Here is a 144,179-nt window from a genome sequence, read left to right on the forward strand (position 1 = left end):
GTGTACAACTTTTCGCTACACAGGATTCAGCAGACTGACTTAGCAATCGTGGTAATTTTGTGAAATTTTGGTAGTCCCAGGGATAGACCATGTTTGTTTGTGTCGTGTTCTGTAGGAGTTTGGATGCAATTTGATGTTGAGCGATGCAGCTTTGCAGTGTCAGTCTCTTGCCGCAGTACTTTGACCTGAAAGTTCATACGGAAGGTTTTTTAATGAAATTTATCGTCCTCGTGTCAGTTTCGTTTTATGCGTAGTGTATTACACAGGATTTTCAACTTTTCATTACAGTAATCATTTTTCTTGTTGAAATTGTCGTCTGTCGGACTGGCTTCTTTTTGTTTGTCATTCTTTTCAGAATAACTGAGAACACGTGATTTCAAGGCGAATGTGCTACTATTATCAACCTACAGACAGACAAGAACACAAAGAATATAACAAATTATTTAATATTACGGCAGTTAAAAAACTACATATTGCATACTATATTAAGTGCGATTATATATGTGCACATGCAATAAGGATACATGCTCTACGCAATACGTTCGAGAGCTGTTTAATAACTTCACATACCAGCAGACATGTTTAGAAGTGTATTCATTGTAGAATAGCAGAACAACAAGTATTTTGAAAGGAACATAATGTAATCGAACAACAGTAAAATTATTGCTTTGAAATTTTTTTCTATTATACCATGGACCAACAAACCATAAAACCTTCCTGGGGGATTTCTCGGTAGTGGGATATGTCGTAATACAACTAATGAGAAAATCGAATAGAATAATTTGTATCACTTGTTTTCTATAGAAAAATAAAACGGAACATTGACACAAATTCATACTCATACCTAAATGGAAAACAAATATTACGAAAATTGTGAAGACTTTAAATTCATATTTCCTCTGCTGCTGTTTGATGAATCAAGACAAAAGTTTCAGTTTCAGTTGAACATAAAATAGAACACATAATTACATTTTATTATTCACGCAGTTTGCAGTGTTGTCACGTAATAACTGTACATTGACAAAAAGTCATACTCATACTTCCATGAAAATCCATTATTATGAACCCTGTGAAGAATATAAAATACATATGTCCTCTGCTGCTATTTGATGGATCAAGACGAAATTTTCAGTTTAAGTTGAACATAAAACAGAATATCTAAATAAATTTTTATTCCCCAATTTGCAATGTTGCCACGTAATAACTAAAAGAATCGCGATAAGGGACTTTTTAAGGGAAATTTGCTTAAATATCCCTCCATTATTTTATCTTTGTAAGCAGAAATGTCTCGTTGGTTACGTACACTGAGAGCCTACACTCTTCGAAATCGGTCGAGGTATAACTTGTTCCAGTGTTGCACCGACGGTCAGAATATTGACACAAAGTAATACTCGTACTTCCATGAATATCTATTGTTATGAACTTTGTGAAAACTATAAAAAGAACAAACTTTCCTCTGCTGCTATTTGTTGGATCAAGATGAAATTTTCAGTGTAAGTTAAGCAAGAAATGCGATCCATAAATGTGTTTCATTGTTCACGTAGTTTGCAGTGTTGCCACGTAGTAACTAAAAGAATGGCAAGAAGGGACGTTTTTAGGGGAAATTTTGTTAAATATCCCTCCATTAGTTTTCCTTTGTACACAGAAATGTCAATTTTATTACGTAAACTGAAAGCCTACAGTCGTATAAATCGATTGAGGTATAACGTATTCCAGTGTTGCCCTAACGGTCTGATCTACGGTTATTTAGAGAGGTCCCATCGATGTCTGTATAGATGCACGGGTGCTAAAGGGTTAAGGGTTCCAGGTGTTACAATTATATGTTGACTAACAACTATTTTTTGATTCTAGGGACACTAAGGAACATTCCTAATATAGTGGCAAAAGTTCCCTAGGGGGGAGAGTTATCACCCCCTTGGCCGTTGGTCTATATGTTTTGAACGCTGAATCGATCCTTGAAAACGGCTTGTCGACAGCTTTTGCCATTTTGCTGTTGACAGACCGACGGACGTACTCCCATGCGAAATAAAAATTGCGCGTATACTGCAACTCACGTTTTTTCGCATATATTCCAGTTTATGGGTAAAATTCACTAATTACTATGTGGAGATAATATAAAGCAATCCATCTAAGGAGATATTTTCAAAAAGTATAATAAAATAATAAAAATATAAGAAAAAAACAAAATTATGCTCGGTTTTGTGTATACTGGCAGCGATGCTTTCTAGGGATTTTTTCAGTAGCAGAGCACATTTGCGGAGAGAATCAGTAGGGGAGTCAAGGAGTTGGATCAAAGAATTGGATAGTGAAGTAAAATGATGCATTTATTGGTTAAAACCTAGTGTGTAGATTGCCTGCCAAATATAAATTAGATTCTGTAACTAAGATGTCGTACGAAAATATAGAATTAAAAAGAAAAACTCTTATCTCAAGGTTCGAAGCGATACGCACCATGGTTATGAAGATTATTTCTTAAGAAAAAAAAAAAAAGCAAACACAGCGTTGCCTCCGTGGTTAGGTGGATAGAGTGGCGAACTCGTAGTTATTTTACCAACGAATCCCATCCTATCCCATTCTTTTTTTTACAAAACATTATAATTTTCATGTTAATAAGAACCGAAGCAATATAATAAGGTCAACTTATTGATATTTTGCTGTAATGACGTATTTATCAAGAATTAGTGTACTATTGGTAATAGCTATTGTTTTCAGTTCATGCTGTTGTATAGCTTCTCTCATCCTGTTTTCTTGGAAAGAGAACAATTTTGTCTCCAACAAAGTGTGAAGGATATATACGGACAGAAGAAGACATCTTAGTACCAAGCCTGATTTTTCGTGATGAAATGGACTAGTTTGCCATTATTAAAAAAAAAAGAAAACTAAATTATTGAAGTTGGCTTCTCTTTAGCTTTTAGGTAAAAAAAAAAAGTCTTTTTTTTCTTTATAAGACTATACTTTATGAGGCAAGGTCTGCGATCGTACCCACAAATTTAGCTAAGGAGTGAAAGATAATTGTTTATACAAACATTTTACAAGTTTAGGTGCGTTAAACACCAATACACCATGGTCTTGCTTATCCGACCATCCTTTGTTCCACATACTGTATGATCCGATATATCATTGCAGATAGCACCAATCGGCAAGAAGAACTGCTAGTTTTGGTCTTAATCTATTTCTCATGCTCTGGAGTCTATCGCCTATCGCGTCTGTCTACACCTTGACTCATACGTCTATCATGCTGTGCAGACACGTATCCAGGTTTTCTATTCGGAGGGGGCCTAACACGAATCCTCGTAAGCACGTAATTCTAATGTTTTAAAAATATCAATAATAATAATAATAATAATAATAATAATAATAATAATAATAATAATAATAATAATAATAATAATAATGCAACAGTTCTGTACTTCTCTTAAAGTTTTTCCTACTTTTCATTTATAAACCGGTTCACTTTGGAAACTGCATTAAGCACAAACAAAATGAAATATATTTTCGAGAGAAATGTAACTAAAGAAAACTGTCTATTACGTATATCACATAACAAAAATAGCAAGAAGACATTGAGTGTATCGTTCTAATACACCAAAGTTAAAAATAGAACGGAAACGAAATGTTAAACCTATTTGAAACTGTTCTTTAACCCTTAAGTACTATTGACGAAAGTAATCACGTAATCTGTCAGACCGCATTGTTTTTTCACATTTTCTGAATAGTAGTTTTATTGCATATTTTCTTATTATGCTATCCTACATATCTTAGTTGCTTATAGAAAAATAAAACATAGTAATTTCACGATGTAGAAAAAGTTTTATATTTTTAAAGCAATGAGAAAAAAGTATGGTTAAAATTTGTAACAATGTTTTCATTGTTATTCTAAAATTGTAATTGTTGAAATATTCAATTTTTTATCCGTTTCTATGTAGTCAAAATAACACTAATTTAAAATACACTCTACTTATAGATGCACTGAGAATAAAAAATACAGTAAAAACGGAGGAAAACATGGAATATTAGCTTTTCAAAACTTACAACAAAGCACTGTTACAGTTGTATTGTTATATTTTTTGTAGTAAAAAGGTTATGAATAAAACTTATTTTTAGTTTTTATATGATCGCGAGAGTAAAGAAAATTCGTTTTGCCGGTAAAGAAAGTACCGCACTAACTGTTCTGATAGCATGCACTTTCTTCAAGTTGGCACTTAGATATTTTTATTCTGCATTGCAAGGAAATCGGTACCCTACACCGCTGACACGAATATCATTGCTTTGCGCTTACAACTTAGTGGAGAGCGGACTATGTTCTCCTCTTCAACTCCTTGTGCGCGATGGTGGGAAACTCACTTTCAAGTTATAGTATGCTCTTGATTAAAAAACTCAGCTCTCATGGTAGATGTCCAATGAACATTCTACGTTCTATGTGAGGCCTAACAAGTCCTTTTGCCAACCTTTTCATGAAATCAAGTCTTGTCATCACTGCGGACTTAGCATAGACTTGACGCAAGGCATACGCATTGACACCACATTCAACATCCACCAGAAAAAAGAAAATTGTCAATGGCTATCGTCTTGTTTGACGATTTGATGTGTAATCTGTACATTTTTTGTCTAGAGTATCCACTCCGCCTTTACTCATGTTATAAAATATGATAATTTCAGGTTTCCTAGTCTCTGGGTCATTATTTGATGTGTGGTGTAAGACGTGCCACACGGTAAGACTCAATACTGATAATAATCAGTAGATAACAAAAGACAACTGAACAGCAAAATACTCACGTAACTACTATAGTACGTCTGTGAGACCGTTCGACCTCTCCAGCGCCGCGCACAGGGGATCAATTATAACACGAACTTCACACTACGTAACCATATGCTAGACAGGAAGGTAGACGAAAAGATCTAGTAGTGAGACTGTAGAAAATATAATGATACGAAAAGCAGCAGCGGTCTGAGAGACGGTCAATAGTACTTACGGGTTAATTCCACCTGGTATAATGGCATTATGGTATCTTCTTAGAATTATAACAAGACAACAGCACATTGCCCAAAGTTTGGACACTGACTACTAGTAAACTGATATAAAAGAACCTCAAAAGGGTAAAAGCAAGTTTATTAACACTAGAACTACCAGGAAAATAATTATACAACAACTACCAAAGGGGTCATTTTGACCCCTTGTGTCTTAGAAGTTTTTAGGTTGAAGTTTAGCGTTCGTTTGGCAACCAAAACTTGATGTGACTTGATATAAAAATTATGTGCGTTAGAATCCACACTAGCTTTAACAAGGTATCAAACCATGGTCCCCTACGCCCAAAATGTTGGGCAATATGTGAATAAATGTATACATGAAATATTTTTAAAGATAAACTCAGGGACATTTCTTATACCAATACGTTACGCATTTATTTACATATATAAGATGTGAGGATATAAACGCGTACAAGTTTCAAGAGTAAATCAAAAGTTTGCTAATACTATCATATTGAAGCATATAGGTATAATTTCAATGCACTGAGTCCGCTACATGTCCCCATTTGGCACTTGTTCCTCTTTCAGGTAGAAGTTGTTGATGCTGCTGGCAAAACTTTCAAAGCACGCTTTTGTCTCATTTTCGCAGAATGCTCCTTTGCCAACTTGAAAAGACAGAACTCCAATTTTTGTCTACTAATATGCCCATTTTGTAATACACTTGTATAAGATATGAGATTTTATGGCGGCTAAACCAAATAGGTTATAGAACAGCTATGCCGACCATTTTCTTCTAACTGCCTTCACAGGATATTTACTATCCATCTGGTCTACAATGTCTACACCAATTTTCTGCTGATTGTAAAACAAAACTTTCAGTTTTCTTATTTTCTTGAGCACTCATTACATTTTTAGTTCTCTTTTGTTTTTTTGCATTGATATGTGGTGAGTGTGATATCGTCAACGGTTTTGAGTAGTCAGTGGTATACAAATTTTTATTATGGAAACAAACGAAAGCTGGAACTTCTCTCCTGTTGCTCCGGATAGTACCAAGCAAATTTATTCCGTTAATTTTTAGTTCCCTTGCAAGACGTAGAGACGTAAAAATGTTGTCTCAAGTTACATGCAATCCCGATTTTCAAAAGATGTAAAACTACATGTTCAACAAGAGAGATATTTGTTGATCTCTTTTCATCTTTTCCTAGATTTGGAAAACTATTTACTATATATTTCTTCTTCACCTCAACAAGCATCCAAAAATTTGTCGAAATATTTATCCGGCTTGCTACCCATGAACTGAACAATGGACCGCGAGATTTCATTGGAAAGAGCCGCTCACCAATAGTGCGATGAGTGTGGGGATTGTAGCACCTTGGGGAATTTTCAATCAACTGATACCAGGTATCAGAAAATAAGCAAAACCTGTTAGTTTTACGTCTTTCGCCCCTCTTAGATTTGAGATAAACCTTATAAATCCTATTATTTCTTCAAACCTGTTTCTGGGCATGACATTCCGAAAGAAGCTGCAGCCCAAGCTTTCAAGACCAGAAACACTTTACACTTTGTCAGAGACAATCAGTCTGAATGCACTTACACAAGCATAATCCATGTTACGAGTAACGAGTGATGTGGGTTCTGATTGGATAGGAACTATATTATGTTTTTGTAATCTTCCGCGTGTCTTGTTGTTTATATCCATTATCGTCCACACAGTCTGATCCGGAGTTTACTAGGCCTACCAGTAATTTCAGTAGAATTCTCTTGCTCAAATTCTTCACTTGAATCATTATTACAAGAATTAGAATCAATATATTTGATTTCTTTATCATAACTACTGGAAAAATCTTATTTTTCAAGGCCTGCAACATCTTCCTTTTCAATCCAGCTGTTACTGTCCTCATCACAAGAAGCACTGTCGTCAATATCCTGTAACTGAGTTAGAAACTCTGCTGCTGCATGTCGTTTACTACCTGAAGACTCCATCATAAAAGAGTGAAACACGTTCTTCAAAACAATCACCACAAATGAATTGTTGTTCACAATTTTTTCGGGGCCTCAACAATAAAAAAGGCATAAAAATAAACAATAATCAAAAAAGGCATTTTTATCCACGGTAAAATAAATAGGAAGTGAACTTTGTGGTGGACAAACACCGTCTGCGCGGGTTTTCTTGTGGTTCACCCGTTTCCTCCCACTTTGTTGTTGGCACCATTCCATTAATTTCTCATCATCACCGTCTCTTTTAGCCTAGCCGGCATAAGCGTGGGACTTAAACCCAAAGATTTCATTTCCATTTTCAGAGGTAATAGGTAGGTGTCAAAATGACCCCGTGGTAGTTCTAGGTAAATCCCCATTTTAAAAGAAAACCAAAAATAATTGAAATATGGTATTTAGGATATAAACATACTGCTTAGACAAAAGAAAAGTGGTGCCATATGTTTTGCATATTTTAATTAATGTTCAATTTATAGGATCGTGAATGACGGTGAGGGGTCAAAATGACCCCTTTGGTAGTTCGTGTGTTAAAAAGTGCTTGAATTTTGGAGGGGACAGCCCTCAGACCCTCACGCTGGATACATCCCTGATTCAGTACACTGCAGTTTTTTGTTATGAAATATTATTATTAGAGGCGTAATATGTAAAATTATATCATAAGTTTTATTTTTAATAGGTCTTTTCTTAACACATCCATATTATCCAGCGTTCTGCCTGCCTGTTTAAGTCGGATAAGCGAAAGCCTACTGTATTTCTAAAGCTAGCATATACATGAAATAGAATTGTATCGTCCTAGAACAGACAATAGTTGGAAATGCTTATATTAAAAGGCTGGAATAAAAAAGCATAAGTACTGCTTTGGTAGCGTGAGAACAAATTCAAAACAATTCAATATATTTCCTAGTATCAGATTATCATCTTATTGTGTCGGTGTGTATTCTTTTTTGAACATAGTTTTAAAAGTCATACCATTCGCAATATTCCTAAGGAAATCGAAAGAAAAACTCCTATGTGCATCTTGTGGCAAAGCGGCATAAGTGCATGGTCCGAAACCAATTCCCACGTTAAGATATAGATAGAGTTCTCGTACTTCAAAAATGCAAATCCGGGACGATACTAAACTACGAGAATCTTTGAAATGCTTAAAATTGAAAGAAGTGTTGAATACTAATTTACTTTCCACCATTAGATAGAGTTGTTCAAGTATTACGTTGTAACATTTTTATTTATTTCACTAGACATTTTTCCAAGGACGCCGATTTCTCTGTAAATTTGGTGGGGGGCATTCAAATGCAGAAGATATATATGAGGCTTTTAAGATAAATTGCACTCAAATTATGCCAAATATTGTATATTCATAAATACAAAGGGGGCCTACATGAGCTTTGGTTGGCCCGGCGCCCAGTATCGGCGCCCTTGCCTTCTTCCTAGTTAAGCAAACGTAAGCAAATGATTTACTCTCTCCCTCTGGTAAGCAAAATTGTTTTTTCCTCAAGATCTATTGTGTTTCGTGAAATAACAGCAGGAATTTCCTGATTACTTAACCATTTAAATGAATGTTTTCACTTAGAGCCATCCCATTGATTCGCGTTGCGTAGGACTAAAATAGATTAAGGGTCAATAATGAAGATGAGACTTCCATATCAAACATGCAGAGATATGTGGATCGGAGACCTTTCTTTCTTCGAACTTTCTTTTTTCAAATCCATGATGGGAAATTATATTATGAGTACAATTTTCGAAATTAATAGTATACAATCGTATACATATCTTACGAAACGATGTTTTATGCAAAAAACTTTGACTAAAAGAATAAATTACAAGTTGTGAACCTCCATGGTTCGTTTCTAATCTTGGGGATGTTTTGAGTGAACACAGAGAAGTTACCTTCCACTCACTATCTGAAATTGAGTGGGAATATGATGTACAACTAAGCGAGAGATAATATTTCGGTTCATGTTATTATGGGGATTTCTGTAATTAAATAACAACTCCAGATTTCGATAATTGAATTACTGTTGTATTTTCATTACTTTGTGTAAGTACGTGTAAGGTGTCGTGTATGAATTCGGGTAATTAGATATTGCCAGTTCTAACACTACATACCAAATATTCAGCCTTCGACTAATGTTTAGAAAGTAGCACATACCTCTTGGAGTTCTGTTCTTATGCTCCTGCAAATGCTGGTCCACCAAAAGCTCCTTCCGATCGTCAAACCACAGGCTGGATGGTATCTCGCTGGCGGCCACTCCAAAGGATGGAACAGAGGTTCGAACTAAGAACGGGCTGCGATATGATTTGATTACGCCAAAGTTTTGCGAACGGTCAGCATAATAATAACTCCTCCGTAACGTATGATAAACTTTCAGAGTTCGTCTTAGCGAAACGTTAACTCGCTTAACTTAAAGAAAGCTGTTTCTAGACATTCTACTAGTTAGAACTTTTAACGTCAATCTCCGACTTGTAGTCGTTGTTTCGTTTCTTCAACTCTCAGTCTTCGACTGATCTCGACTGATCACTCCTGACTGATCTGATCTCGACTGTCCAACTGCTCCAGTGACCTCTGGTCCTCTCGTTTTCGTTGAACTTCCTGTGACCTGGAATCTGTCGCTTCTGTATGACGTCAGAGGCGTGTGCTCTTTCTTGTCTAGGAAACGCAATGGTTTGCTCATTGTGGTCGACGACTGGCAATGCTTGGAATGCTTCGACTCACAATTACTGGCAATTCTAACATACCCGAAAAGAGTGTCTTGTGTTCACAAACATCTTACAAATTTACTTACAACGAATTCTGCCAATTCTTTTCAATCAGACATTAATTGAATTGTGATTTTAATTTCCTGTAATGAAACAATTTGCTAGACAAAGCGTACATCATACCATCGTTGCATAAGTTTTAAAAGCAATGACTACAATGTTTATGTATTTTTTTTCGTGGATTATTATTTCCTGACACTTTGCTGTTTTTATGAATCTAATACTCAAAATCTAAATCTTTATTAAAATATGATTAACTGAAAATAAACATAAAATAAATAAAATATACAGGCTCTGCCACATGCCCCCTGCTGAAACCCTGTTAGCTCCGCTAACAGACTAGATCTCACAGGAGATCGTTTGATTTGAAATTCTCTGTATATAAAAGAATGAAATATATGAAAACTGTACATAAAAATATCGAAAAACATCAAAGATTATACACATATATACTACAATATGAATAAATATCTATTATTCAATCCAACACACCCAAAACCAAATAGATTATTAATATTCTTAATCTTCAATTATTTTATTAATTAAAAACATATTATATGCATTTTAGTCATGAGTCTGTATTCTCACACCATCTAGCGGCTAAACTGAAAATTATCTCAACTGAACGCATTAGCCGTATTTATTGCACATGAAGTTCTTTTTAATGTTTGCAATTAAGATTATTTAGGTTGCCGTTGGTAACAACGTTTGTAATGAAAATTTTCCACTGTCACATATCACCTGATGCTGTTTGCAGTCTTGCCAATTTAAGACAAGTTGTCTGTCTATCTATAATTCATTGCAACATTTATGACAAATTTTCACACACTTTTTACTAAATTTTTATAGGCTTAACACAATTTAAATTATTATTTTTATGTATATTGCACTCATCACTACACTTTAACATCACTAATTTATTTAATATTTAATTTAAAATAAGTTTCACCTGACCCACATATTTATGAATAATGATAATCCACTTTGAGATATTTAGCAACGCTGAACTTGACTTTGAGAAAAGCAAAATGATCACTTTTCTAATCAAGGTTGACTCAAAAAACTTCCACGTCTCTCGTTCATTTGCGCGTCGGTGCCTGGGTAGTTATTAACGGCGTCCTAACACACAAAGATTGTGGTGGATTTTATTAATTTTTAAGCTTAAATTAACACTATATCACAAGGGAAAAGTGTTTCCTTTTCGCCGTCTTTGTGACACCAATTTTACGGTTTATTTCGGTTTTATTCACTAGTTTGTTCGATATCCGTAATTGGAAATCAGTGACGTGTCCTATTTTCATTGCTGGGTCTTTTGGATGCAAATTGTGATTTTGTGTTTATAGAATGTGCTACCTCTTTTCCATGATCAGTGCTAGTGTTTACATATGCATTGGTTGAATCTGGCATTGTTTGAAATGGAGTGTGTTTAATGATTTGTATAATATGTTTGTTAGTGTCGTGTCTATGTGCTTTATTCTTCTCTACTCTCGCATGCAATGGGAATTATGACTCGGTAAGTACATGAACCTATGCTATTTTGTATTTATGACTTAATTAATAATATTATGATTACGCATATATTTACTTACAAAATTGTTTATATCCTTAACCTACCTGAGTATAAATATTGAACATTTATTTACACCTACCTATCCATAACTAAAACCAAAACCCGTTTCGAGATTCAGGGGTTGGTGAAAACGATGGAACTATGCGTTTCCTCAGATTTCGGGTTGAGCATTGGTCGTTCGACGGCTGCTCGACTAGCCGTGCATCTTAAACGTGATTTGTTCCCAGTTATCTTGTTTTCCATCTACCCATTGTATTTATAAACTACTATATATGCAACTAAAATAATATCTCACTTTTATCTCCATTTTTTAAAAACAAAAAGCACTTTTCTTCTCCATACTCGTAAAGAGTATTTTTTCATCTATCATTTTAAATCTATGTCAAGTCAAAATAATTATAGCTTAACTGACTTTTAGCTATTATGTCGTCTATTTAATTATAAACTACAAATTACCTAATGTGTAGATAATTATTATATATTTTTGTCCAACCTGTATATTCACTTGAAAATCTATGTCCAATCCGTATATTCATTATCCTTAATCGGTACAGTAGCTAAGTCTTTTGCGTCGGGGTCCAACCAACAACAAAATAACTTTCCCCTTCGTCTTAATCCTATATTTCTTATCTCATGTCCAAGTAGAGTAAACAAAATATCCTGGGGTAATAATCTTATAATTACTTCTTTAATCTTATATTATGTTATCTTATTGCCAAATGGCCTAGCTTGTGAAACGGTGACTTTTAAATCTGTCACTATGAACTAGATATTCTTTACCGTCTCGAAACATTTCTTACTTGTTTAGGGCTATCTTTAGACTAGTAAAACACTTATGACTTTTTAATTCCCTAAAACTATTTTCTTTCTTTCTTTTTCTACTATTTATAATATCTTATGATCTTCACTATTTATTCTATAGCATGCTAACTTCACTTATTTCTATCTTTATTTATTTCTATTTATTTCTATATATCTCTATTTTTATTCATTTCTACTTTTAACTATATCTCTATTTTCTTTATTCTTCTCTATAACTATATTTATTTTATTTTAGCGATTATACTCTTATCTTATTTGTCTAAATCTGGTTATATAAATGTCAATATCGTATCCATATTCTTGTAGTCAATATTCTGTTAATTTATCTCTATGCTATCTCTACTTATCTACTGCTATTCTCCTTCTTTTCAGTCTCTTTCTAGTCGGATCCACTCTCTATTACATCTCTTCTCTCATTCCATATTCAAATAAATGCAAATGATCAGCTAGACTCTTAACTATATTTTCCTAAACAAGCACTTCACTAGATATAAAATCTATATTCTATAGTGCTATCTTAATCCAAGTTACTATTATCTTAAAAAACACTTATGTTTATATTACCCCTATACTCTAATATGTTAATCACATTAACCTTATTCATTTATTTAATTTAAATTTTACTTTTGTATTCGTCGGGTCTTCTGCTAAATAAGTCGGATTCACCTAAAAAATATTCACTGCTTTCGAGTGATATACGAGGCAACCTCTGTGTCTCTTCATGCTTTATCACTGAAGACTTACGTGACGTAATACATAAAATATTCTCATTGACGTTTTGGATAATCGCCCACTTTGAACTCAACGAGAATGGGACTTCCCTCTTATCTAGTACTCTGACCTGAAAGATTCTCCAAAATTTTATGTTATTTTAACTAATTCTTTTTTTTTAAATTTTCTGCTAGCTAACTCATTAACATTAATTTACATCATTCATTTTAATATTCCGTTCTTTCTTGCCTTTTAATATTTATATTAACCTAGATGTTCCTTCTAGATAGCAATTATTATATATTTTTTTCATTCTTCTTCACAGTCACATTTGTTACTTATCATATACACATAATTACTTTTTAAATTCCCTTTTACTATTCACTCTTAATACAGATGTTAACTAAACATTTCTCTATTTACTACTTTCTATCTCTATATTAGTCATGTATATTTATTTGTCTAGTCTTTACATATGTCCTCGAGACATATTTCCATTTTCTAAATTTTAATCTTCCTATCTTTTCAACGTAATATTTACTAATAATAATAATATATAATCCTAATCACCTACAGCTGTGTTATCTAACTTATAATCCTTAAACCTATACTTCTTACCTAATCTAATAGTCAAATAATAATGATAATAATAATACCACTAACAACAATACTAATCTAATTCAATTCTATTATAATCTTAACTTAAATGCTACGGTATATATATCAATGCGGAATAAAATATAACTAATATCTAAAATCCTTATATTAACAACTATTTACATTTACCACCGTTTCACTTCTCTACCTACAAAACCAAGAATTTCTCTCTCTGAAGAGATTCGCGAATGCTACCAAATCTACCAATAATTTGTCGCTCGCTATAACCAATTTCGCCTCTTTTTCGTATTGTGCGACTGTTGATACAAATTCCGCTATTTGAATCGCTTGAGAGCAATTGCACCTATTTCGGAAGTGATCAAACCACTTATTAACAGTAACCTGGTCTGCTCTCGACTTGAATAAGACATATAATGTGTAATTGTGTTGTTCGGATTTTAATGCGAAGAAAATGGATTCTCGCAAAACAGTATTTGTCTCTGCAATTCCAGTTATAATAGACAAGAAATGCCTCCTGAATCTTAGATCGATAAGGTCTTCTAATTTAAAATTCTTATCGGTGAACTGCACCATGAAATATCTTTTGTACCTTAGACCTAACAAATTATCCCGAATAATTGTTTCATTCTTTTCCCCGTAAGTCGGGCTATGCTCTACGAAATGCTTCAGTACACCCTAGTCTAAATAGTAATACCTGGATTTTGCAAACATTGTGGCCGGCTTGCCACTGCTTTTTATCACAGGATAGTGAATTCGGTGATTATTTTTCAGTGACAGCATTTTGTACAGTATTTATGATAAAATCAAAACAACAGAAAAATGAAGCAAGGGTGGGTGGGTGGGTGAATTTCTTAATTTAGACTAGGCTGGTTAATGTAAACTGAATTGATTATAAGAATAGTATGACAATCTGTACTATAACAATACAAAATTAGCTTCAACGGGGCTTTAACTTAAGTACTCCACCATGACAATACGGTGTAATATAATGTAATATCAAAACAATGATGGTTAATCTAAACTAATATCGATGGACTGGAACTTCTAGCATCTCAACCGTGATAAGTTATGCATTAACCGGGAATCGTACAATAGAACTAATGACAATGGTAATCAGTTTTGACTAGGCTCGAACCCAGAACATTTCCACTATGTGAACCTCCCTGGTTCGTTTCTGATCTTGGGGATGTTTTGAGTGAACGCAGAGAAGTTACCCTCCACTCACTATCTGAAATGATTGGGAATATGATGTACAACTAAGCGAGAGATTATATTTCGAGATTGTTATTATGGGGATTTCTGTAATTAAATAACAACTCCAGATTTCGTTAATTGAATTACTGTTGTATTTTCATTACTTTGTGTAAGTACGTGTAAGGTGTCGTGTATGAATTCGGGTAATTAGCAAATGCCAGTTCTAACACTACATACCAAATATTCAGCCTTCGACTATTGTTTAGAAAGTAGCACATACCTCTTGGTGTTCTGTTCTTATGCTCCTGCAAATGCTGGTCCAAAAAAGCTCCTTCCGATCGTAAAACCACAGGCTGGATGGTATCTCGCTGGCGGTCACTCCAAAGGATGGAACGGAGGTTCGAACTAAGAACGGGCTGCGAATGATTTGGTTACGCCGAAGTTTTGCGAACGGTCAGCATAATTATAACTCCTCCGTAACGTATGATAAACTTTCAGAGTTCGTCTTAGCGAAACGTTAACTCGCTTAACTTAAAGAAAGCTATTTCTAGACATTCTACTAGTTAGAACTTTTAACGTCGATCTCCGACTTGTAGTCGTTGTTTCGTTTCTCCAACTCCCCGTCTCCGACTGATCTCGACTGATCACTCCTGACTGATCTGATCTCGACTGTCCAACTGCTCCAGTGACCTCTCGTTTTTGTTGAACTTCCTGTGACCTGGAATCTGTCGCTTCTGTATGACGTCAGAGGCGTGTGCTCTTTCTTGTTTAGGAAACGCAATGGTTTGCTCATTGTGGTCGACGACTGGCAATGCTTGGAATGCTTCGACTCACAATTACTGGCAATTCTAACATACCCGAAAAGAGTGTCTTGTGTTCACAAACATCTTACAAATTTACTTACAACGAATTCTGCCAATTCTTTTCAATCAGACATTAATTGAATTGTGATTTTAATTTCCTGTAATGAAACAATTTGCTAGACAAAGCGTACATCATACCATCGTTGCATAAGTTTTAAAAGCAATGACTACAATGTTTATGTATTTTTTTTCGTGGATTATTATTTCCTGACACTTTGCTGTTTTTATGAATCTAATACTCAAAATCTAAATCTTTATTAAAATATGATTAACTGAAAATAAACATAAAATAAATAAAATATACAGGCTCTGCCACATGCCCCCTGCTGAAACCCTGTTAGCTCCGCTAACAGACTAGATCTCACAGGAGATCGTTTAATTTGAAATACTCTGTATATAAAATAGTGAAATATATGAAAACTGTACATAAAAATATCGAAAAACATCAAAGATTATACACATATATATTACAATGTGAATAAGTATCTATTATTAAATCCAACACACCCAAAACCAAATAGATTATTAATATTCTTAATTTTCATTCATTTTATTAATGAAAATCGTATTATATGCATTTTAGTCATGAGTCTGTATTCTCACACCATCTAGCGGCTAAACTGAAAATTATCTCAACTGAACGCATTAGCCGTATTAATTGCACATGAAGTTCTTCTTAATGTTTGCAATTAAGATTATTTGTGTAGCCGTTGGTAACAACATTTTTTATGAAAATTTTCCACTGTCACATATCACCTGATGCTGTTTGCAGTCTTGCCAATTTAAGACAAGTTATCTATCCATCTATAATTCATTGCAACATTTATGACAAATTTTCACGCACTTTTTATAATTTTTATAGGCTTAACACAATTTAAATTATTATTTTTATGTATATTGCACTTATCACTACACTTTAACATCACTAATTTATTTAATATTTAATTTAAAATAAGTTTCACCTGACCCCATATTTATGAATCATGATAATCCACTTTGAGATAGTTAGCAACGCTGAACTTGACTTTGAGAAAAGCAAAATGATCACTTTTCTAATCAAGGTTACTCAAAAAACTTCCACGTCTCTCGTTCATTTGCGCGTCGGTGCCTGGGTAGTTATGAACGGCGTCTTAACACAAAAAATTTGTGGTGGATTTTATTAATTTTTAAGATTAATTAACACTATATCACAAGGGAAAATGTTTCCTTTTCGCCGTCTTTTGTGACACCAATTTTACGGTTTATTTCGGTTTTATTCACTAGTTTGTTCGATATCCGTAATTGGAAATCAGTGACGTGTCCTATTTTCATTGCCGAATCTTCTGGATGCAAATTATGATTTTTGTTGTTTATAGAATGTGCTACCTCTTTTCCATGATCAGTGCTAATGTTTAAATATGCATTGCTTGAATCTGGCATTGTTTCAAATGGAGTTTGTTTAATGATTTGTATAATATGTTCGTTAGTGTCGTGTCTATGTGCTTTATTCTTCTCTACTCTCGCATACAATGGGAATTATGACTCGGTAAGTACATGAACCTATGCTATTTTGCATTTATGATTTAATTAATAATATTATGATTTCGCATATATTTATTTACAAAATTGTTTATATCCTTAACCGACCTGAGTATAAATATTGAACATTTATTTACACCTATCTATCGATAACTAAAACCAAAACCCGTTTCGAGATTCAGGGGTTGGTGAAAGCGAGTGAAGTATGCGTTTCCTCAGATTCCGGGTTGAGCATTGGTCGTTCGACAGCTGCTCGACTAGCCGTGCATCTTAAACGTGATTTGATCCCAGTTATCTTGTTTTCTATTTACCCAGTATATTTACCCATAAACTACTATGTAATGCAACTAAAATAATATCTCACTTTTATCTCCATTTAAAAAAACCATTTTTCTTCTCCATACTCGTAAACGGTATTTTTTCATCTAACATTTTAAATCTATGTCAAGTCAAAATAATTATAGCTAAGCAGACTTTTAGCTTTCGTCTATTTAATTATAAACTACAAATTATCTAATGTGTAGATAATTATTATATATTTTTGTCCAATCTGTATATTCATTTGAAAATCTATGTCCAATCCGTATATTCATTATCCTTAATCGGTACAGTAGCTAAGTAGTAGTAATGGCCTGACTTGGCCTAACTTTGGACTTTGACCCCGACATTTGTGACGTCATAGGTCAAAGGTCAATGACCTTGGCAAGGGGTCAATGACCTAGGGGTACATAAGATCACCCCTCTAAATTCTGGCAGGGGTATCATGGCCCACCCCCTAAATTTTGGCAGGGGAACATAGGACCACCCCCCATAAATTTTTGAAATTGCCAAATCTAAAAATTGAGTTTGGTAGCCTAAGACCATAGTATGTACCTCTATCAGTATTGGGTGTCTATGTCGTTTCCTTTCATGGGTAAAAAGTTGCCAAAAATTCAAATTTCGGGGTTTTTGACCTAATTTATCCCCTTTGATGAGGTATTATTACCTCCTATAATTATATGGGTGTATACAGGGGTCCATTACCTTTCATAAGACATGGGTACATTAATGCACCCCTTGAAAAATTTGGGAGGGGTACCTTAGCCTACCCCTTAAATTTTGGAAATTGACCAATTTAAACATTGGGTATTATAGTATAGGACCCTAATATGTATTATGATAAATTTGGGTGGTCCACCTCGTTCCCTTTTAGGGGTACAAAATTGCCAAAAATATAAACGTAAGCAACACGTCATACCACGTGTTTGTTCTTTTGGCCCATTTTATCCCCTTTGATGAGATGTTATTACCCTATAAAGTTATATGGTCATGTATAGGGGTCCATTCAATTTCATAAGATAAGGGTATATTTGTGCACCCCTTTAAAAATTTGGGAGGGGTACATTGGCCCACTTCTTAAATTTTAGAAATTGCCCAATGTAAACATTTGGTATTATAGTACTGGACCCTAACATGTATTATGATAAATTTGGTTGGTCCACCTCATTCCGTTTTAGGGGTACAAAATTGCCAAAATATAAACGTAAGCAATACGTTGTACCACGTGTTTGTTCTTTTGGCCCATTTTATCCCCTTTGATGAGGTCCTATTACCTTATATAGTTATATGGTTATGTATAGGGGTCTATTTCCTATCATAAGACATAGGTACATTTGTGCACCCTTTTAAAAATTTGGGAGGGGTACCTTGGCCCACACCTTCATTTTAGAAATTGCCCATTTTACATATTTGGTATAATAGTATAGGACCCTAATATATACTACTATAAATTTGGGTGTTAAACCTCGTTCCCTTTCATGGGTACGAAATTGCCAAATTTTTAGTACAACCACGTGTTTCGTTTTGACCTAATTTATTCCCTTGGATGATGTCCTATTACCTTATATGGTTGTATGGTTATGTATAGGGGTCCATTACCTATCATAAGACATAGGTACATTTGTGCAGCCATTTAAATTTTTGGGAGGGGTACCTTGGCCCACCCCCTTTAATTTTGGAGACTACTATTTTATATATTTGGTATTATAGTATAGGGCCCTAATAGAGATTACTATAAATTTGGTTGGTTCACCTCGTTCCCTTTCATGGGTACGAAATTGCCAAATTTTAATACATTCACGTGTTTGGTTTTTGGCTCAATTTATCCCCTTGGATGAGGTCCTATTACCTTATATGGTTATACGGTCATGTATATTGGTCCATTTTCCATCATAAGACATAGGTACAATTGTGCACCCCGGGAGGGTTACCTTGGCCCACCCTTTAATTTTTGAAATTGCCCAATTTAAACATTTGGTATAATAGTATAGGACCTAATATATATATATATATATATATATATATATATATATATATATAAATTTGGATGGTCCACCTCGTTCCGTTGTAGGGGTACGAAATTGCCAAATTTTAGTACAACCACGTGTTTCGTTTTGACCTAATTTATTCCCTTGGATGATGTCCTATTACCTTATATGGTTGTATGGTTATGTATAGGGGTCCATTACCTATCATAAGACATAGGTACATTTGTGCAGCCATTTAAATTTTTGGGAGGGGTACCTTGGCCCACCCCCTTTAATTTTGGAGACTACTATTTTATATATTTGGTATTATAGTATAGGGCCCTAATAGAGATTACTATAAATTTGGTTGGTTCACCTCGTTCCCAGGAGGTTTCGTTTTTAACCTAATTTGTTCCCTTGGATGAGATCCTATTACTTTATATGATTATATGGTCATGTATAGAGGTTCATTTCCTATCATAAGACATGGGTACATTGATGCATCCTTTAAAAATTTGGGAGGGGTATCTTGGCTCATCCACTCAGGTTTAGAAATTGTTTAATATAAGCATTTGGTATCTTCGTACAGGTCTTCAATATGTACCACTATAAATTTGGATGGTAAACCTCGTTCCCTTTCAATGGTAAAGAACTACCAAAAATCAAATTTCGGAGGTTTTTGACCCCTGTTTAACACGTTATATGGTTTATTACCTTCATATGTTTATGTTCCCTTTTAAATTTGGGAATTATCAAATAACAAAATTCGGTAAACGTTTTCTAGGACCCATTAGTATTCCTCTTATGGCCAAATATTCAAAATTTAAAGGTTATTGACCGGCTTTATTATTGAATAAGTACAGGATTTATTACTTTTTTCATAAGACACAGGTGTGTTTGTGTACCAATCTTAAATTTTGGGAGGGGTACATTTCTTATTGTCATATCAATAATTGGTAATTGTTCTTAGAATTGGGTGGTATCTCTTTCTTTGGGTAAATCATTGTCAAATATGAGTATGATCACGTGATCAGTTATTGACCTTTGATGGGATTAGGAGTCCAGGACATTGGTACATTTAAACTTTCTAGGATAATTTGAGAATGCGTCATTGGTTTTGATTATTACAGCCAAATATAAACGTAAGCAATACGATGTACCATGTGATTGACCTTGATGAGGTAGTGTACAGGGATACATAGCTAACCTTATTGAATCTTATGACTCATAGTCTTAAGGAAATACATGCTACAACACTGGCAAAGTTATTGTTGATGCAATTTGATTGGTTGATCACTATCTTTCGTGCAATCTGATTGGCTGATCACTATCTTTCGTGCAATCTGATTCGTTGCTGATTTTCAAATCTTTGCTGCATTCAGTTTTAAGTTTTGTTTGACATTTAAAAAAGTTTTTGAAATTTTTGTTTGTTCAAACTTTGGTTTGACATTTTTTTCGTTTGATATTTTTAGTTTGAAAATTTTTGTTTCGAAATTTTTGTTTGAAATTTTTTTTCAAAATTTTTTTGTTTGAAACTTTGGTTTGAATTTTTTTCGTTTGAAATTTTTAGTTTGAAAATTTTGTTTCTAAAGTTTTGTTTAAAAAAATTTTGTTTGAAATTTTTGTTTCAAAATTTTTTGTTTGAAATTTTTTGTTTCGAAATTTTGTTTGAAATTTTTTCGTTTGAAATTTTTATTTTTTTTTCGTTTCAAAACAAATATTTTTTGTTTGAAATTTTAGTTTAAAACTGTTCGAATTTGTTTCTGTTTAAAATTTTTTGTTTGAACATTTTTGTTTCGAAATTTTTGTTTGGAAAATTTTTGTTTCAAATTTTTAAGTTTGTGCACTCATAAGTGAAGAACCGGAACTGCGTAGAAGAAAATTTGGTTTGAAAATTTTTGTTTCGAAAATTTTGTTTGAAATTTTTGTTTCAAAGTTTGGTTTGACATTTTTAAAAGTTTGTGCACTCATTAGTAAAGAACTGGAACTGTTTAGAACTAAAACCTCTGGCAACATTGTGGTGCAATAGTACACTTCAGAACATGGGGTTGTACTTGAAATGAAAAAAAAAACAATTCATTGAAATGTATCAAAAGAACCGTAGTGAAGCTTGAAAATGATAAGAATATAATTTCACCAGCAAGATATTTTCCCATGGAAGCATCAAAACAAGAAGAACTGCTGCGTTTCTTAAATACTTTATCTGTATCTTTATGTTACAAATGATTCTGGCTAGTACACAGCCAGATTCGTCAGCAATTGTGATGAAATCATGAATTCAAACGTCAGCACATTCCTTTGACGTCTGACATAGTTGTATGAATTTGGTTGGTCAGCATGACGTCAGCAACTGTGATGAAACCATGAATTCAAACGTCAGCACATTCCTTTCCAATGACATCAGCCGTAGTTCTATAAATCAACCAATACACTGTCATCCCACGAAATCATTTGAGCAAGTGCTTTTCAGGAGGAAAGATGTGTACTTCTAACGATAAAGAGTTCATCTTCGCAAGCTATTATCCAATAAATATATTTCAAACAAAACATGTGATGATTGGTATCAGTGCTAGAACATTTGAACCAGTGATTCGATTGGGCGAAGCAGAACAATTTGGTGAACAACTGACCTGTGAAGAATGGAAAATATTATGTTCACGAATCGACCAAATGAACGATTATTATCATGATGGGCTAAATGTGACCATAGTCAAATCATTAGGCTCAAATCATGAAGTGGTGCTGCGTACAGTCCTCGAAGAGAAGATGGTGCTGTTACGTAAAAAGAGTACATTCCATGTCCCTCGCAACATGGTGTATCTAACGCAAACGGAATGGAACAAATTCATCAGCGTATTTCAGTGTGTTAAACATGCAGTGGAAGTGTGCAACAAAACAAGTATATTCCTGAAAAAGTACTATTTTGAAAAATGTGTTATGCATATTGTACAACATGTATCTAGATATTGTGATGGTTGTCAACATCGTTCGTGGGTGCATACCTGTATTGATAAACAGTTTATTTGTGATCAAATGGACATTGAGTTTCCACCAATTGATATTGCAATAGACCTTAAAAGACTTCAATTGGAATTAAAATTATATGCTAAAGACAAACTAGTGCAAGAAGTTCAAAATACATTGTATCGACAATATCCAGAACCACTATCTGGTATGGATGTATGTGGAGTGTAATAAAATGATCCATTTCAATGAATTGTTTTTTCATTTCAAGTACAACCCCATGTTCTGAAGTGTACTATTGCACCACAATGTTGCCAGAGGTTTTAGTTCTAAACAGTTCCGGTTCTTTACTAATGAGTGCACAAACTTTAAAAAATGTCAAACCAAACTTTGAAACAAAAATTTCAAACAAAACTTTCGAAACAAAAATTTTCAAACGAAATTTTCTTCTAAGCACTTCCGGTTCTTCACTAAAGAGTGTACAAACTTAAAAATTTGAAAACAAAATTTTCCAAACAAAAATTTCGAAACAAAAATGTTCAAACAAAAAATTTTAAACAAAAAAAATTCGAACAGTTTTTAAACTAAAATTTCAAACAAAACTTTTTTGTTTTGAAACGAAAAAAAATTAAAAATTTCAAACGAAAAAATTTCAAAAATTTTGAAACAAAAATTTCAAAACAAAAAATTTCAAACAAAAAATTTTGAAACATAAGTTTCAAACAAATTTTTTAAACAAAATTTTAGAAACAAAATTTTCAAACTGAAAATATCAAACGAAAAAAAATGTCGTACCAAAGTTTCAAGAAACAAAAATTTCAAAAACTTTTTTAAATGTTAAACAAATCTTAAAACTGAATGCAGCAAAGATTTGAAAATCAGCAACGAATCAGATTGCACGAAATATAGTGATCAGCCAATCAGATTGCACGAAAGATAGTGATCAACCAATCAAATTGCATCAACAATAACTTTGCCAGTGTTGTAGCATGTATTTCCTTAAGACTATGAGTCATAAGATTCAATAACGTTAGCTATGTATCTCTGTACACTACCTCATCAAGGTCAATCACATGGTACATCGTATTGCTTACGTTTATATTTGGCTGTAATAATCAAAACCAATGACGCATTCTCAAATTATCCTAGAAAGTTTAAATGTACCAATGTCCTGGACTCCTAATCCCATCATAGGTCAAAAACTGATCACGTGATCAAACTCATATTTGACAATGATTTACCCAAAGAAAGAGATACCACCCAATTCTAAGAACAATTACCAATTATTGATATGACAATAAGAAATGTACCCCTCCCAAAATTTAAGATTGGTACACAAACACACCTGTGTCTTATGAAAAAAGTAATAAACCCTGTACTTATTCAATAATAAAGCCGGTCAATAACCTTTAAATTTTGAATATTTGGCCATAAGAGGAATACCAATGGGTCCTAGAAAACGTTTACCGAATTTTGTTATTTGATAATTCCCAAATTTAAAAGGGAACACAAACATATGAAGGTAATAAACCATATAACGTTTTAAATAGGGGTCAATAACCTTCGAAATTTGATTTTTGGTAGTTCTTTTCCCATGAAAGGGAACGAGGTTTACCATCCAAATTTATAGTGGTACATATTGAAGACCTGTACGAAGATACCAAATGCTTATATTAAACAATTTCTAAACCTGAGTGGATGAGCCAAGATACCCCTCCCAAATTTTTAAAGGGTGCATCAATGTACCCATGTCTTATGATAGAAAATGAACCTATATACATGACCATATAACCATATAAGGTAATAAAACCTCATCAAAGGGGAGAAATTGGGCCAAAAACCAAACACGTGGTGCAACATATTGCTTATCTTTATATTTTGGCAATTTTTTTACCCATGAAAGGGAATAGGGTGGACCACCCAAACTTATCATGATACATATTAAGGTCATTTACTATATTACCGAATGCTTAAATTGGAAAATTTCCAAAATTTAAGGGATTGGCTATGGTACCCCTCCCGGGGTGCATCAATGTACCTAAGTCTTATGATAGGAAATGGACCCCTATTCATGACCATATAATCATATAAGGTAATAGGACCTCATCCAAGGGAATAAATTAGGTCAAAAACGAAACACGTGGTTGTACTAAAATTTGGCAATTTCGTACCCCTACAACGGAACGAGGAGGACCATCCAAATTTATATATATATATATATATATATATATTAGGTCCTATACTATTATACCAAATGTTTAAATTGGGCAATTTCCAAAATTAAAGAGGTGGGCCAAGGTAATCCTCCCGGGGTGCACAATTGTACCTATGTCTTATGATGGAAAATGGACCAATATACATGACCATATAACCATATAAGGTAATAGGAGCTCATCCAAGGGGATAAATTGAGCCAAAAACCAAACACGTGAATGTATTAAAATTTGGCAATTTCGTACCCATGAAAGGGAACGAGGTGAACCAACCAAATTTATAGTAATCTCTATTAGGGTCCTATACTATAATACCAAATATATAAAATGGGTAATCTCCAAAATTATAGGGGGTGGGCCAAGGTACCCCTCCCAAAAATTTAAATGGCTGCACAAATGTACCTATGTCTTATGATAGGTAATGGACCCCTATACATAACCATACAACCATATAAGGTAATAGGACATCATCCAAGGGAATAAATTAGGTCAAAACGAAACACGTGGTTGTACTAAAAATTTGGCAATTTCGTACCCATGAAAGGGAACGAGGTGGACCACCCAAATTTATAGTAATATATATTAGGGTCCTATACTATTATACCAAATGTGTAAAATGGGCAATTTCTAAAAATGAAGGGGTGGGCCAAGGTACCCCTCCCAAATTTTTAAATGGGTGCACAAATGTACCTATGTCTTATGATAGGAAATAGACCCCTATACATAACCATATAACTATATAAGGTAATAGGACCTCATCAAAGGGGATAAAATGGGCCAAAAGAACAAACACTTGGTACAACGTATTGCTTACGTTTATATTTTGGCAATTTTGTACCCCTAAAACGGAATGAGGTGGACCAACCAAATTTATCATAATACATGTTAGGGTCCAGTACTATAATACCAAATATTTAATTGGGCAATTTCTAAAATTTAAGGAGTGGGCCAAGGTACCCCTCCCAAATTTTTAAAGGGGTGCACAAATATACCCATATCTTATGAAAGGGAATGGACCCCTATACATGACCATATAACTATATATGATAATAACACCTCATCAAAGAGGATAAAATCGACCAAAAACCAAACACGTTTTACAACTAGTGATGGGTAAATTCCCGGGAAGATATTTTTCGGGAATATTCCCTGGGAATATTCTCGGGAAGATTCCCAAAATGGGAATTTATCCGGGAATTTATGTACAATCAGAAAGAAAATTGCGTTCTATTACTATATTATGATTTCAAAGTGGAATTAATTTTTATATCACAGCATATTATTACTGTTGTCTACAGAGGATTCTTTAAAATGTATATTCCGAACGGTACTATGTTACTTTATTAACACTTTATTATAATTAGAGAGTACGCATAAATGTATATTTATTTACAACATGTTCTATCAATTAAATATGTGTGAAAATATATAGTACAATTAAAATTTATATGTAAGTGGATTTGCTCAACTTGACTCTATTACTGATATTATAAACACATTAAATTTATAAATGTTATAAACCAATTAGATTACGTAAATGCTAGAAGATACATGTCTCACCAATTTATCAACATTTGCGAATACATATTAATGTTCACAAAATTTGCAAGATACTTACTTATCTTTATATTTTAGCTCGTAACATTGCCATACAGGGCCTTTCATTCTACCTATTTCTCGAAATTTTATACATTAATTCACATGTAAAAGAAGTCCGAGTACCTCTTCAGAAATTCGAGTCAGAGAGGGTCGACAGACCGACGTCTATTACTAATGGTGGTTCAGGGTTTACTAATAGCACTTCATCTCTATTTCTATATAATTCTACATTACTTTACAAAATGTTTCCTTTTCATCATTTGTAAATTAGTACTTTGCTAATTTTGGCTGTTCTTTAGCATTTGATTCCAGCTTTTGCACCTACTTTTTTGCGATATTCTATTCCGATGTGGTTGTTTTATGGTTTCATACGTTAAATTACGTTACCAACATTAAATTCAGACAGCATTGCAGAGCGAGTGTTAGCGTATGAAGGCCATGGCACGTTCTTTTCTATCTTTGAAACCAACAATTCACTTTATTTTCTTACATAAATAACTTCCACTTACCTTTCCGTTTTGTATAAATCCCCTAGTGCCCTAAAAAATGTGTTCGATACTTTCTTGATTACTTTAACATCACTATCAACTCATTTCTTCCGTAAATCATCCTACTGTTTGCTAGTTTTGCCCCCCTAATACTAAAAAATTGCCTTACTTTTTAGTGCAAATGGAAATGGAACTTTAAAAATCATATTATTAGTAATATAAAGTACAGTCAAATAATTTTAAACTTTTTAACCTCCAAATTCTTTAAAACCTAGAAATAAATCATAACATATTAAAATAAAGTAATTAGTCATATGGTTCTTTTAATTTGGAAGATAAAGTAAAGAAATGAAAATAAATTCCTTCCCGGGAATTTATAGGCCAGGGAAAAAACCCGGGAATATTCCCATTTTTTAAATTCCTTCCCACCGGGAATATTCCCACTGCCCACCACTAGGTACAACGTATTGCTTACGTTTATATTTTTGGCAATTTTGTACCCCTAAAAGGGAACGAGGTGGATCATCCAACTTTATCATAATACATATTAGGGTCCTATGCTATAATACCAAATGTTTAAATTGGTCAATTTCTAAAATTTAAGGGGTAGGCCAAGGTACCCCACCCAAATTTTTCAAGGGGTGCATTAATGTACCCATGTCTTATGAAAGGTAATGGACCCCTGTATACGCCCATATAATTATATAAGGTAATACTACCTCATCAAAGGGGATAAATTAGGTCAAAAACCCCCGTAATTTGAATTTCTGGCAATTTTTTACCCATGAAAGGGAACGACATAGACACCCAATACTGATAGAGGTACATACTATGGTCCTAGGCTACCAAACCCAATTTTTAGATTTGGCAATTTCCAAAATTTAAGGGGGTGGTCCTATGTCCCCTTGCCAAAATTTAGGGGGTGGGCCATGATACCCCTGCCAAAATTTAGAGGGGTAATCTTATGTACCCTAGGTCATTGACCTCGGGCCAAGGTCATTGACCTTTGACCTATGACGTCACAAATGTCGGGGTCAAAGTCCAAAGTTAGGCCATGTCAGGCCATTACTACTTAAGTCTTTTGCGTCGGGGGCCAACCAACAACAAAATAACTTTCGCCTTCGTATTAATCCTATATTTCTTATCTAATGTACAAGTAGAGTAAACAAAATATCCCGGGGTAATAATCTTATAATTACTTCTTTAATCTTATATTATCTTATCTTATTGCCAAATGGCCTAGCTTGTGAAACGGTGACTTTTAAATCTGTCACTATGAACTTGATATTCTTTACCGTCTCGAAACATTTCTTACTTGTTTAGGGCTATCTTTAGACTAGTAAAACACTTATGTCTTTTTAATTCCCTAAAACTATTTTCTTTCTTTCTTTTTGTACTATTTATAATATCTTATGATCTTCACTATTTATTCTATAGCATGCTAACTTCACTTATTTCTATCTTTATTTATTTCTATTTATTTCTATATATCTCTATTTTTATTCATTTCTACTTTTATCTATATCTCTATTTTCTCTATTCTTCTCTATAACTATATTTATTTTATTTTAGCGATTATACTCTTGTCTTATTTGTCTAAATCTGGTTATATAAATGTCAATATCGTATCCATATTCTTGTAGTTAATATTCTCTTAATCTATCTCTATGCTATCTCTATTTATCTACTGCTATTCTCCTTCTTTTCAGTCTCCTTCTATTCGGATCCACTCTCTATTACATCTCTTCTCTCATTCCATATTCAAATAAATGTAAATGATCAGCTAGACTCTTAACTATATTTTCCTAAACAAGCACTCCAGTAGATATAAATCTATATTCTATAGTGCTATCTTAATCCAAGTTACTATTATCTTAAAAAACACTTATGTTTATATTACCCCTATACTCTAATATGTTAATCACATTAACCTTATTCATTTATTTAATTTAAATTTTACTTTTGTATTCGTCGGGTCTTCTGCTAAATAAGTCGGATTCACCTAAAAAAATATTCACTGCTTTCGAGTGATATACGAGGCAACCTCTGTGTCTCTTCATTCTTTATCACTGAAGACTTATGTGACGTAATACATAAAATATTCTCATTGACGTTTTGGATAATCGCCCACTTTGAACTCAACGAGAATGGGACTTCCCTCTTATCTAGTACTCTGACCTTCTGAAAGGTTCTCCAAAATTTTGTTATTTTAAGCAATTCTTTTTTTTTTCAAATTTTCTGCTAGCTAACTCATTAACATTAATTTACATCATTCATTTTAATATTCCGTTCTTTCTTGCCTTTTAATATTTATATTAACCTAGATGTTCCTTCTAGATAGCAATTATTATATATTTTTTCATTCTTCTTCACAGTCGCATTTGTTACTTATCATATACACATAATTACTTTTTAAATTCTCTTTTACTATTCACTCTTCTTAATACAGATGTTAACTAAACATTTCTCTATTTACTACTTTCTATCTTTCTATTAGTCATGTTTATTTATTTGTCCAGTCTTTATATATGTCCTCGAGACATATTGCCATTTTCTAAATTTTAATCTTCTAACTTTTCAACGTAATATTTACTAATAATAATATGTATATATAATCCTATTCACCAAAACAGCTGTGTTATCTAACTTATAATCCTTAAACCTATACTTCTTACCTAATCTAATAGTCAAATAATAATGATAATAATAATACCACTCACAACAATACTAATCTAATTCTATTATAATCTTAACTTAAATGCTACGGTATATATATCAATGCGGAATAAAATATAACTAATATCTAAAATCCTTATATTAACAACTATTTACATTTACCACCGTTTCACTTCTCTACCTACATAACCAAGAATTTCTCTCTCTGAAGAGATTCGCGAATGCTACCAAATCTAGCAATAATTTGTCGCTCGCTATAACCAATTTCGCCTCTTTTTCGTATTGTGCGACTGTTGATACAAATTCCGCTATTTGAATCGCTTGAGAGCAATTGAACCTATTGCGGAAGCGATCAAACCACTTATTAACAGTAACCTGGTCTGCTCTTTACCCTCCTGAGACCCAGCGTTCCCTATAGGGAACATCTATATGTTTGGTGTTTTTCTTTATAGCAGTAATAGGAAGGCGGATATTTTTCTTGAACGTGTACTAGAAGCTGGCAACTATGTGACAGCGTAGCGAATATCGATGTTCGTTTGTTTTCTTAGGACACCGGGCAGTGGAAAGTCAACGAAGATGGCAGAAAACTTCGCGTCTGCATCTCGTAAAGGTAAATATTTGTTTAGAAATATGATTCTTTCATTTTATTTTATTTATTGTTGCTTTATGTACGCATAAGTAGTGTATTGTTGAAGTATCGTAACAGTCATTTCTTACGACGTACACAAATTTCAAAAACGAGTCCTTATTTTCGTTGTTCCGTATAGGGAACATTGGGTCACCAAATTGACGAAAGTACTAATAGATGATAGAGTACATTTTCTGAAAGTAATGTGTATGTCCTTGATAAATATTTAGCCTACCTCTATGCAATACGTTAATTTACGTAAGTAATGGTCTAAATTCATGCAGTGTTGTAAACTTTTTGAAATTTATCTAATTAAAGAACTATTGTAGCCAAAATTCCTTTCTGGTAAGTGGTAAATTTCCACTGTTTTCACATGGTCTAATTCTGTAACCAGAGACGACGATTGCAACCAAGAGAAATGTCCCCCTATCTTGGATAAGCAAGCTTAGTGCATGAAATGATGATAGAATATCGTGTATAAGATTAACCTAAAATTGTGATTTCCACTATTTTTAAAATTTTATTTCAATTTGAAAATCTCTGGAATAAATAAATAAATCGATATTTCTAAGTTCACACAAATAAAAGTGATATATGAATTTGAAAATAACAAGCTAAAAATACTAGAAACGAATCCGCGCCAATTTTGTTCGATTGGCTTCAAAATTTCCTTACTTAGCTTCTGTATATATGCAATAGTTGGATCGGAATTCAACTATTTCATCAACTTTGAAATCTGACTAGAAAATCGTGAATGGATCACTCAATTCTCATACAACTTGCATATAGACAGAAGCTGATCTTGACACCACACCAATCAAATTGGTGAGGGGACGTTTTCAGGGTTTGTTGCATACGTTGTTTCAAAAGTCCAATATCTCACTTATTTCTTCGAATGCGAAATAAATATTTTGTGAGACATTTTTATTATTGTTTTAGGATAATTTTTAAAATTGATTCCAAAATCCATATCTCAGCGGAAATCCCCATTCTAGTCAATTCAGCGTTACTTACTCTGATTAAAATTCGTTTATTTTTCCGTTTTTTGTCTTTACGCAGCTAAGAAAATACACAATGAATTCAAACTAAGATGCATAATATCTTCTGCACCCAATCTAGAGGGAAACTGAGCTCCTAGAGATTTGAATAATTTATTTTGCAAATTAATCTAACGTGTTTCGAGTATATCAGACCTAATATATTGTAATTTATTTTTATTTCGTAGGTCTGACAGACAAAGAAATTCAAGAGGAACTTTTGTTCGATGGAAATGACTCAAATTTGGATCTCTCTGATGAAGATGAAGAGGAGTACTTGGACCTGGTTCCACGGGATTATGTAGAGGACAGCAGTCAATTTGTAAATCAAGATGAATCAGATTTTGAAGAACAAGACTCTCCAGTTCACCTAGAAGGTTTAGGACGTCCTACACGGTGGAAGCATACGGATGTTTTCCAACCTTTGCCCCCTGCTCCTGATTTTCAACCAGACGTCTCCGATGTAAGAAAATGTCGCCCGATCCAACATTTTGAAAAGTACTTTCCTGGTGTTTTTTTACGAAGACGTAAGTAAAGCAACAAACAAAATATATCATGTTAAGACTGGCAAGATCTTAAACGCTACGCCTGACGAGATCAAGAAATTATTTGGAGTTATAGTTATGATGTCGTATTTGAAGTATCCTAGGCTGCGAATGTACTGGGCTAGAGGTACACGGGTTTCAGCAATTGCAGACAGCATGTCACGCAACCGATTCACACTTTTGAGAAATAATTTGAAAGTTGTAGATGATTTAGCTGTTCCGGAAATAGAAAAGGAAAATGACACTTACTGGAAGGTTAGGCCTATGATAAATTTAGTACAAAAAGGGTGTCTGTCAAATGCTAAAACAAAAACAGTTTCAATAGATGAGCAAATAGTTCCATTTTGGGGTCACGTCAAGATGAGTCAGTACATTAGGGGAAAACCAAATCCTCGCGGTTTGAAGGTGTTTGTTGCATGTTCGCCTGATGGACTCCCGTTGGATTTTTTTTTCTATGAAGGCAAAGGGGACACAATTTTAAAATCAGATAATCCTGAAATGAAGAATCTGACCATCGGTGAAAAGGCTGTTATGAAACTAACTTCATCTCTTCCGGAAGGTTGTACAATATATATGGATCGATTTTTTACGTCCATTACACTCCTTGATTTACTTCATTCGGAAGCCAAGATGCAGGGAACTGGTACCATAAGAAAAGGAAATATTCCCCAAGCTGTACGCTTGAAATCTGACAGGGAGTTGCAGTCCCTAGGTAGGGGATCAATTGATCAGGTGGTTAGAAATGATGGACAAGTATGTATAACAAAATGGTTTGATAATAAGCCTGTGCTCTTGGCATCTTCCGTAGATGGTTGCTTACCATTAGATGAGTGTAAGAGATGGTGTAAGAAAGAGAAAAAGTATGTGACTGTCCAGAGGCCAAAAATCGTAAAAAATTACAATTCCGAAATGGGAGGTGTTGATCTTTTAGACAGAGCTATCTCATACTACAGAATTCAAACACGAACGAGGAAATGGACAGTCAGAGTTATTATGCATCTCTATGACTTTGCCATTGCAGCCAGCTGGTTAGAAATGAGGCGAGATGAAATAGTAAGAGGCACACCTAGGAAGAACAGATTCCAGTTTCTTGACTTCAAAATGTCTCTTGCAGAATCCCTTCTCCATGACACAATGAAAATGAATGACAATGGAGAGTCAGAGACAGAGAACGAAACCGATGAAGAAAGTGAAATGACAAGAAATCCACGTAAACGACAAGCAACAAGTCCCCATCCCTCAGCTGAGTTCAGGAAGAAAGGTTCTCTTCATATGCCCGAAATTATGGATAGCGAAGCACATAGATGTCGACTTCCTGGATGAAAGAGCAATAAAGCCAGAGTTCTGTGCAAGGCATGTAACGTTCACTTGTACCTGGTAGCTAATAGGAATTGCTTCAAAGAGTACCACAACACGCTGTAATTATTAAGATAAAGCAGACGAAAAGATCAAATTTCAACGATATCATAAAAAGGTAGTTTATTGTACGTATTTTAAGTGTGTATCTATAACTACGTATGTATGTATAAAATTTACACCCTATTCTTAATCCTTGTAATGATATATTGTACTTATAATTAGCAAAAAAATAATAAAATAGTTGAAATAAACATTGATATTATTCTTTAAAAATACTCTCACAAAACATGAGCTCGAGGCCCAATGTTCCCTATAGGGAACATTCAATTATGACACCATAAAAAATTAGAGTTAATAATTTTTTTCTTGAATTGACTTTTACATGTGATTTTCATCTAAGAAATGCATTTTTGATGACAAAATTCATTTTAGTCTTGTCTTGGGTCTCAGGAGGTTACTTGAATAAGGCACATATTGTGCAATTGTGCTGTTCGGATTTTAATGCGAAGAAAATGGATTCTCGCAAAACACTATTTGTCTCTGCAATTCCAGTTATAATAGACAAGAAATGCCTCCTTAATCTTAGATCGATAAGGTCTTCTAAATTAAAATTCTTATCGGTGAACTGCACCATGAAATATCTTTTGTACCTTAGACCTAACAAATTATCCCGTATAATGGTTTCATTCTTTTCCCCGTAAGTCGGGGTATACTCTACGAAATGCTTCTGTACACCCAAGTCTAAATAGTAATACGTGGATTTTGAGAACATTGTGGCCGGCTTGCCACTGCTTTTTATCACAGGATAGTGAATTCGGTGATTGTTTTTCAGCGACAGCATTTTGTACAGTATTTATGATAAAATCAAAAGAACAGAAAAACGAAGCAAGGATGGGTGGGTGGTTGAATTTCTTAATCTAGACTAGGCTGGTTAATGTAAACTAGAATTGATTATAAGAATAGTATGACAATCTGTACTATAACAATACAAAATTAAACTCAACGGGGCTTAAACTTAAGTACTCCACCATGACAATACGGTGTAATATAATGTAATATCAAAACAATGATGGTTAATCTAAACTAATATCGAAGGACTCGAACTTCTAGCATCTCAGCCGTGATAAAGTATGCATTAACAGGGAATCAAACAATAGAACTAATGACAATGGTGATCAGTTTTGACTAGGCTGGAACCCAGACCATCTCCGCCATGTGAACCTCCCTGGTTCGTTTCTGATCATGGGGATGTTTTGAGTGAACGCAGAGAAGTTACCTTCCACTCACTATCTGAAATGAGTGGGAATATGATGTACAACTAAGCGAGAGATTATATTTCGAGATTGTTATTATGGGGATTTCTGTAATTAAATAACAACTCCAGATTTCGATAATTCAATTACTGTTGTATTTTCATTACTTTTTGTAAGTACGTGTAAGGTGTCGTGTATGAATTCGGGTTAATTAGGAATTGCCAGTTCTAACACTACATACCAAATATTGAGCCTTCGACTAATGTTTAGAAAGTAGCACATACCTCTTGGTGTTCTGTTCCGCTGCTCCTGCAAATGCTGGTCCACCTAAAGCTCCTTCCGATCGTCAAACCACAGGCTGGATGGTATCTCGCTGGCGGCCACTCCAAAGGATGGAACGAAGGTTCGGACTAAGAATGGGCTGCGAATGATTTCATTACGCCGAAGTTTTGCGAACGGTCAGCATAATAATATCTCCTCCGTAACGTATGATAAACTTTCAGAGTTCGTCTTAGCGAAACGTTAACTCGCTTAACTTAAATAAAGCTGTTTCTAGACATTCTACTAGTTAGAACTTTTAACGTCAATCTCCGACTTGTAGTCGTTGTTCCGTTTCTCCAACTCTCCGTCTCCGACTCATCTCGACTGATCACTCCTGACTGATCTGATCTCGACTGTCCAACTGCTCCAGTGACCTCTGGTCCTCTCGTTTTTGTTGAACTTCCTGTGACCTGGAATCTGCCGCTTCTGCATGACGTCAGAGGCGTGTGCTCTTTCTTGTTTAGGAAACGCAATGGTTTCCTCATTGTGGTCGACGACTGGCAATGCTTGGAATGCTTCGACTCCCAATTCCTGGCAATTCTAACATACCCGACAAGAGTGTCTTGTGTTCACAAACATCTTACAAATTTACTTACAATGAATTCTGCCAATTCTTTTCAATCGGACATTAATTGAATTCTGATTTTAATTTCCTGTAATGAAACAATTTGCTAGACAAAGCGTATATCATACCATCGTTGCATTAGTATTTCTACATTAAAAAGCAATGACTACAATGTTTATGTTCTATTTTTCGTGGATTATTATTTCCTAACACTTTGCTGTTTTTATGAATCTAATACTCAAAATCAAAATTTTTAATAAAATATGATTAACTGAAAATAAACCTAAAATAAATAAAATATACGGGCTCTGCCCACAAAGTAATAAACTTGTTACTTTTCCTGAAGAGTCTAAGTCTTCAATGAGACTGAGGCTCTCGAGCGTACTACTTGGAGCGATTGCCTTACTTGTTTTACCTTCCCGTGGCGCAGCCTTGATTCGAGTTAATCCTAAACGAATCATTCGGAAGTCGAAGTCGGAAGATGTTTCCCATTTTTCCAAAACAGTTTTGGTCGATTGCAATCTGTCTCACTTGTGAGGGGACAACCCCATGCCGTAAGCGTGGGTGGACCACCGATAAGCAACTAGCGAGACGTCCGCAAAAATTGGCGGTCCCGTAGCCAAAAATTGGTCCCACTTCCGTTTTGAAAAGTATACCACTACCGGCAGAGAAGCGACGGAACGCCAACGAACCACGAAATTATTCCCCTAAAATATGTTAAATCGCCTATATGCGTAATTTCTTTGCATCAAGGTGAGTCTAGAAACATTTTTAAAAAATTAAAAGATAGTGCCCTGAGCTCGGCATGAAACACAAGCCTTAGTTTTACTAGTTGCGTGTTTTTCCGAATTCGCCACGGAGGCGATTACGAAGACAGCTTGTAAAGTGATAAATCGTTGAAGTCGTTTTAATATTTCTAATCAGAGTGCTTCTTTAACCGTTTGTATTTAACAATAACTGTTTGGAATCTGATGAAAGCACTCGTCATGTAATTTTATAACAAAACGACAAGCGTCTATTTACTTTTTTCATAGTTCTCCCATATTCACTTGCTAGTGATCGGTGACAGTTGCCAACCAAATTCATACAATTATACGCACCCATCTCAAGATTTTTAACTTCATGATGTAAAGGAAGGAGTTACTCTTGACCCCCGGAGCTCAAGTATTGTCCTTATAATAACAATTCGTCAGAGAAAAATAATATATAATAATAACCGCATGCACATGACTGGCGATAGTTCATGTTGGTCCCATTGCGATTCTCCGTGACAAATCAAAGGAGCGCGGATCAAAATGAAGTCCTCGCTGTTACGTGGTGGTAACTTCAATACCCCCGATATTTCCTTCGACTCGACGAATAATTGAAACTAGTGGCACACTAGCGGCAATCCTTCGATGCGTCGCTATATCGACGATCGCCGTTTACCGTCAAGTGAGCCACTAGGTATTGGGGACGTTCACGGCATGGGGAAGCTAATAAACAAACAAACCAATAAACAATATCTAAAGCCTTATAAAAAGTTTTCCCAAAATTTACATCTAGCAAAATCATTTGTTGGTATTCCAAAACTAAATTCACCTTTATTCATAGTTTACTTCTATCGTGCTTTTGATATGAGAATGATATGTCTGAAACTGTAACAAAGGTCATTAAGACTTTTTCTTTGGCTTTAGTCAGATTTAGCAGTTTTACTTAGCAGTCAGTGAATGTGGATCTGTGATTTCAGAGTTTTAGAGATTTCCTTAAATTTTTCATTTCTACAATAGTTTGAAACTAACACCATTAACGTATCTCTTTCGATATTTCCATAAGTAATGGCTTGGTCACTCCCAGTATATGTCAAACAATAAACTACTTACGATGTCTTACTCCATCAATCCGAACTACATTTAATATCGAACAACTCTGTGCATTTTCCGTTAAATCTGCAAACTTTCTACTAGGTTAAAACTGAGTATTTCCTATTTTCATCTTTTCTTGCTAAAACGAAAGTGTTCTTTAGACAACCTGGAATGATTGCTGTATACTACATTATGCTGCATAGGGCATTTTATGTAGCATCTCATTTGACAGTTGGACAATTTCTCGTATATTGAGAGCAACAGTGATCAAGTCCTTGTACACTTACATGAGAAGGAAACAAATTCTTTTTTATTGTTGGAATTGTGCCAATGCACTAGGTCCAGAGAGTTTTCAATTTATTATTATTATTATTATTATTATTATTATTATTATTGACTTAGGTTTTCTTGAATATTAAGCAATATTTCACAAAAAGCTGGTATTTTAAAACAAATGTGTTCGATATCAAGTTTTCATAAAGTAGTCATCTCTCCTATAAATAATTTCAGAGGGGCCGCGGTGGCTCAGTGATAAAGCGTTCATCTTTGGTGCATGGGATCCTTGGTTCGACCCCAGCTCGCACCAAGTGAATTTTGTGGTGGAGAAACACCATGAACAAGGGTTTTCTCGGGGTTCACCCGTTTTCTTTCACTTTCTTCATTCCACCATTTCATTCATTTCTCATCATCACCGTGTCCTTTAGCCTAGCCGGTATAACCGTAGATCGTAAAATTTAAAGATTTGATTTTAAATAATTCCAGCCCAAACAGTTGCAGGAAGTATGTCACTTCGAATAAAACAAACTACTGTATAGAATTCTGAGTATTATTATTTTTATATATACAATTCTAGTGGACCTTACTTTCAAATCGAAGGATAGGAAAACTAAATTCACTCTCTTATTATTATAGATTCATTTCAATTGAAGCAGTTAAAATAGCTGGGAAAAATAGAAAGCCATACCCTATATTCCAGTGTGCCACAACCGGATAACATGGCACACTGGCGTGCCCAGCAAAATTAACAGTGCAACGCAAACTTTTACTTGTTATTTACAAGAATATTTGTCGAGTTTATTTTATTTATTATTATCAACGATTCTTCCACGGATTAGTTATCTGTATACAGTTAAACAAACAAGTATCACATTGAGGGAATGAGTGTAATTATTTACTTTAAAAGTAAAAGAAAGGTATATTTTCTTGTATATTCTACCGTGAATAACTCACCCGGTCCAAAAAATGGGACTAACAACAAGATTAGCCGATGTAACAAACACACACCACCCTATAGTCGTGAGTGCCACAAGTCCTTTCCTACGTCTTGGTACCACAAGTCCTTTCCTACGTCTTCAAAGAGAGAGAGAGAGAGAAAAAACTTAAGTACATTGCACTTACATACTTAAATAAATAAATTATGTAAATAACTGTTTCGTTTTCTGTTTATTATTATTATTATTATTATTATTATTATTATTATTATTATTATTATTATTATTATTATTATTATTATTATTATTATTATAAATTTCTTAGGAAGTCGACTGCCAAAAATATACACACTGCTCTCCCGTGCAGCGCCTCGTGTATGATTTTCTGTACACAAACTATATATTCCAAGTTTATTGTGTTCATTCTATACGTGTGTTTGTAATTAGATGCATATGAAGTAGAAGTCAAAATCTAATGCCCACGCTACGTATAAGCAAAATCATAGACAAAGGAATTTATGAACAAAAACATTTATGGCGCTAAAACAAAGGGCAAAACTGAAGAAGTACTAGCGGATTGTTGTCCGTAGTGCACAGGTGATAACGGTTAACAGTGTTAAATTTAAACAAATAGTTTTTAATTAAGCACGAATTTAACTTATAGTTTAGAGTAGGGAAGGCTCAGGAGTTCGCTAGGATCCTTACAATATCGAACTCCGTGAAATGCACTGCAAACCTGTCCACAAGCCTCCGTTATATTCAACAGATATTGTGTATTAATACTCATTTCAATGCAAACCTATATAGACCTACGCACTTCAATACTCAACGAAGGTACAGACTATTCATGAGTTAAACTCTCTCACCCAATGTATTCTCCTAACATGTCTCCCAGCAATTACATTTTTTGGTATCTCAATCACTTCCTAGTAGGATAGCTTTAACTAGAGACCACTGATTAACCTGATATTCGATGTTTCCCTTCTTACCTTTGGAGTTGACTGTCATCGATTGGACATTTCACACGCAAATATCTAATATTAACAACGTTTCTTCTGTAATTTCGTAATATTGTATTATTTCTTTGTATTATTCATTACCTTGATTAGGCTTGTTTAAACACTTTTCTCTTTGCACCTGTATCTTAACGTTGGATAAAAATACACTAGCTCTCACCGGGAATCAAATCCAGAACCAATGCACTTGAACCATTTGGCCACAACAAAGCACATTTAAAAAGAACCTTCGATTTTGTTACGAAAATTGTGATTAGGTGTAACATTTAAAAATATATTTAAGAATGGGTACGAATGAAACGCACTGAATTTTCTCGCTCAAATTTCTTAAACTGACTCGTGTTAGGCTGCAGCTATTACTGAAACATTTATTTGGGAAATGCGAAAAAAAATAATGTGTCTTGGAAAACTTTGTTGGAAGCAACTTACGTCCAAAATTAAAGTACCGAGTGGTCATATTTCCCTTAGAAATAACTTATGCCATATATTAGAATTCTTAAGGAAATAATTGTATGTGAACTATGAGCAAAAGCGTCTGAGTACTTTCTGAGAAAATCGTCAAAAAAGTCGTCCCCAAGAATAAAATATCCCTTGTGTATCTTTTCTGGACAAACGAGTTGTGTCATATTATTAGGTTATTAATGATACATTTATTTATGAAATGTGATTGAGAAGATTGTTCGAAAAAACGCATCCCATACAGTAAATTAGACCTTACGTATTTTTTCAGAGCAATGATTCCTACTATATTTCTAGAAAATAAGCAAAATCTTTACAGCTGTTTTTGAGACAATTTAAATATTTTAAATTTTCATCCTTCAGTAAACTGCCCTTATTTTTAGGTGTCGGGGGATATAGAATTCGAAACGATAACGTGTTATTGAAAGTTCATGTCTATAACTCGCTCCAGATACGTCGAACAGTATGGCCTCTATTTGAATGCATGTAAAAACGTGACGAACCGACAGACGAACAGATGGACATACATCAAAATCACTTTTTCGATATGTGGGGGCGTGAAACGTGAATTCATTGAAATCTCGAATTCGATTTTTGTCACTATTACTACAATTTCTTTCGTCGCTCGAACGTGAAAACTAATAGGAATACAATGACACGTAAAGTGATAACTTGCATTTCCTAAAATTGAATGAGTTACGTTTAATGTGTTGCCATGCTAGAAAAAAAACTTATGCCTGTTTGTTATTTAATTTTAATATCAGTTTTTCACGCTACTATATAATGTTGAAATATGGTATGATTATCGTTCATTATCATTCTATCTTTTGGAAGTATTCGTGTTCAGCATACATAAATCTTTATAATTTAGTTTCGTTCAACAAAAACATTCCTTACACAGACTTTGATTGCATTTCTTGCACTTTTGGATATTAGAAAGGAAAGATAGAAAGAAAGTCAATACTCTAAAAGAAAAAAAACACAAGCACACACACAAACGATAATTTGACATCAGCTTTTTTCCTTTCAATCTTTTTTTATGACAACAAGCGTCATTCGATATAACGTCATGTCGATATAACAATGGGTAACACTGGAAAGACTGTCAAGGTCGCGTATGCTCTTTTTCCTGTTCCTGACACACAAATCCGAAGTGAGTGTTCTACTGTTTAAGAACGGGTAAAGAAGGTGTAACATACAAGACCATAAACTGAAAACAATAACTGTTTCCAATAGTACACGTATTCTAATACTGATTAAATACGTCGATTAAAGGATATATCAATTATACACTTCCTATAATGTTTTGTAAAAAAATATATGGGATGGGATGGGATTCGTTGTGATGTCAAAGTAATAAAATAACAACGAGTCCGCCACTCTATCCACCTAACCACGGAGGAAACGCTGTGTTTGCTCTTTTTTCTTAAGAAATAATCTTAATAACCATGGTGCGTATCGCTTTGAACCTTAAGATAAGAGTTTTTCTGTTTAACTCTATATTTTCGAACGACATCTTACTTACAGAAGCTAATTTATATTTGGCAGGCAATCTACACACTAGGTTTTAACCAATAAATGCAACATGTTGCTACAGTGTCCAGTTCCTTGATCCAACTCCTTGACAACCCTACTGAATTCTCTCCGCAATCGTGCTCTGCTACTGAAAAATCCATAGAAATCATCGTTGCAAGTAAAGACAGAACCGAGCATAATTTTGCTTTTGCTCATATTTTTATTATTTTATTATATTTTTTTGAAAATATCTCCTTAGATAGATTGCTTTCTATTATTACCACATATTAATAACTAAATATTACCCATAAACGTACGGAAAATGAAATAAACGCGAAAAATCGTGAATGGCAGTATACGCGAAATTTTTTCACATGTAGATACATATCCGTTCTACAAATAAGACTTCAATTTGGCATTCATATAATTTGAAACCAAGCTAAAGCGATCTGCCATACCCTGATATTATAAATTGACAAACAAGTCTTATTTCATTAAAATTATTGGTTTGCAGATTTTTCTTTCTATACCCCCTTCTTTTTACTTCATGAACTAGAGTTGCTGAAGTTGTACTAGAGAAATACATGAGCCGAACTTTTCGCGCCAAGCCCAATCCATCGCTAACGTAGCTAACTCCAGTCCAACACGGACCCGCAAAGATTAGGAGGTTTTTGGCTCGAAACCAACCTGGCCATTAAGTTTTAAAAGGTCTTGGCCCGAGTTTAGTCCTACAGCTAAGGAACACTAACTGTACAAATTGCATTGTTTGCAATGTCTTTCAGTACACGTGCGGCCGTGCAAAAAGACTTCAACGCTTTATTCCAACTATCATTTAATAAGAAACATTATTAAAGAACTGCAATTAATCGTCTCGAGCCCATCGTGCCCTGAAGAGAAAGCAGTATCGAACCCGCCCGAGCAAGACCCGATCCAAAGAGGGAAATGAACTGATCCTCCCAAGTGCGACCTGTAGGCCGAAGCGGATTGCGGGTCTCAGACTGAGCCTGGTCCATGCAGATCACTAAGTGTAAATGACTTTCCTCCAAAGCTAAAGCGATTTCTAACTTGATGGAAATGGCAAATGTACAATATTTGATGAAAGTCTTTCGAATTGGTAGTTCGCATGTACCTATAATTCCCTAATACAATGGGAATGGTTTATTATCATCTCCTTGTGAATGGATTTTCCTACATTGACATCTAGTGGCTGACTCGCTTTGTGACCAGCCACTCAGTAATTAACATCATTCAATTCACAAGAACTGTTTGTTTAAGAGTATAAAATGAAATATGTTTCACTGTTTTCATTATTATGTTATATTGATTGATGGATGGAAATTTAATGTCCCTCTTTAACACCGATCCTATGTGGCACGATATCTACAATTGACTGATTAATTCATTAAGGTTTAATGTGATGTCAGCATCGAAGCTATTCATTCCCGTTACGATAAGGCCAATGCCCAAAACATGCATCTTGTTCAAAGCAAAGACTTCTAGAGAAAATTGATTTTTAGATATAAGCTCGACAAAATAATAGAGTAAAAATAGATATATATAAAGATTAAATTAGAAAATATAAAACGCTTAACAACAAAGTAACTAAAAAATAAACTCCAACGAGGGAACCTATCTAAGTGTATCTCTGACTTCGAGTCGAGACTATGGCCGTTGGATACCTTCTCCCAAAAGAACATAACATGAAAAGGAATACATCCTCTATCGCAACCTTTGTGAAGATATAAGCGTGAAAAGTTAGAAATTGAGCTCCATACTATACCTAACAAAGTCGGATTCCGGGTCAGATTTTTCGGAAACGGTCTGCTAAGGAAACTCAGCGAATACATATCAAATTAGTGTGGGGAGCCTAGCACCTTTTGAATGAAAAATTTGTGTCCCGGTGCCCTTGCAGGGTCCCAGGCGAAGTCCAACTCAAAATTTGGAAATAGATGCTGGGGTCAAGTAGCATACTGTATGAGAGCTAATGTTAAATAAAATAAGATAGAACAAATCTCAACTCTCTAAGATAACCCTGTGCAAACGGGCAAGTGGTCAAAATGACAATACAACCTACATCAGAAAATCTATGGCCAAGCTTCTAAATCCGTTAAGTTGCGACAATAACAAAACAGAAAAACAAGTTTAAAAGTGCAAGGTATTGAAGTAAAGGAAATTTCTGCCGAGTCACTCTCTCAAAAGCATCCTCCGATATATTTTATTTCTGCACCATTATTCCAGTTTTCTCCAACCTTATAATAGAAATTCTACGGTGGAATCTGTGAATTTGGGGTCCCGATGTGCGACGCATATCCCGTTTGCTTTTGACCTTCTCACCCTCCACGACGGTTGCGGTTAACAATGTAACCTTTCTCTTCTAGGACACGAAATCCAATGGCCATGGTCATTCTATTGTCCATTGGTCATTCGAAGTCACACTTATACCTGGATAAGGTCCGTTGTGCAACTCTGTGAGAGACTGCAGCAATTAGTTTGACTTCAATACCTTGCACTTTTAAACGCATTTTTCTGTTTTGTTATAGTCGCAACTTAACGGATTTAGAAGCTTGGCCATAGATTTTTTGATGTAGGTTGTATTGACATTTTGACCACTTGCCCGTTTGCACAGCGTTATCGTAGAGAGTTGAGATTTGTTCTATCTTATTTTATTTAACAATAGCTCTTATACAGTATGCTACTTGACCCCAGGTTCGATTTGCAAATTTTGAGTTGGACTTCGCCTGGGACCCTGCGAGTGCCCCGGGGACACAAATTTTTCATTCAAAAGGTGCTGGGCTCCCCACACTAATTTGATATGTATAGGCTACGTTTCCTTACGGGACCGTTCCCGAAAAATTTGACCCGGAATCCGACTTTGTTATGTATAGTATGGAGCTCAATATCTAACTTTTCACGTTTTATCTCCGCAATGGTTGCGATCGAGGATATTCCTTTTCGTGTTATGTTATTTTGGGACAAGGTATCCAACGGCCATAGTCTCGACTCGAAGTCAGAGTTTCACTTGGATAGGTTCTCTCGCAAGAGGTAACACCGCAAAGAATTTTAACTAGTCTGATCTCGCGAATATAAACGAGAATTCGGACACTAAAGAGCGCGTTATCCCTCACCAGGTAAGATTTTCAGTCACTTCGAAAAGCTAGACGCTAATTATTATGAATCTACCATGGAGCTACGCACTTTAGCCACCTGAAAAGATTAAATTGGAGTTTTTCTATTAATAGAGTGATATTAAATATGGCGATGAATCGCGAAATACAGAGAGTAGATAGTTAACTAAGCGTATCCAATATTGATTGATACTGTTTCTGTATATAACATAATCGAGTCGTTCATATTGAAGTATTATAATTACTAAGGTATGAAACTGAACAAGGACGGAAGTCCAACTATGTATATACAAACATCATGAATATCTAATATTCAGTCACGTGCGCAGGAACTTATTTCAGAAGGAATCCAAAGCTTTTGAGGGTCCAAACTAAACATACGAATAAGTTATTTTAACATTTGTAAAATCTATTCAAAAATTAGACTAAAGGTTAATTAAAACTTGGGATTTATTGAAGGATTAAGGTTCGTGATTTTGATTTTTTGTTACGTCACGCACAATTTTCGTTACAAGATTCGAGACGAGACAGATCTATTTCAATAGAATATACATACGGTTTTCGAGACGAGAGAGAACTTTCGAAAAAAAATTCGAGACGAGACACCCTCAAATCTTGTCTCGTGGGCATCACTAACTATATTTAAGCATTATTATAATATGTGAGTGTCTGAATTTTTGCAGAGTTCTACTTGCGTTTTTCATTAATATTCAACGCAGTAAACATTAACATTGAACATTGTAACATGAATAGATAAACTATCCAAACCTCTTAATCACATTTGCTTCTAGATAGCCCATAGTCATAGTACTTGTTCATATGTTTAGACACCGATACTATAATTGCGAGCCTGTTTTCGTTTCAGATGTTTAGATTGCTTTATATATTTTCTCTCAATGGGGCAGAAACATGGACTTAAGCAAAAGGGACGATAAAAGATTGCAGGCTTTTAAAATGTGGATGTGGAGAAGAATATGGATAATTAGAATGCACATTTGATTTCACATAATATGAAGTATGTGTATTTTCTTTAGGGTTTTTGATAATTCTCTGTGCTTTGGATGCAATTCGGGATAAGATATGGAGTAGAAAGAATTACGTTCATTTCCAACATGAATGTTACCGGTTCTCGAAGTGGCTCAGTAGTAGACCGATCAGTTCTGATATGTAGGATTCCTGTTTTGATCCTAGCTCTCGTTAAGTGGGCATTTAGGTAGATAAACATCCTATCCGCGTTACTTCTCAGGGTTGTCCCGAACCCGATTCATCTCACGTTCTTCAGTCTACTATGTCGTCCATCATCACCATCACCTACTCGCATAAACTCAGAGCAGAATTAGGTACATCGAACTATAATAATAATAATAATCTCTATCAAACTAATAATGCTGTGCAGCGCAGAGTTGAGCTATTTCTTATTTTTTTATTAAATTTACAATTACATCGCCTGACATATTAATAATTTCAACAATATACATAATAACTTCCACTTAATAATTATTTACATTTCAAGAAAACACACTACTCACTTCATGAAAAGAAATTCGGAAGTTACTCTGAAACATATTATTTAATTTGAAAAGAAGAAGTAACCATTACCATTGAGTGATCTCAACCATTAATAATTGGTCTGGAAAACCTGGCAGAAACTGTACGCATTATTGATGTAAAATTTAAGAAGTATAATATTACTGTTTTCAACATTGACATTAGTGTTTTCCCATCCTATTTCGTTCATTGATAAACCTACATCACTAACAGAACTACTAAAGGATATATCAAAACACTGTTCTTCAGAGAAAATACTGTCTTCGGTTGAGGACTCTGAGTTCGTATCAACCTTCCTCTTACTTGTAGTAAATGAACTCTAATACCGACATCTCTTTCGCTTTTGCTGTGCAAAGCCTTCTTCTTTGGTTTCATCTTTCCTGGAGTTGCTGTTAGTATTCTTGTTCGGCCACTCCTCTTTTTCTCACGGTTGGTTTTATTAAGAGGGGTAGGCAGCCTTCGGATAAGGACGGATATTCTGAGTGAATACTAACGCAGTGGAAGATATTGCTGCAAAATATAACATATGTAGTTTCTTGGATAGCTAATATAAGCGAGCTTTGAGGCAGAAGCTCTGATGAACCATGGTCCATACTCTCAAATATGACAGCAGCATTCTGCGTGGTAAGGTTGCCTATAGATTTTGCTGGTGAAACGGTGCGTTTCTGTTCAACGAGGGATTTGGACGGTCATTTACTAAAGATATCAGAAATTAGTCTTCTGTAAAAGAAGCACTGTTGACAGGGTATATTACAGTCTTTTTAAATGGAGATATGATATTCTATTGTGTCATATTGTGGTATACCCGTCCTATATACTCATCAATAGAATGAGGAGAAATAGTTTCTCCTTGGTTATTAATCAGCCAGTCTTTGCACCCACGATTGTAATAGGTCTTCAGAGGTCCATATAGTGAAACATCCACCAGTTGCAGTTTGACTGCAATGCGGGTTAAAATGTTCATAACACTCCATATTGGTAAGCATTCTCTACCACAATGATGTTTACGAGGTTTTCGTGGTGTTCGAGGAGCAATATGATTGGATTTTCTTTCGAATATTTTGAAATTCGGTTAATGTGTTCTAAACGAACACCAAATACCTCAGCAATATTCCATCCAGTGATCCTTGTTAATACCAAGCTATGAGGTGGTATTTTCTTCAGAAAGAAATTCTTGTACCCTACGCTCGAATATAGAAAAACTGGAGGAATGCTATTCCTAACTGCATTGAAGGTATAGGACTGTCACTTGTTCAGCACGTTCCGCTCAAGTTACCTGTCCGAATTGATTCTGTCCTCGTGAAGCTATCACAGGTGGCGTTGTGTGTATGGTACTAAATCCAGTTTGATCACAGTTGAAAGTACCTCAGCAATATTCCATCCAGTGATCCTTTTTAATACCAAGCTATGAGGTGGTATTTTCGTTAGAAAGAAATTCTTGTACCCTACTCTCGAATATAGAAAAACTGGAGGAATGCTATTCCTAACTGCATTGAAGATAGGACTGTCACTTGTTCAGCACGTTCCGCTCAAGTTATTTGTCCGAATTGATTCTGTCCTAGTGAAGCTATCACAGGTGGCGTTGTGCGTATGGTACTAAATCTAGTTTGATCACAGTTGAAAGTACCTCAGCAATATTCCATCCAGTGATCCTTGTTAATACCAAGGTATGAGGTGGTATTTTCGTTAGAAAGAAATTCTTGTACCCTACGCTCGAATATAGAAAAACTGGAGGAATGCTATTCCTAACTGGATTGAAGGTACATAGGACTGTCACTTGTTCAGCACGTTCCGCTCAAGTTACCTGTCCGAATTGATTCTGTCCTCGTGAAGCTATCACAGGTGGCGTTGTGTGTATGGTACTAAATCCAGTTTGATCACAGTTGAAAGTAGACTTCAGAGTGAAGTTTCATTTCTCATATGCTGATTTCAAATTGTTGAAAAAGTCGTCCACGTTCTGCTTATTGAAGCAGGTACTTTTTGATAAACTTTTGATTCCAGGGATCGCAGAGATAACTGAGGGGGATGCTCCATAAAACCATTAAGCCAGCCATATCCCGCACTTTTCTGCACGGTTTAAAATTCTGGCATATTCTTCTTGAAGGCATTTTCATATGCGTAAGTCAAAGTTCGTCCGTGCCTCGTTCTAAACCCATAGTTCGTCTTACTTGCGCTAACGAGAGTTTCTCACAAAGAGATTTCCTTGAAATATTACAGCATCTCCATTTGAGTCTTGCTTGTACTTTTCAATATGTTGTGTTCTCTTGCTACCTCTCAAATACTCTTCTTTTTCTCTACTACTATCTTTACGGCATGCAGAATATCACTGTTTGCTGTTTGTATTTAGTCTATGTTTATCCTCTTCCACTTCCTTGTCATTTTTCTGAAACACTGATGAGAAAAAGTACTAAATAAATATAGCGTTAGCCAAGCGGAAACACAGGAATTATAATAAATGTACCCAACGTTTTCACACTTGTGAGCAGATAGGAGTGGGACAGTGTCCCAATCCTCCTCAACTAATTATGTTATAATCCTCCCTGTATACCCATTTTAACTACTGTCACTATAAAGCTACGCACTCTGGTATTAGAATCATAAAAAAATGTTCTAAATGTAGTTTCAATACCTAACTCTCTACTTTTATATCAAATCCTCTACTACCTCTTCATATTGTGAAATATGTTTATAATATACATCTAATATAATAGTTATCAGCGGTAAAGGAAAATCTGTCTTTGCTTCTAAAGCCTTATGCACTTTCAGAACCTGGTAGCAATGCTCTTTAAACGTAGCCGCCACATCTGCTAGCAACCGCTATGGCTTAACACAAATCACCAGAGAGGTATATCACTGTCCCACATCTCCAACTGTCCTAAACCTCACACTTATTCCCTATATTTGTGTTGACTCCCTGATACGGAATTTAAAAAAAATGCATTATCTGAAAGTGCCAACGGGGTACATATTTGGGCAAAATTTTACTTACGGTCTTACAGCGACTTCAGTCTTGTGATAAAGTTATAAACAAAGAACTTTACTTTGCTTCAAGATATAAATTACCTATAAGACACCCTTTAGAAATAACATAATAATTGAAATTATAATGTAAAGGTATGGCGCACGTTTGTTTTAGATAACCACCCGCTCAAGGGTTATGCCCTCCATGGGGGAAAGAGAAGTGAAGGGTATTTCGAGAAAGGAGTTAAAGATGGTTTAAGGGATTTTCAAAATTTTGTAATTTTATGTCAAACAACGTGAGTAAATAGGACATTACGATCTTTACAATCGTAATTATAATGATGGTGGAGAAAGGAAATTGTACAATGAATTATGGACATCATGATGAAAATATTTGGATTTACATTTTATCATATTACGTTGTTGAGTGAAATCTATGAGACGAGGTGCGTTTGGACGAGAGAAACTATAATATGTTGTAAAATTACGAATATAGGATATTCTTATCCCTCGGGGACTTCTTCAAGCATTATTCAAAGGGATGGGTAGCTCTGTTAGTGACAAAGGAATTATTGTGTAGAATATGATTGTATGATATTATGCGGAGGGTGATAGAGAAGAAACTTTCTGATGAGGGGAAGATCTTGATGATTCGGTGGTAAGGAATAATGATACATTGTAAAGAGGAGGAAGAGGTAGACTGATGCTGTGAACGATATAAAAATAAATATGAGCGTTGATGGAATCAGAGAGGAGTGGACGATGAGGATGGAGCGTTCCGGAAGTATTTGAGGCAAAGCTTTTCTACATGGAACCATATGTATGGAAAAGTCACGCGAGCATAGAGCTCAGGAGATTGATGTGGTATAGAATTATGAGTGTGCGATGTTCGAGAACCTTAAGTTTTTGATAAAAAAAGGGGGTAGCTGCCGAGACCTAACGGTATGGCCGTAACTAATCACAGGTCGAAGGAAGACTACATAAGTGTTTAAGAGTAGGTTTGTAGAACTACTCCAGATTGTGCCAGGAAGTCGTTTTAATAGATTGAGTCAAATGTATGCCTTTCTATTGATGTCCTGGACATAAGTCTTCCATCTGAGGTGTCTATCTATGGTGAGTCTTAAGTATTAACAGTTTTGGAGATTGTAAAACAGTTGTCGTTAACAGTGATGAAAGTGAATTACTGTGAAATCTGGAGCGTTTCTTAGGGGCCACAAATGCTGTAGTTTGGGTTTTAGCAGCATTGGATTTTAGTAGCCATTTATTGCACCACACACCAAACGTCTGTATTATTGGTTGTAAGGCGTTGTTTACTTAGTGTATAATACTGCAAATTGCAAAAAAAGCTGTATCATCAGCGTATGGAAATAACTGAATATTTTGTGGGGAGAGAGGCATGTCAACAACATAAAACAGATATAATAAGGGTGATAGTAAAGAGCCTTAAATACGGCTGAGTGCATAAATATCATTTGATATGACTGTTGATTAAGGTATTCGTAAGTACGGTGGCCAGACAAGAAATTGTAAATAAAACGGATAAATGCGATAAGGCGAAAGTGTAGCAGGTTTGGAGGCAAACCCTAACGCTACACGTCATTAAATGCCTTTTCTAAATTAAAGAGTACCAGGCAGGATGGCTTGGTGGTATTATACTACTTATGGATGCAGCTGAGGAGACGCAGAAGCTGATCGTTGATGGTAATTTGTGGGCGGGAGCCTGCTTGATGGTGTGGTAAACATAGTAATGGGAAACATGAGCATGAAGTCATTTGACGATATTTTTTCCCTAGAATTTTGGTGAAGATACTGTTGAGCTGTATCGGACGGTATTGTTGATTTTAAAAAACAAGAAAAATTTGGATGATTTGTAAGATTTAGCAGTATTCGTGGACATCTTACATGTCGATAGATGTTATTGATTTTCGGGTCATTATAACATTTATGATAGATGAAATTAGTGATTTCAGTGGTAGAAATGAAGGTAGTGAGTGCTTTGTGAGTATATATGTTGGGTTGAAGATGGGTATGTGGTGAATTGAAGTTGAAATGCCTACAGGATGATAATTAGGCCTAAAATGCTAAGTGAATGATAGAAGTGTAAAAATAATATAATATAATTAGGAAGCAAAGGTTTTAGCTTTTCCTTGGTCTCTGTACAATTCCTAATCGTGATGTAAGAGAGGATAACAGGTTTGGGTAAATTTACCAGCTGATGCGTTGAAACGAATCTAATATTGCGAAGGGTGTGATAAGGCAGAAATTGTGTTTCAGGTTTTAATCCACTGTCGTAATTTATACACTGTTCGGTGGAGGGTTCTATGTTGCTGAAGAGCTTCGTGGTTGCCAGTGCAAACATATTCTGTATAGATTTGACGTGAGTGTTTAACTAGACGAAAGTAGCGCGGAGGAATTTTAGGATGATGAGGTGATATATATGCGGTTTGAGGGATGAAAAGCTCAATTGCGAGTTGAATGATTGGTGGTAGAGATTAGAGTGGATTAACCCTTAGAGAACCAAACCTAAAATGTTAGGTAAAGTACTAAGCGTGGGTTATTTTGACCCATTCGTGCTTCTTACACTAAATTTCATACGCTGTATACACTGTCAGTGGCGGCTTTTGATTCTTTCAAACAATACCTGAATTATAGTACTGTAACATTAGAGATTTATACTTAGAAATACGCTTTGTTAGGAATAAATTTTGTCACACATTGTATTTTGATTACACCTGACAGTCTTTACAGAGCGGTTTGCTGGTGCAATGCGCTTTGCAAACAAGCTTGTGACAGATTACATACAAGGGATGGATAAAAACTAATGACACAATTGTTATAATTTACAAATGACTGTAATAGAAGGGAAAATACGTTCTACATTCCTTCAATGTAATCACTCCCATGTCCACAACCTTCTGCCACACGTATGGAAGGCGCCGTACTCCGTCAGCACGTTGTACTCTGGCTATGTCTCGCAGCGACCGCCCTACGGCATTGAGGATGGCTTGTCTGGTGTTGTATCGTTGTCCGCGAAGTGGTTGCTTCATCTTGAAAAACAGGTCATAATCGCACGGACTCATATCCGGCGAATATGGTGGAAGTTCCAGAATCTCCCAGTTCCAGGCACGTAAAAGGTCCGTCACGGCAGTAGCTGTGTGACAGCGTGCATTGTCGTGCAAAATGATTGATGTCCATGCCAAAAGACCAGGTCGCTTTCTCCGAAGTGTGGGACGCAGATGGTGTTGCAAGAACGTACAGTAATATGGCGCATTCACAGTCTGCCCTGCTGGTACAGCATGGTGCAGGATAACCCCTTGGACATCATACGCCACTATCAACATCACCTTCACTACTCCCTGACTAGGGCGCACAGTCTTTGGCCGAGGGGAACCGGAATGTTTCCATTCGTTGGATTGGCGCTTCAAACATGGTTCCTAGGATCGAACCCAGGTTTCATCAATGGTAACGATCCTGCCCAAGCAATTGTCACCCTCCCTCTGGTGGCGGTCGAGCAATTCTTGTGCCAGTGCATATCGGTACCCTTTCTGCACCTCGGTAATGACATGTCGAACCCAATATGCTGCAAATTTGCGAAAACCGAGGATGTCGTTCAAAATGTGAAGCACAGTTTTATGGCACACCCCAACCTCTGCCGATAACTCACGCGCAGTACACCGTCTATCCACGTCCAGCAAGGATGCAAGGAGCTGAATTGTCATGTTGTCCACTGGAGGTCGTCCAAAACATTGTCGGTCTTCCACGTTCTGTCTGCCTTCACGAAACACTTTAACCCATCGAGCCACGGTGAGGTATGTCAACGCTGCATCACCACAGGCTTCCCGCAGTCCCTGAAAACATTCTCGTGCACTACGACCACGTGCCACTTCAATTTTGATCCACAAACGCTGTTCACGTTTAGTGAACATTGTGTTTAGAGCGCTTCCACTCGCGATACCAATTTGACGCCACTGCTCTCGTTGACTGACTGACTCAACAGCGTTCCCACTCACCTAAGTTCCTCAACTGAGATTGTCTTCTCCGGTGCTGCCACCTCGTGGTTCTCCGTCACTAGACTGGCGCGTGCCGGCAGGGTTGCCAGTACTTTTTATCCAACCTATGTACTTTTAAGGGGTAAAGAATCACGTGTCTTGCTAGAAATAAAACCATATATTTTAGGGAACTGAACCAAAATATAACAATTGCTGAGAAGGAAATATGTAGTGACGTGTGGACGTGGGAAAAAGTGGGGAAAAAAGGAGTTTCATAAAATAATATTTACTATTACTCTTACCCGAATCAAAGTACGGTAGAACGGAGAAGTGATTATTCCAGGTTTCATTTCAATTGGCATAATAATAATAATAATAATAATAATAATAATAATAATAATAATAATAATAATAATAAAACGATATTTTTGTGGGCCGTGCCGCGAGGTATCCAAAACTGGGTGAAAATGACCTAGCTACACTTTGTGCCATTTTGGGGGTACTTTTTTATATATGAATTCTACTGAAATGATTTCCAAATGTAAAAATGGTTGCTAATGGAAGAATACCAAAAATATTAGCCCACTATCTCTTTTTGATATTCTTTATAAAAGATCATCTGGGCCAAATTGACCCAGGTTTTGTATTCATAGGGTTGAATTCACTTTAGTAAAAGGAGGATAGGTCGCTGACAGTGTATGAGTTTAGTAAGTTTAGTGGCGAAATATTAGCAGAGGACGTGCTCAGACGGAAGAAGAAGTAGTGGAAACTTTTTGAGTGAGTGTAAGGGGCACATGTTAACTACTCAGAGGATCTAGAATGTAGATGAAAATACTGTGGGCGAGAGACCATGTGATCACTATGTCTGGAGTAGTGTTAGATCAGGAACGGATTGGTTTTGGTAATGGGTGAATGAACCATGTAGTGGAGGCAGGGATAAAATTGTTAAAAGCTGCTTTTTCTCAGTCTGAGCGGCTATGGATGTTAATATTGGAAGAGATCAGGTAATGTCGGAAATTATTTGAAATATATTGGAATGGGAGGGGAATAGGACGACCTGGTCGAACATAGATGACTGTCATTGTGACACATAAAGATCTGTAATAAATAGTTATGATTAGATGTTCTGGAATATTAGATGGAGAGTCAATACTATACCATGTGTAAGGATAAAATACTATTGTCACGGCGCTGGTGGCGCGTCGAGTCGGGAGCTTCTTATCGTGTCGAATGAGTTGATAGCCGGTAAATTTGCAATTAAATTTGGAATTGAGATGCGTTTTACTGATAAGCAATGTGTGAAATTTTTCCTCGTATAATAATTGTTCAAATATGAGTTTATGAAATAAGTAGAAGAGAATGTTAAAAAATAGAAATAAAAGTCATAGTCAAATACCTAGGTATATATGATCACTATGAAGTTAAATATTTGTTTCGAGTGAAGATACATGAAATTGCACGTACGAACCATTGTAAGTGGCATGAAAATCGAAGTGAAGAAGGTTGCGAGCTGCGTGCTGAACGTTTAATATTCATGGTTGTGCAAAAGATGAACGTTTTGAAGAGTGTGGTTGCCAAATGCTAATAGTTTATGAATATAAAGAAATTGATTAGTTTCTTGTGAAGTCTCGCCTTTTCCATATGGAATATAATGAGTTAACAGTGAACATAATGAGTTTACTTATGTGTAAAAACCCCTTACTTACTTCTTTCCCCTTGTTTACTTCTTTCTAGTTAATAAATATTTTATTTTGAGTGCTGGTATTTAAGCAATAAAATAGTCACATAGGTATCGAACTTAATTATAACAAGAAAGATATTGCTTCAATAAAGTGAATGTACAGTTTCGCTTAAAGCGTATCCACTATCTGGTGTTTGTATTTAATATTGTAAATATAATAGAAATTTAAATCCTAGTTCATATCTTATCAAGTAAAAATGGTCCTGGGTCCAGGAAGCAAAGTGTTACCATTCATGAAATTTTCTTTCACGTTACCACTGTAGGGTTAAGAACAATGGATGTTACGAGGGTAAAGTGTACTAACAGGGCGTAAACATTAGGGACAAGGGGTATGCTGATAGCGATTTCGTGTAGGATCTAAAGTGAGGTAATAGATATTGTATGAATAAAGGGTGCTGAGTTTGGAAGCGTTTGCTGATATAGGTGAGATTTAGTTTTTCGATATCGTACTGTAATATGGGGAAAGTTATGCATTGGTATAGCTCCAGAGTAGGACTAGGTAATCGAAAAAGGAAAGCTCTTTGGAAAACTTTTGGTTAGAGGATCAAAAGATTTTGATAAATTATGGATGATGCGGCTATCCGCACCGTAAATCTGTGTATTAAATTTTGCAATACGAAATCTTTGTATGTACTTAGGATAGTCTATGCATAAAGTTAAAAAAAATGGCATCAACTTGTAGAAAAGTTAAAGTTCGTGCTAATGCTTCGGGAAAAATATTTGTGCTATTTCTGTGCTTTTTCATTTCCATTGTGAACCCAGTAGTAAGGTTACGGCTAGTGTCTGCGTTTGACAGTATCTCCAGCTGGAAATGCAGTGATATACCGTTTTCACTTATTGCTACAGAACACTGAAATAATATAATTTACAATGTTCAACCCAGATGGCAAGAAAAGAATGAGAGTGACTAGAACAACGTGATCCCACACTAGAGAAGTGTGCCGTCAGGTGCTCCATATTCTGCGTTTAATGTGGTGATGTACAGAAGAATGTTGATCAAAAGTGCAGTGAACAAAACCACGTTTAAACTATACTATCTAAATGTACAATGCATTATAATCAATTTTACGGACTGTGGTATGAATATTAGTTAGTTGCTGGAATATGGCTGTCTAGTGGTAATTGAAACTTGTCTGAAAGTATTGGTAAGGAACAGTGGAATTCCTTTTCTCAACCAATTCTCTACATAGATAAACGACCGCAAGACCACAGGGGCGGATTGTTTGTAGTATTAAAATAAATAGGGCAGCAGAGCACAGAATGATCTCGTACGTGAGTGTGAAATTATTTGAGCCCAAGTAAGTCTATCCAAAACAAACTTCGTCCGGTGTTTCTGCAGACAATATACGAACAGTCCTCAAGTTTAATTGAAACATGCCACGAATCATTTCCAAATGTTGTCACAAGGTGACAAAATTCTTCATTTTGGTGAATATATCTTGGGCTTACATATGGAACTACAGTAAACATGGGATAACATCACACAAATGACATTCCTTTGTCGAACATTCTACTCAAGCACTCGACTTGGGATTGAACGATTTTCATAACGCGCGTAAAAATAGCAGCTTAAATTATGTCGTGTCTATTTTTCTGATATAATCCGTCATCTCATATAAAGAGTTCCTTCTCCGAGACCGCGAGTTGCCCGTTCCCTATCTTAGCACAATCCCGGAAGCCAGCAATCCAACTCAAAAAGAATGTTTGTACCTGATTGAAGGAAGGCCCCTTTGGGTGAAATTTGCAAAGTGCAACAGGTGATACAGTGGACACTTTTACTAAATTGAACTATAGACGAGGCACTGGATTCTTTCCCTCATGTTTTTAATGCAACAATAAATACTTTCTACTGTTCAAAAAAGTAAAAACAATGAAATTTCCAATGAGGCACGGCGAACAGAGACGCTACACATTACCAAATAAAAAAAAAAAAACTTTGGGAATTGTGGTGTGCATTTCCAGATGAATACATATCTTAAAATAATTTCTGATATACGACTTAATACAAAAAAGCTATTGAGATGCAGCAAACACCTAGATTATATCTTAAAAAAAAAGACACTAGCATCAGCAACACTAAACAACTTTGGTATCTTATCAGACCTAGATCTAAAACTTCTAGCATAAGTCTTTTAAAGTACAATGTTATATCAGGTGCACAAATTGAGGGAAGAACAGAAAATTTTAATAAATTCTCAACTGCATAATCGACGTACCTCCCTCTTCAATCCGTTTACTCGTCCACCTTATCTCATTTATCTATCACTCCCCCAGAGTATGAATTACTCTGATTTTCACTCCGGCCTGAAAGCCTCTGGCCAGGACAATATAAGATGGACCTTTCTGTATTCGAAATCATATATTATTTCTTTTCCACTTTCGCTCATTTTTAATAGATGTTTCAGGGAAACCTGTTTTCCCTGTTCTTGGAAAACAGCCCGATTCTCTTCCATTTGTAAATGTGGATTAGAAAGTAATGTGTAATGCAAAAGCAATATCTCGCTACTCTAAACATATCAATCCTCTGCGAGAAAATTATCAAATGCATTACTTCCCGTTCAGTACAATCCCAAAGTTGGTAGTGGAGGGTGGACGGTCAATCTGCCGTCAGAGGGAGCCAAAACGTGATTTTTTGTTTCGCATTTACATAAAATTGTAAAAAAAAGTTTCATTATTTTTCATCCGCAGTTTCATTTTTAACTGCCCTAACCTAAAAAATATTACAAACCCATATCTATACGTGTTAGCATTATAATTAATAAACGAAAACCTGAAAGCTCATCGTAAAATATCAACTTTGAAAAAAAAAAAATTGGTGGTGTGCTTAGCATAATACAGAAAACTAACTACCGATGATGAAGCAGTGTAACCAATCCGAAGAGATATTTGCTACATCTGCGGGTCAAGGGAAAGCAACAGAACTCGCCTTGAATGTAATGATTGTGGAAAATACATGTTCAGATTGCTGTCAACAATTATCACTACTTGCAATACATGCAAGCAATCTCAGAAAGAGAGCAGTGAAGTGGATGTTCATTAACTTTGAACCCGCCTTGAGTCTACATATTGTGGAAAAACATATGCAAAAAGCATTCAATCATTACTGCTCTCTGCAGTAAATATCAGCATTACAACAACAAGCTCAGTGACATGGATATTGGATAGGTTCGAATCTGTTATTTTGTGTTTTGTACAGTGTTTTCACTCATATTTAACAGTATTATAGTTTAATTAAACTTATACGTTTGGTCAACAATGATTTGTCTTGATTTACTAAACCTAAATGCTCCAAAACATACTTTTTGCATCATGCACAATGCTGGAAAATGTGAATAATCAATCACGGCCAAATTACCGTCGTCGCGAACGGAAACGTGAATTGGCAGTACGTGAGATTGATACGTAATATTGAACGAATTTTATCGCACTTTTGATAACTAAGATGTTTCGCATTTGTATATTTTATCACGTGTGTAAATTGAATATACTTTTTATGTACAAACATGATTTTTTAGTAATTAGTTTCACATATCTTACAATGTTTTTCCACTAACAAAATATGGACTTCATGTAAACGCTTTTCACAATTATGCACAGCCATCTTTTACCTTTATGAGATAGCATGTTTCCTCAAAATTGAACTTTGATTATACCGTTCTTCATAGTCTTGACTGAGCAGTTACTCCCCATCTGTATTAATATATCTGTTGGGAAATAGAAACTTTAATTAAGCCCTTTCTACACACGTAGAACGCTTTAGTTTTTTCCTTAGTATTTAATAGTATTTTTTTCTTTTGTTCATTGTAAAACGTGAGCTCCATATAAATCTTCTTTTCGCCTGTGTGTTGTCATATGTGTGAGAGTTTCATCTGTGTATTAAAATATCCTTCCAGACTTGAGTATAGACTAAGTAGTATTCCAAACTTTTCGTATATGTGAAGTTTTCCACTTGTGTATATTAAAATTTGTCTTGCCAAACTTGAACGCGAACTATATGAAGAACTCAAATCAGAAGTTGCTAACTCATTATTGCTTGATTTTACAGGATCACGTCTTAAAATTTATAGAAATGTGTTGAAATACCGATATATTAATACAGTGGTGTAAAATTATGTATGCTGGTTCGTTTTGACAGGTGTGACGTTGTCTTACAGTACCAGATTTTTATAAGGTAAACAGAACGTTTTTGAATAAAATTTAAAACCTGATTTAACAACTTTTCTTATAAAACGAGTGAAAAGTTGGTAAGTCAGTATACTAAAAAACTTCTAAGTATACAAGAGAATAAGTAAGGAATGCGAAACATAGCTTCGAACTTCATTTTTATGAACCCACATGCACATTCACCTTATATCATCATCCCGCGCTTGAGAAACGACTGTGGACGAAAAAGAGTAGAAGATATTTGCGTCGAAATTTTGGTACAGACGCTCTTTTCGCAAAACACCACGAATTCCGGTAAAGTAATTAACACTTTGGATAAAAATGCTATTAATCTCGCTTTGAAATCAAAGACGACAACTGGAATGCAATCGTTTTCAATATTATTAGTCAGTCATTTTTTGACACATACAACCTTAATACGATTTTAACGTAATGTTTATCTGATCAGTTTAACCCATGTGGAAGGGACGAAGACTTGAGTTTACGATCACTTCTTATCTTCAAACTGCATAAAATTTTCTGCCAAAGAGCATGAAAGAATATCGTAAAAACCGAAAAAATAAATATATGCGGTTAAAATGGAACTGTGCAACCATGTATCGACAGGAAAGATGCAGCTAAAATGCAGATGGTCCAGAAAGTGTTAGTGTTGGAATTGACATGCTTTCCGCTGGATCTACACTTGTAGCTGATGAGGAAGGTGCACCCTCACTATGGATGTCGCTTAAACTTGTTGCCTTTAACTCCCTTACATACAAGAACTCTCATGGACTATATTTGGAATTTTTATCTCTACATAAATGTTCCTTTGCGAAATCGTCATTTGAATCTTCGTCGGCGTCAGCCAACTTTACACTACGCAGCAATCACTGTGGCGGCAAAGCAGAAGAGCTATTCGTGGAGTAAATGCGGAACCAATTTCCTTTAACATCTGCCCCCAAAATACGGACTTAACAATTTGTCCTTCACAACTTACATTCCATTCCAAATAGCAGGTACATTTGAAGGGCTTAATGTGGTCTGATTCCTTTAATATTTAATTCTGTTGTAGTCCTCTTTAGCAGTGTATTTATCGTGCATATAATATTTCTGCCAAAACAACTTGTGAGAGCGGCAAATTCTTTTCTATATGCCATGTCTATTTACAAGTCTTGCCAAAGCTGATTCTAAACTAAATCATATTGAACTTCCTTCCCATATCTGTCGTTATTGAACTATGTGTTTTACTATGCGATTTGCCAAATGAGAACTGCAAGTAAACGTATTTCTACACTCTGCGCATGTGAGACTCTTGTCTTGTGTGGATTAACAATTTCTTGCTCAATGAGAACCTTGAGTAAATAGGAGGCTACGTTCTATCCATCTCTGGTTTGTCACTTGTGTATTGAAATGCCTTGCAAGGATTGAGCGTAGACAAAATCATTTTTAACATTTTCCATGTGTGAGATTTACGTCCTATTTGGCTTAACACGTATGAGCGTTGAATAAATTCCATTCCAAGGTATTGGCACTTGTGAGATTTTGGATCGGGTGTGGATTAACATGCGTGTAGCCAACTCTGAATTTCATTTAAATACTTAACCACACTTTGGCAACTGTGAGCTTTAAATCTTTTGTGAATTATCGTGTGTAACAAAAGTTGCACGATGTTTAAATCCCTCACTACACTCTTGGCACGTGTGATGCTTTACTACTGTGTGAAGCCAAACTGGAACGTCGATTAAATGACTTACCACACTCGTTGCACGTGTAAGGTTTTTCTCCTGTGTGGATTAACATGTGACTAGCCAAATATGAACGTACACAAAACCCCTTACCACACTCTTGGCACGTGTGTGGTCTGTCTGCTGTGTGGATTAATATGTGTGAAGCCAAACTGGAACGTCGATAAAATGATTTACCACACTCGTTGCATGTGTAAGGCTTTTCTCCTGTGTGGATTAACATGTGTCTAGCCAAACGTGAACGTACACTAAATCCCTTACCACACTCTACGCACGTGTGAGGTTTTTCTCCTGTGTGGATTAACATGTGTCTAGCCAAACGTGAACGTACACTAAATCCCTTACCACACTCTTCGCACGTGTGAGGTTTTTCTCCTACGTGTATTAACATGTGTGTATCCAAATAAGAACGTACACTAAATCCCTTACCACACTCCCTGCACGTGTGTGGTCTTTCTCCTGTGTGGATTAATATGTGTGAAGCCAAATTGGAACGTCGATTAAATGACCTACCACACTCGTTGCATGTGTAAGGTTTTTCTCCTGCGTGTATTAACATATGTGTAGCCATATATGAGCGTACCCTAAACGCCTTACCAACTCTCTGCACCTGTGAGGTCTTTCTCCTGTGTGGATTGACAGGTGTGAAGACAAATCGGAACGTCGATTAAATCCCTTACCACACTCTTGGCACGTGTGAGGTCTTTCTCCTGTGTGGATTGACAGGTGTGAAGACAAACTGGAACGTTGATTAAATGCGTTACCACACTCTTCGCAAGTGTAAGGTTTTTCTCTTGCGTGTATTAAGATGTGTGTAGCCAAATGTGAACGTACACTAAATCCCTTACCACACTCTTGGCACGTGTGTGGCCTTTCTCCTGTGTGGATTAATATATGTGAAGCCAAACTGGAACGTCGATTAAATGATTTTCCACACTCGTTGCATGTGTAAGGTTTTTCTCTTGCGTGTAATAAGATGTGTGTAGCCAAATGTGAACGTACACTAAATCCCTTACCACACTCTTGGCACGTGTATGGTCTTTTTCCTGTGTGGATTAACATGTGTATAGCCAAATCTGAACGTGCACTCAGTCCCTTACCACACTCTTGGCACGTGTGAGGTTTTTCTCCTGTGTGGATTAACAGGTGTCTAACTAAAGATGAACGATGATTAAATCCCTTTCCACACTCGTGGCATGTGTAGCATCTTTCTCCTGTGTGGACTAACATGTGCCTAGCCAAATGTGATCGTACACTAAATCCCCTACCACACTCGTGGCACGTGTGAGGTTTTTCTCCTGTGTGGATTGACAAGTCTGTAGCCAAATTTGAACGTACACTAAATCCCCTACCACACTCGTGGCACGTGTGAGTTTTTTCTCCTGTGTGGATTGACAGGTGTCTAGCCAAATGTGAACGTCGATTAAATGCCTTACCACACTCTTGGCAAGTGTAAGGTTTTTCTCCCGAGTGGATCAATAGGTGAGAAGACAAATTGGAACGTTGTTTAAATGCCTTACCACACTCTTCGCACGTGTGAGGTTTTCCACTTGTGTGGATTAACATGTGTCTAGCCACACATGAACGTCGAGTAAATGACTTACCACACTCTTGGCATGTGTGTAACCTTGCTCCCGTACGATTTAAAATGTGCGTAGCCAAACATGAACATAAACTAAATTCCATTGCACATACTCCGCAGATGTTGGATTTTTCACCTGTATGCACTAAGTTATTGCTTGACAAAGTTGAAATTTGACTAAGGTGTTTTTCTCTCTTTCCGTAGGTATGACGCTTTTCACTCTCCTGCGCTAGAATATGCTTTGACAAAAGTGATGGATGAAACCCCTTGCCAAACTGCATCGAAGTATGAGATTCCTCATCTGAATGAGAAATGGTTTCCTTTAAAGTAATACACGTATTGTCTTCTCCGTGGAATGGTAATACGTTATCGCGCCTGTAACAAATTCAACAAATAAGGAAATGTGAATGGAGATAATGATTAAGTAGCAACAAACAAAATTATCATTCTCTTTATTTCATGATAAAATTACACTCAAATTTTTTTATTACATGATATATTGTACAAATATCAAATGGAGTACCACTGAGTAGTTTCCGTATCTTTCTATTCTCATAATAAGAGGCTAGAGTTTGTTTCAATATATCAAATTGAGCCATCGTTTATACTGTGGCTGTCATAAGTCTTTGACCGTGGCTGCTTTGAAACAAATGCACAGTACGACAATTAAATCTGTCTTATCTGTAGTTTCATGTGGAGAGAAAACAAACTTGCGTATCAAAGGTTTAAGAACAACTGAACTTATTAAAATAAACTCTACCGAAAATCATTCACTTATATCATCATAAGAGGAATACGAAAGACATTTTGAAACGAAGAAAAAAAATAATATACAATTTCCAAGGTGAGGCAGAGAAACTTAAAGTAACCAGACTAAAAACGAATCATTTACAGCGTAGTGATTGTAGTTCAGTGGTCTAGGCGATTGGCCAGTAATCTGGAACTTTTTCGATCGAAAACACGTCGAGCATTTTTTTTTTTTTTTTACTTTAGGAATGTTGATGGCGGTTGACCAGCGATAACACACGCATTATCACATTCAAATATTTGAATACTTCTATAATAATTCTTTAATAATAAATTTCTATGATAGTCACGCCCCTGTAGTTAAGAAACGTGTTTCGCAACACCCATCACCATGCTAAACCGATGAATTACGTTCGTTAATGGCGCGGAGATAAAGCTTATAGAGCATACAGGAGATATGTTAAAAATAGTGATCCTTCCAGTGATAGCACCATAAATCCTAATACGAAATTCGAAAACAATAGGAGATTAAGAAACCGTTGCACTCAAGAAGTAAGGAAGGCAAAACGGCGCTTTGCCTATTAAATACTTGAATTCCAAAATAATGGAGCAGTTCTTTGGAAATGGCTAAAGTATTAGGTGTTGGGAGAAACATAGCCAAGAACGCTGTTAACTATACGCCAGATGAATTGAACACTTTTTTTCTGTCAAACATGTATGGTACCAGCCTCCATGAAACTGCAAACAATGAATAATATTGTAGCTGCGGAAATTAACTCTCTGTTCTCGTCTTCTCACGTACAGCCTGCACATGTATTAAAAGCGATCCAAAGAATTAAATCTAAAGCCACTGGTACAGATATTTCAATAACTATGGTCAGGAAAATCCTACTGCATGTACTTAATCCTATCACTGACATTTTTAATTACTCTCTTGCAACAGGTACTTTTCCCACAGTATGGAAACTTGCTAAGGTCACCCAACTTCCAAAAAAGAACAACGCTGATAATATTGCAGACTATCGTCCAATCAGTGTCCTTCCCGAGCTTTCAACAGTTTTTGAATATATTGTAAATGATCAAATTCGGGAATACTTAACAACAAATAATTTATTGGATACATTTCAATCTGATTTTCGAAGTAATCATAGCACATGCACTGTACTAGTAAACATAACGGAAAATATAAGATCGGCTATTTATAACAGAAAACTGACGCTCCTTACTCTACTTGACTATAGTAAGGCATTTCAAACCTTTGATTTTGACATATTACTTAAGGAATTTTCATTATTGTTTAATTTTTCTGAATCAGTGGTTAAATGGTTTCATTCTTACATTCACGAACGTAAACAAAGAGTAGTGATCAATCAGGATCACATATCGGCATGGCATTGTACAAACAGTGGAGTGTCGCAGGGTAGCGTACTAGGTCCCCTTCTCTTTGCCCTTTACATTAATGATCTCCCTAAAATTCTCACCTATTGTAAATACCATATTTACGCTGATGATTTTCAGTTATATGCTTCTTTTCTCCAACAAGATATTAATAATGCGATTGAGAAAATAAATACTGAGTTAAACAAAATCAGCGACTGGTCTACGGCTCATGGGTTAAAATTAAATGCAACAAAATCGCAGCGCATCTTAATTGGCTCCCCAAGAATTCTTTCTTCTATTAATATCTATCAGCTCCCAAATATAATATTGTCCAATACTGTTATTCCATTCTCTACAGCTGCCAAAAATTTCGGAGTCATAATAAATCAAAATCTCTCTTGGTCAGATCAAATAAATGGAGTTTGTAAGAGAGCGTTTGGTGCCCTACATACGTTAAATCGACTAAGAATTTTCTTACCAATATCTTTGAAGATCAAACTTGTCAAGGTACTGGTGTTCCCACATCTTGACTATTGCGACTCAGTCTATTCTGATCTGACAGAAAATAATCAAAACGCTTGCAAAGAGTGCAAAATGCCTGCAATAGATTTATTTTCAATATAACTTACAGGGAACATCTCACATCTTTTTATAAAAAACTGTCATGGCTGACGTTAGTCGGAAGAAAAAATTTACATAATCTTACCCTATTGTACAAAATACTTACTACGTCAGAACCATCGTATCTAGCCCGTAGATTTTTATATTTATGAGATTTTCATACTAGAAGCACAAGATAACAAGATAATTTCTTGCTCTCCATCCCCAGTCACAATTCTGATTCATACTCAAAATCCTTCACAGTAAGTACTACACGCCTCTGGAACAGTTTACCTCAATTAATACACAAGGTTTCCAGAGTCGCCAAATTTTTTAAAAAAAAATTCGGTATATTCCTTTCTCTTAAGTAAAGATAAGGACACTGGTAGCACATGAGGCATCTTCGTTTTACCAGATTATTAATAACACACATATGAACACACAACCAATAGGTAACCTAGGTTAATTTGTACAGCTTATTCATACCTCTAGTATGAATATGCAATATGCAATTTTTGGTTTCTCCATGTTATTTTTGTTTCCCCTATTGAATATTATTTTTCAATTTTTGTTTCTTGAAGTGCTTAACCATTTTTTTTTAAATTAAGTAGTATATTGTTTTCTTATGTGGTTCAATACTTTTCTTTTGTAATTGTTAATATTTTCTATATATTTGTGTTTTTTTAAATATATATAATGTATGCACGTGGTTAAGTGCTCGGAGAAGGCTGCAGATCCTTAACTTCGCCACGTAAAAGAAGTCATAAATACGTAATAAATAAATAAATAAATAAATACTCGTTTGTTTCCACACTTCAACTATAAAATTTTCAGGAATAATACTAGTGATAATAAATATTATCCGGAAAAATATTTAAAAATTGAAAATTTATTATCGCTCAGGTCATACCATTACAAGCAGAAATCAAAAAAAAAATTGGTTTTGTGTAACGTTGCCCATGAAAAGACGAATTTCTCATCTCGATTCTAAAAACAAACCAAACAAATTCGGGATGAGACTTAACATTTTAATTCCAGACGGGACAAGGCTAACTCACTCTATCGTCATGCTTTGGAGATGAGAATCGAGACGAGACGAAAAGTATCGTAAACATTTCTCGTCTTATCTCGATTCTAGAAATAATATATGCCACTCTTTAAGCAACAATTGCTATGTAGACTGAATCTTATATATTATTTTGCTACTTTGTACTTCAGAGCTCACTGATTTATGGTCTGTGTACATATTTTTGTAGCAAGGCTTTTATAATTACATCTGCAAACTCCACACGTTAGTTTATTACAAGCTTTAGTGTTCAATTATATTCAGGTCTTTCTATTACAGTTATTTTCCTGGAAACGTAAAGTAGAATATTTTCTACACGAAATATTAGCAGAAAGCTTCGTTTAAAATAGAATAGCTGTACCCCTTCCTCGAAACCCCTACGTTTAAGTAAGTTTTGTCGAATTTAAGTGCAACTATAAACTTTTAATAGCATTATTATTATTATTATTATTATTGAAGTGTTGTAAATTTACTGGTACAACCTGTTCCACCTAGCTCCCGCCTAGTATGCATTGTGCTGAACAAACAACGTGTGTATAGGTTTCCTCCGTGTTCTGCTTCCTCGAACTTTCTTTATTTCAATATTTCTTTCATTCTCATCATCGACGTGTTCTGTAGCTTAGCCGGCATAACCATTACTTAAAAACAAATTTTCTTACGGCTCTTGTGAGTTCAGAATCCATACTTTCTAAACGAAATTTGCCTCGAAACTTTCCGTTATAACATATAACTAGTACTAGGGAAACTTTCCGTTATAACATTTAGCTAGTTGTAGGGACGTTTGAGAGGGTATGTCCTGTTGATCCTGACACTTTTCTCTAATTCCGACTATTTTGTAACTTCTGGCTAACGCTACGGGCGATTTTACAGATTTTAATACAATGTGTCCTCATAAGGAAATTGTTACCTATATTATTATTATTATTATTATTATTATTATTATTATTGAATATTTGTGACCTCAATATTACGTCCTACAGCAATGTAAATAAACATACTGAAGTTACGGAAATGAAAATAAATTCTTTTAACCCTATATAAGGATGAATTGAGTTATGAGATACTATGCAAAGAAAAGATAGGAAAAAGGTGTCAGCTACTGGATAATGTGAAAATCGAACAGAACCTAAGTAGAGTGTGTCTTTATCACAACACCCTTTCGAAGTTACACCCTTTCTTTGGGTAAAGGACAGTAGTGTAATAACCTAACTCCTGGGCCAAACTCTAGGCCAACCCATTTTGGAAATATCTTTGACCAGCACAGATTCAGTAGGGTGAGATTGGGCAGGGTGCTTTGCGCATAGGCTTTAATGACATTTAAAATCATAAAATACTTACATCTAAAACTTACATCTAACATTAAATGTAAAAAAAGAAGTTTTTACGTCAAATTATACATCCTGGGTTGATTTTAAGAATAAATGATGGGTTAATGTATCTAATGCTATCGATAAACAAGATGATGTAACATTAGAGCAGCTTGAATAAGCAAACGAAGAGTTTACACAAAAAGAAACTGTAGAATTACCATGTCGATTGGCAAAAGATGATGTTGAGAAACCAGTAATTTTTTTATATAATTTAGCTGCTGCCTACAAATTTCTTTATAGAAGTAGTTAATGCATACAGAATCAAGTTTCAATTCATAACTTATAGACACATTTTTAAATGACATTTATTTGAAAGTTTTCCATTACACTTTAATATCAATGATCAGTTAACAATTAGACCATCCAAAAATTCTGATTTGAAACAAGGCAAATCATTAATGCTTATTATGTATGTAGAAAGAGAGGATGAAGATGAATACGAAAACGAATCAAGTGATAATGATAATGTTAGGAGGGTAGTATTAGGAAATGATGAATTTTAAATTTCTATATAATAAACAGGATGTATTGTGTTAAGTGAAAGAAAAAAACAGATACGAAGAAAAACACTATTAGAATAGAAAAAAACCAGAATGGAAGGTATAGTAAGAAAGGTATTGGTTCAGTATTTGGTGTTACTAAATCGTAATTCGTTAAAAAGAAAGATTGACTAGAACAAGGTAAAGGTATTAGAGAAGACATTATAGAAGAAATTCACAAACGTTCCGGAAAGAATTACCCTAGGTTAAATGTTATTGTTAAAGGTATAGATGATTTATGGCAAGCAGATCTTGTGGAAATGCATAGTGGAATGTTAAAAGGTATCTCCAAGTTAAACAAAGGCTATAAGTATTTGCTAACGATTATAGATGCGTTTTCGAAATATGCTTTTGCTGTTCCTGTTAAAGATAAGAGCGGTAAAAATGTTACAGAAGCATTTGAATCCATATTAAGAACGGGAAAACCTAGTAACTTACAAACTGATCAAAGCAAAGAGTTTTACAATAAAGAATTTAAGAAGGTGATGGAGGAAAATAAGATTAATCATTACTCAACCTATAGGGGTAAGAAAGCTTCTGTTGTTGAGAGATTCAATAGAACTCTTAAACAAAACATGTGGAAATATTTACAACACAAGGAGATTATAAATGGATAGAAATATTACCATCACTAGTTAACAAGTATAATAATCCTATGCATAGAACCATTGGTTTAAAGCCTATAGAAGTGAATAAAAAGAATAAGCAAATAAGTAAATCGAAAGGGTTATTTGAAAAAGGATATACACCTAATTGGTCAACAGAAGTATTTGTTATTAGGGAAGTTATACCATCTAATGCACCTACGTATAGAATTAAAGCTTTAGAAGAAGAGGATGTGCAAGGTAGATTTAACGAACCAGAACTATTAAAGACGAAACATAAAGATAAATACTTAGTGGAGGTGTTGAGAAAGAAAGGTGACAAAGCATACGTTAAATGGTTAGTATTTGATGATTCACATAATAGCTGGATAGATAAAAGTAATGTTGTAGTATAAATTTAAATATTATTTTTATGGAATAATAACCATAATAGGTTAGTATGGATCAAAGTTTGAATGAGATATGTTACGAACAGACTAAAGATAACTATTGGTATGGTATCTTTGGTGATTTTAAACTGATTATAGATAAGAACACGGGTTACTTCAATGCTACTAAATTGTGTGCAATGGGAGGTAGAAGATTTAAAAAAAAGTTAGAAAATAAAGGTTCAAATGAAATATTAGAATATTACAATAACAAACTAAGTGGACCGAATTCGGGCCACTTCAAAAACTGACCTTATACAGTAAAACTAGCTGGTAACGAAATAATGTTAAAAAATATTTTCTAAACAATAAATACGAGTACTACGGATAGTTTAAACGTTATTTGTTACGAACAGATTAAAGACATTTATTGGTATGCTATTTTTGGAGATTTTAAATTGATTGTGGATAAGAGTACAAGGTACTTCATTGCTACTAAGTTGTGTCAAGATGGTGGTAAGAGGTTTGATAATTGGTTAAAAAATAAAGTCACAAGAATTATTAAGATACTATGAGCTGGAATTAACCAACTCCTCTAATTATAGGAAATGCTCTTCCACATACCTAATAAAAGGAGGAGACAAAGAAGCAACCTTAATCATATGTGGAACTTATGTACACAAGAAATATTTCTAGCTGTTGCCTTTTTGTTATCTAAAGATTTTTACAATAAGTGTTACGATATTATCGAAGACTATTTCATCCAAGACTTTAAGCAATATAGAGTTAACAACGAATTACTCCAAACACGAATGCAAGATATAGAAATACAGACGGAAAAGTTAAGTCATAAGAACAAGGGCTTAAAAAAATAGCAGCACCATATACAGACGATGATTCAAAAGACAATTGCCTAATCATATACAAGAAGAACAAACTTAATTATCCTTTCCCTTATTATGCTATCAGATGCCAAAAGAGAAGTCTATATAAGCCTCAATGAGGCAGAAGAAAAATATCCAGATCATGAGATAATATACGAAAAGTTTCGAGATCTTAACAGTATTAAGATATTCAACCTAGTGCAAAAAGAATTAGATATTCGTAAAGGTAAGGGTAATGAGTTTTGAACGTCCCTATCAGATGAAGATTTGGTTAAAGAAATTAAAAAAAAATGATTGTTTCTATTATCGGTTAACATCGAGTCCTATGTAAAAACTTTCGATATAACTTTTATGATTATCATTTCATAAAAACTTAACATCAATATTCGATGTTATTATTTCCAATCTTCCACAGAAAAAAAACGGAATATCAAAATCAGGATTTTCTTCAGGATATTCATTGTTGTTGTTGTTAAGTATAATAACTGTTTTACAGAAAGGACAAGTGTTATCAATTCTTAATTAGGTAAGCATATATTCAACACAGAACACAAGCTTACACGTCATTTTACATAATTCAGTTTTTGTTTCTTTGCATATTGAGCATTCTTCTGAGTTCTCTATTAAATGTAAACCTGTTAAGAGTAGCATTAGTTTGTTTCTGAGGGACTCGTGACATGCTTATTTACTCTTAAGAATTTAAACATAACGATCTTACCTGTGATTTTCATTAGAAAGTTTTCTGAGAACTTCCTATCGCAACAAGTGCGTATTATGCTGTTTTTACTCTAAACTTTTCCTTTCGAACTCGAGAACGAATTTTTCGCTTTTATCGTGTAAACTAACACTTGACCAGTAAATTTTATTTTGTTATTTCTCACATGTGCTTCATCTAGCAGTGGTGTAATATCGTGCAAATCGTTAATAGAATCAAATTCTCTCAAGAAGGCTGTTAGTTCTTTTTCTGAGATAAGACAATTTTTAGAAACTATATCCCAACAGAGTTTGTCTTTAAAGGTTTTTAGGAATGTAAGTTTAAGCAAATCTGTTTTGCAAGAGAAATGCTCCAAAGTAAGTATTCTTGGAATTGTGTGCAAACCTCAATAGCTTCTTTTTGCGAATATTTCTCCAGTTATTTTCTTCACCAAACACGAGCCAATCAACTTTTTCTTTAAATTCATTAACATAATCTTCACTCATTTCCCAATGAATAAGTCGTCTTGTATGTTCTTTATGGTTTCTTACGAAATCTGTTTTTAAATGATGATAACAAAATGAACCATACCTTCGTTCACACAATTTGTCTCAGAAAAGTTTATCACTATACTTATTAATAAAGTTTTCGTATCTAACTAAGTCTCTCCTGTTTGATAATCTGACCCAATTGATGTGTTCTTCATAACTTTCTATAAAAGAAAGTGACAGTTTATGGGTTGATGTAACTGAACACCAATGTATCTTGTTTTTGAAGATATGTAGAAAGTTATCGGGTAAGTTCTTTATTTCTAAAATTTGTTTCCATTCTTTGAATTTTCGACTACTAAGTGCATTTATAACTATATTTCTACAAAGCGGATTCTGAAAGTAGTTTACAATATGCTCTGGGTTTAACCTTTGAATCGGGTCTTTTATAAGTTAATCTTTATTCATCATTGTTTTATCTTGTTTACTTGGTTGTTGTGAATTTGCAGCAGTTGTTGCTAGAGACTTATTTCTGTGCTCGTTGATTAAGGCTATTAATTCTGCTTTTCTAAGTTTTGAATAACCATGTACTCCGTTCTCTCTACATTATTGCTTAAGTTGGGGGATAGTTTTCCTTTCCATAACCTCCTTTTTTATAATAATAAGAAAGTAGGTATTCATTTTTGTTCATTTCTGTATTTAATAAATATGGATAAGCAGTATGAATGGATACAGAATAAACTTAACCTTATTCATCAAGATCTTCAACTCATAACAGTACTACTAGAAAAACAAATATTAAAAGAACAAGAAATGCTATTAAAAGAAAAAGAGAATGGAATATTAGAAAGATATACACCAGAATCAAATTGGGATAGCGACAAAAAACTTTAGCCCACAAATGATAGTGACAAAGAACTTGAACCTACAAATGATAGTGATGAACATGATGAGGTAGATTTGAAAAAATAATAATAAAAATGAATTAGTTTTCATTAGATTATTAGTAACTTTCATGGGTTATTTCCATAAAAGCCATCTTCTAATACAATATGCTAATAGACATCGAGATTTCCTACGTCACATGAATATCAGCTGTTGTATTAGATAACGAAAATGATTAAAAATTATTTTTTGTATAATAAAAACAAGAGAGTAATTATGAATTTAATTAAGCGCACAGTAGTGGAATTAAAAAAAAACTTATGTAAAGGAAAGGGGATCAAAAGTTATTCCCGATTAAGGAAAAACAGAACTCATAGACCGTATTAAAGTATATGAAGATGAACAAAACAGATTAAACTTTAACAAAACTTTTCCATTTAAAAAAGACATATTGGAAAAACAAAAACCTAAGTAATTAGGTAGGAAGAGAGCTTTAAAACTGTTTCCATTTAAAAAAGAAGTATTTGAAGAACCAAAAATCAAATCTGAATCAATACCAATCGATGTAAATCGTCAAAATACTACATTTAAATCAAAATTAGAAACATGGAGATTCACAACACAATACAAACCAGAAGGTCCATTAGAACATAATATTAAAACAACATCTAAAGCTATATTAAACAGAATACAACTCAGCTTACAAAAACATGGCTCATTGAAAATTAATAATTCAACTCAGCTTACAAAAACATGGCTCATTGAAAATTAATCTATGTTTGTCCTAAATAAAAGAAAGGAAAAGAAATGCAAGACTATTATTTTAATACTGAGAACCGAGTAATATATCAAAAACCAATGTCAAGGAACCACTAACTAATATGAAAAAGCATTAAGAACAAGAATGGATGAGTTTCAAGCTTGAAGTTCTGGCTGGACTCTTATAAACATTAACCTTTTTGAACTAGCAATTGTTAAATATATACCATACAGAGGATCATCATACATAGGATTACCTAAACAGATTCAAACAAAAAGGCAGTAATTAATGTAAAACTGAAGACGAAAAATGCTTCTTATACTCATTATACAGTGCCTTATATCCTACAAATTCACATCCTGAACGAGTACCAAAAGATGATGAACTATTGTCAAACTTAGAATCCATACTAAAAAATATTCATTTTCCTGTAAAACTAAGCAATATTCCAAAAGTCGAAAAATTACTTAATATTTCTATAAATGTCTATGCGAATGATAAAGACTCTCTCTCTCTCTCTCTCTCGCTATGGCCTATGGAACCCGGAGGTTCAATGCCGCGTTCACAAAAGCTCTCCACTGTCTTCTATCCTTAGCTAACTGCATCCAGTTTCTACTCTGTATTCCAATCTCTGCGAGATCCATCTTAATATTGTCCTCCCACCTGCGCCTAGCTCTTCCTAATGGTCGTTTTCCGATTGGTCTTCCAGTCAAGACTTTGAAAGCGTCTCTACTTTCTTCCATTCTAGCTGCATGACCCGCCCATCTAAGCCTCCTAGACTTGACAACCCTCACAATGTTGGGTAAACCATATAAATTATGTAGTTCCTCGTTATGAAGTTTCCGCCATTCTCCACTCTCGTTCCCTTGGGCCCGAATATTCGTCTCAGGATCTTGTTCTCAAATACTTTCAGACTATGTTCGTCCCTCAGACTAAGCGAACATGTTTTGCAGCCATACAGAACAACAGCCAATATTATCGTTTTTATATTTTAAGTTTCAAATTCCTCGACAGAATTCGCGACGACAAGAGATTTTGAACCGAATAGTAACACGAATTCCCTGCGTTTAGTCGACATTTAAATTCTCCGTGAATATGATTTTCCTCTGTTAATATTGATCCTAGATATTTGAAACTATCCACTTTATCAAAAGTATTATTTAATATTTTAACGCATCCATAATTTGCTGTATTTCGGTCCCTACGCACTTCCATGTATTTAGTTTTCTCTCCATTTACTTCTAAAGTATGATAAAGACTATTAAATCTATATAATACATCACGCACAGACCAAAAAAGAAAAACATGTGAATTTGTCAGATATATAAAAACTTGTTGAAGAAAATGTTAAAACACATTATTGTTGGATTAAAGACCTAAGTAAATTAATTAGTACTCAAATAAGTAAATGGAGAGCTTGAAAATTTGTGTGATCAATGTTTGTTATACTTTTAATAACAAAGTGCATTAGATAAACATGAGCAAGATTGTTCATCGAATAAAGCAGTAAAAATAATAATGCCTGAAGAAAACACACATGCTAAATTTAAGAATTATCAGTATAAAATGAGAATGGCCTTTGGAATCTATGCCGATTTTGAATGCTTATTGCATAAGGTTTTGGGATGTAAAGAATGTTATCTAGAAAATAAACCATATACAAAAAAAAAATATCAACAACATAAACCTTCTGGATTCTGTATTACATTGTAAAAAGCGATGGAACTAAAACCGAACCTATTTGTTTAGAGGTAAAAATGCAGATAAAAGGTACATAAATAAATTAGAGAAAGAAGCTAAAATGATATCTAACATTTATAAGCAAAATAATGAATTACCTTTAAGAAAGAAACAGAGAAGAGAGTTTAATAGATCCGAATTTGGTTATTACTGTAAAGAAAAATACACTAAAAAGAATTATAAAGTTAAACATCATGATCATGTAACAGGAGAGTTTATAGCTCCTTTCTGTAATAATTGTAATTTAAAGTTATAATTCAAAAAGTTTGTACCAATCATTATACATAACAGGATACGACTCACATTTATTCATTAAAGAACTTGGATGTAATAAAGAAAAAATTGATTTATACCTAATAAAAAAGAACGCTACATTTCATTCAGTAAAAAGGTTGGAACTATCAAATCAAAATTCATATATTCGTTTAGATTTATGGAGTGCTTAGACAAATTATCATCAAACCTAACAAGAGAACAAATGACACACACAACACTTCTACCCTAATGAAGAACAATTTAACCTTGTAACAAGAAAAGGTGTTTACCCGTACGATTATGTTAGTGACTGGAAAAAGTTTAAACAGAGACAATTAAGCCCAAAGAAAGCATTCTTAAACAAGCATACCAGCACACATATAAGTTATGAGAATTATACGCATGCGAAGAAAGCGTGGAAAACATTTAAAATTAATAATCTCGGACAGTACCATGACCTATATGGAAAACTGATGTGTTGTTATTAGCAGATGTGTTTGAGAACTTTAGAGAAACATGTCATAAAGCTTATGGTCTTGATACAGCTTGGTATATGACAGCACCAGGTTTAGCTTGGGATGCAATGTTAAAGATGACAAATATAGAATTAGAATTATTAACAGATAATGATATGGCGCTGATGATAGAGAAAGGTATAAGAGGAGGAATTTCACAATGTAGTAAAAGATATGTAAAAGCAAACAATAACTATATGGAAGATTACGATGAGAATAAAGAAGATTTATACATAATGTGCTTGGATGTTAACAACTTGTATGGATGGGCAATGAGCCAATACTTGCCATTTAAGGGATTATGATGGTTAAATGAAGACGAGATAAAAGAAACTGATTTCACAAATATACCTGATGATTCTGATGCGTGTAACATATTAGAAGTTGATCTTGGATATCCTCAAGAATTGCATTCAAGAAAACTGGCCTGTTATTAATGGTAGAACATTGAGGAAGAGGAGGAGGAAGACGAGAAGGAGGACGAGGATAATTATACTACAAATAAGGCCGAAACAATGTTTATGCATACGAATTGACCAGCATTTTTTCTGGTGGCAGCTTTGTAAGGTTCTAGTTCTCTTAAACTAGTTTGATTGTAAGATCAGGTCAAGCGTGTGCCATCTGTGAACCAATTTGAACGAAACTAAAACTGTTTAGCTAATCAAAGGGAGCAATATAATAAGATAAATTTAATTATGAGTTATGGACGCAATGTACAGTATTTAGCTCTAAACTCAAAGCACTCTAGCATTGTAATTATTAAATACTTCACGCTATTCTTATGTACTGATCAAAGCATTGCGATAACGGGTGTGCTGAAAGTTATAGAAACTCAAAAAATGGTCTAGAAGTTATAAACAATCAGGAGGACATTATGCGATAGAGTAAAAATGTAATTATGTATAGTGTAATGCAGTTTTAGATGTAAGTTTTTTATGATTTTAAATGGCATAAAAGCCTATGCCCAAAGCAACCTGCTCAATCTCACCCTACTCAATCTGTGCTGGTAAAAGATATTTCCAAAATGGGTTGGCCATAGTTTTGGCCCAGAAGTTAGGTTATTACAATACTAAAGACATTGGATTATGTATGCGCAATATTGATATATCATCAAAATATATAAAAAGGAATAATTATAATTTATCAATTTTTCTTGAAGGAATATACGGAACTTTTTGTAAATGCCGAACGAAAATATTATTATTATTTCTAGTAAAAGTACAAGAACACTTAGTAACAAAAACACAATGACGTTCCAGGAAAATTTATGACTCAAACTTGGCCTGAAAAATGACCTGTTTCTATTCATGAATTGCTTGCGAAACAAGCGAAGTTTTCAGACAGTAGAAATCGAGATTGTAGGCTCTGACGTCATGTAATTACTTTTTCCCTGTGAAAGAAGTCGTTTCAACTTTAATTTGTAAGAACGAAAGAAATCGACAATTCTGCATTTTATTACAAATCAGAAATATGATCATTCTAAATTATAATTTATTTTCTGAATATCCACGGAGAATCGAACCCCGGATCCCTAATATACAAAGCGAATACTCAAGCCACTACCATAATAATGCTCTTTTCAGTAAGAGTGAAGAATCACTCGTCTATGTAGGAAATGCAAACGTTTACAAATCCAATGTTTTATTAACCATGAATCACTGATTTTGGTCATGATAAAATAGTGCAGTCCAGAGAATTAAACATTAAATTTTAAAAAGACTGGAAGCAGCTCTGAAATTTGTCTCTATTCTATTCGGTTATTCTCCTTCTACAGGTAATTTCAATAACCTGGAAGTGCAGGGATACACCAAGGGCATCATATATTTTAAAGGTTTTCCCATCGAGAATCGAAAGTGAGACCCTGCTTAATAATCAATCAGATGGGTGGGGTGCCTGGTTCATTTCCAAGGCAAGTAAGGTTGACACGGACAAAATAGTGGTCGTGGGTTTTCTCGGGACACTCGCAATTCCTCATTCCACCAATTCATCCATCATCACCTGCTTCAATCATAGTTTTCCTTAGGCTAACAGGCATAAGCGTTGGACATTAAGTGATTTCCTTGTCAAGTTGTTAACCCAAACCAATCCGAATCGAAAAACAGTTGTATTTTCTATTGCTCATTAAGGTTTTCTCACAAAAACAATATGTAGAAAAGTCATGGCGAATCGTAATTCCATTCAAAAATAAAACACCAGACTAGCAATACCTTAAATTAAAATGTAACAATTACATATCCTTTAGAACTTTTCCAAAATCTGACGGATATTCTGGAAAGTGCCACAGCTAGAGTTGGTCATTGAGTAGGTGGGGCAGTCGATACTGGGTCAACAGCACGCGACCCACAACAACTCACCACTCACCATGACCCATTGCGATAATGACCCAGAAGTACGTATCTTCTGCATGCGAAACTACAGACATGGCAGATTTAATTCTCACACTCTGCATTTATTTCAAAGCAGTCGCCATTACCTGGTCAAAGACTTATGTCCGACACGACACATACGATATCAGAGTTAACTCAGGTACATACCAAAATACTTATTTTGTGCTATATGGTATAAACATTTATTATAAGTGACAATAGAGATACGTTGTCACTAGCATTATTACTTTTTGTGTCAGAAAATTTTAAAATCGGAAGAGGTTTTGCCATTGCCGCTACAAGAAACTGTCACTATGATTACAAAGAAACAAAGGAACGATATAACAACTTCTCAAATTTTTGCACAAGATACGTGATTTCATTAAGCATACCAATTTAAGGTTGCGCTTTATATAATCTGATACCTTGAGATAGTAAAATTTTGTTTACATTGATATGTAGCGACGTAGTTACATCTCATACATTCTAAATAAACAAATACATTTGAGAAACATAGAGTTTGTAAATTATTGCTATTATTTTGTACTTATTTGAAATACATGATATAATGATTCCAGAATTCAACGTTAAGGTAATATGGACACCCAACAGCAAATTCGTTACTCTTACATTATTACTAGTGCTTTTATGTTTGTGCTCTCAACATAGAATTTATCACAATCTGCTGCAATGCCATTAGCAAAAATCGAAATATATAATAGGTTTGAAATTCTGCTCTTACAGGACTTTTGCAAACCATGTCCTCGAGTGTTATTAGCATCGTGAAACACTCTAGTCATTATTGCTTTTTTATGCTAAAAGTAAAAAGCGAGTGCCAAGATAAATGCTACACTCTGAATACCGAAAAATTTAAGAAATATGATATACGTCACAATATAAAATACAGGGATCTGAACTATTTGAAATAAATATTTAATATGTTGAGCGTGTTCATTTAAGTGGCATTTTATTAAGTTACGTTCATTCAAATGGGTATCATAAAGACGGGAACAGGATTAAAACTGTACGTCAAATATTATAATCTGAGTGGTTTCTCTTGTTAGAGAAAGGACAGCTGGCACACTAGCTTTTTTTTTTAAAAAAAAAGTTTCACGTGCAGCAGTTTTCGGAAATAAATATTCAAGAGACAGAAGACGATCAATCTGCATACTACACCTAAGTACAAAAAATTTGACATCATCCTAATCTGCTATTAGCTACAGAAATAGCTGAACCGTTTGAAGTTAAATTTTACATGTCTGCAGTTAGCCACACATGTAACTCATTTAGAATTTTTTTTTATCTTTTCTTACGTTACTGTCACTAGAATGAAGATCCTACGAGTAAAAGAACATATTTAAATTTTACGCTAAAAATGGTGAGTGGATTATGCTTGAGAGGTGTCTTTATGCTATACCAGTGAGCAAGTGATCTAAGACTTACAAGAAGAAAACGGGCAATTTCCGCAGGTTTCATAATACATAAATTTACCATATGATATAACATTAATATGCAATGTACAGAACTTCATCACACATTGGCTCATGCACTCAAGTGATCACAATTTTGCTAGCATAAAAAGAATTACAGAAGATCTACGTTTTCAAGAGGATATTGTGAAATTAAGCTGTAAACCTCAAATAATCTTATAGACTTCTTTAGATGATTTAACAAGAGCAACGTCAAAAACAGCAAAAAGGCTTGTAGTATACGACTTAAAAATTGTTTACTAGGAAACAAAGTATTTTCGTCATTTCTCTTTCAAACTACGCATTTATTCCTTCCGAATGTGCTTCTTTACTTATGTGGAGCAATCTACTTATACGGGGAAGTATATCTACATATTTCTAGGGAAAAATATCGAACCAGCGACAATAACCATAAGCATATCCTGAACCTGGGACAATAAGCATAAGCTTGGTCCTGGTTGTATTTACTGTAGTATGTGTGAAATTTAAAAGTTGAGATTAAGCATTGGTTTTCTGCACATTCTTTTGCAGAGGTAGCACCCTCGTGATCAGATGTTTGTTTCGCTGGTTACAAGAAAGTACAACGTACTGAGCATACGTTCGCGAAATTATGAATGAAGGCCGAAATAGTCAATTGATCGCAACAAACGTGACCTTCATTTGAAGTTTTCATAGTAATTTTCCCTGTGTAATTTTAGCAGCAAATATTAAAAGCTTAAAAATAAAATATATACTTCACTTTAAAGTTTCGTATACATTCAAGAATATACGGAACTCATTCACTCAGTAATTAACCATAACCGAAGTCCCACATCTCATACATTTAACTTCTCAACTGGATATCATACTACACTAAACCATGCCAACTTTTATTATTATAGCCCATTCTTAGTTTATCGTATTGTATAATATTATCTTATCGTTTTTGATACACCAACCTTTCACGAAAGTTTTACAGTTCACATGCATATTACTGACGCAAGCGGCGTGACCCGCCTATAGTAGACATATCGGTTTCTACTGTAAGTGTTAACTATATATATATAACATGTAAACATTCTTTCCTTCATCTCACGCTAAGTTATTGAAGATGTAAGGTCTTTTTGCTGATTGCTAATAACCATATCTACCCTTTCAGCCTGACCTACACAACTGAGCAGGTAGATAGAATCAGCAATATATACAATACCAGCCGAACATGCATCATTGTGCAGGTTAATTTTTTCCGAAAGTTAATAGTTAAAAAAAATCTTGTTTAGGAGGATTAGTAGATCAAACTAGATTATCGAAACCACTATTCTTTCTTTCTGTTTTTTGAGATAAAAAAAATGATCATCCATTTCTCAATCTGGTCTTTCTGTAGAATTGTTCACTATTCAGATGAAATTTTGTAAAGCCGGTCAACAGATATTTTCTCCTTCCTGATCGATTGCAAGTGAAACTGTAGCTGCGTGATACGTCTATTCTAACAGCTAAATTTATTGCATTGGTTAGAGCACTCTGAGGAACTGACGTAGAAGCGTTTCACTTCAGATCACGTTATCGCTATCCGATGAGTGAAATAATTATTTTCTACAATCTAGGAAAGGATAAGAATATCGTAGGTAAGAGCTATAAAAATATGCTCAATCGTTTTATTTGTAACATGTTTTGAATTTGGATCTATTAATGGCGTGCGTTCAGCTTTTCACCATAGGAGTTATAATTTGAAATCACACCATTTAAAAGACAAGTGAAATGACCTAAAATTTTCGAGGATCTTACAGAACGAATGGGACTAGATATGAATCACACAAAATTTCTTAGCTTTTTATTTATTTGAGACGTATTTCCAAACTGTAGTGATTATTGATTCCATTTTCGATTTCGAGTGGTGAATCTTTCAAAGATTGTTATAAATATTTTTACACATCATTGGAATCACCATGTATTGTCCTCGATTACTCAACAGGTACTGATTATTAATATATATTTTTCTGTTATATCTTTTGTGTGCTATATTAAACAAATGATACACAATACGAATTTTTTGCGCAGTATTAGGTAAAAATTCTTATTATGATACTGTACAAACTTGTATTTTACTGGTGCCTGGCGAAATAGCACTAGCTTTAGGAAAGAAACGCATATAGAAAGAATTTTGAAATAAGAAACTGATGAGAATAAAAAAACACATTCTCGCGATCTCAGTGTCCATTACTGGTACATTTGCAATTCTTTATCGTAATTATAATAATAACTATTATTATAAAAATTAAGCAAAATAAATACCAAGGAGCAACATTTACTGCGCCAGAAGACTATGGATTCGATATTGATAGCGGCCCAATTTGATCATTTTCTCATCTCTACTCTTCATAATATTTTGGGGTCTTTAAAATCTATAGTTCTCCTCTCCATAATGTTAGTTATAAATGTATATTAACTTGCTGTTATAAATTAGTATACGAATCGAGCTTTATATTCCTAACGTGATGACAGAGAGAGAGAAAGAATAAATTAATATCATCATCATAGGAATTCCTTTTCCTCAGTTAAACTAAACCAAATAATGATATATAACCTACTCTTTATTGAAAACTATGATGTCTTGCATAAAACTGCTTTGAAGTACCATAAGACGGGGTTACTTGGCACATCGGGCGTTACTTTGCACAAAATTCGAAAAGAGTTTCACAGTTTTCTGTCGGGAAAACCATGAGCAGTAAACCGGAAGTTTCAACTTCCACCATAAGTAGAACATGTAACTGTATTTTAGCTGTAATGTTGGTGGTTAAATTCAGTTCTACTTACGGACAAAATTTATTATTGTAGAGGTACTGAAAGCAGTCACTGTAAAGGCTGATAAAATTTGAAAGATATCATCTATAAGAATTTCCGTCAAGGTTAAATTACTTTCGTAGACTACCATGTATAGTGGGACTTTGATGCAGTAGTTGAAATTGAAATGTCTAACATATTAGTGATAAAAAACGTAAAACTGGGAGAAGGGGTTTCAGCCTATACTCGTGGTTATTTTGCACCGGTCCAAAATAACGCTTAGATAGAAAATTATTACCACTGGAGCCTCCTGTGTTTTAACGTTAGGTAAATTTCCTATTTAGGTAGATGCCGGAATGAATTTCTTGTTAGAAAAAAAATTATGAACAGCGGCGAATCCAGAAAAGTAGTTTGACAGGACCTTTATTCAAAAAGCCTTTTTTTTATTTTAGAAATCACTAGATTTTTGTGAGGAGGTTTGTAGCTTATACATGTTGGAACCACTAACAATAGATTTTTCGACAAATCTTTACTTTCGGTCAAACAGTGACTGCAAGCGATTCATCTGATCCGGTTACCAGAGCAGTTTAGGAATCATTCCTCAATTGCTCCCGGAACCGGATCAGATGAATCGGTTACAGTCACTTTCCGAGTCAAAGTAATGTACAATGTAAAGAATGTTGCTATAAGTACAAGGGCCAAAATGTTACTAAACACTATACCTAATCAATCCAGGTGAAGCGATGACTATCAATATTGATATCTAAATGGGGATTACCGCTCCCTCAACCCCCCACTCAAGTATCGTAAAAATAGCCCAAAAAACAATATTTATTCAAACCAGTACTATAAAGCTGACGTAAGAAGGAAAAATTTAGAAAAAAGAATAATCGCTAATTATAAGTTAGTGCAGCATGACGAGGAAAAATAAATTACATCTCACCAAGATAATGGAACCACCAGCAGCCAAACAAGTACTTTGCTAAAAACTCAAATTCAAAGCAAATCAAGAATAAAATTAATATCAATTAATAACGAAAGCACTCACCGTTTCGACATACCAGAACATTCATGAATAATAAACTCACAAGTGATGATTCACGAAAAAATAAGATAGCAAGAACACATGCGCAATATTCAATTTCACATTACTGAAAAATGTTCCTTTCCGCACAGACGTCGATTTACTAAAGCGAGGGCACTTGTTATTATTACAAACAAGACTAACCAATAAACGCCAACTTTTACCATACGTCGGAAATATCTTCAGCCTTCGACCACAACCATATTAGAATTTCTCTAACTCAATGAAACCACACAATGCTGCAAAGCGATGAGTTAATATCCGAATCTAATTCAAACTTATTTAAAAACGACAAGTTCAGATTCTTTGTATTAAATTCATGTTACGGTTTCTCATTCGCACTTGCTAACTCGATTGTCACTATGATACGAAAATTTAATTACCCGCTCACCGCATTCCACACATACAATCAGAAAGAACATGTGACGTCACAGTAACAAACTACCATATGACTGTACAGAGACATATAGTGAGAAAAATATGCACTACCACCAATCTTTCAAAAAGGACGTCACTCAAAAGGCACGAACACTTCCAGCAAGTGACTCACGCAGAAACTGTTCCGAGAAGTGATTGAAACAATAAGAACCGTCTAAAGTCACTGTTTGAGTCTAATTAAGTATTTTACTTTTAAAAAAAAGAAGAAATCATGCAATTTTGGGTGGCCTTCAGGCTGAAAATTACAAACCCCATAAAACTTTCATTGATTACGGTTCGAATGATTCACACAACAGTAATACTATGTAACGGATTTTAAATTGAATTGGAGAATTCTGATATTAAAAAAACGACATAAGATTTTTTTTTTGATTCGTTGAGGAATCTAGTGATGGGTAGGTCCCGTTGCTCATGGTATGTTGAGGGAGTAATGCATGACCCAAGTAGGCACGTGAAAATTGATAACGTTTGTCAAGCGAACAAAATGATTGCATATAAAGTGTTTTAGAGCTGTCAACGTTTGTGTTCAACTAAATGGCAATTGAGCATTATAAATGATTTAGGGCTATTTTAAGATGCCAAAAGGCTGATTTAGAGTGGCATCCTTACATGAATTTACAGTTATAATGAATGCGTATTTTAACGTGATGCCAATGGCCATTAGAGGGCGGATCACTCCGTAGATAGTTACTCCTTCTTGCTTCCCGAATGCCTAGCTTGTGAATGATAGATGAGTAGGAACCGTTTGTTGTGCATCTTTAATACTTTGGAGGTGGATAGAATATCCCTCTTGTGATATTCGTTCCTGACCAATGCCCATAAATGTGCTAGTAGAGTTTTACTTTGCCGTAGCCAATAGGATGTTTGTTGAAAATAAGATTAAGTAATGATTCTATCAGCTAAAAATCGCGTGCTCGCTAATGTTGTAAAGATCCGTGCATTAGTGTTGATGCCTATGTACCTGTTATATTTGATGATTTGGTAAAAATAGAAGTTTGTTTGCGAGTACTACTGATAATTAAAAAAAATGTAAGTTTTCATATATATGTGTTTAAATAACAGCAAGACAAGAGGGATTGTTTTGTGAGTTGACCTGTTATTCTAAATTTATTTGAAACATTTTAATAAGTCTTTCGTTTTGCCGTATGAGTAATATGATGATTGAAACTTGAGACTTTAAATGTTTTTGCATTCCTTTAGAATTTTTGATATTTAGTAAGATGTGATACAGTATTTTAAATAATCAATATACAAGTAATGTTATAACAATTTTGCGAAATGCTTGTTTTGAAAATTGTCTTGTTTTATTAATGTTTTTTTTTGTGTATGAATACATATATTAATTTATATTATAATTTGAATGCTACATTATGTGTTTATATTTAGAAGTTTAATATTGCAAAATATTTTTGAATAAAAAGGTTTGAGTATTGAACAAGTTTGTTGTAAAAAAAAAAAGGTGCATATACACACATTACACTACACTAAATACACATATTAGGAATTTCGCCTTTAGCGTTTGCACCGTTGTTAGGCAACACTTCCGAAATATACACATTTTCTATTATGGTTTAGTAATTAAGTATTTTTGTGTTAATGTCTACCTGCATATTCATTTAGTTTCAGGTGTTTACTATGATTTCAAATATATTATATGTTCAGTGAAAAAGATTGGAAAATCAATTGAAACATCCACTCATGGTAAGAAACCTACAGTTGAAAAATAAATAGATAAATAAATAAATAAGTGAATGAAAGAAAAGGACTTATAAACTGCAAATTTAAATGAATAATATGTACATTTTTATTAATGGTGGTATAATGGTGGCTTAAATGAGGGATTATAAATATAACAGGTGGCTTTAACAACAGGTGGCTTATCGTCTTATAGGTTGAATAACCTTATAGTTAACAAGTGAAAAGTGATCCATTATGTACAGTGAGGTACCAACATACCGATTTCCATGGTGAACTTCCAGTGAATTGAACCTATATATAGGATGTTCCACAATATAGAGATTTCTTCAGTGATACTTAACAAAGACCATTAACCCCCTGGCGGCCACGGTTCTCTTCACAATTGAATCACTTACAGATTCATCTATTTTTGTCCTAGACGTCCAATATTCAATTCCATTTTCTGAGCAATGGTTTCTAATTGTTTCTATAATTCCTCTGTCAACATTGTTTGAAATTGTTCTAAAACACTAGCCTCCATATTCATATGAGTTAAAAGCAACTATTTCAAAGTACAAAAATATAAATGTCTCAGTTTGTGACGAAAATAAGAAACATGCACTTAAAACACGAAACACTAAGAATTTTGATATTACGACCATTAGCAACCAATCCTTGTTTTATTCACAGCTCAGATTACACTTTGCGAAGTGCTTCAATATAAAATAACCACAGATATAAACTAGTACCATATAGAAAACATTGTCTGTTATTCATAAATGCATAGTAAGGCGGAATCTGCGGAATTTGCCCGTTTTCATCTCGTAAGTCGTAGATCACTTGCTCACTGGTATAGCGTAAAGAAACCTCCTAAACATAATCCACTCACCATTTTTAGCATAAAATTTAAATCTGTTCTTCTACTCGTAGGGTCTTCATTCTAGTGAGAGTAACGTAAGAAAAAATAAAAAGTTTTCTAAATGAGTTACATGTCTGGCTAACTGCTGACACGAAAAATTTAATATCAATTGATTCAGCCATCTTTGGAGCTAATACCAGATTAGGTTGATGTCAATTTTTTTGTACTGAAGTATAGTATGCAGATTGTTCGTCTTCTCTCTCTTGAATGTTTATTTCCGAAAACACTGCTGCAGGCGACACTTTTTTAAAAGTAAAAATGGCTAGTGTGCCAACTGTCCTTTCTCTAACAAGAGAGACCACTCACATTATAATATTTGACGTACAGTTTTAATCCTTTTCCCGTCTTTATGATACCCATTTGAATGAACGTAACGCAATAAAATGCCACTTAAATGAACACGCTCAACATATTAAATATTTATTTCAAACAGTTCAGCTCCCTGTATTTTAGAATGTGATGCATAACATATTTCTTCAATTTTTCGATACGCAGATTATAGTATTTATCTTCGCATGCCCTTTTTACTTTTAGCGTAAAAAACAATAATGAAGAGTGTTTCACGATGCTAATAACACACGAGAAGCATTGTTTGCAAAAATTCTGTAAAAGCAAAATTCCAAACCTAGTAGGCTATATATTTCGATTTTTGCGATTAGCATTAGAGCAGGTTATGATAAGCTCTATGTTGAGAGCACAAACATAGGAGCACTAGCAATAATCAGAAAGTAACGAAGGTGCAAGTGGTTGACCATATTACCTTACCATATATTCTTATCCTTTAATGGATTGTAGAAAATAACTAATTATTTCACTCATCGAATAGCGATAACGTGATTTGAAGTGAAACACTTCCAGGTCAGTTCCTCAGAGAACGTAAATGAGGGGCCAAAATTTAGAGTACGTAAAGAATAGAAGAAACAGATAATTTTAGTTTGTTATCTCGGGACATAGTTGTATATTTTATATTGTATCACATAGTAACAAATGTGTTTCCCTCACTTATTACGGATAAGACAAATTCAATTTATATCCTTTGTGTTGAGAACCGGAAAAACAGTTATTACCAACCACAAGTTTGATAATATTTCAACAATAAGGATTGGAAATATTTTCCTAACTTGTATCGGATTTGTACCCTATACTTGCAACTATTCTACAACATACACTACGGAATAAATAACTTATTTCTTTTCATTTTTAGTAGTTAAGTTTAACAAATAAGGAGTTTGTGCATTATACAATCTAGAAATTTGTAAGAATATCCCTAGCTTCAAACTACAAAGAAAGTTTCAATTCGTTCTATTTTAAGCCCTTTCGAATTCGAATATTTGTTTACGCTGCTCTGAGCCTATCGTAAGAGGATGCATATTTGACATCCTGCTATTCCTGGTAGAAGAGGCAAGTAACTCGTGAGTATTTTTTTATGAAGAAGGAAGTATTAATGACCGTGCTGACAAACAATGAAAGAAATTTTGGTCGTAGTATTAAACTTGTTTCAAACTTATTGATCAGAACGGCTCCTACTCTGCGGATGGTATAATTTGAGACCGTTTCATTTCTTTTAGGCAAGTGAAATGAATTGAGATATTTGAGAATATAAAAGAATGAAAGAATATCCCGGGTACAAACCATGAAAAATTTCCCAACCATTCTATTTGAAACATGTTTGGAACTTTAAGAGCTATTGCCAGTTACTTTGCTTCTAGCTGGAGAGAATGTAATTTGAGATCACGTCTTTCTTATTAGGTGAGTGAAATAAATTTTGTTACTCTGCTTTTAGATTTTAGACATAAGTGAGAATGGCCATAGATACAAGTCCCGCAGGATTTTGTATTTTTTATTTAAGAACAGCTTTAGGATAGAAGATTAAGAATAGATTTATCAATACAAAATAACTATGCAAAGTATCTTTTTTGACAAAATAGAATCTTAATATATTAAAAAAAATGTGCCCGACGGTTTCTTCCTTTTGGGTTCCCTTTAAAGGGGGATGGTTATTAAGACTACAAATCGATTTCTAAGTAACGTTAGTTTCAGTTTCTGTTATGGGGCAGCAGCATTTTAACAGATAATGTTCTCGTTTTAATTTTAGAAAGGGTATTTTATAAGCGACTTTTCTTTCTTCTATATAGAACTCCTGTAGACTAAGATCATTATTATTAATTAAGTTTATTTCAGAGCGATGTAAAGTCAAATTTCTTTGTGGGTTAATGAGATGTACTCATAAAATGCCAGCGAAGCGTTATTTATTAATTTATAAATTAGCCTTGTAAAGTCCACATTAAGAATATTATCTTTAATACGAATTTATTAAGTACATCCCGATTTTCGAACAAAATTTCTTAGTAGGATAGAAAACTGCACCGTCTAAGCTGCATTTCATTCTTGAATGTAGGTTTACATTAGTAGAGCACGATGATGGCTGAATCCAAGTTTTTATGAGACAAAGATTTAAACTGCTTTAAGAAAAATTATATTCCACTTTTATTATATTTCTTACACGGGGGAATATATTCTATGATCCGATCGAAAGTGCAGGAACGTGAGAGTACAACGAACCAAGACAGACGAAAAGGTTATGCAGCTAATGGTGAATAGTTTACTTGTGTATCAGTTTTCTGATATATTTTGTGTTCCCACGTATTTTTCCCTTTCTTTAATTTGCACTTTTCTCAATTTTTAAGACACTATTTTCGATTGAATTCCAACAAAATATGAGTTTTCTATCATTTTGTCAGTACTTGTGTGTGTTCATAGATTTTCCCATACTTCATACTGCCATTTTGGACAGGTCCTTTTTTTTTTTTTTTTTTTTTTTGCATTTGAAGCTGTAAACGCGGAGCTATTCCATACAAAATCAGGAAGTTCACGACAGAAGCCTTAAAAATTAAAGTTAGATTTTCATTTCAAGTGAAATTGACGTTTGTTCGAGTAGAACTGGCTGATGACTCAAAGCTCACAGAACACAAGCTTGGATGTCGTTTCTAAGCTTAGAATTACCCTTCACAACAATTTCCATTATCAAACCTAGATTTCTTTAATTTGTACTATTGTTTTCTTTTAAGATTATAGCCTGCATTCTCCGTTTTTTGTAGACTACATACAGTCTTATCTAGGACACTTGTCTCATGCCTTTTTCTTCCTTGTAATTGTCTATTTTCGTTGAATCTCTTTTCTCGTTGGTTGTAACTCAGTAGGTTACGATTATGCATTTTAAATATTGCATCGTCTCTGAAGTTTAAACTTAATCCCTTTCTCCTTCGTTTCGTTCTGCTTTTTAAAATATTTTCAGAATTTAAAAATTACTCTAATAGCATATACCTTACAAAAATAGAAATCCTAAAAGAGCAGGCAGTGAATCAAATAGCTACTTTCTCTTCATTGTATTCAGTTAAATATGATGTTACTATTTGGGTGAATCCTTCGCGATTAATTCTCATCAGTATTGTCATAAAATCGATAGGATAAAGCGCGAGTAAAATGGAATTGAAACAAGAAGAAACTGCTGGCAATCAACAGGGATATCATCTAAAAGTTTGTTCTTGGCTTTCTTTTCATTCTTCCGAGTATCATTTTGTTATGGTTTGTTTCTCTTTACTATTTGGTCTATTGCCAAACAATATCTGGAATTACAAACATGTATTATAACGAACATTAACAAAACGGAAGTGATGTTCGCCTCTTTCAGGTTATTTCGAGAGAAATTAATTTTGTTTATAACAAGTTTTCGGCTTCGTTTGTAAATATTTATAATTTGTGCTAAAGTAACGTATGATTTTTCTCTTGTTTTCGTTGTTCTTTCTTCTCGCGATATTCTTTACTATATATTAGGCTAAGTTCTCAAATTAATTTTCTATTTTACCACTTGATGTTATCCAATGCCTCTGGATTAGTCTTGCCTCTGGATTTTTCTAATATCAATAGTGTTCTTATTTCTACCATGATCATAATGAGAAGCTGTGAGGGGTGTAGACTTAAAATCATTAATAAGGCGCACTGAATGTAAAATACGGACGTTATAACATATGCGTATTTTTTATTTAACTTGCTGATAAACAGTTGTATGTGGAGTATTATTACAAACTATCCTCGCACACCGTTTAAACGCTCAAAATTGTAAGTTTCAAAACCACATAATGTTATTTCTTTACACTCAATATTACATCTACATCAAACATAAGGTGAAGATCTTGGAGGGCAAGGGAAGTGACTTTTGAAGTAGATAAATTTATGTCTAGGAAATTGACTCTCCATAGTGAAATACAGATGGTGATCAGAAAAATGGAAACACCTGAACGAAATTGCAACTTACCAGACTAATATTGTGCCGGGCCACCTTTCGGTTTCAGAACAGCCTTGATGCGACGTGGGATGGAGGCATAGAGGTCGTGAATGGTAGCAAGTGGAATTTTACACCATTCCTCGTGCAGGGCATCGGCCAGTTCTGTGAGAGAGGCTGGAGGTGGAAATCGTCGCCGGAATCTTGTTTCCAAGACGGACCACAGATGTTCAATTATGTTGAAATCTGGTGATTGGGCGGGCCAGGGAAGGTGTTGAACGTCATCCCGATGTTCCTCAAACCACTCTGCAGCAACTCCAGTTGTGTGAATGGGTGCCTTATCATCCTGGAAGATGGCGTCATTATCCGGGAACAACATCCGGAGCATAGGATGCAAGTGGTGTCCAAAATTGCGACATAATCGTTGGCAGTGATTCGTCCGCTAAGTTTGACCATAGGCCCACAGCATCACCAAGCCGCCGAGATGTTTCACAGTTGGGCGGAGACACTGCAGATCATAAGCTTCTTTGGGTGTTCTCCACACATAAACAGGGCCCGTGGTTGCGATTAGGGTGAAGGATGACTCATTTGACCATATCACAGGTTTCCAGTCCTCAACGGTCCAAGTTGCATGGTCGCGGCACCATTTGCGGCGTGTGAAAGCGTAATGGTCCCTGATGAGCGGTTTGGCACGTGCAACACGACCCTTTAAGTTCAAGTCATGTATTTCGCAGCGGACTGTGATTGTCGAAACAGGGTGGGGGGTGCTGGTTGAGTTCCTCCTCCACTTGCTCCGCAGTGGCACGACGGTTTTGGGTGACAATGCGCTTTAATACCCGGCGTGACCTGTCAATCATGATTTTATTTCGCTTCCCCGATGTAGTTTTCCCGTGTGTTGTGTAGGCTGTCATCACCTTCGACACTGTCCCACGGGACACACCTAACATAGTGGCCACTGCCGTCACATTCACTCCAAATAACCGCGCACCAACAATTTGCCCTCTTTGAAAATCTGATAGGTGTCCCATTTTACAGTACCTCCGTCTGAGGCAGCCACTGGACACTGCTGTTCCACTGCGCCTGACGTAGTATGGAGACCGACCTAACACACCACCACCATCGGTCCGGCGCTTCACGTGCCACATCACTGCCAACCCATACATCTGACGTGTTGCCTACAACAGTTTTTTTTTATTTTTCTTATCACCATCTGTATATAAGCTGGGAGGATAACCACGACACAATTCACTCATTAGTATACCCTCGAGTGGAGTGCGATGAGGTTTTTAAAGTTTGCATATTGTGATCCGGAGAGTGGTTTTCCGATTATAAATAAAACTTATTGGAAACGTCATGTATAACTTGGATCCCTTTTATTATGGGGACCTCAATTGAGCTGTCTGAAACAGTGAACACAGTGAAAACAGTGAACTAAATGCATTTTCAAACTATCAGCAACCAGGTTAAACTTTGTAGTTTTTCATAATTTGTGATAAATTATCACTTTTGGTAACAGTGGTGGATAAACTCACATGGAAAGGTGATGTAAAAATGTGGCAATGTACCTTTTTTGTGGTATTTGACATCCCGGGTTTCCAGTTTTATACATACTTGTTGACAGTTCGAAAATGGAGTTATGATAGTTCACTTTGGTTTCAGACAGCTTAATTACTATTGATGCACTGTCACTCTATATATATATATATATGTAGTGGCAGTGCATCATATATATATATATATATATATATGGCATTTAACTTTTATTACTTTGATCTGTTTACATGACAAGAACGAAGGACATCCTTACCTTATATCAGAGATTTTTCAATTCTGCATTATCATGACATAATTTATTATTTAAGACATCTTTATTCACTTTATTTATTATATCCCTTTCATACTGCATTAACATAAACGATTGAAGGTTGTCTTTCCGAGGTTCGCTCTTAATCCTTATTTTATAATATTCAGTTTCAAGAAAAGCTTATTTACAACTTCCCCTCTACATGTGTAAGAGGGATAGTAAGGAGGAACTTGCACATTTTAAAGAGGTATGTATAACATAAGGCACACATGTGATATTCATATATAATTTTGAACGCACAAGTAAGGCAGGACTTGCAAGTTTACTTTGATTTCCTACATCCCTGGTTCAATATCGCTTTAACATGCTTCCTCTTCATAATCACTACTTATATATTCAATATCATATTCACTCACAACATTTCCTTGCGATGTCTTGGACTAAATATCTGCATAAAATTTTAGTTCTTCGATAGTTTCCCCTTCATCTATGACACAGATTTTGTTCATTGCATTTGAGCGTAGTACGTCTTTTAAATCAGAAATCCGCCTTGGATCGAAACACACAAAGTCGTGGTAAAGGTTTTCGTGTTTCGAAATCCGGTTAGTCACACTTTGAATGATTTTGTTAAGGACATCACTGAAAACGCACGGTCTGAAACTTTTCTCTTCTGTATTCTTTGATTTCATGACATGCCAATTCAGATCATGCAAAGATATATATTTGTGAATTCCTTTCATTTTTCTTGTAGCTATCTTGGGGAAAGGTACTACTTAAAAGTGTACAATCTGTTGTTAAGAAGAAGAAGAAAAAACATATAGAATATATGTTGATTTTAGATAGATAGTCTCTGTTTGTGGTTACAGCAATAAGATCGGTTTGCTATGGCTACTGGTATTTATTAATAGAGATTACATAATAAAAAGTAGTTGTGGTGAATGTGATGTGTCTAATTTGAAAGTCATGCAATCACTAGTTATTGCTAATATACGTATAAATTAAAGGTGCCTGATAGTGGTGACTTATCTTAGTATTCGACCTGGGCTAATGTGACGAAAAATACATTAAATTTAATTATAACGTTACAATCGAACGAATACATTCTATGGTTTCATATTATTTGATCACAGCAAAACGCATGCCTCCTGCTGGTTTCTTCGGAACCTACCCCTCTCCAACTCCCTACTACCCGTACAACCTCCCGCTTACGCGACACCCAATCTGCTACGCTCCTTGTGGATTACAAGGACATTCTTTTGTTAACCAGAGGTAACTTATTGTCAACACCTGCTGTGAAATGCCACGTAAATTCCGCGTGGTCAACAATTCAGTTTCAGAACTAGAGCGAACTAACGGATGCAACATACATATTTTGAATTTTGTATCTAAGTACTATGAGAACCCTCAAAGTAATTTAAATGATATTTTTATTACTTGTTTATGGTAATGAAGAATTTGTTAAACCATTAATTTTTATTTTAACAGAGTGTGACGTGAAAAGTCACGAAATATCAAAACTGTATGCAAGGTGGCAATAATATCATCACATGCCAGCACAAGATTCGGGTACTACTTTCCTAGTGTAATCATTAGCAAAAAGAATTTACACCTGCGGAACTATTTCCAAACAAGCAAACGGAGTGAAATGAATAGTATATACCCAGTCAGGAAAGTCCAGAGGATTAGTAAAATGTATTCGCATTAATAGTAATTGTATTTAAGCGCAGATCTCAAGGTTAACAAACTTAAAAACAGAAACGTAATGAAACGACATAATGATCTTACTTTTCTCCAGACACTATTATGTTTTCACCTTGAATTTACCATGAAACCATTGCCTTCAGCAATCTTACAAACACACAAATCTTAAAAGATATGGTTGGTAAATACTCTTTACATCTCTTATACGGTACAGCTTCTATACAGTAATCATACAGTATACGACACAACTTCTACACAGTATTCATCTTAACTTCTTTCTCCATAACTAAACGCAGCGAAATGATAGCTATTCCATAATAAGTTACTAGGTTTGGACACACACCTGCTCGAATCACAGGTAGCGTAGTGAGTTATCAAAATTGCCAGAAGGCCATTTTATAACTTTTACGTTTGTAAAGAAAAGTTTAATCGAATATTTCTGATTCAGGCCTACACATCCGGGATAAGAATGCTACCAACTTGAAATGTACAAAATATAGATAGAGGACCAAATATTTAAACATGTACAAATTTTACCCTGAAATCCAAATTGAAAAGTTGAATATAATAAAAATTCAAGGATAGAGTAGTCACATAGATAGATTATTTGATCTCTGTGGGTTCAAACTTCAGAAAAACGATCATATGGCATTTCATATATTTGACTTAAAAGCCGTTGCTTGTAGGAAGCGCAAACCGTTGGCCGCTAAGTTAGTCCGACGCTGATTTCTTCCGGCGTTTGGTCTACCATGAAGTGACATGTTTAATTATATTCGGTATTTAATCTTCTAGTATAAGAATTATAGGAACCATGACCTATAAACATTTCCATCGTTTCTTTGTTTAAATCTCTTTTCCCTTTCCTAATTTTAAGTTCGGTATATATTATTCCAATTTGTCCTTTCATAATTATTTTTTACCATGATATGCATTTTCTTTTGATGATTGCGTTTAGCTACATAAAAGGAATTGTTCCAAATATTTCTTAAGCGTTCACTTATTTCTCTTTAATACAATTTTTTATCACTTTACCATGTCAGCTAACCACTAACATTTAAGGAGACTGGCGTTCTGAGAAATAGTAGCTCCTTCCTACAATTGAATCCTTTCAGTTTATGTCTGATAGCTGGACATCGTACATGGCAACACGCATGCCCCGAAATATGACATGCCAGTATATTTCTACAATTGGAGCAAGAAAGAATGAATATTTCGCCATCACTTAGAGACGCACTAGATACATTTGATAAACTACATTCACGTTGAATTCTAAGAGAGGAAAATTAATACAAACAAAATTAATATAATAATATGCATCATGCTGAGACAAAGAAGGCATGGCGGGAATGACTTTTCTTAGTTTTGTTAGGTAATGTTTTGACAGCGTAAATAAATCTTCGAAAATAATATTTACAAGCTCTCGCATGAACACGCGTTCAAGTATCGGCCGGTACAAGCTATATTTTACTCTCAAAACACATTATTTTGTTAATAATAATTTGTTTTCTGCTTTCCTTGTAGATATTTTAAATTTTATTGGCCAGTGCTTAGTGGAGGCTAGTGTTGGTGAAATATCATTTGTGACGATGTGCAGACTCTTTTTAATTATTTAGCTCGTTTTATTCTACATTCATGAGAGAACTGCTCACGCTATTTCCGTAGCGGATGTCACAAATGAAATAGAATTAAATTACACCATGATTTTCATGGGAAAAGTGGATTAATCAAGGAAAATGACAACATTATTTCTAAAAAGTAAGTTTATTACATAACTAAAATGATAATATAGAACAACATTTAATTGAGTAACTCACAAGAGTTATTTGATATCTGATAGTTCATATGATAGTTATATATTTTAATATAGATCGATTAGAAGATGATATACGGATATGCGACAACAGTTCTTAACCTTGAAAGTTTTACAGTAGGTAGACAATTCATTTTGAAGTACTGCATGACATTTCTAAACTTGAATTTTATGATGCAACAAGGGCTTATGGTACTATTCTTGTAACTGTTAGAAACTTTGACGATGATTCTGTCTGCTCACAACCGACGTCTCGAACCTCTGGACCTCGGAAATTCTGAACAAACGTTTGAGACCTTGAGGTTCTTTTATATTTTTTTTGCGGGCACACCCAAACCTCGTATCAATCAGTTCATCCGTTTTATCATCTCCACAGATATGGAAACTGATTGCCCTTTTGGATTCTGATTGGCTCTTAGAGACTGCCGCACCCAGAATACGTGGCGTGACACACATGTACACACGTGTACTGTCACAGCCGGAAGAATTCCATAGCATGATTTCTAGATTTATTTATAGATTCTTAAGTATTTAACCAATTTCCGCTTATTAATGCGGCGTCACGTTGTCAAAATCATGATTAGTGTATCCTGTATGATGATTATGAGTAGTCTTCGACAAGTAAACTTCCTACAAAATTGCGCAGCAATAGCAACATCAGTCACCTTCAGAAAGTTTTACGTATTTCCTTTCTCTGTTAGTAGTTTGCAGCAAGGCAAGAGAGAAAAATGTCTTTTAAAATGCATATTAATTCAAACTGATCTTTTCAATTCCTTTAATAAAGAGCAATGTAACCATATTTTTGGATTCAGCGTCACATTCCCACTGCTTCATAATTTTCGACCTCGAAAATTACCAACAAGCGAGCGTTAGAATCGGAACATGGGTATCTTACTTTCCGAGTGGTCCTCGTAGAAGAATTTATATATATATATATAGATATAAAACTTTTGCAAGTGAAGAATATTATAGGTCATGCACATAATTAGGAGCCTGTTGTCAGCATAATCGCATTTCACCTTTTCTGTACAACAAAACAGAGAACGTGTCTCTGTTCCGTCAATAACACAGCTAAATGGAAGAACAAGTGATCAAGTATAAGTAGCTTCAAGTTAACAATTATATGTTAGTCTGACATAGCATATAGCATGTACTATATCAAAGTTAAAGATTAACAACATTTTAATATGCTACAATTGCAAGAAGTTACTCGAACGAAATATTACACTAAAGTTGAAAAGTCAATGACATATTGTACATGCTACATTTGCAAGACTTTACATGAATGAATTACCACATTAAAATTGAAAAGTCAATAACATATTGAACATGCTACATTTGCAAGAAGTTACTTGAATGGAATATTACACTAAAGATAAAAAGTCAATTTTCTCTATTTTCACAAATGCTACTTGCAAGAATGTAACAGGAGAACAACCTACATAATGTTCATTAACAACTAACAGTCCTCAGTTCTAAAGATTCATTACTAAAAGAGTCTTGCATAAAAACCTTAACGACAAGCATCCACATTTTATTGGAATTGTAATATATGCAAAAGGACAGAGAATAAAGTAATGAGAGAGGGTGAATTAGACTACTTAACAATAACAGAGAACCGTTTTGTTTATCACTCGAACAATAATTTTGTAGTGTTCAGAACATTATCTCAGATTCGAATTCAGTTTCTTTAGTACAGTAGTGTCACTAATGGCAAATTCTGAACTTTATTAAAAGTAAGCATTGATATACGGTTACGTATGTTAAATACTACAATCTAGTGAGATGTGTACCATCTCATACTCAACGAAATAGGGTCCCATTAAAATTTTAACACTACACAAGTAAGTAAGAATTAGTATTGTTATAATTAGTAACAATGTAATGTACTCAGGAGCACAATTAGTTTGCATTATTCTATTACATTACATAGATTTTATTATCAATATTGTGCTTATGAAGTGATTGAATGAATGAAACATCAACAATTGGTTAAGATATTGATGCATTTGTGGCATCTAATTAAATGACATTAGGAAATTGAAGAGAAAAAATCTAACATGAATGGAAAAGAAAAGACGCCAATGCATAGGTTATGGTAGAATACGTAGCAAATCAGCCTTCTTACGTTGTTTACAAAGATGAGTGAATATTTATAACTTAGTCACCCCAAGGGAGTAATTGGTAACAACAACAATTAATGGGGTTTAGAAGTCAATCTCTGTAGTTGCATAGCAATGTAGAGATTTGGTTACATACAGATTCAAGATATCTAAGAGGGGCTGAATTACTGTTGTTGACTACCATTCATTTATTAGTTTTTTTTAAAACAATGAAATCGTAGTATGTAAGATCATGAAGAATCATGGTGGCTATTGTCACTGGAATTTTGCAGGTTTTTAATACTACAATTTTAAATGTTAATTTACTATTCCATTGTATATTTCTTGTTTGACAAAAGTAACAAGACCAATATAAGTTTAACATTGAGTTGACCTGTAGTCGCCTTGAGTCTACATGTCGGTGAAACTATAATATTAAAACCCTGTTTCGTTACGAGTGCTCCCATTACATAGAGTAAAAGGGGTGATTTCTTCTCTTTCCTTTCTCCTCTTTTGTGCGTTTTAAAAGTTTACAGGTGTATTCAAAAGGAGCGAGGAAGGAAAAGGATTTCTTGTTGTTTATTATTCGGGGACTTCGGAGAATTGAACCAATACTTAGTTAGATTTGGAACCTCCACACCTAGTGGTTTTTACTTCCGCTAGAGGTCTGGGTGAGTTGTCAGGTATATCGAATTTAGCCAATTATATAATTTTAATCATTCACATTTTATTAACTTCTCGCTGGCATTAAAGTATAGTGCCACTGGCGATTATTCGCAATCTTAGTTTAGGCAAAAACCGCAGGCATTTCCTGTTTACTGTCTATAATTTGCATAGACAGGAAGCGTGTGCCAATTCAGCAAGGAAAACGTTTACAAAATTTTCAACTGAATAAGAAGTAATGCTATATTCCCTTTTGTTTTTACTGTTGGAACCCACAAGAATCAGGGGCTTAATTGTGAGTGTTACTGAGTTTTCATAATTCACAAATAAAGGTGTCGGGTTGGATACTCCTTATTCGAGTTGATGCTCTAAGGATGGCACCATACATCATATAAGGAAAGTAATAGGTGTCTTAATACAGCGGATGGGTGGATGCCGGATATTTTGTATTATGCAAAGCTTGTGACCACGTAGTCAAACGTTGGTAATTCGCGGATTGACATGCACATCGTAGTTACTCTTATTCTTGAGAGTCGCGAAGTGATCGTAATGTAAGTGTTTGTGTGAGTGTTGTTTAAGTAAGAAATGCATATTAAATGCAAGTGCAACAATTCTTAATAAAACATAAAATTGTGTTTAATACTACGGGTAGTTAGGGATTTAAATCGTTTTGGAAATATTATAATCGCGTCGGCGTGATTTACTTCAGCATCCTACCTATGGATTACCATGGGAAAAGTGTCAAGTGGTAAGTAGAAACTATATTCTGATATAGTATAATACCACATATTATAATACTCTAACACTTGAATATAATGCCACGTTTTGAATGAAATACGCCACTGAAATACGCCACTATACACCATTAGGGATGATTACTTCCTGAAGTTGTAGTCTGTTGTCCGAAATACAGTAAGGATGTCCAAATTATTTCCAAAGGGGTTAGGGGAATTTCCAAATTTTATTCGTGTTAGGCATCCTTCCATTTTTCAAGGAATAGAACTCGCACTCAGAAGTCAATTAGATCCATGAAAATAGAATAGAACACGATTAGTTTATAATATACCATTTTCAATTAAAAGATTTAAATAACTAATAAATAATTAATAAGGTAATTCTCCACTTAACTAAAAGACTGATATGAAATACAATAATATATGCAGAATTTCCTAACGCAATGTTGATAAATATTTATATAGATATAGCAAGTAGTAAAAAAACTAACTTATAGTAAGGAAACAAAATTAAAAGGAAAAAGTATTTGGAGTAAAGAAAAATAAAATTCTTTGCAATAGTAAATGGTAGTTACAACGATTAGAAAGTCTTACTAGTATAAGGAGGGAGCGTAACAAATATTGAGTGCACAAGAAATACGCACAGGAAGCTATGCAAGTGGTCGTAATGGAAGTAGTGGTATTAGAAGAAGGTATTCAAATAATACTTGTTATAGGAAGTAATACTTGTTATATACAATAACTGTTATAGGAAGAGTAATGAGGGCAATTGTTATGTAACATGTACATTCTTCAATTGAACGTAACGAATTTAAGTAAGTAGGGATCGATGGTAATTTATACGGGGAATCGAAAAGTGAATAGCTTATATATGCTCATTAGTATTACTATTTAACTTAGATGACAGTACAAATTATATGTATTTTATCATTGTTATTATTATTAGTATTGTATGAAAACTTATTGGTAAGGCTGCTGCTATTCAACTTGACCTAATTCCAATAGTAGAACTAAGAGTGTGTGCTGATAACAGTTGAGTAAGGAAGTAGATAACTTACTTCCGGAATGCAGAAAGTATGCTAGAGAACATTATTACATAATAGTAGATAATACTGTTTTGAAGTAAGATCGTTGACAAAAGAAACAATATTTGATTTAACAAATATGAAGTATATAACAATATTTTATTTAATAAATATGAAATACATAACAAAACATATACTTGCTTAGAGAGAGACCTTTAAAAAGGGTACAGAACGTTGCAGGATCAGGCCGGAAATAGACCGGAAAAAAGGGGAAAGAAGTCGTCCTAGCTTCGTAACAGAGTACTATACCTACATTCATGCCAATCAAAAAAAAATTAAGAGGGGGGTACACAGGTATTTCGGGGCTACCTATAGTGCTCACGCAAATGGTGAATTGTGAATTGTCATTTATTTGCAATATTTGTAATTCAATAATGTGTGTAGCTATAATACTTTATATAGAATATACTATGATGTTGCATTGCAATAATACAAACAAAACAAGACGTAATTACTTACGACCAATGGCAATTAATAGAGACCTTATCAATAAAACGAAGCAAAACATGATTATACAAAATTAAGATTGTTGTCGCTCGTGTTCTTTTCTTGTCTTAGTTTTTTAATGACAACTACGTTCTCACTGCTTCATTATATAATGTTCTAGAGTAAAATAATGCTAATAGAATTATGGAATTAATTACTAATAGAATACTAATAATGAATTGTATCTGCTTATAAAGGTAGTAGGCTACTACTTGAATAAGAAGGTCGTCAGTGTATTTAAAATTTATAACCTATATTTACACATAACATAAAAATGAGAGTGACTAGTGAGTAAGGTATGACTATATATATATTAACTAACTTAACTAAAGATCAACTTATACTAAGCTAACGAATACGAATAAGGGTACATACAATGCCATGAAATGATTTTATATACAGGATATTCTATTCATTGGATGAGATTATATACATAATATTCTATTCCTTTATTGAATTTATACTGTCCATTTACTGTTGAAGAACATAAGAACACTTAAAGCGAAAAAGTACGCATTAAAGCATCTTATTTCCTGTCGCATAAAATAGAACAGTGAGAGAACAACTTAGCTAAGCTCGCATACTTGGGATAGAGACGTATGGTATAATAAGGAAGTGCGTTTCTAATTTACAAGCAATTAATAATTACCGTTGTAACAGATAACATTAACATTTTAATTCCAATATATAGTTCTGTACTCTAACAACTGGTGTGTACAAATAACACAATGTCGAGTTGAGTCTGCACAGTAGGTGCACAGGCTAAATGATTACAATGATTTACATATAGTACATGTATATTGACATATACATACATTTATTGATAGCAAGCCTACTATATATACATATTGAAGATTACACTGTTGCCACATGAATTAAACATAATTGAATTAAACATTCGCATTGCACTAGTTTTTGTGCACGGATGTCTTTTGAATAGTACTCTCGAATCATACACTCTAGATTCTGTTATAGATTGGTGGCGGGGAGTAATATCCCGTAATCGAAGGCAATCTTAACCTAACTTATGAACTTATTCATGCTTCTTCATATATTCTAAATGAATATAATATATGATTTGTGTTGTTTTGTTTTCTTGTGCCTTTTTTCCAGATTATGGAGGTTATCTTATGTACAGTGTTAATAATTAAGGTCTAGTGGATCGAATTGTTTCTAAAGATATGTCCTGCATGAATTTTATTTACAAAATTCAAATTTGTCGAATTCTTGAAAGTGAGGGGAGTGGGGTACCAATATCCACTTGAGATTTGGGCATTATTAGGAATTTCTACATTTTAAGTTCTACACACATTATTGTTCTGTCTCTCCCTATTAAGGCGTCTTCTAGAATGTCGTCCTTCTATTATGCGGCTGACCTCTATTATTATAATAACCTCTTTTAGCACGACCCTTATTATTAAAGTATCATTGTTCTCCACGATTTATCAATACACTCTGTCGATTGATTTTAACTTTGGTTGACTATATTACACATTATGGAGCTCCAAGGGAGCATCAGAGACGGCACGTAAACCTGCTTGAACCTTAGCAGATTCACACAATTTAAGTAATCTCTTAACTTCATTTACACACAACCTGGCACACGAGTAAAGATAATTTCCAAAGCACGGGGGTCCAAACCTTTTCATATGCATGTCGTTTCCACTCATATTAAAATCTAGTTTAGTACATACCCTTAGAACTGCATACTTAATTCGAAAACGTTCATGAGGTGTTTTATTCCGTCTTGCCAATAAGGCAATGGTTCACCAAGCTTAGCGGAGGCTGCGAAGGCAAAAGCCTATCTGGACCTATAAAATACGAAGGCGTATCCTATTTTTTTTATTTCTTATTCTCTTTTATATTCTTATTCTCTTAATATATTCTTATTCTCTTTTTAATATTCTCATTAATGCGATTTTCAATCCTTCTAACGGAAGTTTTACTTTTAATAAATAGAATTTAACTTTTGTACATCTATCCACTTCTCTCGTCTTCTTTCTCTTGGTGTTTCCTTTTTGTCTGTCTGTCTGTCTGGCCATCGGTCTGTGTGTCAACACCAGGAATGTAATACCTACGTAAGGAAATCAAATTAATTCCTTAGTTGTATATTTATTTATTTATGTATTATCTTTTGCTTTTTATTCTCTTGTAGCAGGGTTTCCGACCATATATGGATTTAAACTATCTTGTATTTCGATATACTACTCTTTTCTCTATTTATTCCTTCCAATACACATAGATGTATTTACTTAATTGGTTAGGTACCTATTTATTTATTTATTTATTTATTTATTAACATAACATTTCTTTCAGAAAGCCTGCATCAACATTGAATTTCACGTTAGAAGTTCCTACGCCTACCGCGATAACTTATTAAATTAACATATTTTAATTAGACCTTGCGTGTAAGATGATCGAACAAAATCGATCAGGTTTGGAAGTAGAGAACTTGGATAACTTCATTCTTTCAACATTAACTATCTTCCTCGTTTACATTTAAGAAACAACCCCGGCTTAGTTGCCAAATTTCTAATGAGGACTAAATCATTTTCCTTTTACGTATGGGCTTTTCTACACTTATCATTTTTTTGGCTTTTGTTTTTACTGCTGACGAATTAAGGTCTTTTGAGCTAGCTTTCTTATACGACTAAGATTCTTTTTCACGGGTTTCCCATACAGGGTCCAACATGGTGTCTCGAGTTCGATACCTAATACAGCCTTTCTACCAAACACCAATTTAAAAGGAGAATAAGGATGGTGTTCGTGTCTAGCAGTATTATAAGCGTAACAAGCAGTTCTAACAAATAGAGACCAACCTTCTGGAGAAGTAAACACATATTTCTTCAAATAGTTTGCCAAATTATGATCATATTTCTCGACTATGGTGTGATATTCATCAAGGAATCTAGTAACAGATTCTTTTGGACTTCCTTTAAATTTCGGCAATTTCAATACTGGTACACTGGCTACTCGATCTCCATTTTCTTCTCTTGCACTTGATTCATCAAGATTTTGTCTATTTTCTACTTGGGGTTCTTTCGGAGGGGTAAATTAACTTCTATTGCCTTATTCTCGTCCAAGGGTAATGAATCCTCTGAGGGAGTCTTCACTTCATGATTATTTAAAATTTCTTGCCTAATATTATTATATAACAAAAATGCAAGTGCGTTATCGGCAGTGGGGGAATATTTCACTTGAGGAGGGTGAGAAGCAACTTGCGGATATTTAGGAAAACTTAGATTCTCAACACAAGGTTCTTCATTTATAAACTCTTTAAGTTCTTCGCCTGAGTCATATGAAAAAGGACTTGGTGTTAGTACGTCACGTGCAGTCTTTTCCTGATAGAGTTCCTTCTTCGCCAGTTGTTTAATTTCGTCGTCGAAATCATACTTACATAATTCTCGTGGTGAATTTTCTGGGAGTTGACCCTCCAAGGGTTTTAGTTCACGTGAGGTGGTATATCAAATGGAAAATAAACTTCATCCTCAACTATTTGCTGCTGTTCTTCTTTCTTTAAAGGTGTTGACGCTAATTTAGGGTCAAACTCAAAATCACTCGTCATAATGCCAGGGGATTCTTCGGAAGAACTAACTGCACCTTCATTAGAAGGGTTAGTCAGTTGTTCTGGCTTAAGGAAAATCGTTCGTTTCGTGGTTTATATTGTGTACTGTCCAAAGGAGTCAAGGATGGCATTTTATTACAAGTTTTTTCAAACTTAGCTAAATTTTCTTTATAACGCTGAGTTTGTGTTATCGGTTGCCTATCCACAGGATCCAATAAACTATACTGCTGTGGATGATTTATACGCGGTTCAAGTAGGCGAACTGGCTACTGGCAAACTGGCCTGCTGCACTGGCAAATCGGTGGCTTCCTGTGCCATGGGACATAACTCGGAACGCAAGGCCTTCGTGAGCGCGGTTTTCTGACCAAGAGATTTCCTACAATATTTGCAATTTGCTTCACCCGATTTTGCAATATACCAAATATGAAATTTTGGTGGAGGTTTCTTAGGTTTGAAAAAGGGGGACCAATGGAAAGACATTTAGAATTACTGTTTTCACTATTTTTTTGTTTTCACTAATCAAAAAAAATCATGGGGGTATTTCACTATGAGCAATATAATCAGATCACAAATTGCCATTAGAATCCACAATAACACAATTGTAATAATGCGACAACTTACATAATTCACTTAAATTACCATGCACTATGAAAAAAATACCAAAATATAAACATAAGACACAGAATAGAAAAGGAAAGATGTCATAGCAGCACAACAAAATTTTTCGTCCCGAAAAATGAAAAAAGAGGAAAAGCTTTGGACGAGCCCCCATTTGTGACGATGTGCATACTCTTTTTAATTATTTAGCTCGTTTTATTCTACATTCATGAGAGAACTGCTCACGCTATTTCCGTAGCGGATGTCACAAATGAAATAGAATTAAATTACACCATGATTTTCATAGGAAAAGTGGATTAATCTAGGGGAATGACAACATTATTTCTAAAAAGTAAGTTTATTACATAACTAAAATGGTAATATACAACAACATTTAATTAAGTAACTCACAAGAGTTATTTGATATCTGATAGTTCATATAATAGTTATCTATTTTAATATAGATCGATTAGAAGATGATATACGGATATGCGACAACAGTTCTTAACCTTGAAAGTTTTACAGTAGGTAGACAATTCATTTTGAAGTACTGCATGACATTTCTAAACTTGAATTTTATGATGCAACAAGGGCTTATACATACCTTATGGTACTATTCTTGTAACTGTTAGAAACTTTGACGATGATTCTGTCTGCTCACAACCGACGTCTCGAACCTCTGGACCTCGGAAATTCTGAACAAACGTTTGAGACCTTGAGGTTCTTTTATATTATTTTTTGAGGGCACACCCAAACCTCGTATCAATCAGTTCATCCGTTTTATCATCTCCACAAATATGGAAACTTATTGCCCCTTTGGATTCTGATTGGTTCTTAGAGACTGCCGCACCCAGAATACGTGGCGTGACACACATGTACACACATATACTGTCACAGCCGGAAGAATTCCATAGCATGATTTCTAGATTTATCTATAGATTCTTAACTATTTAACCAATTTCCGCTTATTAATGCGGCGTCACGTTGTCAAAATCATGATCAGTGTATCCTGTATGATGATTATGAGTATTCTTCGACAAATAAACTTCCTACAAAATTGCGCAGCAATAGCAACATCAGTCACCTTCAGAAAATTTTATGTATTTCCTTTCTCTGTTAGTAGTTTGCAGCAAGGCAAGAGAGAAAAATGTCTTTTAAAATGCATATTAATTCAAACTGATCTTTTCAATTCCTTTAATAAAGAGCAATGTAACCATATTTTTGGATTCAGCGTCACACATTACACTTCTATTTCTTTCTTTTAACTGTGTGGGTTATTCCTGTGGCCATAAAATCGTGATTTTTGTTGTTGTTAGAACCTTGTAAATATAATCGTAACGTTCATAATGATTTTCGCAGGTTTTCCAAAAGTTTACATATTCTTTCTCTCTCTCAGTTCTGTGTTGCGTTTATCCTAGCTTTGCTACGGCAAATCACGATTTCTTCCGTACATACGTTGTGTCATAAACCGAAGCTGGGGAGAACGGTAGACAAAGCATAGATACCGTAAAAAGGGAAAAGTGAGCAAATGATCAAATTAATTTCAGATATTAACAAACTAAAATTATCTTCTGGTGCAAATCATAAAACCTTGTTAAACTGTGCAGAAAATGTGATAATACTGAATGTAATTTACACAAATTAAAAGAACATCAAAAAGTTACAAATGAAAAAGTAGCTTTTACTGTATATATTTTCGGCCGTGTTAACTTTTTTTATTTCCACTTTTATCTTATTTTATTTTCTTTTAATACTGTACTGTGTGGCACAATTGATAAAGTAAGATTTCACTCAATCACAATAATCTTCGACCGGTCAACTCCTTCAGAGGCGTTGCAGTTAATAGGATCTCAGGCGTTCCACGTCGGATTATCCCAAGGGTCCGCTGGAGTCCTCTGCAGATAGTAATAAGCGATCGTTCAAGCAGGCACAATTACTCCTTCCTTTTCAATGATATGGAGCCAGAATTTGTCACAAAACTGAGATTACAAACGAATGTTAGGGTGCTAACACATATGTACTAGTCACTTCACTGCTGATTTTTGCACAATATTAGAAAAAATTATTTTACACGGAGGCGTATGAAAATATCGTACAACTACTGATGATAAACAAACAAAAAATTGGATCTCACGTATGCAAACGGCGATTTAGCTTGCGAAGCTCAATCCGTACAATTGGAGCACTCATAAGAGTATAACATGAGTTTACTTTAGAACAATGCACTCCACTGTTTAATCCTAACAATCGTTTCTAATTTCAGTTTTGTGTGACAAACCCGAAAATAAAATAACAAGATACTTCGACAATACCGAAAATAATAAAAGATAAAAGGGGAAATAAAAGAAGTTAAAACGGCCGAAAATATATACAGTAAAAGCTACTTTATCATTTGTAACCTTTTGATGTTCTTCAATTTGTATGAATTATATTTGGTATTATCATATTTTCTGTAAAGTTTAACAAGGTTTTGTGATTTGCACATGATAATTTTAGTTTGTTAATGCCTGAGATTAATTTGATCATTTGTTCACTTTTCCATTTTTACGGTATCTATGTTTTGTCAACCGTTCTCCCCAGTTTCGGTTTATGACACAATGTAGGTACAAAAGAAATCGTGATTTGCCGTAGCAAAGTTGGGATAAACGCAATAAACAAATGACAGAGAGAGAGAAGGATGTGTAAACTTTTGGGAAAAAAGCGAAAATCTATATGAACTTTCCGAATATATTTACAAGATTCTAACAACGACAGGAAAAAGGATTTCATGGCCACAAGAATAATCCACGCAGTTAAAAGAAAGAAATAGAAGTGTAAAGATATTTCACCAACACTAGCCTCCACTAACCACTGGAAAATAAAATTTAAGATATCTACAAGAAATGCAGAAAACATATTATTATTAACAATATAATGTGCTTTGAGAGCAAGATATAGCTTGTACCTGCCGATACTTGAACGCGGTTTATTTCAAAAAATAACACGACCTAGTTCCGACGTATTCATGCGATAGGTTGCGAATATTATTTTCGAAGTTTTATTTACGCTGCCCGAACATTACATAACAAACCTAAGAAATGTCATTCCCGCATGGATTATTGGTGAGCACACCTCCTTCAAGAGGTACAACTGGCTTCGTAGATTTATGAAATCAACGTTCTAATTATCCTTAAAGAACTAGTGTGAATATAGTAAATTAGGGAAACCAATCTTTAAATCGTTGATTTCATCCTGTTCACCCCAACAATAGATAGGTGGGCAACATGGAAGTTTTGAAACTCTTCTCTACCGTGGAAGATCAGTTTTAAAACTTGATAACGTCTCTTCTTCGTAACTGTCTATACGTTGTATCCTTGGTGTTCTTCTTCCTGGTATTTCTATTGCATTTCCCGCTATCAGCTTGGTGATCACATCAGAGTGCCGAATAAGATGGCAAAGCATAGTGTTTCTTCTTTTTCCTATTATTTTCATGATCTGTTGTCCTTCATTAGCAACCCTTAGTCCTTGTTCATTTCTTTTTCTTTCGGTCTATGATATACGCAACATTGTGCGCCAAGACCACATTCAAAGTGCTTCTATCTTAGATATTTTAGCTTTTCTCAATGGAAATCCTCGATTGATCCTACATATATGTACACTTAACAGTAACTTCTGAAGATAGTGGATTAAATTTGCCTGACCTTGATCTTTTTTTTTTCTGAGGCCAGATGTTAACCCATAAACATTTATAAACCGTACATAAACTAAAACTTGAAATGGAACCGGGGGCCACTATATGGCAGTGTGGAGTTTTATGGCTGATTTGAGAATAAGCCTTAGATTGTGCACCCAATTCGACAGCGTGTAAGACTCATTCTAATCAATCTTCGTTCGAATGGCAGCCTGGAACTACAGTTTGTTTTTCAGGGAGTTAAGCATGGTAAGTTATGTTCGCTATTGGAACTAAAAGCGGTATATTCCTTAAAGGAAAGAGAAAAACCAAAAACAAAAGGATGGGAAATGCAGACTTGCTATTCTTAAAAGTTAAAATTTCGTTGTCCTGTCCATGCTTTCTGTCTTAGCATGATGCATATTGTTATATTCATTTTGTTTGCATTAATTTTCATACCTTAGAATACAACGTGAATGTAGTTTATCAAATCTATCTAGTGCGTCTCTAAGTGATGGCGAAATATTCATTCTTTCTTACTCCAATTGGAGAAATATACTGGCATGTCATATTTCGGGGCATGCTTGTTGCCATGTTCGGTGTCCAGCTATCAGACATAAACTGAAAGAATTCAACTGGAGGAATGAGCTACTATTTCTTAGAACGCCAGTCTTCTTAAATGTTAGTGGTTAGCTGACATGGAAAAGTGATAAAAAATTGGATTAAAGAGAAATAAGTGAACATTTAAGAAATATTTGGAACAATTCCTATTATGTAGCTAAACGCAATCATCAACAGAAAATGCATATCATGGTAAAAATTAACCAAGAGATGACAAATTGAAAAAAGTATACCGACTACTAAAATTAAAAAAGGGAAAAGGGAACTAAACAAAGAGACGATGAAAATTTTTACAGGTCAGGGTTCCTGTAATTCTTATACTAGAAGATTAAATACCTTATGTGATTAAACATGTTACTGCATGGTAGACCAAACGTCGGAAGAAATCACCGTCGGACTAACCTAGCGGTCAACGGTTTGCGCTTCCTACAAGCAACGGTTTTGGGTCAAATATATGAAATGCCATATGATCGTTTTTCTGAAGTTTGAATCCACAGAGATCAAATAATCAATCTATGTGACTACCATATCTTTGAGTTGTATTATATTCAACTTTTCAATTTGGATTTCTGGGCAAAATTTGTACAGGGCAAACTTTGTTAGTTTTATCTTTTTCAATGAGTTGGCAGTACTGTGTGGACGGTGACTTGTATCTTTTGTTCATCGCACAAAGGAATGAGACGTGGCTGTGACTTTATAAAGAAACAGTCCCTTAAAATCTAGTTTAATCGAAGAATATGTTTACTATTTTTAATACTTTAAATATATAATTCTAATGGTGAATACTTATAACACCTTTTGATATATATATTCCTTGTAAAGAACATTTCGTATAGATATTATTAAAATTTCTCTCTGTCATCGCAAGCGTAAGCATACATACTCTAGAAAGGGAAGGCGCGAGAACTATTGTACGAATGGACGCCATCGAAAAGAAAAGATGTGAACAACTTACCACGGAAATCCATCGATAATTTGGTCATCATTTATGTTATTGTGCTAAAATATGTATTAGTGAATTGTGGAACTTATGTTATTTCGTTACCTACGTAAGTTAAAGTGAATTTCAACGAAAATGCATTAAAACAACTTAACTTATCTGAGATTAAGGAAAACCACGTTGTCTCAGTTCCTTGCAAATGTCGCTACTCAAGAACAAATACCAAACCTATTATTGAATTTTACTTATATTCGTGATAAAGTAATGTAGGTAAGACAAGGGATAAATTTACTTCTTAGATTGTTAATCAGTGGCACCAAAAGTAAGTTCACGGTCGACTACCCAGCCGGACAATGGAAATTGGAGCTAATCAAGAAAGTCTAAGATCCATTCAAAAATGGGAAGAAGAATCTAAAGGATTGCCCTCCAAAAAAATCCACTGACCCCCCCCCCTCCTTCTTCTGAAACCTCCAAAATACAAGTGTTGTGTGAATTAGTGTTCAGTGAGCAATATGTGCAAAGGAATCATGTTTCTTGTTACGCAATGAGCCGGCTTCGTCGACATAGCGTATAATTCTAAATTAATATTTCGAAATTCTTTTTTTTTTATTTTTTTTATTCTCCAATAAAAATTCATGGGCTTAAATTTAATATGTTAAAATAATAAAAGGAAAAATCTAAAATAGAAAACTTCAAAAGGTATCAATAATATTCATATTAATCAAAATACAGAAGTAAGTATGTATGCTACATGTATAATGTTTGTGCTTAAGTAAATCTGTTTCATATATGTATTTTGTTTCAGTTGTTTCATACCAGTTTCATACGCAAATCACAACTGGAACGGTAAGAATATTTTACTTGGTGTTGTAGAAATTGTGTCGATGCTGAATGGGCGTGTCACCAAGGGTGGGTACGCGCATATATCAGCTTGTATCCAACCCATCTTAACTGGTGATCTGGTGCAATTCTTCCCACAATCTCTAACCACTACTATACAGAAAAGAGTTTCACATTCCGTTTCATCCATCAGACTCACTATAAACGAAAATATTTAATGTCCGAATGAAAGAATCATACCCAGTGAAGTCACCAGATAGGCGTACCAGACAAGACACGAAACCTACCGGTCGTAAGAATGGCTTTCCCGAATAGGAACACGATCCAATCGTGTCAGAACCCAAGCCTGTATCCTATGAGATCTGAGCCATCAGCAAGTGCAAATCAAAAAAACGTCAATTTCCTTTGAAACATAAAATCTAACTTTAATTTTTAAGGCTTCACTCGTGAACTTCCTGATTTTATATGGAATAGCTCAGCGTTTACAACTTTAAGAGAAAAAATATAGACCTGTCCAGAAAGGCAGTATGAACTATGGGAAAAGCTATCAATACATTCTGACAAAATGATAGAAAACTCATATCTTGGTGGAATTTAGTCTAAAATGGCGTGAAAAAAACTTAAAAATTGAGAAAAGTGTAAATTAAAGAAAGGGAAAATACGTGGAAACACAAAATATATCAGAAAACTGATACACAAGTAAACTATAAACCATTAGCTCCATAACCTTTCGTCTGTCTTGGTTCGTTTTACACTCACGTTCCTGCACTTTCGATCGGATCATAGAATATATTCCCCCGTGTAAGAAATATAATTAAAGTGGAAAATAATTTTTCTTAAAGCAGTTTAAATCTTTGTCTCATAAAAACTTGGACTCAACCACCATCGTGCTTTACTAATGTAAACCTACATTCAAGAATGAAATGCAGCTTATACGATGTAGTTTTCTATCATACTAAGAAATTTTGTTCGAAAGGCGGGATGTACTTAATAATATCATATTTATGATATTCTTATTCTGGACTCTAAAAGGGCTAATTTCTAAATAAATAAATAACGCTTCGCTTGCATTTTATGAGTACATCTCATTAACCCACAATGAAATTTGATTTAACATCGTTCTGAAATGAATCTAAATAATAATGATGATCTATACAGAAGTTTTACATTTCTATGCAGAAGAACGAAAAGTCGTTTATAAAATACCCTTTTCAACAGTACAACGAGAACATTATCTGATAAAATGTTGCTGCTCCATAACAAAAATTGAAACTAACGTTACTTAGAAATCGATTTGTAGTCATAATGACAACCCCCCTTTAAAGGGAACCCAAAAAGAAGAAACCGACGTCGGGCACATTTTTAAAACATATTAAGATTCTATTTTGTCAAAAGAGATACTTTGCATAGGTATTTTGTATTGATAAATCTATTCTTAATCTTCTATTCCAAAACTGTTCTTAAATAAAAAAAAAAAAAAAAAATCCTGCGGGACTTGTATCTATGGCCATTCTCACTTTATCTAAAATCTAAAAGCAGAGTAACAAAATTTATTTAACTCACATTCACTGCAGTTAGAAGCGCAATAACTGGCAATAGCTGTTAAAGCTTGAAAGATGTTAAAAATAGAATGGTTAGGAATTTTTTCATGGTTTGTACCTGAGATATTCTTACTTTCCTTTATATATTCAAATAAGATCTCAATTTATTTCACTCGGCTAAAAGAAATGAAACGTTCTCAAATTATACCATCCGCAGAGTAGGAGCCGTTCTGATCACGATTTTTTTAACAACTTTAAAGCTACGATCAAAATGTCTTTCATTGTTTGTCAGTACAAACATTAATACTTCCTTCTTCATTAAAAAAAAAAGAAAAAGAAAAAGCTCGCGAGCTACTTGACTCTTCTACTAAGAATAGCTAGATGTCGAATACATACTTCTACGATAGGCTCAGAGCAGCGCAAAAAAGAAAAAAAAATCGAAATGGAAAGCGCTTGAAATAGAAAGAATTCAAACTTTCTTTGTAGTCTCCACCTAGGGATGTTCTTATAAATTTCTAAATTGTAAAAAGCACAAATCCAAATTTGTTAAACTACTAAAACTGAAAAGAACTAAGTTATCTATTCAGTAAAGTTGGTTGTAGAATAGTTGCCACTATCGACGCCATGAAACCAAAATTCAATTACCCGCTCTCCGCATTCCACACATACAAGCAGACAGAATATGTGACGCCACAGTAACATAGTACCATATGACTGTACAGAGACACCCAGTGAGAAAAATATGAACTACCACCAATCTGTTTACAGTTCAGGGTTTTACTAACAGATGACTGAATCTCTTTTCATATTTTTTGGGAAGTAATGCCCAATGTGCAAAGTAACCCCGTGTTACGGTAGCTAGTTACCACTGTCAGCGAAATGAAATATCAAAATTCAATGTGCAAATCATGACACAAATCTAGAAAAACGTTTGGGAAGGAAGGAATTCATATAACTAAGGAATTAGTTACCTAATATATAGTGTTAATTTGGAACACAAATATACAAGCAAAGAAAGCATTTCAGATGTTACCTACAAAATACTTAGGAACGTAGAAGAACACATTCAACACGTAAGACATGTAAGTTTATCCTAAATACAGAATTTTGCGCTATCCTCGTTTACCAATATTCTGCGTAATACCCTAATCTGCATAGCAATCTTATTTTTACCGGCCATCTTGCACATGCTGGTTAGCGTTGTTTGTACAATAATTCACATATCGTATGTTCACTAAGCCCCTAAAGTGATTATTTATTGAGAAATTTAGGTCCATACTCTAGAAATGATTCCTGGGAATGTAAAAAGTCGACTTCCTTGAAAGAAATGAGTGCAGCTATGAAATGGTTTAATGTATGGACCTCTACAATTAACGAACATCCATTGATGGTTAAAATATTCTTTCTCTTGTATTTTACTAATGTTTTTCAAAGCCCTCGGGAAAAATGAGGCTAGACACATTTGAGCTAAATTCTAAATAAAAACACAAACGTCCATAGTTCTTGTTCCAATATAATACATTCCACGTTTAAATTTGCAAAATATTAGGATATATACCATTCTCACGATTTCTTATTATACATAAGTCTCTATATAAATAAAACAATATTGTCGAGCACCCATATCTTAAATATGTGCAACAATTAGTGAGAAGTGTGTGATCAATAATTAGTTTATCAAGATCTAAACTGCATAAGATTTGTATTAGTCGTATCGATCTTATTTTTATATGGTATACAGCTTATCTATCTGTGCCTTGCAATTTCCTAATTGTAGGTTACTAACTTACGTTCGAGATATCTTTCATATCTAAATATTTCTCGTGAAGTATTGCTTTTAGCCAACAAGCTTTCCGAACGCATGTAACCGTATTAACAATCTGACCCAACTAGTATATGAAAAATTGAACATTACCTTTCTGAGCGAAGTGAATTTAAACTTTTTGTTGTTAATTGTTGGAAATCATTAGAGTACGACGCGCAAGTCTCCTGAACCACTATTTTTCTAGGCGTTTCTATATTTCTTTCAAATTCAGGATCTTCTTCTACTAATTCTGATTTCACCCTATCAACGTTTAGTTTCACATCCAAAGAACACATAGCTGTATCCTTGTCCATTGTTACCTCTCCTTCCGTTGTGGATAATATTAACTCTTTCTTGTCAGTCATCAGTTCGTATGTCCACCCTTTCCCTTCGAGTGGATCTTCCTGAGGTAAGTCAAAAGCAATTTCTTCTTTGCACATCAATTCCAACTTAACAGACGCCTCACCAGCCATTGTGAATTGAAATATAATAAGAATATAACACTGTTCTTATACTTCCCTTATATTTTATGTTGCCAGTCTTAATGAAATGATTTACAAGAACGTTCACAAAAGCAACTTTATATTTAAAATCATCTTCTTCTGCAGATCCTTATTTCCTTAGCCACTATCGCTCTCTAGGCAATTGTTTGTTTGTTTTTGCAGCAGCCGGAGGAAAGTGAAATGGAACCCGGATGTATACTTCTTTAGTTCATATTTCGTCCAAGTGAGATCTTTTGTCGCTAGTGTAGCTCACTCTCACATACCGCTATTCTCGTTTTTCAGAAGGTATCCATCCATCTTTATCGTTTTAGCGGGAATAGCAAAACCTGTATTTCTGTACGCCATTGCGGTTTGATTGACTGTCGAACTCCCGTTGCGTATACTGATTTTATTTAATACACGTGCTATTATTGCTTCAAATGCTACTTTTGATTCTGACTTGTGCCGCGACTTAAGATAGTTAATGCGAACAATTTCATATTTGAACACAATTTTTTCACTTGGGAACAATAACTGGTTGTGGTTTTTGTGTGTATGTGTAAGCGTCTCGTGGAATAAGACGTTGATTTTCGGTGCCATTTGATAACAGTCACTACCATCACTCACGCACCTACTGTAACTATTGGAGACAAACTTAGAGATCTCTTGCCCCAAACACTACACATTTCCCCCCACACAATCCAGGGCTGATCTTAAGCAGCACGTGCGCTGTCATTCTCTTCAATGTTGCCGTACTTCCGTAACCTTTCATAAACAACAAAATTCAGCATTAAAAAAACAATGAATGGTAGATAAAAGAAAGGGACAATAGAGGGAAGTAGCAACGTTGATTTTCAGGTAACGGGGTCATAAATCTCTTACAAATATTTCAAAGAATAGAAGGGAAAGTTTGAGGACTTTCCAGATTCCATGATAAAAGCATCTTTAACTGTGTCTGCTAATATTCCAGGTCAGACAAACACTGCCCTTGAAGGTGACCATAATTCCAGTATGATACGCCAGGTGGCAGCACCGAATCGAAAATGGTTGGGTATAAAGCGAATAACCTTCTGTAATTTCTAGCATGTACCTAGGTATATAGTACTACGCAAGAGCGCCCATTGCTCTGTATATTTGGAGGGGGACACACACGACGAATTTCATTCAAATTATGCCAAATATTACATATTCATAAATACACTAGGGGGCCGTCGGATTCGAATCCTTCACATTGATAATATGAACCGTGGTACTCATGATCGAACTGATTCCCTTTACGTGGTGACGTACGTGTATCAATATGCAATTGTCGCAATTTATCAATATGTTCCTGTCGCACTAATAATTCACGATTTACTCTCTCTAATCTATGCATTACCTGAGTAATATTTTGATCATGTTCGGATTTTACGATAACAGCGGGCAATTTCTCAAAATGCTCCATTATCATTTCAACAGTAGCTTTATGGTGTTCACTGAAACTTTCTGAGGTTTGTTTGGTTCCATCTGACCGTTCACTGTTAAGTTTTAGAATTAGCCGTTGCCCTTGTACTTCTTCATTTGTCTTTTCCGCGAGTTCCTTTACATATCCGTTTAATTCGCGTACGGCACTTTCCAGTCTATTCATACAAAAAATAACAATCTCGCATTTTCTGTCTGTGAGCACCTGGTGTTCTTCTATTTTCTCTACTTGGCCTTTTAGCCGTTGTAATTCCTCTTTCAAGGATTCAATATCACGCTGTTGGGCGTCGGTGGTCTGCCTACACTCTATCTCTACCGCTTGTATGGATGCCTGTAATTGCCCAACACTTTTCCTATATTCTTCGCTAAGTGATTCAACGCGTTTCGTTAGGCTAGTAAATTCCAAACGTATTTCAGTAATCGTATTATTGAATTCAGTAATCAGTAAATCGTACTACTCAAACCATCAAGTCTACTTTCTAATTCAACTCAATTCTACGTCCACTCTTTCGCTAATTTGGTAATGCATGTTTACATTCATTTGCTGATTCTGTTATTGACTGTTTGCATTCGCCTATTAATTCATCTACTCTTTCTCTATTGCTTTCAATTTTATGTTCTAAACGTTCACTGTTATTTTTTAGTTTCTGCTCTAATTTAGCAGACTGTTTCTCTAACAATGCTTGAATTTGTTCTAATGTAATTCTACTCTCTATATTTATTTAAGTTACAAACAACTAATTCACAATATAAAAGTGAATAATACGAGCGCCTAACTTCAACAACAAAATGTAAACAAACAACTTTCTGAAACTAATGTGTCATTATTTCAATTGCACAAAACCTTCTGTTTTTTGACATTTCTCAAAACTTATTAATTTATTTTAACATATCTTAACACGTATTCTATAATTATTTTCTCACAATATTCTTAGCATAAGTATAAATAAAGGTGCAAACAGAAGGTTATGTCTATATTGGTGTGTGTTCGGCTGTGATCAGCTGATTGGTGTTTATTCATATGTGCGTAATATTGGAAGTTGACGGTTGGAAAACTTTGCGAACAAAGATAAAAATGTTATATTTTAATGTCTTACGAAAAACTCATACTAGTAATATTTCTATAGTAATTAAATTTACTTTATGTCATTTAAAGCCTGCTTATTATTTTCTCTTTCCTTTTTCACAAGTTTGAACAATTTCCAAGGAAATTAATTTTAACTAGTTTGCTACATATACTACGTGACTCAAACTCTGGATTCTATACGCAAACACTACAATACCTGTTCTAAATACTTTCGTGTTTACCAAGTAAATCACTAGTATCTTCGGACACAATTACATCCGAAGATTGATCATTTTGTCCTGTCATGGTCACCATGTGTTTGTAATCGTGTTTTTTTGCCGTTGTTAAAACTCTATAAACCTAAGCATTTACCCCAGCTTTACTACGGCAAATCACAATTACATCCGAACTTATATCTTATCGAAAACCCGAAGCTGGGCACATACGGTTGACCGTAAAATAGAAATATGTGAAAATTATTAATTTCAACACAAATATTAACGAATAATAAAGAAACCACTTTACGATGCAACTCAAAAAGACCTAATTAAACTGTGCAAAGAATGTGTTGCTGAATCTGAATTACACAAATTAAGAGAACATTAAGAGATTACAAGCGGTCAAGTAGCTTTTGTTATATTTTATTTGATTCTTTCAACCTTTCATTTCATTTCTATTTGGTTTCCTTCAATAAAAAAGGAGAAATGAGTGAAATCATGGAATGAAGAAAGTGGGAGGAAACTGGAGAACCCTGAGAAAACCAAACAGAAAGTTCACGCGGCACGAGCTGGGATCGAACCAGGGACACCAAGCACCGGAGGTGAACGCTCTACCACTGGGCAACCGCGGCCCCCTATGCACTAAATGAGGACCACAAAAAGAAAAAGCGAAACAACTTCCGCTAGGTGGCCAATAAAAAAGCACGAATGCTATCTAACTGATTCAGCGCAGAAGCACAGCAGGGGGGCCCGACCAACAGCGTAGCGAGCAGGCACGTCAGCGACAAGGGAGGGGGGTGAAACACTTATCTTCAAAAACACTTACTTTCGACCCTTTAAAAAAATATCTTTCACAGGTAATGCACGAGTGTTACACCGCCTTTTTTTCTTACCTTTACGACTGAAAGTAGTGTATGTAGGGCTATTGCCTCTGTTCTGAATTTTTCTTGTTGAATACATCTTTTGCACACTTCGCGCAGTTGATTTTACGCGCTTCACCATACCATGACTCTGCACAAACTTTATAATCCTTCTCTCTTTATTACACAATTCTAAAAAAAAATCACATTACGGCCATCGCAGATGTCCACAACTGACGTATGAACCGCATATTCCCGCCGCTTACTTCTACCCTATTTGTATTCAAAATCCATTTCAATAAGCTGTGCAATGACAGAAATAACTAACATTCACAATCTCACTCCTTCACGAAAAATATTTTACATTACATTTTAACTATAAAATTTGTTCTCGGTGTAAACGTCTGCTCGAGTGAACCCCAGAATTATTATAACCCAGTGGTGTATTCAAGGGGGGCTTCCGGGCTTAAGCTCCTTGAAATTGTACTTACTATATTAAAATGAATTATCTTGCAGAACAAAGTTAGCCAAGCCCCTCTCCCCCGAAAAAATCCTAAATACGTCATTAAAATGGTTATACACGCGCAATTAACCCGTCATCAAAACAGAAATGTACGCGCCTGCTCCCTTCGGAAGCACCCCCTCGGGCCACCCGCCTTCACGCTCTCTGACTTGGTTAGATGGCATTCATGCTTTTTAGTAGCCCCATAACACAGATTGCTTTGTATTTTTTGTACTGTACTTCTTATCCACAGGAATTAGTATAAATACGCAAATCGTAAAGGAATTGTAATTTTTCGACAATTAATTCTGATGGTCACCTTGAATTTTATCTATGCCAAGTGAAAAATTTATACGTCACCTGGCGAAAATCGTTAAATAGACAACAAGAAGGAAAGTAGCAAAAGAATTATATTTCACTAAGTATTTCAAGCAGTATAAAAACAATACGTCTATAATAATAATTAAAATAGCATGAGCAATGCACCCTGGAAAATTACTTCTGAAAGAAACACTGATTTCGAGTGGCACGCCAGAAGTAAAACTGCACGCAGAATTATTATAACCTGTCATAAAAATGGTAATGTACGCATCTTTGGTAACTCTTTACTTTGGGCGGGGGCGCGGTGGCTCAGTGGTAAAGCGTTCACCTCTGGTGCTTGGGGTTCTGGGTTTGATTCCAGCCCCCGCCAAATGATCTTTGTGGTGGACATACACCATGCTCGAGGGTTTTCTCGGGGTTCTCCCGTTTCCTACCACTTTCTTCATTCCACCATTTCACTCATCTCTCATCATCACCGTCTCCTTTAGTCTAACCGGCATAAGCATGGGACGTAAAACTCAAAGATTTCATTTTTTCTTTACTTTGGGCAAGGCGGTGATATTATATCAGTACATAGTATTGCCGAACGAGCGTCAACGAGTGAAGGCGGATTAGAGCCCAGCAGGGCACGTTTTTCCTGTCTTTGCGTCTTGGGAACTGTAACTTGTAGTGCCCCGCAATGACAGCAAAGCACTACAGAATTGTTTGTTTAATTTACGTTTTGTTTCTTGCTTCGTTTATTCGTTACGCTTAGTTTATATCTTGTTTTTTTTAATTATTGACCTAACTTTAATTCTCTCGCGTTTATCTAATATCTATCTTATTCTCAATCTGTACCCAAACTTCCATATAGACAGATTACGTTGAATATTCGAGTTGGCGGAAAAGATTAAATTATTGCTGAAGAAGAAAAGAAGAACATTTAAATTATACACAACGAAGTTTGTTTTTAAAAATAATAAGGATTTTCATCAAAGATAAAATATTTAATATTTTCTGCAGAACTGATAATTAAAGTCGATATTTATTTCTAACAATTTGTCTACAAGGTAAAATCATACAATTTATGAAGTATTGTATATTTGGCTTTGTGATGTGCGAAATAATTAAAATGAATTATCACTAGAAAGGCTAGCGATTTGGGGATTTCTAAACCCCAAAAGCCCACTCAGCCACTACAAATGATAATGCTTATAATTTAGTATATCAACACATTCTCTTCAAAATTCTCAGTACTTATATTAATTTATATTTATACATAACCAAATTTGATGTATTTATTTACAATATCGTGATGGTTTCTACTATATATCAATGAAGAAATTTGATATGAAGAACATAAACAAAATATCAGCACGCAATAATCATTAGTTTGTTGTTTATGAGGTTTAAGAAGTAATATAAAGGTCAACTATTAATATCTAGTGATAAAAAAATGCGTACATGTCAGCGATATATGCTTATCATGCTTATCAATGAAATGGTGGTTCTTAATAGGTAAAGTTAACACATGCTCACCTGTTTCGAGAGTAGAAATAATACGGCCAGCATCATCATAGGTTAACCTCTGAAAAGGAAAGTATAATTATATGTTAAATAAATAAAGAATTAAATAAAGGTTTTATGGAAATGAATAATACATATTCATATATATATTGCATGTATTAAAATGGAAGATAAAATATGATTTAATTTATGAAAGAAATACGAATTATAATGAATGATAAAGAAATATTATATAATAAAGTCGACGATGATAAAAAAATAAAAGAAATTGAAATAAAATATACTTACCTGTAATAAAGAGAATGGATTAGTGATGCTTGGAATCGTATTGCCTCGACGAAACATCTGTAGAAAAAAATACAGCACGATATATCAATAAACAAACATTTAAGAACCTAACCTAAAATATCTGTAGATACTACTAAACTAGCTACTGCCAACTATGTCTACGAAAAGAGAAACCTCAAACATATTATTAAATATTACTGCTTACCTCAAATATATTCTCAAACACTGTAATGCGTCGAAGGATATGTGATGATACTGCGGGCATTATGAAGCAGAACTGTCTTTATACTCAACGTCGCTGGTTCAATTCTGTTATACTTATTATGATCCGCAATAATTTGTTTGAATTCATGTATCTCCAATGTTATAATATAGTGTTCTGTAAATTACATTTCAGTGTGCACTAAGTTATTTCTATAATTGGTATATTAATTAGTCTATATTTTCTTAGCTGTGGCTAAGTTCGTTTCGGAAACAACGATAATCCGTACGATGTGATCTGTATATCGTCTCTGTATATTCCTGTGCCCACACGAACTTGGAAAATTGCGTTTTCTTCTCTTCCGCGGCGGTGGCGACTTTAGTAAATTTTACTGGGCCAAATTTCGCTTAGTTCTCGCGTGTTTTCAAGAAAATGCGTTGATGAACTATATATATATATATATATATATATATATATATATATATATATATATATATATATATATATATATATGTGTGTGTGTGTATATAATATGTTGCGCAAAATAAAATAAAAAGAAACCTGTAAGCGCAAGAACGACCATTACAAAATGCAGGAACCGGTTCAGATGAATTGGTTATTATCACTGCCTTGCCTAAAGTAAAGACTTGCCCGCATCTTTTCCCTTTGGAAGCATTCCCTCGCATGCTCTGACTCAGATAGTATTGGTGCGAGAAGGTTTTAGAACACAGGTCCCCCATATAGGTTAATAGATGTTTTTTTCGGACCTAAGTAAAATATTTAATTCACATAGTATTGCCGAGCGAGCGTTAGAAAGTGAAGGCGGGTTAGAGCCCCGCAGGGCACGTTGATTTCTTTCTTTATTACAGATATATGGGAAGAGGAACCTGTGTTCCAGAACCCTGCCTATTGGTGCTTTTTAGTGGCCACGTAGTACAGGCTGATTTGTATTTTTTGCACTGTAGTTTTTACGTCATACATCCGGCTTCGTTTATATATACGCAAATCATAAAAGAATAACTGTAATTTTTCAACAATTACTTCCGACGCTCCCTTTGAATTTCATCTATGTCATGTGACGTATTTCAAGTCGCCTAGCGCAAATCATTTAAGAGACAATAAAAAGAAAATTATTAGAATCTATTTTTCAGCAATTATTTCGAATGGTGAGCCAAAAGTAAACCTGCACGTTATTTTATGTATAGAGATAAAAAGTAGAAATCTAGCATCTCACATGGCTTTATTAATTTGTTAACATAAACTTGTACTTGTACAGACAATAAAACTAAATTATTTTATGTAATCGTTATACTTACCGACTTTTCTTGTATGTTGTTCTCCGACTTCGCGGTCTTCTTTTAGGCTATAAGTGTTGTGTTTGGTAGTTAAACTCAGCTAATTATTTCCATAAGTTCCCTTATATCTTCTTCAGTTGAAGGAATATTACAAGCAATACACATATCAAATTCAACATAGCGCGCAAGGAATGCTGGTACTTCTTCTGATAAACAAATGACGGTTGATGTAGCGATGCTAATTTGCAATCATAAATTTCAAATTTTTAACAAATATATTTCTTTGATCCTGCTATAATTAGTATAATGATTGGTGATAATGCTACTACGATACTCTCGCGAGAGAATTTATTCAACATTCGATAAAATATTCTGGAAATACTTAATTCTAAAATATTGAATGAAAATATTTCATTCAAGTTACAGGACAATGTAACAAAAATATTTCCATACAAAATTAATAGGCGTTTTAAAAATATTTCTTATATTACGATCGAATTTATTTTTAAAATATTCGAAATATTTTAAAACTTATATTTCATATGTTTTCTTGTAACAATAGAAAAGATTGTGAGTGACATGTTGGAAAACGTTTTATTCTGTTCATAGGCCTATTCTGTTTTCTTTATCAGTATGTAAAACATTTTTAGTGTTACTTCGAAAACATTTTCTCTCTCAACTAGGCGTAAAAGTGCGATGTCCGGCGTCTCCCCAGTTCCTAAAAAAAATTACAATGGGCAAAGATAGGCAGGAAGAATGACGTGACGTCATCCGCTACCTACCGTCCCCCCACCTTTTCAGATTCACTTTTATCCCTGCTCTCAACACTGAAAACATATTACATTACATTCAACACAATATTTCTATTACAATTTGTGAAAATTTTCCTTACATTATTTTCGTACTAACGTTCTAAAAATGCACATCCTGTCAGTGGCGTATTTAAGATTTTGTTTCGTGGAGGGTATCTTTGCTAACTTTATTCCTGGAAATGTGAAAATTGTGCAGGATATTTCATTTACTTTAATATAGTAAAACATTTTTTTGGGGGGGGTCTTAAGCCCGGAAAGCTTATTTAACGCCACTGCTTCCTGTACTTCATTTAATGTTTTTCAAACACATTTTAAAAAATATTTCCGGCAAATATTTGGGATACTTCTCAGATTTAAAAAGGAATATGTTTTCTCCAGTAACGGAAGAGTATATTCTGAAAATGTAAAAATGTTTCTATAATAGACCTATATCGGAAAATGTTCACTAAAAACAGAAAATATCTTCCTGTTTTGAAAGATATTTTGTGTCTTTAGTGAACATTTTCTGATATAGGTCTATTACAGAAACATGTTTATGAATTGAAAATATTTTCTATTCATTTTTAATGTTTTCTTTTACGTTCTAAAGTTTTATATTCAAAATTCGATAAAATATTCTGGAAATAATACTAAAATATCATACGGAAATATTTAATTTAAGTTGTAGGAGAAGATTACCATAATACTTTTGTAAAAATTAAGTAAACCTTTTTAAAACATTTGTGAAAAATATTTCCTATATTACGAAATAATTTATTTTTAAAATATTCTAAATGTTTTTAAAAATATATATTTAATACGTTTTCTCGTTAAAATAGAAAATATTGCAAATAACGTATTAGAAAACATTTTTTAAATATGTGGAATATATTTCCTTTCATTCTTTTCCGTATGATATATGGAAAACCTTTTTAGTATCATTTCAAAAATATTTCCTTTCTCAACAGTGAAAACATATTAAATTAAATACAAAACAATATTTCTAATATATTTTGTGAATATTTTCCTGTATTTACTTTCCGGCAAGCATTCTCAAAATGTACTCCCGGTAATTTCTGAAATGTTTTACAAATATTTTTGGGAAAATATTTTCTGGAAATGTTCGGAATACATTGGGGGAACTAGGATGGAAATCTCCAGAGAAGGAAAACCTTTTGGAAACCAAGGAAAATATTTTCTTTTGATTGAGGAAATATTCCTTGCTGTGTGGGATCCTACTTACATTTATAGGTTTTATTATGTAGTTACGACAACTACGGATTTGCTTGAAGATAACGAAGATGGCCTTCAATGTCAGATAGAGAAACACGATGTCAAATACTATGCTAACCTGCAGGGCACGTTTCGAAAAGTCTCCATTGTTTTTGATAAGGCTTGCTGTACTAGATGCAGTAAATGAACTGAACAGTATATCGGCATTAATAATTTAGACCATGTAGTGGAATCTGATATACAATGAGCATAAAACATAGTGTAAACTAGTATATTAACCCTTTCACAGAGGAAGTCGACTTTTGTCGACAGAAAAAAAAATTCCTCAACATGCGAATGTCGACTATAGTCGACAGGTTAAAATTTGTTTGCTCGTATCTTGGCTTTGTCGAGAGTAGTCGCCAAAGTTGTACCGTTGAATTTTTTGTGTTCTATTGTTTTCGATAACCAACAGAAATCACACAGAAAACCTTTGCCGACTATAGTTAACTAAAACAAAACCAAGATACAGACAAATTTTAACACGTCGACTATAATCGACATTTGCAGGTTAGGGAAATTTTCTTTCCGTCGCCTTCCCTAGTGAAAGGGTTAATGATATATATTGACCTTTTAATTGTTGAAAGTAATTCTTTATTAATCATTGAACTTTACCGTTGTGAACAAAATAATGAAAGGAAAAAGGAAATACATGTGACGAGCCGAAGTGCAAAAGATATTGTAGCTGAAGTTGTAGTTTAGTACAGTCAACAAGCCCGCACTAGCTGATTGGAATCAGAGTTCGTACACTTCTTTTGAGGAGGCGGAGGTGAATTCAGGAGATGAACACGTCCATTTAGACAACCCCCCACCTTTTCAGACTCAATCGGAAATGGCCTCAATCGTTTGTACATCGTTTGTACAGAAATGTGCAGGCGAAATTTTCTTTTGTACACAATTAGGGACGCCGCCAGAACGAAAACAAAGTGGGGGCTGTCTAAGTGATAGCCCTCACCATGTGCAATTCAATCACAAATTGTCGCAATCGTTTGTACATCATTTGTACAAAAATGTGCAGGCGAAATGTTCGTTTGTACATAATTAGGGGCGCCGCCAGAAAAACAAAAAATGGGGGATGTCTAAATGATAGCACTCGCACAATATTGAATTCAACCACAAACTGTCGCGCTTGTTTGTACATCTTTGTACAGAAATGTGCAGGCGAAATTTTCGTTTGTACACAATTAGGGGCGCGCCAAAACGATAACAAAGTATAGCCTGCTTAATTGGTAGACCCTTCCCACGTCCGATTGAAAAAAAAAATAACTCAATCGTTTGTACATCGTTTGTACAGTAATGCGCAGGCGAAAGTTTTGTTTCTACGCTATGAGGGACGTCGACAGAACGAAAACAAAGGGAAGTTGTCTAAGAGCTAGCCACGCCATGTTCGATTCAACCACAAATTTTCGCGATCGTTTATACATCGCTTGTTCTGAAATGTGCAGGAAAAATTTTTATTTGTACTAAATAATTTACGGATGTTAGTATTTTTAATATTTGACCTAGAATTAAAGAAAAGGGGTGGGATTGCATTTATTGTAATTATGTATATATCTCGAGATTGCTCAAAGTTAGAGGTATGAAAGTTGTTATTTCGACTTCTCATTTCAAATGTTAAACCAGTGGGTCGTGTTTTAACGTTTTTTGATACTTAACCTAGAAAGTAAGAAAGGAGATGGGGTTACAGCTGTGTATTACCGTTTTTGCTGTTTAGCGATCAGAGTTAACCGGTTTGAATAACGGTTGCTGAGATTGAAAATGGTACCTATTACACTAGTCGACAAAAAATGCTTTTTCTATAGCACACGGAAAAAATATTTGATTCTAATAGAATTTTTTACGTAGAATTCGAATCTGCAATAAGTTTTTCTCCGTCAGCCTCAGTTTTCCCGTGACAGAGGGATTTTCGGGAAATTTCCCCTCAAATTTTGTTTCTTTTTTTTTAACCATTTTCATACCGTAGCTCGGTATATAAACCTCGGGTACCTTAGGTACATAAACACAAAAATTATATTGTGTGTTAGCTTGATTTATACTTAGTAAGCCCTGTAAGTTTCATAAGAATAGCATTATTCTTTGTACAGAAATGAACATATTTATATAAAAATATATGCTATGTGTACTGTTCATTTTATCATATTCATTATTGCAGATAAAATCACATATAACTTTTACGAAAGTTACAATATAAGCACGGTTTATACCTCATTGGATTTGAAATAAAACAACTTTTCAATTATGTATACACCGCGCCACCATTTTATATCTACTTAATAAATAATACAAAAGAATTGAGTGGTATATTCTTAATCAACTTGGCTTCTGGAACAGATGGTTTGGCTTCTGGAACATCTCTTTTGAGTATCCAACAATAATCAGCTAGCATTTGTGAACTCCACTGTCACTGCTATCTCTTCTCCATGGAGAAAATGTCGTGATGATATCGTTCCTCATGCTCATCACTAACACCACCAACGTTTTCAGGAAAGAAATCCAGTTGGGAGTCTAGAAAGTGAACTTTAAGGGAAATGTTGAAACCCATTTCTTTGAATGATTGCACGAAATCACTCACAATTCCACAACAATTTGGGGCTTTCTGGTTTCCTAAAAGATTCTATGTAAAAAACATTTAAATGAAAATCAAGTTGCTGTCTCAAAAGGAGTTAAGAGATCCTCACATTTTTGGTTTTGAATCAAACATCTTATTTGGGCGCCTACAAAAATCCCTTTCTTGATTTTAGCGTCACTAACCAGAGTACATTTTTCCTTGAGGAAACAAAATTCTGCATTACTTTTGTCCATTGCCTTAACAAAGTTTTTGAAGAGCCCCAACTTTATGTGAAAAGGAGGTAGAATTAACTTAACAGCGCTCATCAGTGAGGAATAAACAGCATTCTTCTGTCCAGGAGTTAATACATACTTTGGCTTTTCCATCTTGATGTAATGTTCCGCTTTGTTCTTGCTGTCCCATTCGCAGAGGAAACAAAAATATTTCATATAACCAAGCTCCAAACCATTAACAAAGAAATAACTTTTAAATCACAGCAAATGGTCCACTTGTATTTCTCATACTGAATTCTTTTTAACACTGTTTCGATGTTTTCATAGGTTTTCTTCATAGTAGTTGCATAAGCCAAAGGCATCGAAAGAAACTTGTTGTACAAAAGGACAGCCTTAAAACTAGTTTTGGGAGAGTCAAATAAGCAATCTCTACTCTGTACTTATATAAGCATGTCCGAGTGTATCCATCACAGCACAGACATTATTACAATACACTAAATCATTTTCTTGTGAATAGTAGTTTTGAAACTCTGTATGACGGTTTCAAAAAATACACACTTAAGTGTCACGATGGAGCAGATTCAAGCCTTTATGTCTAGAAGGAAGAAGTTCTGTCTGTATCTTGGAGAGTTTTAAACCCCGTACAAGGTCACTTAGTTCACCCTGAGTTAACAGATGGGGATCCAATGTAAATGTGCTTCCTTGATAAGTAGGATCATCTTTTTCATTTGAAACTTCAGTAGCTGCCTCAAGTACGTAATCCTCGTTTACCGTAAGATGAGGAGAACACACTGGTACAGGTAATTCTGCATTGTGTGGAACTGGTCTAATTGCTGATGGCAAATTAGAGTACTATACTGTGTGCTTAGATTTACTGGTTATTTCTTTTATCTGTGTCATACAAAAGTAGCAGTCTGAAGAATGATTTTTTGGTTCCCTCCAGATCATCGGTACTTTGATGTTGGTGTTTCGTTCACCATTTGCCTAACCAGTCAGACGTTTCACGCAAGTACAAGAAATGTAGTGAACGGCGAAATTCTTATCTTGGTCTCCTACACAGCAACCAAAATATAACTGATAACACTTCCTCACAAGTGGAGTAAAACATCGACGTTGCGATTTAAATATCAGCTCCCCACATACATAAAAGAAATTGCCCGGTTGATTTACACACATCCTCGGATCTTGTATTCTGTAAGGTATCACACACAAATACTCACAGGAATCTACATTCCATCAAATTCCCACAAAACCCCTCTAGAAATTCCCTCATACAAAAATGGCGACATGGTGTACACATCATTGAAAATGTTTTTTTTTTGGAAGCCCAATGAGGTATAAACCGTAATATATTGTAATTTTCGTGGAAATTATATGTGTTGAAGACCGACCCGACCCGACCCGTGACACGAATTGACTGACCCGACTCGGCCCGAGTGACCCAATCCGTGATCCTGAGCTCCTTAATGGCTAAGCGGTTAGCGTAATCGCCTTGGGCGTGGGAGACCCGGGTTCGATTCCCGGCAGGAACTCATGTGGTTCGGATTCCACGTTAATCAGTAGGTCCACGTCTCATATAGCCTCGCTGCTAAACGGGACGTTAAACTCAAAATCAACTCAACTCAACGAATCGTGATCCGACCCGATTGACCCGATCCGACAACCCAACCCGAACTGGCAAGGTTGACTCAACCCGACAGCCCGACCCGATTGACCCGACCAGACAACTCGACGCTAGTGACCCGACAGGGGGTGACCTTACCTGACAATCTAACCCATTTGAGAGAACTATAAACTTACAAAGCTACAACCAGAAAAAAACTGCTGGCCAATTCGTATGCATAAACCATTGTTTCGGCTTTTTATTTGTAGTATAATTATCCTCCTCCTTCTCCTCGATGTTCTGCTATTAATGACAGGCCAGTTTCAGTGAACTAGGTAAGAAGCTTCTATTTTTGTATTTTTCCGCTATTATCTTCCTCCCAACCCAACATAATGTACCACCCTCCTTATTACAATCTATCAATTGCAACCTTCTTACACACTCTCGCTCTCCTGATATCATCCCCTTTACTATATCTCCCAGAATGCAATCCCTTAGCAAGGTCGAAACTTGTGATCCGTCCATTTTTTCGCTTCCTTATATCGTTCAATATTGCTCTCGCCTCTTGCATTTTTTTTTCAGCATTTCCTAATTCGTTTCCCTCTCTACCTTGCTAACCTTCTCTATTTTCTTCCACATCCAAATTTCCAAGATTAAAATTTAGGCAATCACCTTCGAAAGTCAAAATAAAATTTGAAGTGCAGAAGACAACATGATTTTCTATTAACGAATGTATTTAGAACTTCTTTTAATATTTTTTTCTGTGTAATAAAGTATAAACAAAAATTTCAGCACGTTAACATTCCGATTTTTCTATTTATCTGTTGCTGTCTGATAGAATCATAAGGAACTAATTGCCCTGTAATATCATTCTGTAGGGAATTACCTTTTATTTTTTCTTGGTTAATTTATCTAGAAGATATTTGAAACGTTATATAAAATCAGCGAGTAATTTAGTGCCGAGAAAGTCAAATCACTACCGCAGTAATATTATTATTATTATTATTATTATTAATAATAATAATAATAATAATAATAATAATAATAATAATAATAATAATAATAATAATAATAATAATAATAACAGTAATAATAATAATTTGAAGGTGGCCAAGAAAGTTCTGTCTCTTTGTGGAGGTCTGTGTTCAATTGGCCCTCACACCGCGAGTTGAATGCGAATGGATATAAGGTGAAGGTCAATTGTTAGACGAGACGAGACGAGACAGAATTTTCATGAAGTGGTACGAGATGAGACAGAGCTCTTTCAATAGAAAAATATGCACTTTTTGGGACGAGACTACCTTCAGGACACATTTTCGAGACGAGAATGCCCCAAACCTGGTCTCGCGAGCAACACTAGTAGGTATATCCAACATACTACCTGGTTGTGGCTGTTCAGATACACCGTGAACGTGCGTAAGGACATAGTGAAAATGGGACCTTCACAGAGCGTCAGAAGGGCTTGTTTGCCGTACGAGTTCAAATTGGGGTAAAACGCTGCTCCATGGGACGGAAGATATGAAAGGTCTTTGGTAAGGGTGTCGTGACTACGCAGAGAGTGCAGCGGTAGGACGGTTTAAGGTCGCTGACGAAACACCCGAAGACGCACCAAGTGCCGGAAGACAAACAGATGCTCAAAATAAAGATCTTCAGGCAGCAATTGAGGCGATGACAGACATGTGAGGAACTTGTACTACAATTCAGTGTAAGTGGAGAAACCATTCGGCACCACCATCATCAACTTAGGAAGCACTGCAAGTTGGGTTGATGGGTCCAACATGATTTCACTTGGGGCCAGAAAGCAACGCGAGCAGACACCTATGTTTCTTTGGTGTCTCGTCTCAGGAAGGAGCAATTTCTGGACAGGGTGTTGACACGTGATAGAAAGTGGGTCCTGTACGAAGCTCCACGGCGCCGTCATCGTTGGTTAGCATCTCATGAACCGGTTCAAAAACAGCCCAAGCCAGCACTACACCAGAATAAGGTTTTCCTGTGCATTTTGTGGACTGCTCGCGGCATCGTCCATCTGAAACTGCTACCAGCTGGACAGAGCATCAATGCAACTGTGTACTGTCAGCAGTTGAGCCGTGTTCAAGAAAAAATAAAAAATCTGGAGCCAGCTCAACTGAATCTTAAACGAATCACTGTTACAGGACAACGCTAAGCCCTATATGGCTAGGATGACCCAGAACATCATTCTACGCTTTGGATAAGAAACACTATCGGATCCGCCGTACTACACGGACATTGCACCGTCCGATTTTCACCTATTCCATTCCTTGGACAATCACTTTAGACAACGCCAGTTCAAATCACTAGTGGAGGTGCAGTATGCACTTGATAACTTCTTCGCTTCACGTCATACCAAGCTCTACTGCAATGGAATCCATAGCCTTCCAGAACGTTGGCAGAAGGTCGTCGATGCTGATGAAGACTATTTTTGATATTCCAGGTAAGTCTTAAGTTACATATCAATGTTCGAACTTGGTGGGTGAAAAGGCGGCAGAACTTGCTTGGTCACTCTTAAAATAATAATAATAATAATAATAATAATAATAATAATAATAATAATAATAATAATAATAATAATAATAATAATAATAATAATAATAATAATAATAATAATAATGTGTCCTGCCCAAAGGCAAGTGTTTGACCCGAAGATCCATGGGTATTGATTCCAGCTCGTACCAAATAAGTTTTCTGGTGGGCAAACACCGTGTGCATGGGTTTTCTCGGAGTTCTCCCATTTCCTCCCACTTTCTTCATTCAACCACTTCAATTATTTCTCATCATCACTGTGTCTCTTAGCGTTGGTGCATAACGTGGGACGTTAACAAGATATTTCGTTTCAATTTCACTTAATGTGACATTAACTTGACATAAAAACGCAGAAAGAAAAAAGGTCAGTCGTAATATTAATTACAATTACCATGCCAGTTAATTAATATAGGGTTAAATTAAAAATTTATTATTTCAGCTGCAAATAGCCACAACAATCATTTATTCACCAACTTCGAATTGAATTCTACAACAAAGCTCCTTATAGTATTTCAAAATAAGTGAAGAATATGACGACCCGACCCGATAAACCGACCCGGGCTGACCCGACTGCCCCCACCCGAGTGGCCTGACCCGACAACCCGACCCGAGCAGACCCGACTGACCCGACCCGAGAGGACCCGACAACCCGACCCGAGCGGACCCGACAACCCGACCCGAGGTGACCTGACAAGTCGGGTCGGGTCTGGTCAACCCATCCCGTTTGAGAGCACTAGTCAGAGTGGTACAATTTACACTACAATTTCTTTGTATGGTTTAGCATACTTTAAGGCTACCATCTTTTTTAGAAAACAGAAAATATGGAACATCTTACAAATTAGTAGTAAATATTGCATTTTGTATTAATTTTATCTTTCGAATATTACTACAATATCTCACTAATTACACAACTTAAAATAATGTATTAATATAGTCCATACTTAATCAACAGTGCTAAAAATTATTTTAGAAGCTCTTATACAATCACTATTTAGGCAATATTTAATCAGTGAACATACACTATTTAAGCAATGTATATATATAAGGCAAACGCGCCTATTTATGCATAAGGCAAACGCGCCTGAATTCGACAGGCACCCGAATTCGACATACCTATGCTTAAATGTTGTGAAATAAGCGTAAGATGTCATCCCTGCGATCGTGAATAGAAGTGGCAACATTATGGGAGTGTCTTTTCTCGTGTCAAAAGTGCGGTTGCAGTAGATGAGTCATACGCATGGAGAAAAGAAGTACATTGTTGTGTGTGTAACACACTCTTCGAGAAAAAAACACATAATCTTAAGATAATCATAGCACGGCAGGTTATTTTCGTAAGACTTTTATTAAAGTTAGGTTTGCTTCAAGCAAATAGTGGTACTTTAATGTTGTAAAGGAGTTTCAATCAGTGCGTTTTGTATTCTTCTGTCAGGACAAAGGTTGTGATGTAACATGAACGGGGGGTTGTCGAAAACAGGAGCCTTTATTTGTAACGTGAACCGGATTTCGACAAGGTTGTCGAATTTATGCTCAGTAGTGCAAATATAACTTTAACTGAATATCTAAACGTACAAGTATGTTCAAGGTCTTTCATAAAGCTATTTGTTGCATAATTCTCCGATACTTGTAATCTCAGTTCGACATGGGATGTCGAAATCAGGTTCCAGCATGCCGAAATTGAGGATCATCGAAGTAACTACTCAGTTCAGAAAATTTTAAGTTGTGTTCTTTTGTCCGTCTGATAATTTCTGCATAATAATAAAACAATATTTGAAGCTGAGGAGAGATTACTACTACTAATGCCGACTTAATGTTTTACATGGATATAAGTAAAGGTGTCGAATTCAGATACCGCAAGTGTCGAAACCAGGTGAAGTGTGTCGAATTCGGGATCCATTGGCGAGTTCCAGTTTCATAAAAAAGTTAACATTAGCAATTGAGCCTTGAAGTGACTTTTAGTATTAGTAGAGACTGTACATTTCAAGGAAAAAAATGGACCAACACTGACCAATATTATGGCTACAATAGGCAATTGATTTTGAAAAAGGTCCTTAACCTGTCGAAATCCGGTGCGTTTACCTTATATATATATATATATATATATATATATATATATATATATATATATATATATATATATATATATATATATATATATATATATATATATTACACAATAATATTACACATACCATCTCACATGTTCTACATCACTATAAAGAAAACAATCCAGATTTATGAAGTTGTTTTCAAATTTCAATGGACTGATTTATTTTTGTTAACCTAAAATGCGAACTAAAAGAAAGCAATTTGCATAATTTGTTTCTGCAACAGAAAAAAAAATGTGTTTTGGGGGCTGGTCTGTAACGTCACAAGAATTTGTCGCCACCTCGGAATATACATTCATACTTTTGGTGATAAAAGTGCCCGTTAGGAGGATTTAAACATTGCATGTTATATCCGGGGAAGCAGCGATTGGAATAATAATAAAGATTAGAATGAAATTATTCCGATAGTATTGTCGGAATCGAAAGCAAAAAGAATAAGTCGATTAAATTATCTTTTCAGAGTTTTTGATATGTAATTAATAATAATAATAAAAAAGTACAAGAAGTAAAATTTCTGCACACCGGGACAAATTTTAAGAAACCGGGACGTATGGTAGGCTTACATACTTATTTGCATGCGGAGTGTCAGTACGGAGCCACTACGTAGCACAGTTGAAACAAAACTTCATAAATAGGTTGCAAACTCAGGAAAACTAAACTACCGGCACACCCTCAAAATTCTCTGTACAAATGAGAAACTGAAGACTGTATTGATCATTATTGTATTTTCCAGCAATTGCCACTTCTTTAAAATTATCAAAACAGATGAATAATACTGGATATTAATCTTTACATAACAATTGTTGATTCATAAAATGAAATTTACTGTGTAAGCTTACACTTCAAACAAAGGAAATTGCTTTAAAAAGTCATTTTCTACCCTCAATAAATGTATAAAATTCTTTCACAAGAAAAATCAACAATCCAAATGTTATCAAATTTCTTATGTTAAATAAATAAAGAAAACTGCCAAAGATTAAAAAGAATATCCATAATTTATAATACAAAGAAAATCTGTGTATGTAAAGGCACTGTTGAAAAATTTCCATGTTCAATGTTATATTCTGGATTGCAGATTCCAAAATACCGGTCAGAAGGGGGCTAATAAGAAGTTTGTACCGGTCACCGGCCTTAACAGTCAAGGATTTGCACGAGTTTTATTTCTCCGTCCAGAGATGGAGCTAGCATCGCAGTCGGTCTTGAGTTCGCTCGCAAAAGCATGTGTGAAAAAGTTTGTTGTTTCATTCAATGTTGCCATCTCAATAATGAAGAAGTGTTAAATACAGTGAAATCAGTTGAACATAAAGCACATAATTGTTTTATATATACAATTCTTTTGTATATTTATACGTGTGTGTTTGTGAGTGTATTGGTAAAATAAGTCATGGTTTTCGTCTGATAATAAGAAAACAGTCTATAACATGTCATGAAATCTCAAACGCCCTCCAATCGCCCCTTTTTGTTTCAAGCCTCGTTTAGAAAGAAAACGCCTGTGGGGGCGTTAAGCCATTGTTAAGAACCAGTGACTTAAATAATGAAAAGATTCTCATCATTATTCGGACCCCCTTGAAGTCTCAGAAAAAGGAAAAAAGTATTGAAAGTTTGCGATAAATGGGAATTTCTTGTTTTATCTTCATTCTTGTACATTTTTAGAATACGAAATACCAGTAAATTAAATACATTTAATAAATACCTGCAGAGAAAAGGAAGAAATGAAATGATTACTTGTTCTGCATTGCTTGGTATATAATGTGTTTCTATGGGGTATCTGATACGTTTTATTACTATTATTATTATTATTATTATTATTATTATTATTATTATTATTATTATTATTATTATTATTATTATTATTATTATTATTATTATTATTTCTGTGTGCACGAAAACGCGTACCAATGAGCGTAATACGTTATTTTTATTTTTATTTTTGTAAGTAACACTTTAACTTCTTCCTTCTGTTTCCAATATTTATATATTTTCAACCCATCAAGTCTTTTCTTCTGTTACAAAATAAAATACTAAAGTATTTAAAAACAGATTTTGTTCGATTTAGAGATGGAAATTGTACAGTAATTTGGCTGTCCGCAGATGTACATCCAAACCCGATTACCGTATAGATAATATAATAATTATGTTAACGGATAATAATTATATTAAACTTTGTAAATTTGCCCCTAAAATTAGACTAAATTTACAAAAATGTCGGGATATTGGGGGTCCGAACCCCCAGCACCCACTCCCTGCGTACGTCCCTTGTCTTCACAATCCTGAGTTTGTGATGTGATGTGAAATTGGTCATCTCAAAATTTTATCTTGTAGAACACGTTATGCTCTCCTGGTCTGTAGTTTGCATACATGTATCCATGTATCAAGGTCAGATACATGAGAACTTATTTGATTTGATGGGAATTTAATCACTATATATTAAGCACTTATCCAGGTTTTCTTTTCGCGGGGGGGGGGTGACAAGGGGAAGTCTCGTAAGGACGTAATTCTAATGTTTTGAAATATCAATTTGTTTTCAAAATAATAATAATAATAATAATAATAATAATAATAATAATAATAATAATAATAATAATAATAATAATAATAATAATAATATAATGCAAGAGTTCTATTCTTGCTTAAACGTTTCCTTACTTTTCATTATAAGAACCAGTTTAGTTTGAAGGAACTGTTCTTCTGGGTCGATAGCAATATCGACTCTATCAACTGTGACGTACCAAACGTCAGAACAGTTGTCTTTTGAGATACCTTATCCCACTTCCTGGTCGAAGAAGCTTCACACTGTGTGTAACCGCTGAGAGACTCATCAAGCCCACCTCAGCTGATACCAACGCAGTTGCCAAGCGTCTTCAGGCCCACCTAGACCACTATCCAAACGGGTGGTCTTCTTCAAACCTGTAACCTAGACGACCTTCGCTATGGCTTCTGGACAAGGCACTGGTCATACTGGACTACCTCATGTTGTTGCTCAGGGTCCTTCTCTGACGGCAGCAAAGATCGACAAGCGTAAAGCCCGCCAAGAGTCAGAGCCGAGCAGTCCGACAGCTCACTCTACAACAGCTGCTACCTTTTCTGCTGCACTCCAGATGACACCTCCAACCAAACGTCATCATACACTGAGTGAGTCCTCGTCTGCGTCTAGTAATATGGATATTGAGATTCAAGGAAAATCATCCAAACCAGTAGTCCATTCTTTTCTTCTTACCAACTAAGACGTTAAATACCATGATTTAAAGCAGATTTACTTACGTCTACTCAAGTACGTGCCACGATCGGATGTCAAGCAGCTAATACCTACCAAGAATGGTATTATCATCCGATCGACAGATCCTAACATGGCAACCACTCCCCGTAACACCTACTCCTTCGAGATCTTTGGCACCTCGGCTAACCTACAAAAGCATTCATCAAACCAGGCGAAGCAGCCTCCACCTCCTCGCAAGCCTCCAGCTCTATCTGTTGTAATACGAGGAGTAGATCCCCAGTTCACGGATGCCGAGGTCGCCGATGAACTTAAACTGGAGGGTCATTCCATCCTGAAATGCCTTCGCATAAAGAACGCATCCGGGCCCACTTATATGGTCCGAGTTCTCACAAACAGTCAAGAGACCGTGGATGATCTTCTTAGCAATGGTGCCTACATATACCTGAAAACACATCGGGTGGAACCGTCTCACTCACCTCCGCCTCTTTCTGTACGTTGTGAGTGATGTCAAGCTTATAATTCCCATCACACTAATGACTGCAGGAACCCTTTCAAATACGGATACTGTGCAGGTCCCCATTCCACCAAGTCTTGCCCCAATCTCAGTAATTCACCGCAATGTTCGACCTGCCCAGATCAGCATCCTACGTACAGCTATAAATGTAAGGCCAAAAACGCTTCAGAGATGCTAAAACCAGAGCTGACTGTACCTATCCGCATTCATAACACCGATTCTACTACTCCGCCTCCTAGTTCTGCACAACAAACGATCACCATCGACAAATTTTTGTCATTTCTCATTGTTACCCTGCAGAACATACATCCATTTCTTCGTCAACATATCCTCCAACAAGTACAACTCGCTGCTTCCAACAACTACGCTCATTTTCATTCTACAGTCCATGAATCTGCAGGCTAACTTCTCTCTCCATCTATTCTCGTTATTTTTCATTATGGCAGTTCATTTTCTCTTTTTGAACATTCGATCTCTACAAAAAAACAAGCCTTTGTTTGAGCAGCTACTTCTGGAGGAACACGTTCATTGTTTTCTTCTCAACGAAACATTTCTTACTCCTAAAATCTCATGCAAACTCACCTTATCTCCTTCTTCGACACGATAATACCATTCCCACTCGACGTGCTAATGGTGGCGTCGCTATTGGTTTTCCACACTCTATTTCGCATAGAGTCCACGCTACTGGAGATACATCACTGCCTGAACATCTTATCGCTACTTTATATTTCAAACAATGCTACATTGCTGTTGCTACCATCTATATACGACCAGGCCATCCTATTCCTCTAAGTTTCTTTCAATATATTTCTGACAATTTCCGGACCTACATCATAATGGCCGATATTAATTACCATAGCCGCTCAGATAATCAAAAACGCACCTTTTGCAATTATATTCAGACCCAAACGACGGGATTTATTCATCCCATTCTTAAACCAACTCGACCGGCTTCGAATACAACTCCCGATATAGTCATAACATCGCCCAATATTCTCTCCAAGCTAACTCTTTCTGTGCTTGACCCGCTCGGGAGTGATCATATCCCAATTAAAGCTACTCTTCAAAATCCAGGTACACCTCAACCAGCTCCGCCTACAACTCCCCGCACAGTGGCTCGTTTCGACCGTGCCCGTTGGCCTAACTATAGGGAATACCTTTCCAACAGGTTAACACCTTTATCAGCTCCAACTTCAGAGTCTGAACTATACGACACTATTGATGAGATCACTGATAGTATTCATCAGGCTTCCTCGCAGTATATTCCTCAGACTACAATTGATCCCTATAGACCAACATTGCCACCACAATACTTACCTTTAATACGTCGTTCCCGTCAGCTGTATCGTGATTTTACTCGCACGGGCAATCTAGAATCGCTTCGGCAACATCGTCAATACCAGCGGGCGGTGCATAACTATCTCGTTGCCTATAAGACCAGAAGCTGGATTAAAACCTGTAACACTCTCTCTGATACATCACATCCAACTAAGTACTGGAAACGCTTTCATCAGCTCACCGGTAAAACTTCTCGCCCTTCATATCCACTCATTCTCAACGATAGGCCCTTACACACTGACATGGACAAAGCCAATACCTTTGCTGATCAACTTCAAGATGTCTTCACGCCACTTGGACCTGCTCTATCTGCTCGCACTCATCCTACTAACCGGCTCAATCTCAACTCGCCTTCACTCCAACCCCATGTTGTCATTCTTCTACCCGACAATTCACCTTTGACAGCTCCTGTCACCGTTACAGAAATCACCTCCACCGTCTCTCGTAAACGCAACACCGCTCCAGGACTAGATTCTATTACGTATTGCCATATCAAGGAAGGACCATACATTCTCCATTATCTTCTGTCTCTCATCTTCACGTTCATCCTCCGTACTGGTCTTATCCCTAACGATTGGAAAACATCTAAAACCTTAATGGATACTGGTCTCTCGCCTCCACACTCATCTTGCCGATCACAACCTAATTCCACTTCATCAGGCTGGATTCCGCCCAAACTACAGTATCAATGATCAACTTCTCCGTCTGACCACGTACATCACTGCTCAGTTTAATCAATCTAAGCCTTCCTGTCTCGTCATTTTCGATTTAGAAAAGGCTTTCGATAAAGTGTGGCATCTCGGCCTTTTGTACAAACTCTTTTCTTTCCGACTTCCAATCCGTTACATTCGCTTCATTTACCACTTTCTCGCTAGCCGCCTGACCTACGTTTCTTTCAATAATGTTCTATCTCACCCTGTGTTTGTCCACTCTGGAGTTCCTCAAGGCTCTGCCCTGTCCCCTCTTCTTTACTTATTGTATGTTGATGACTTTCCTGCTCTTCCTCCAAACGTCAGTCTTTTTCAGTATGCGAACGATACGGCATTCCTGGCAACGGCGACAACTATTCAAAATATCAACCACATCCTTCAAACCGCCATCAACGCATTCATTCAGTGGTGTGATATGTGGCGCCTTAAACTTAACGCCAATAAAACCCAAACCATTATCTTTCTACCACTAGGTCAACGTAGTCGTGTCCATCGCAATCCGGCCAACCTCAGAATCGAGATTGCAGGTACTCCCCTTGCTGCAAGTCCCACTGTGACATATCTGGGCATTGTCTCCGACTCCCATTTAAAGTGGTCTGCTAATCTTAAAAGTCTTGCTCTTAAAGCCACAAACCGTCTGAACCTACTCAGACGCCTAACTGGGACTAACTGGGGATTAAAACCTCACATCCTTCTTAACACCTGCAAAGCCTTTTTACGACCTGTCTTAACATATGGATTTACAGCTTGGCTTTCTGCACCCGAATCATACTACCGGAGACTCCAAATTCTTGAGCGCCACGCCCTCCGCCTTGCCTTCCGCATTAGATTACCAAGCCCAACCAGAGACTTATACGAGCAAACGCCTTTTCCGCATATCCTTTACCACCTGGAAGATCTCAGACTCCGATACGTTACGAAGCGATTCCAGACTCGCCATCCGCTACTGTTTGATGCTATGCACCACGAAGCCACTCTCCGCAAACCCTCTTCTATTATGCAGCCTTCCCCACTTTCTCCACTGTTGACTTTATACCATTACGTTCTTTCGCCAAATAGTCCGGACATGCAACTTATTGATGATTTTCTCATTGCCATCCCCCCACCATACATCACTCCATCTTATGTTGCACAGTAACCCTACCGTACTAATTGGGCTCCCCTCGTCCTCATTGCGTCCAGAGCAGCCCCTGGACAGAAGATAACATTCATTCGTCTCTCTAACTTCCTATGTGTGTTGTGTTGTGATGTGAAGTGCACCTCATAGTTTCATTTTATCACCAATATTCAGCTCATATCACTCTCCTGATGTATTGTTAGATAGTGTTCCTATCCTTACCTATGATTATGATTATGGTTAAAGGCCATAATGTCCTGCAATATGGAAAACATGGTTATAATAAAGCTTATGAAATCTCCTTTGCCTCCCGACAATTGCCTTCCACATATAGTTCCTCCTTCATTCTCCTCCCAAATAAAGGGCGCAACCCTTTGGGTGGGTGCTAGCCTCGGCTAGCAAAAAAAAAAGAAGGAACTGTATTGTGGCACAAAGAAAGTCAAACAAATATTTCCGAGAGATATGTAACTAAGGAAAATGTCTGCTGTAGCATATAACAATAATAAGAAAACACTGAGTGTATAGTTCCATTACATTTAAAGATGTAAACAGAACAGAAACGAAATTTTAATCCTATTTAAAAGTGTTTTTTTATTCCACCAAGGGGCAATGGCATCACGGTATGTTCTTAGACTTAAAAGAAGACGAAACACAGTGCCCAAAATTTTGACAGACTCGAAGTAATTTGAAACAAAAGAATCTCAAAAGCGTAAAAATATGTTTATTAAAAACGTGCTTCAGTTTCGGAGGGGACATGAGCCCCCAGGTTCCCCCTGGATACGTGCCTGCTATATATGCTTGCTGTGGTGGAAGCTTCACGTTGATCTCTTTCAATAGTTTGAACGGTTGTTGCCATAATTCATCGATGGATACAGAGAAAAATATATAACCTATTATATCACCCCTAAAGATAAAGTATCTGTATTTGCTAATGTTTTGGCCTCAGAGACGTACGCAGGTGTTACGGAGGCCCGTAACAATAAGAAAAAAATAATGTGTTGGGGTAACACATGGCGTAGCTTCAATAAGACCTGGGTCAAGACTCCCGGTACATCTCGATTTCAGCCGAAAGCTTGGTTGAACTCAAGCGGTCGAATCGCACCCGAAGTGCATGGGATTCTTCTGGGCCCGGCGTCCATCATGTACCATCGAGACCCAGAAATGGTAGAGCATTAAAGTTAATCACTAAACTTGGCACCTACGAGAGGTGGGCGATCGAAACACTGGTATTTGAGGATTGCACCTTCATACAGCATGTCCTCCAACATAGGAAAGAAATTGACCTCCTTACTACATATAATTTCCTAAGGGATTCTTTGGAAATTAAATTCATTCCTTCAATTAATTAGCTTTATTAAAGAAATTGAAAAGGAGAAAAAAATACAAAAATGTCTTAACCACATACCACTCGGCTATGGCCGAGAATGACACTTCGATTTGCAAGTTCTAGACTACTACTGGCTAATTTAATATATATAAGTGGTCATGAGTTTCCCTGAAATACTTGAAATAATCACAGAACCATCTGTTTAGCTTTTCCATGGATGTTTGCTAATCGCGCACAATTTGAGTTTGTAAGAAAGCTAGAGAAATTGTAGTAAATCTCAAAATGAACCAAATTTGCTCGGAACAACGGGAAAATTACACGCTCGTCGGGCGTTATTAATATTGGTGCTCATAGTTCTAATTCAAGCTGTCAACAAGGGACGAGTACGTTTCAGCTCGTTCCGAGACTATCTCATTAAAACAGAATGAAAATTTATAAAGTTGTTAAAGTTATTCTTAAATTCTTAAGTTTCGGGAAATCTAATTAAAACTCATTACAGCGTTAATTCAGACTATTTCTGCCTAATACAGTTCGAGTCTACAGTGCATAGACTTTTCTACGATACCCAACCCGGCTGGGATCAGTTTATGCTTGCTGACACAGCCGACCAACGCGGCTACAATAGTAGGGAAAGCTTTAGATTTCATTGGTCTGCCATAGGCAAACAGAGACTAAGTTCGCTTAAAAAATCGCTTAACTGTTAATAATTCCAAACTTTGGCAAAATTCACCTTAGAACTCTCGTTTTTGGGACGGAGGAGGAGGTTGCCTACTCCCGGTCTTGTTCCTGAGTTGGCGGACATGGGTGCATGTCGACTAGCTTACTGTCCTTAACATCCGCGCGCTATCTCTTATTCTCCTTACATGTTTGCAAGTATTCTACTCACCGTGTGGATTCTATTTTAGGGTAACCTTTAAAACAGCGCGTATCGAGTTCAGATAGACACTGCGAAAAAGCTCCTGTAGGACCCCGCGGGGCTCCGAACTCGTGTTTTTACACTCGAGAAGTAAGGTAACCATAGCCTTGGGCCGACCCACAAAAGGAGGGATAGGATTCCTGTAACCTTGGACACCCCTCTTTAGAGTGAGATGGAAGAAGACACAACAATAGAGAGAGAAAATATTATTTCCGTATTTGTCTGAATACCGGAAATCACATCTGTTTATGAATTTCTGCAAAATCCAAATTTTTCATCAACACAAAGTTTTATATGAGAAAACAAAAGTAATTTGTTGAAGAGAACAACAATTATTTAAGTAAATGAATGTACTAAAGTAAATTTAATGAGAGGGAATATTCTCCATGTCGCGCAATTATCGTTCACAACAGCATTTGTCCTCCCTATCTCCGTTAAACATCAGAAATCGCCGTTAATTCTGCTTGCCATCACTCACATAGAAATCTCTCTATACCTGACTCATCATCTATTTATCTCCTGTATTACATTCATTACACTCCTAACGCAAAATCCAGGAATCCAGGTTCCGACCGATTCAAAGCAAGTTTACGGCTTCGCCAGTGACTTACTTCGAATCTAGGATAAAACTTTCATACATTAGGTATGATCATGCGTACAGTCGGCCAGTATTCCTGTTGCGTTCAGCCAACTAAGTACAACTCAGTGTCATACTTCGTCCTCCTATTGTTTTATTACATAACATTTTAATGTGTACCGAGCTCGACTGGGAGTCGAACCAGGACACCTCTCATTCATGTTCCAACCCAGCAGAAAAACGCTGTTTTTCTATCCTGGTGTCACTGAGATTTAAGGTGAACATACAATCTATCCACATTATCGACTCATTATCATGTTTAAAATTTTAATTCTTAATTATTCTTTCCTTTGCATATAAGCACTGCTTAAACTCAAAAAAGAAGTGAATTTCTTATCTGTTCGCGCTTCCGGTGCTAAACTCGACTACAATTTCCGTCAACATTCTATGTTAATGTTTATCATTTGTGTCTCTCTCAACTTTACATATCTGGGGTACGTGTGTTTGGTGCCCGGTTACAAATCGTATTCTGAAGTATAGGGGCTCAATACTTGTATCGTAACATCCTCCTCCACCCGTTGGAACTGAAGGTCACTATATGACCTTCAGTATATTGGGCACCCTCGCCCAAGATATACTGGGGGGTGGTAGTGGTATAGCTTGAAGTTGATGAAAAAAAAGAAGAAAAAAATCAATTTATGTTCACCCAGTTTCCTTACAACTAATTATGATCTTGATACATTACTATTTCTACTATTACTCAGGATACTACTATTACTCAGTTTGAACTCATTAAAAGTACTTGTTGTTTTTTCTATACTCAGTAGGAACTCATCAACACTCTTATGACTTATTAGACTTCATGGGAAACTCATGACCTCTCTGTGAAACTCCTACCTTGGTGAACGTTTCCGTATTACTTTAGCCCACTTTGTTATATTAATTTTGTTATAGTAGTAGAGCGACTTCATCTGATTATGTCTACAATCTACCTAATGTATACCTTAATACACTTTAATATTCATGCTTCATTCATATTACAGTGTCCTTTTTGTGATTTCTTTCATAAATTCTATATTTCGTATATCATTCTTTTACTATTTCCTTTGTTACAAGGTCTTTTCGCTTTTTTCTTTCATGATCAGTTCACACATTCACTAGTACGTCTCTTCATGATTGTAATAATACGTCCCTGGATTATAGAACAGGTATTATCACTTGACATTATTGTTTTTCCATACAGGTCTTGGAATCTGTAGTTCCGCACCAGGTTTCACGGAAGTAAGAGTTCGGCTATGATGATGTTCGCACTCACTCGTAGTTATGCGTTTTCTTGTGATTCCATGGGCAAGTAAACCATTGGATCACTGCAAAATTACTCTCAGTGTTTCACTATCCTCCATTGGACATCTTGGCAACATACTTCTTGCTCGGCTTCATTGTGAGCTAGGTGTTAAATCCATGGGTGAAAGTAGTTGCATGAATCTTGTTTTGGGTATGTCCAGTTC

The 144,179-nt window shown here is 35.1% G+C and overlaps 2 protein-coding genes across 2 annotated transcripts; both read right to left on the reverse strand.

The window, feature by feature from the left end:
* Nucleotides 1–52,062: 52,062 nt before the first annotated feature.
* Nucleotides 52,063–52,554, reverse strand: LOC145689751 (histone-lysine N-methyltransferase SETMAR-like). The gene has a single exon (XM_081763948.1). The coding sequence runs from the start codon at nucleotides 52,552–52,554 to the stop codon at nucleotides 52,063–52,065; it is 492 nt and encodes a 163-aa protein (XP_081620074.1).
* Nucleotides 52,555–56,076: 3,522 nt separating this feature from the next.
* On the reverse strand, nucleotides 56,077–114,336 carry LOC145690955 (uncharacterized). Its single transcript, XM_081766422.1, has 2 exons — nucleotides 113,773–114,336; nucleotides 56,077–62,203 (listed from the first exon to the last, which is right to left on the reverse strand). Exons 1-2 carry the CDS (start codon nucleotides 114,132–114,134, stop codon nucleotides 60,799–60,801), a joined length of 1,767 nt encoding a protein of 588 aa, XP_081622548.1. The 5' UTR covers nucleotides 114,135–114,336; the 3' UTR covers nucleotides 56,077–60,798.
* Between the last annotated feature and the right edge of the window lie 29,843 nt (nucleotides 114,337–144,179).

The sequence above is a fragment of the Thermobia domestica genome, chromosome 7 (assembly GCF_964235325.1).
Source record: "Thermobia domestica chromosome 7, izTheDome1.hap1.1, whole genome shotgun sequence".
NCBI classification, from domain to species: domain Eukaryota; kingdom Metazoa; phylum Arthropoda; class Insecta; order Zygentoma; family Lepismatidae; genus Thermobia; species Thermobia domestica.

Bases quoted from the DNA above. Each gene is read 5' to 3' on its own strand.
- LOC145689751 (XM_081763948.1), bottom strand. From the start codon at position 52,554: ATGTTCACTAAACGTGAACAGCGTTTGTGGATCAAAATTGAAGTGGCA.
- LOC145690955 (XM_081766422.1), bottom strand. From the start codon at position 114,134: ATGGCTGGTGAGGCGTCTGTTAAGTTGGAATTGATGTGCAAAGAAGAA. The intron at 62,204-113,772 runs GTAATGTTCAAT...AATTTGTTACAG, and splicing joins AATTCACTTCGCTCAGAAAG to GCGCGATAACGTATTACCAT.